General features: G+C 41.6%; 5 protein-coding genes across 5 annotated transcripts in view; 3 read left to right on the top strand and 2 right to left on the bottom strand.

Moving 5' to 3' along the window:
• The first annotated feature begins 9,415 nt into the window (after window positions 1-9,415).
• sla1a (Src like adaptor 1a) lies at window positions 9,416-14,029 on the top strand. The gene is made up of 8 exons (XM_070846333.1): window positions 9,416-9,565; window positions 10,055-10,151; window positions 10,555-10,654; window positions 10,880-10,963; window positions 11,233-11,336; window positions 11,839-11,970; window positions 12,436-12,565; window positions 13,108-14,029. The coding sequence occupies exons 2-8, from the start codon at window positions 10,079-10,081 to the stop codon at window positions 13,304-13,306; spliced, it is 822 nt and encodes a 273-aa protein (XP_070702434.1). The 5' UTR covers window positions 9,416-9,565; window positions 10,055-10,078; the 3' UTR covers window positions 13,307-14,029.
• A 9,479-nt stretch (window positions 14,030-23,508) lies between these two features.
• abitram (actin binding transcription modulator) lies at window positions 23,509-25,724 on the top strand. Its single transcript, XM_070846276.1, has 6 exons — window positions 23,509-23,662; window positions 23,857-23,908; window positions 24,408-24,537; window positions 24,665-24,741; window positions 24,823-24,892; window positions 25,222-25,724. The coding sequence occupies exons 1-6, from the start codon at window positions 23,581-23,583 to the stop codon at window positions 25,357-25,359; spliced, it is 549 nt and encodes a 182-aa protein (XP_070702377.1). The 5' UTR covers window positions 23,509-23,580; the 3' UTR covers window positions 25,360-25,724.
• Window positions 25,722-72,306, bottom strand: ctnnal1 (catenin (cadherin-associated protein), alpha-like 1). Its single transcript, XM_070846271.1, has 19 exons — window positions 71,917-72,306; window positions 45,747-45,936; window positions 41,276-41,463; window positions 40,250-40,369; window positions 38,685-38,774; window positions 38,246-38,416; window positions 37,056-37,256; window positions 35,931-36,017; window positions 35,425-35,583; window positions 34,693-34,785; window positions 32,762-32,912; window positions 31,682-31,719; window positions 31,547-31,597; window positions 31,064-31,218; window positions 30,660-30,708; window positions 30,055-30,111; window positions 28,560-28,679; window positions 27,788-27,871; window positions 25,722-27,407 (listed from the first exon to the last, which is right to left on the bottom strand). The coding sequence occupies exons 1-19, from the start codon at window positions 72,010-72,012 to the stop codon at window positions 27,237-27,239; spliced, it is 2,271 nt and encodes a 756-aa protein (XP_070702372.1). The 5' UTR covers window positions 72,013-72,306; the 3' UTR covers window positions 25,722-27,236.
• Window positions 72,307-79,293: 6,987 nt separating this feature from the next.
• On the top strand, window positions 79,294-112,706 carry elp2 (elongator acetyltransferase complex subunit 2). Its single transcript, XM_070846183.1, has 22 exons — window positions 79,294-79,425; window positions 81,163-81,241; window positions 81,801-81,871; window positions 81,967-82,111; window positions 83,372-83,449; window positions 83,795-83,859; window positions 83,976-84,042; window positions 87,042-87,188; window positions 87,499-87,594; window positions 88,649-88,749; window positions 94,098-94,229; window positions 98,063-98,212; window positions 99,285-99,476; window positions 99,750-99,819; window positions 100,015-100,110; window positions 101,663-101,720; window positions 102,782-102,854; window positions 103,345-103,537; window positions 108,777-108,898; window positions 109,066-109,208; window positions 111,409-111,522; window positions 112,085-112,706. The coding sequence occupies exons 1-22, from the start codon at window positions 79,294-79,296 to the stop codon at window positions 112,278-112,280; spliced, it is 2,520 nt and encodes an 839-aa protein (XP_070702284.1). The 3' UTR covers window positions 112,281-112,706.
• Window positions 112,707-121,944: 9,238 nt separating this feature from the next.
• Window positions 121,945-144,179, bottom strand: part of gabbr2 (gamma-aminobutyric acid (GABA) B receptor, 2) — a 172,353-nt gene continuing 150,118 nt past the window's right edge. The window contains exons 14-19 of the mRNA XM_070846971.1: window positions 133,592-133,702; window positions 131,478-131,702; window positions 131,084-131,266; window positions 130,157-130,286; window positions 124,184-124,301; window positions 121,945-122,110 (exon numbers count right to left, since the gene is read on the bottom strand). Coding sequence (XP_070703072.1) covers window positions 121,945-122,110; window positions 124,184-124,301; window positions 130,157-130,286; window positions 131,084-131,266; window positions 131,478-131,702; window positions 133,592-133,702 — 933 coding nt within the window. The remainder of the gene's footprint in view (window positions 122,111-124,183; window positions 124,302-130,156; window positions 130,287-131,083; window positions 131,267-131,477; window positions 131,703-133,591; window positions 133,703-144,179) is intronic.

Genomic DNA, 144,179 nt, shown 5'->3' with positions numbered 1-144,179 from the left:
ACAAGCATACAGTATGTGTGAGTGATGATGTATGAGCATAAGTGTGTTTCGAACACACACTTCAACTTCAACTGCAATGGGGCTTCTCTTCACCTTCTAACACATCTGCATCAAGCTTTTGTGCTGCTTTGTTCGTTTGTTTGACTTTTGGCAGACTTGTGGTGACATGTAGATAATGTGAAGGATTTGGGATGCTGCAGGATCCCGACTGCTCTCGAGATCACGGCTTTTAACAAATGCTGTCTTTAAGAGCATCTGTGTCGGTCAACAATGAGCAGCGCGTTGAAGCCAATGTGTTTCAGCTCAGTGTGGCTTTGGCTGTCATTCAAACCAAACACAGGCTTGGTTAGCTTTTAGCTTCATGTACACATTGCCTTATATGTTTCAAATACACAAACATGGGGCTGTTTTTGGACATGTCTTGGTTAGAAATGTCTGATTTGTTGAGGTTCTGGCATCTCTTGATTGCATGAACCCAGCCCGCAGTAGGAATGCTTTGTCTTAGTGTGTTTATCCTGGCTGACCTGCTATCTCTAAAGGCCTAGCCTCAGGATATGTGACTTTGAAAAGCTTCCATTTGCAGCCAAGAATCGGCACAAGGCGCTATCTGACTTACAGATGGGTACACAGCACAGGGATCAGGCCTCTGCTCCGGCTTTTCAGTGGCTATTTATCTCAATCCGTGTGGATCCTGCGCATATCCGACTGACTGTCAGGGCTAAATGACTGTGAGGTATTCTTGGGCTTTATCTCTTACCAGATCTCTTACATCAACATTCATGGAATCAGGTACTTTTGCAGGTATTTACCTTTACTCTGATAAGATCAACCTGATGGTTAGAAGATGAAATTTCCAATATAACCCATGTTCGATAACTAAAGCTACTGTGCTTTTCATAAATGTATGTCTAATTTTTGATTAGCTTGCATTAGGTGGAAGAATCAGACACACTATTAGTAGCACAAGGAGTAGAAGGGAAAAAAAAATATAATCAGTGTGATGGCTCAGGCTGCCTTATCGGCTCCATCTGTTGAGACATTCAAAAGGTTAGGGGGAGTCTTGGGGCCATCGTGGCTGAATGGATTTTCTCAAAGTGAAGTGAAGCCGTAAACGAGATTTAGAGCTGAGCACATCCCTGGAGAACCCGCCACAGCGAAAAACCGCACTTTAAACGTCTGTCTGGTTTACACAATCACAACTCCAAACCTGCAGGGACCAGCTGAAAGTGAGACGGTACCGTATGACAGGGCTTCCTTTTATGCCTTCCTCCGTCTTCACACACTTGCGTGTATTTAAAAAGACTGCAAAGCTGTCAGCAATCATGCCGGATTGCTCCAGTGTTTTTCCTTTGACCTTTCCTCCTCGATGAAGTTGGTAATGGGAGTGAATGAGGGCCAATTACACACAGTGGACGTCTCTTCAGTAGTCTCTGCAATCGACCATGAAATATGCTCCTACACAGCACCTAATAGCTAGACACTAAGCCAGTATATTGTCGTGATTCTCCTCAATGTATGTGGCTGCTGACAGGTGAAATATGGCCTCAAGTGTTTCCTGTTTTATCAGTACAAATTGTTCCAGTGAAACTCTTTGCTTCCAAAAGCACCTCATAGTTTGTATCAGTGTGACCTTAAAAACTTTAGTTCTAATAAATAAATGAAAAAAAGTAGTATTCAATGCATCACCTTGGAGACTGGATAAACTGCTAGAGTGAAAAAGATAAGGTTAGAGTTGAAGAACATCACAACAAAGAAATGTGACCACTTTTTGATGGCAGAAATAGCTATGTAATCACTTTATCCTGGACATGAGTGAGCGCTGGTCAATTCTGGCTTGATACCTTGGACACAGATGACAAGGTGAATTCCAAAGTTACAAACATCAGGCAGGAATGTCAGGAACGAGGGAAATGACAGGAATCACGTTACACGTATTCACTGATGGTTACATTAGTGGAGTGAACACCAGCAAGCATTTGCTCCCACACAGAAATACAGTAGGGGAATGCTGTTTTGCTTTATTATCACAAGTTGAATCTATAGTAGAAACTGCCAGGCTTCTGTGTTTTTGTTAATAGATAGTACACAAGTATCTAGTTATTGATTACTGATCATCATTCAAACATGATGATCTTTTTAAAGGTGTCAGAAGACATGGCTAAACTTCGGACTTGATGGCTGTTCTTTCCTGCACATTGAAGCTGTGTTAAGAGCCTCCTTAAAAAATAAATCACATTTTGGTCTTTTTTTTTTTTTATTTATTACTGTTAATGAATAAAGAAAAAGTTAGGGAGGACATTTGAATCAAGAGATATTCATACAAAAACTAATACTATTTGAGGTCAACGCAGAGGCTAATAGATTAAGCTATCCTAAGTAACTTCTGTCCAGCAGAACAGCAGCCACTGTGGCCTAAAGAGACAATTAGAGGATAACTGGAAGTGCTAAAACATAGCAGACCAGCATAGACCATGAACTAACTCAGTAATGCCAGTTACATAGCCATCTGTGTAACTATCAAAAGTTTGCTAACATTAGCTGACCAAATGACTGGTCATACCAGACCACGTAACACTAGCAGAGAGTTTTTTGAGCAGAGGTGGGTTTTAGTGCTTATGAATTAAACTTTTCTTTTTTAAGAGGAAGATTGTTGTTATTCATCATTTCAAAAGTTACATCGTTTCACTTTAAATAGAAAATGAAGTATCCTTTACAGTTAAGTTATGCCTATAAAGGGCCCTTCAGTCTTGCCAGGTGTATGCACAGGATCACATTTCGATCTATTCTGTCTCACATCAAACACACCAGTGTGCATGCATACATTTAAGAGTCGTTGGCAATTCATTTTCACAGTTCCTCTGTGGATTATTTATCAAAAAATAAAAACCAGCAAGGGCTGCATGAACTAGAAAACCGGTCAGTGGCAAAATAAGAGAGAGAAAATAATAGAGTGGTTCCTGTATTATGCAACAGATGCTTGGCTTTACTTTTCCTGAAAATGAGTCATTATTTAGTCAGGGCCCAGCTAATATCAGTGAAACAGTACAGTGTGTTTGCATCGCATCTTTACCTTTACTGAGCTGAATCAGTGAAATATCATTGGATATCAGTTTTTTTCAGTCAAGTTAACAAACTGCACATGTGGCAAATATCAACAAGCATCCACTCTGAAAATATAGCCCTCTGTCAAGTGAAGTCAGCTAACATGACATCAACATGACATTATCTACTCAGGACTGTGAATTATTACACTCCACATGGGTATGCATTACTCATTACATGTTACCACTGAGCAAACGCATGCTTACACCAAGTCTTTATCAGGTCTGGCTCTGGGGCTTTTTGGGATTTACATGTATTAAAAACAGCAGTGTGTCTGTGTGTTTGTAGGGGGGTGGATGTACTTTCACAGGTGCACAGTGAAAACAAGCATCATGAAAATAGCTCGCTGGCCTGTAATGACTGGGTAATAGATGATGACGCAGCGATAACTGTTAAACTCCCATCTGGAGCTCTGAGGAGAGCGAGCGCGTCCACTGATGCAGACTCTCATTATGGGCTTGGCAGGGTTGGCTGGCAAGGTAACCGATAGTTACCCTGCAATGGATGTGAAGGCTGGCATTATCCTTGATGTGTACGCATCTAAGCGTGCATGTGGAGGTGGAGGCGGTGGGCGGGGCTGCCAGAATACACAGGTGGGCCTGTGATAACAGAACTTGAATGACGCCCTGACATTAGGAACACTTTCCCTCTTTGCAGAGCTCACCTTTGGGGATTATACTGCAGGGAGACTTGTTAATTTAATGGTTCAATTAGTGCAAGACTGCGCCTTGTCCACTAATGGATATATGATGTCATATCTGTCCTAGAATAACCACGAAGCAACCTTACTGACTTTTGTGAATTAAAGGAGCTGTCCACAGACTTTGCACATCACAGTAAGTTTACTGATACTGAATACTGAATACTACCCAGCCTGTGGATACAGTATAATGTCCCCTGTGGTGCAGGCTTTCTTTTACCAGACAGAACAGCGCAAAAAATGATGCTATTAAGTTGCAAAATCAGCTGTGTTTTTGGAACTGGGGTCCATATTTGAAACTAAAAGTAAAAATATCTCAGGCTCTGCTGTATCGATTTTGACCTTTCCATTTTGACTTATGGAGGGACACTGCTGAATAACTGGAGAACCTGTGTAAGCCATCTTTCAGGAAATGCACGTTGTAAATCCTGGTTGATTGGCAGACCTGGTTGATTTCGCGACACCCACGGTTACTGTAGCAAAGGCTCCCTGAGCAATCGCTTTGTCAGAAATACTTAGGGGAGCAACTGGTCACTGGAACGTACCCAAATTCACCATGGCCACAAATTCATTGTATTTCCTGTGATAAACCTACACACTCTTTTCCCGGTTGAAAGCTTTTAATGCAAAGCAACAGCGGTAGGAAGTGTTGAATTTGTATTGCCAGTAAATGAACACCACTCTGATATGGCTGTGGGAGGGTGAACAGTACACAGTGAGGCCACTACCAGTGAGAATTAAAGATAGGAACGCTGGAATACTGTACATGCTGCACACATACAGTGAGTTAATTACAGACTGTGAATAAATTAAACGGCTATTGCTGAGAAAGGGGACTATAAATGGTATCAAAAATCAGTGTGATTGTTTCACTTCAGTGATTTCAGACCATTATAAGAATGAGAAGGAAGGTTGGCATCACAGGGCCTGTTCTTTTATTCATTACTGCAGCTTTTCCTCACGTTACTTATTTTGCCAACAGGGTCCAGCCACAAGTCCCTAAAGTACCGCCTCTTAACTGCATGCCATCACATGGCCCAATACAGGCTTTTTTAAATGGTGGTCGCGGTTCACAGTAATGTTAGTGATGTAATTCTTATGAGTAATATTTTCCTACACAGCTGAAAAAAAAGTCATTAAGTCGGGTCTCATTATTGCAGCAGACTGGAATGAATGTTTCAGGTCTGGGAAGGTTTTCAGGTCTAAAAGCTGTTGTTGTTGATTCACTGAGGAACTTTGATTTTGCTTCCCTGCTTCTCTGTCTCCTCACTGACTCTGCTATAATGATGCAGTGGTTTGCAAACACAGGCTCAGATTTCTTATTGCAATTACATCCAATTACGTTACGATTAGAATCACTAAAGAGATCCTGCTGCCGGGGTACAATACTAAGTTAGTTATTTTAAATCACTAAATAGAAATAACATCGGAATTTATCTGAGGATTATTTCTGCGGAATATTTGTGAAAGCTTGGAGGAATGCATTAATGGATGAGAGAAGCAAGGAGGGCTGATCACTATTGCAGATGGTTTGGTGGAAAAGATGCTCCAGATGCCTGAATGACCCACATACTGTGACCATGTTACATTAATGATTACAGGCTAACTGGTGGAGGATTTGGGGCCGTTCATGTGTGTATTTTTGGCTCCAAGTCTGTGGATAAAACTGGCTGCAGATACATACACATGCACCTATAGCCAACACACGCCCCGTTCCTGTCAATCCTGTGGTTTCAAGTCCAGTGAGGTCAGCCTTGCTTCTGTATTTAGATACTGCTCATTACAGTGAGAGAACACAAGAACCACATAAGCACTAACTACCAATGTCAGAGCATGTGGAATGTGTATTGTTTTTAGGAAAAGAGGAACTGTGGAAAGATTCATTACAACAACAATTGCATCGTGCTTCCACTCCCTGCCAAAGAACCTTGAAGCCACATGAGCACGTTTTGATTTAGACTTCAAGAAAAAATAAATTATTACGGGAATTCCTAACAGTCAGTAATTTTGTAATTTTAGACGGAGGGCGTGGAAGTCGCTTCTCCTTGAAATGTTCAAACACATCCAGTCTGCAGCGCAGCAGCTGCTGGCAAGTGTGGCCAACGTCAGCCACAGGCAGAGAGAATGTGTCTTTAGAGAGACAGAGAAGGAGTGTGTTGGCCAGAAAAAAGTGCTCACAAATCACTGATCATCTTCAAAGTTGGAACTTAACTTCCCCAATATGTGCTATAAACGCGCACTGCAACATCAATCATGCAGACCTCTTAATTATTATCCACGTGAGGAAAGTCTCTGACAGCTAAATATCAGCTTTACAACCAGTGAAACACCTGCTGCAATGCTTTTATGATCATTTTGTGCATAAGATATTTAATACAGACATGACATGAACATGGGTCTATAAAAAAAGATGATGCTATAATGTTACTGTTATAATAAGTTCATGGTTTAATGAAGTGATAATGGTGTGTGGCAGCTCCAAGCCCACTCATGCTTTTATTTCTTCCTTTTTTAAAATTGCACTAGCCTATAAGATGTTATTCATGTCACTTGCCAAATAAACACCAGCTTAATCCAATTTCAGACAAGGTTATTAATACGGGCAATTTAGGTGGGAAGTAGTCTTGATTAATTACCTTAACCACTTGGGGAATAAGTTTCTCATCCCGATGCAACAAAGAGTCCATTGAGCTGGAGGTTGATGTGGACGGCCCCACTGGTTCAGTTTCACCTGTGTTATGTCTGCTGGTGACTCATTCAAAGACACACGTGGCCCTGGTACTGGCAGTGACAGAGGCCAGGACCTGCATAGAAAAACAGAAAATAAAAAAGCTGTGGAGTCGAGGAGCAAAATGTTCCAGGGTGAAGTAATAGCTGAAATGCGTAAATACTGAATATTTCAAAACCTGCTGTGTCTAATACTATTAAACCCGTTACCCTTTTTCTCTAATCTCTAATACTGAATTCAAAATATGTTATTATTATGACTTCTGTACTTCTGTACTTTTACTTAAGTAGAGTTAAATCTAAGACTTGTACTAATGTATTTTACTGTGTGGTAATGCTACTTTTACTGAAGTTAAGGATCTGAATATACAGTACATTCACTTCTTCTCCAACTGTAAATATATTCATTATTAACGTCGTTGCACCTCCCAGTGAGACTTATTCTTTTAATTTGTAGTGCACAGAATGTACAATATATACAGTATAAAGAACCAAACCAAAACACTCTGCATGGCGAGATACCACTAGTGGGAAGTGAGAAAATAGGTTTTGTGTTTTGTTTGTTTCTCTGTTTTGGAATGTGGCTAAAGCCTTTAACAAACAGTTCACGAAGCATCCCAAAAAGCTCATCTGCTGTAGCACAAATTTGTTGAGAGAAGCAGTAGAAGTAAATTGAGGCATTTGCCTGTAATATATCCACTGTTAAATACAAATAAAATCTACTGTGAAACCGCCAAAAAATGACCAAAACTGGTCACAGGAAAAGTCACAAATTCAGTTCTAAACTGTGAGCTACATGTTGACCTTGCATTTATTTTCATCTAAAGCCAATGAAGACTTCCTTCCGTCTTTGCAGCCACAACAGTCCTGCATCTGACAGCAACCACCACCCACCAAGCCACAGCAGCTGCTTTTTCTACACCCAGCAGACAAACTGCTGGGTTCAGCCTAAAATGCAGTTTAGTTACAGTTCAGTCTAAACATGATGTGAGATACTGTGTGATTCCTGTATACTTCCTCTAAGGAATATTTATCTCTCAGAGCTGACTCTCGCCCTCGCACAGCAGGAAGCCAACAAAAGGAAGTGCCAGCTCACTGTTTTCTGATTCCAATCTGCTTTGACGTTAAAAACTCTTATTCTATCCTTACATAAGGGTTGAACTTGATAAATGGCAAACATGATGTTACATTTGACATTTAGACTGACATCTGCTAAGGGTGTTTTGTCAAAGTAAAAGTAACATTTTATTGGCTTCAGTAAAAAAAAATAGTGCAGAATACATATTTGTTGAGCTGAGACAAGAAATAAAGTGTGTTTGAAGAATAGAGTTGAATGAGAGATAATGAATCACAGGGCAAGCTGGAGTGAGACAGGGAGAAAAAGGGTTTGTCATTCCTCACATAGGGAAGAAAAATCTGGTTAAAACACCAAACTTTATTGTGTTAGTCAGAAATCTACTGGTATAATTCGTCATGCACATACCACACATTTTCTTCCTGACTCACAGAGCATGAACATCTAAGGATAAAAATGTCCTCCAGACTGTGGTGTGCTGTCTCAGAAGGTCATACATCTGACATTGTTTTTTGTTCCCTAATTTGAAACTTCAGCAGTGTCATTCAGGTATACTTTCAGACCAGATGAACACCAGATAAACAAAACCAATGCCCCCCTAGTTCCAATTCAGTTTTGTTACACTGTATAACACTTATATGGTGTGAAGGAAAGGTCTCACATTGCAGATCTGAGTACTTTTTGCACATCCCAATTTATGTGCTGCAGAAACAATGGTAACAATGTCCTTATCTTTTATTTTAATCTATTATGGGGCTGCAACTAATGATTATTTTCATTTCACATTAATATGCTATAATTTTTTGATTGATCAGTTATAGTAACTGTTAGCTTAGTTTAGCACCAAGCCTGGAAATAAGGGGACACAGGACTTTCATGTAGGAAGTCCCAGTAGGAAGGTTCCATCTTCCAGGAACAAGTAACTTCCTGGAGTCTCTGCCAGCTGCCTGATAACTGGTCCCTGTCAAGAAATGGTCACATAACACCATCGCCTTAAAATAATATCAACAAATATAGTTTTTACATTTTGTATTTTGTTCCGATTAAACAGATGAGATAGAGTGTGTTAATAAGTACATTTTAGAGATGCTGGTGGGCGGTAGGTTTGTTACTGTTGGACAAAAGCCAGGCTAATTGTTTCCCCTTATTTCCAGTCCTTGTGCTAAGCTAATCATGTGTGGGCAGTAGCTTAACATTTAGCATATAGACATGAGAGTGGGATCAATCTTATCATCTAATTCTTAGCAAGATTCCTTTAATTGTTTCATCCAATAATCAGATTGTCAGTAAACAGTGAAAAATGCCCAAGGTGACATTTTCAGATATCAAGTTCTCTCCAACTAATAGTACAAAACCCTAAGATATTCAATTTCCTATCACAAAGAAAAGCATCATTTCTTTTAGAAGAAGCCTGAACAAAGTACCAGGTATTGTTGCTAGAAAAACTCTAAACCCTAAATAATTAAGTGATTACCAAAATAGTTGCTTTCCTGTTAAACTACAACAAAAAATTCAACCAACCAACAAAAAATGGCAGCAAATAACAGGTTATTAGTCATCAGATAATTATGAACATCACCAAGACAAAACTTTGACACACAAAACACAGTCTATATATAGTAATAATAAATAATAAATAAATTCTAAATACAAAAACCCACTGGCCCATAATGGTTCAGGCTACATCTGGAGGACTGCTGTCTAGCCCCCTCTTTCATGATCTGTTGTTTGTGTCTCAACAAGACTTTTTCGGGCTCTCTTCCTCATTTCATTACAGGAAGTGAGTTTGCTGTCAGATGCAGCGCGGTTGCCACACTCTGTGACAGGTCATTTCTTCAAACTCTTATGAACATGGAAATTCTCTAGTTGCTACTCTGCTGAGGCCACCATGCCACATTTGGACCATCATCTCTCTCGGCACACTTGATGCCATCACAGCCGGCGAGCAACGGGTCCCACAGGTAGATGTCTACATTTTATCACATCAACTGCTTCTGCTACGTGCCGCTCATAGTTTCTGTGTGAGTGGAACTGTTATTTCTTAATAATGGCCAACTGGCCAGCATGTCATGTAACTTAAGAATATATGACTCATTTACAGGATGTGTTGAAACGCTTGTATTTTTGAATAATCATAGAGTGTATTATGCAATGTGACTTTTGGGAGCAGTATTGAGTAGTATATAAATTCAATATCATTATCAAATGTTAGCTGTCCGTGCACAGAGCTAGGTGCTACAATGGAAAATTGAGTCTGATAACATCTAACCTCAGCTTCCCCATTCTGAAAAGAATCAGTCAGTTGATATTGTTCAATGATCAGCTTATGGGAAGTTACAAACTTTGTGGTGCAGCAGCATAGAGAACTTTTGACCATAAAAAAATACAGGTCATTTTACACTCATTTGCTTCACTTTCAAAGTGTATCTCTCTCTATGCTCTGACTTCAGACTGGAGCCGTGTTCATCTGGAGGATGGGGAATATGATGCGTGGAGTGAGGCCCAGAGACAAAGTCAACACAGACAACCATGACAACTCTTTTAAAGGTAAGATTGCCCCATAATTCAAAAAAAAAAAAAAAAAATATATATATATATATATATATATATATATAATTAGTGAAAGCATTTTTGGAGAGCGCATATCAAAAGTTTTCTCTGCTGCTGTCAGTAGCAGCAGTCATGCACTTTGCACATCAAAAAGTGTTAAATTTCCACAATATTAATATTAATTAATTAATATAATTAATATTAATACTAATTTGTAATTTACAATATGCACAGCTATGAAAAACAGTCTGATGTTATCAGAGATGCCATTATATAATAAGCTAAACCCAAAAATAACATTGAAATGGCAGTACATTTCCGAGGTTTGGTCTTAGACATACAGTATTTGGTATCAGCATTTGGTCGCGTTTGTAAATGCTGTAAATATTGTTCCTGACAGGGTTGGAAGACGACATGGTGGTGGTACTTCAGGACTACCCGTCTCCTGATATCAGCGTGCCCATCTACAGGATGGGGGAGAAGCTCAGAGTCATCGCTCAGTAAGATCATGTTTTCGCATTCCTGATTAAAAACAACCCTGTTTTCCCATCAAGATTCAAATTCAGTAGACAGCAGATCTCAAATGACTATGAGGAAGTAAAGTCTAAAAAAACAAAACAAACAGAGGACCATTTGTGTCTTGATGCTGCAAGTTTGCAGTATAGAGAAGTGCTTACACAAAAAGGTCAGTGGTTGATTCCTCTTTGCCTCTTTATGGTATTCAGGGAGGCTTACTGGTGGAGAGTTTGCTCTGTCTCAGGAAAGGAGAACTACGTACCAATCAGCCATGTGGCAAAAGTGTACCACGGGTAAGTAAGATTACATTGACACCATCCTCTAGTGCTGGCATAGTTGGTCTGTGTGGACTTGATTTAAATTGAAAATTAAATATCAAATGCATCTTTTTCCAGTGGTAGTTTCCACTACCATTAGATGTTAGATGTTGGTTTTTTGTTTGGATGTTACAGCTGTATGTGCTCATTTCAAGGTTATGTCTTTAATACGAATTTGGAAAGGTCTGAAATGCGAGTTTAAATAGCAAATATTTCATGTGATCTGATGTATTTTGTTGTGTCAGTTGGCTGTTCGAGGGGGTGGAGAGGCAGAAGGCTGAAGAGCTGCTCCTGCTACCTGCGAACAGAGTGGGCTCCTTCCTGGTGCGGGAGAGCTCCAGGGAGAAAGGTGAGAACATTTGCTCATAGCAGAGTCTGCAGTCAGCTCTGGTAGCTGGCTTTGACTTTAGTTCTCTTTTAATATTAGAGTGTAGAGTTTGTGCATCATAAGTTAAATTCTTGCCAACAAATGAGCCTGTGCTGAAATTAGATCAGGAGGTCAGATCCAATGCACGAGCACATCGGACTGGCCTTAAAACAACAACAAACAAGCTAAAAGAATAGTTTGACATGTAGGGAAATAAACGTATTTACTTTCTTGGTACGATATAGATGAGAAGATTGATATATGCATTCCTAAAAGTATTTCTTTATGGACATTACCGGGGAATTACCTGTGAGCGGATACTCCCATGACAGATTCTGTGATCACTTTTTGATCCAAAACGTTTCTTTACTCGTGATTAAGCAGAGGATAGGGACATTACAGTGCAGAAGCAGCATCATGTTACTTCTGCTTTTACGTTGTCTCAGCTTTTTCAGCATGTGTATGTTATGTGTGGTATCCTCAGGTCTATATTCGCTCTCAGTGAAGCACAGGATTATAAAGCACTATCGTATCTTCAGACTGGACAACAGTTGGTACTACATCTCCCCTCGCCTCACTTTCCAGTGCCTTGAAGATATGATCAACCACTACTCTGGTGGGTAGCTGCACAATTCACTTAGATACATAACTAAAGAGAAACATGTAGGTCTAAAAATAACAAATACACAAACATTATGAAAGCCAAACACAAGCACACGAACAGGCATATGCAATCGTGCATGATTATTTAGGCACTGAAAATAAATGATCACGTCCTAATATAGAACTGTTTCTTATCAGTGGTCAGCTCTGTATATTTCCTGCTCTGACAGAACACTTTTGGAACAAAACAGGAAATGAGATACAAAGGGTGCTTGATAATGAGCACTGGTGTTAGAAAAGTAGTAGTTATATTTGCTGTACTAGTGCAGTTATTCACTATGAATCCCCAACACACAGCTTTTCACAAGTTTGTGTGTTTGCCTGAGCAATAGAGTGTGAGAGTGGTTAATGCAACTTTTGCAATGTAATATTTATTCTGTGTTTAAAAGCTGTATGTTACTTCCCCGATCCTTTTCAGACTTTGCAGATGGCTTATGTTGTGCGTTAACTTCCCCCTGTCTGTCGAGCACAACCCCGCCATCAGATGTAACTCCTGAAGCTCCACCTGTAGTCATGCGGCGCAACTTTGACTGGAAGAAAGTAGACAGGTACAGTAGAGTCAGCATAGCAGTGCATAATGATTCAAGCAGATGGTGTCTTCTGAAGATCGGATGTAAAAGTATAGATCAGGGATGCACCTAATATTTTTTTTTCACTGATTAATCTGATACCTTCTCAAATAATCAATTAATTGTTTTGTGTATGAAATGTTGGAAAATAGTGAAGGTATTCCATTACAATTTCACAGAGACTAAATCCAAAGGTATTGAATTTAATGATATACAGTATGAGAGAGAAAAGCAAATACTCACACTGGAACCACATGTTTTTCTCCTGAAATATGCATTAAACAGATAAGCATTTATCATAATAGTTGCTGATTAATTTCCTTTTGATTGGCTAATTAATTAATTAACTACATGTTATTGGGTATAGATTTTTTCAAGCAGATCTGCCGTGGACAGATTTGAAGAAAGTAAAAGAGGAGGCAAAATTCATAATTTTCATGTATTTTTCCACAAGTGAGGAGTAAAATTGTAATACAAACAGGCTCTGTTCTCATTTATTTTTCCATCTCCTCCCTTAACAGGAGAAAGCTGGTCAGCACAGAGAACAGTGACAACATGGTGAGCTACGGAGTCAGGAATAGTATCGCTGCCTACCTGTCCCTTTCTGGGAATCAACACCCTGCACAGATGGGAGCAGAGAGCCGGAAGAAAAAGAGTAAATCTGTTTATGCCATGCCAGAAAACTGCCTTGCAAACATTGACTATGAGGATGAGTTCTAGAGACTGCTGTCTCAAAAGACTGGAAGACCGCCAGGTGGCGGAGAGTAGAGGGAATCCTTCTCAGAAACCCACCACACGTCTAATGTCGGCAGCGGACTGCAATGAACCGACATTGATTAAAGCACCCCAAACATCAATGTGTGTTACAGTCTCTAATGCAAGCACTTTGAGGTACTTTAACATTAACACAATCTGCATGACAACTTACACGTTGACTCAGCTGATGAGAAAGAACTATTGAATTGGACAATGGTGTAGTTGAACTCTGTATTTGTATTCTGCACATGAGCCAAAAACATAAACAGCCTGGCATTATGATAGTAAAAAGGACTCTTGAATGCTATGGGTATTGCAGGCAACTTTCAAAGATGGAAAGAGTACTTGGATATTGTACTCAAGTAAAAGTACTTGTGTAAAAATGCACTTTTTAATTGATTTCTTTTTTTACTTTTATCTGAGTAAACCTTACTGCGTTCTATGTTGAAATGCAGGTTTGGCTGATATGTGATGCTACTTATAATTTAAACGATACCTTTAGGCTATTAAATAAATTGCATTAAACTTCAACATGTACACTTGTGGGACAACATTGACAGCACGAGCCCTGATGTCCAAATCCACAGTAATACAGTAATGACAGCAAATGTAATTTGTTACTTCCACCCCCAAGTATGGCTGTCAAACTGTTTTCATATTTATAAATAAACTCACTGCTAAATGTTATGTGGTAAAACTCTTATATTTTGACACTAACATTCACTCATTGTTTGTTTGTTTTTTGGCCACTTGAGCAATATTTTCCCCTTATTAAGTTGATAGAAAAAATGTGTTAGCAAACAGTTGCCTATTTACACATCCAGTACATACAGAGCAACATCAAAATTATTTGGAGGAATATTCAGTCACTTTTTAGCTCTCAACCAACTCCTGAGGGCAATGTCTGGCTTTTTAACTACTAAATGCTCCACTATGTTCACCAGCTAGCTGCTAACTGGTATGTTGACCATTTGGAGGTGGTAAAGTAATGTTTGGTGGGTTTATGAGAGCTTTTTCCATCAGAACAGCTGACTGTTGCGACTGGACATTACGCAGGTCAGTGGGAGTGAATCAAAATTAGTTAAAAAATGAGAAACTGCTGCACAGAGCTAAAGGGAGCTGCAGAGTCCTGTGATAGGTCTCCAAGGTGAGCGGCTCCTTCTGTCATTCAGTCCATATAGAAATATTTATTAGATCAGCTTTGAGTCTTAAATATTTGATATTGAGGTTAATTCTCTTACACATATCTTTGACAAAAGTACTGATGCCAACATTAGCATTTGTATTTGTATGGTTGCATTGTACATTCAAGTAATTGAACATATATGGTGCTGCAAGATCTCCAAATCTGAATTAATGTTCAGAATCAAGTATTGTTCACTCTGGCTTTGCAATTTGCCGTCTTGCAACATGTCAGTAACTTTAAGCTTTTTTTTTGTCTTTAAACACAGTCCAGGGTTATAAACTCTGTGACTATAATCGGCAAAAGTTCTGAGAGCTAATAAATTCAAATTTCCTCACAAACATCCGGCAAAACTGTTGAAGTGTTGAACTCTCTGCTAAGCTGTGGCTATTCTTGCCAATGTGACTCACTAATTTTACATGCTTACCATAAAACAGGCTGACTGCTATTTAATAAGGTTATAAATAACAGCATATCTTTAGTAAAAACATGCCAATGATAAACATTTCCTGTCACAGCAGAATTATTTGTGCTAGAACCCCCGCTCGAACATTTTCTTACCTATCTATTTTTATTTGTGCTTGAACAACTTCCTTTTTTATATTTAAGCACCTGACCTAAACATTTTAAACTACCAACTCTAACTAACTATATGTGAAAACAGAAACTTAGGTCTAAATAAAGAGAGCAGTGTTTGTCGTTATCTATAGCTTTCTGCTTCTTGCTGGTACATCTGAGTCAGAAAGTAAAGCATGATAATATGTCTAAGAATGTGAGCAGAAGAGCAGTGGAGTCAGTTAGTCAGATGTTTTAGAAGTGAACTAAAGAAAAAAAAGGTTGAAAGGTTTAAATAACTTTAAATAACTTAAAAGCTGTGAGTTTTCATCATTACCAGTTACCATCAGTGGATGTGAAACTTTGTGGCTGCTGTGTTCACTCACGTGGGAAAATGTGCAGAAAACGTATGGTGTCTAAGACCAGTTTCAGGAAGTATACATCCCTAAAGTTGGCAACTCTGCCAGTCAAATTTATTAGTTTTCATTAAATTCATGAGCCAACTGTGCGTGACTAGTTAAGACGAGGTCAGCGCTTTCTTCTCACTTAAAAAGCAGGATCAAATACTCGTGTTTCCTGGTTTTAAAGTCTCGTAAAATACCTGTTAGTAACCGAGTGAGAGAGAAGTCAACCACACACATACTTTGTGTGTATATTTGTGTGTGCGTGTGTGTGTGGAGTGGAACAATCACTGATGCAGACACACTCACATCTGGTAGCCTAGTGCTGCACCCTGCAGAGACCGCTGTCCAGTCAGCATTAGTCACTGCTCACATCGGGCTGCCTCTCGAGACCATGTGGAACCTGTCTAGAAAAGACTAGAGGGGAAACCAATGCTGGTCGCGCTCTGAGTGAACTTGCAGCGGATTAAGAACTATAAGATTAATTAATTGCTTTAGTCAGATGTGTGTTGCAAGTGGGGTGAGGCGAAGGGTGAAGTTTGAGAGTTCATTTATGACACTGAATGAAAACGTGTTTCTTCAAAGGCCACTTATATATGCAAAATAAACGTAACTCTCCCTCTGACCGACCTGTTCATCCATATTCACACCAGTGAACGTTCAACAAAAAACAACTCTTCCCCAAAGTCATGAGAGCATTTGCTGTAACACCAATGCAGATAAGAAAGACAATACTCCGTCATGCTGCCAATCATCACACATCGGTGTGTGTACATGGTGAAAACAAAGGCTCTCAGTGGGATGAAGAGCGGAAGAATTACAGTTCAAACTGAACAAAACCAGACACCCGCACAGCGTATGTTGTCTTATGAGAGAACCCAGGGTTCAAGATGATTTTATAATCAGACAAAAGGGATCCTAAGTTGAGTCCCTTGTTCTCCATCTGAATTCTGTTTGATGTTGCAGTGGATGTAAGCACCAAGGAAAACACTTGAACAAAGCGCTATGGCCTTAGATTTTTTTTTTTCCCCTAAAGGAAAACAAGAAGAGGAAGGAGAGTTGAGGCCCATGCACGTCTCTGTCTCTAGGAATGGGATCAAGGCATGGAGAGAAAAGGGGGATAACTGAAGGAAATTAAGAGATGGAGGGAGATTCCTCTTCCTCCAGCCTGTTTTCTGTTAATCAGGTTCTTCTAATCTCGCCACATCCTCCCCTGTACCCCCGAGGCCCAGCTGTCCAAACCTCTGACTTCACCGTTTGTGCACTGAATGCTCGCTGGTGAGCCGCAAAAAATAAGCAGATAAATGTTTGTTTTGCTCAATCAAAAGCGTGTTCTGTGCTTTCTCCCTTGTTAATTAAAACTGCTGTCATCACATGAACCTGTGGCTGATTCCTGAGGTGAAGATGTCTTGGAGATCATCTTGAGGAGTGACTTTTTCATATGGTTTATAAAATATTACATTAGTTTTTCTCTTTGTACAATCATATATATAGTTTGGGTGTTCATTTCCCGTCAGAAAACCTCACACTGTGAGGTGTTATTACTTTTAGCTTCATTTGGCACAAAAGGTGACGTTCCACTGTAATTTTAACTCTGACCACTTCCTCCAAGTTTAGAATAGATTTATAGATTTGTATCACAGCCTAGCCCCAACATGAACATAAATATGGCAGCTGCAGATAGAAAGATAACAACAATTGTGTTCTGAGAAACAGAGAAATCTTCCACTTGTGCCAAAATAGCAGTGATGGTAAAATGTCCCTGGGAAAAATTTAAAAATCCACTCACACTAAGTGAGATTGTTTTTGACAATTTTCACTAAAACTTCTGAAATGACCTTCTCCAAAGAGCGATGACAACATCATTGAGTGTTCACTTCAGAAACAGCACATGAGAACATGTCCTTTAGTGCTGAACCAAGGGCCTCAGCCAATACACACAACCATATCCAAGGATGTTCAGAGAGCCAGAGGAAAACAAACAAAAGCCGAACCCTACAAAAAAAAAGCTCCAAATGTCCACATCTTTGCCAGGGAATGAAGTGTTCCTCTGTGACCTGCCAGGAATCTGTGCTCCCATTCCTGGAGCCTTTTCTCATATACAATGCTGCTGACTGGCAGCCATGTTCATTGTGCTTATAGTCACTTTTTCATATTCTGTAATATAAAATAAATAAAAATAGGCAAAGAAAACAGAAGCATGAGCATACAATGCTTTATGTGCCTCCACAGACATGTTGCTCTGTCATGGAGAGATTTGTGCAGTGACCATTGTAATTTCTGCATAAGGAAACTTTTACTTTGCTTGTAACAGCTGCTTTATTAGCCAGAGTGATCTTGTGAATAGTTCGGTGTGCTTGGCGTTTTCCAGTGAGAGCGAACCAAGACGGCATAATAAAGTTGAACAATACAGGAACATTTTAACACCTTAATGAAATTCCGAGAAGGCTGTTTGAATGGGCCTGAGAGAACTAGAGAGAAAACAACCATTTGGATCTGGAAAGTCTCAGCCAGGCAGAGGCATAAAAGAGTTTTTCTGGGAAGCAGTTGAAGGATAGAAATTTGGAGAAAAAAGGAACAACCTGGCTCCGCTGTCAATCAACCGCCAGCTGAGTTAGAGCTCAGGGCATCCCGCCTGCTGCTGTGCTACAAGCAAACACATGAGGTGGAGAGTCCATTTTGGAGAAAAAAGACACTTTCCATGAGCAGATTTTCAAGCAGTTTGCCACGTGGCTTCTTACAAATAATCAACACAAGCAGTGTGCAGGCACATTCTAATTAGAAATTCAATTGTTGGTAAAACCTAAATAAGCCCAGTTGGTGACTTAATATATATGCATATATCCCTTTAAGTGTCTCATAAAAAGAGTCTTGTTAAATTTTACTGCTTTGGCAAGAGAGAGCCTGTGGGAAGAATCCAAAGCTGAAACCTCTTAATACCTGTAAATTATTTCTCGTGTATGCATGTGGATTCGGCGTCTTCCATGGTGGCGTGCACGTTACATTCTTTCCATGGCCCTTAGCTCCCGTTGAACCCCATTCGTCTCTGGAGAATGACGAGCAGGATGACAGCGTCAGGAATGAGTGTGAAGCACTTCGTAGTCGCTGAAATGAAAGAGGGCAGCAAAGATGTATGGGCATCAGGTCAGACTGTGGGCAAAAGATGGATGTGTCACTAAATTACTGAAACACCGATTTTTCATCAAACGCGGACTGGATTGGATTCAGAACCTCTCATTTTGAAATACAGATTACCTTTACCAAGTGGAAAAAGTGCAGTTCCCTATGCTAAACCAGTCAGCAATTGAAACAAACTAGTACAGACCACTTCCTGTTTTCACACTTCAGAAGCCAAAGTGAAATCACTTTGCCATTGGGTAAAAACCCCACGCATTTTTGTGTTATAATTTTTTCGGACAAGACAACAGTGATATATGAGCGTTTGGGCTGCAGATGTCCTGCTCTGCTGCCAGAGACACTTAATCCCTTTCTCTCACACAGGTACACACTTTGAACTTTAAAATGTGAATATCTGTTTTATTCTTTTTCAAAGTCAGATGTGTACATTGCTGGCTGTGGACATGCTCTCTGTTAATCACTGCATCGCTCATGCTCACTACTGTCTCTTTAAGGAGAAGTTTGATATTTTGGGCGTAATCTTATATTTAACCCACAGATATGAGAGTGGTATCAATGTTCTCATCTAACTCTCGGTCAGAAAGAGAAAGAGCGGATTTTCCAAAGAACTATTCCTTTATGTTTCTAACTGCTTCTGCAGATGGCCCAGATCATGAATTCATTAGTACAACACACACATCAGCAGAACAAAGGTTCAAGGAAATATCTTAACAAAGCTTAGCTATTAAAGATCTTGTTGCCATAGTAACTGGTGATAACAGCAAGGCGCAGTTGAATGGTAAATGTGATCACTTGCTCAACACTTAGTCTGATCTTTTCAGTTGTAATTTAATCAGTGCCATCCTGTTCAATTTATCGCCCCCACTGTGAGGGGAGGGTGCACCGCTTTACGTGAACATTTCTGTGATAAAATATGTTTCAACTAAAGCGACGGATCATAAACGTGACTTATACACACACACATTTCACAGAGCCTCAGGCCTTTGGAGAGATGCCAGAAATAACAGACAAGCTCTGCCATAATTGATTACACCTTTGGCTGCTGATTACCACAGAGAGGGCTGATAATAGCCTGACTTGGGACCGTCTTATCAGAGGGATACCACTCCTCTGTAAGCATGACTTTTATACACCAGATTCAAACCAACGGTCAGGAGCACCGGGGTTTCTGTGATGGTGCATGTTAGCACATTCACTGACAGCAGACAAGCAACCTTTTAAGGGAGATGACAGATCAACTATGTAAATTATGGATGTGACAGTGTAATTGTCCTCCAGGGTATTAAAGCAGCAGTTGGTAACGTTTATCAAAATGTCTTTTCTTCTTTCATCTTTGCTGTAACTGTCACAGTGCTACATGAGACAGGCATTCTGTGTAAAAATCAGCTTCCTTTGGCTCCTTGTTCTCCTAAAGTCATTTGCAAGAATCCACCTCCCTGAATGAAAACAACCAATCAGAGCGGGGGCAGTCTCTAACATGTCAGTCACTACTCATGCACATAACTGACAAATACGTGGAATAAGTTGTACTTTAAAAACAAAATCACAAACAGCAGTGATACCAGCCCATTTCTAACAAATATAGTGGATGACCTTTTGAAATTTCATCACGTGGGGAGAAAAATCAGGGTAATTGAAACTCCAGGAGAACAGCAGGGAAAGAGCCAGCCAGCAGCGGGTAGTCCGGTGGTCCTGCATGCTGGCCAGGGTTTCCGCAGCAGGCTGGCTCGCTATCTCCCCTGAGCCTCGAGGCTCCTGCTGGCTGCTGGATGGCGATACCCCTGCTGTTCTCATGCAGAGATCTGCAGTGTATTGTTGTGGATGCCTGGTATACCTATACAGGAGCTCCAAGCTGCTCTGCTGCTCCTGCACGCTACCAGGGGCTCTGTGGCCATTGCATGGCGACTGCCATTGTATACCTGGTCTCTTCAGTTGCCTTGGTTAGCCTGCACGTGCATGACGGCCTTCTCTGCTGGGACAGGCAGAACTAAAGCACTATGAGGACGGAGAGGGAGGGACCTGAAGTTGTACTCTTTCAAAGTCCACTCTCTTCTCAATCCTACCTCCTGCTGCCTTAACTACACTCTCACTAAAATCAAATTCTTGCACTGGGACACAAAAGCACATTTGACAGCCCTTCAAAAAATACAAGCACTACCCTGAAATAACACAGTGCTTTTACTGAACCCTAGTGTACATACCAGTGAATCAAGAAGGTTTTAAATGTACATTTTGGCAGCATATGACTCAATCTGTTAAATGGCAAACGCAGGTGTGTGTGCCTCGCTTTCCAGGAAAAAGACGGGCAGTATTTCTAACTGCAGCATACCTCTCTCCACTTTTCCTAGACAAGCCTGAATTGCATGCAAATCCCCTTCTAAACAATGGACTGATAAAAGTGTTACTGATAACTGTCAGCACGAACCATTTAGAAAAATGAAATCCCCTTTCTGGCAACAATTCTCTCCCTCTGCAAAATAACACAGCGATTTCTCATCTGTGTCTCTTGCTAAAAACACATCTGTGTGCCACGAACACGAAAATGCTCAATTCGCTGACCTGCAACTTTACTTAGAAGACAGCAGTGTAAATAATAAGAAGCCACCAGTAATCTAAAAGCCATGCGGGCATCAACCCTGTGGGTTAGAGCCTCTCTCTTCCCTTATCAGGCTCTCCTCTGGCATGGAGAACCAGCTACAGAAAGAAGCTGTACAACTTCCATATGGAGGCAGAGGCTGCTGGAGCCAAACAGACAAACGGCAGGCCAGAGAAGACAGGCTGCTTGCTGTAGCAGTAGCTGACGTGGAGCTACGCGTGCAGCCACACACACACACACACACACACACACACACACAGAAGCCTGTGCAGCTGGAGACACTCGAGATGCCTGTCTGACAGCCAACTAGTCGACCTCGAAGCTGACTCTTAAGAGTGGGAGATGGAGCAACGTTTCATTCCAGCAATAAGCAGTAAAGGGTTGAGAATGTACACAGACTGACAATTACATATAGGCAATGAACAGACTGATAAACACAGATGCGCGCACACTCTTGCAAAAACCAACATCCAAAGGGGTCACTTGCTAGTTAACAGGACATTCAGGCCCTTTTCTCTATGACACAACAATTTGGAAACAGACATTGCCTAATGTCCTCATGAACCTTCACAGAATACCATCTATTCTGACTGAAGATCTACTGCATGTGCCCTGAGCCACGCAACATGACAAATCCTGACTTATGGTATCCAGCAAAACGATCACAGGTAAAGCTACTGATATATCCTCATATTGAGGGTGGCCTTGTTTACTGGAAATAACTGATGCAGGATTGCATATCTCTTTTTGTCCACTGTTTCCACAATGGTTTAGTATTTCATCTCTGAAATTAATTGCAGAACACAGTCTACCACAAATGGAGGAGTAATGGAAAAACTCCACTTTCCAAAGTCTTGGTAGTGGTGAGTGGATACACGGAAAACTCATTGTGCCCCCAAACGTCAGCGGAGTCGCTCTCGTTCAAGCACTCTCTTTCTCTCAAGTATGTGACCAAGATGAAGTCACCATTACTTAATCTGCCTCATGCCGATCTCTCGAAAAATGTTCTCTCAGCATTGTCCACATTGTGTAAATACTACATTGAGCCAGAAATGTTCGGTATGTGATCAGTCTGGGTCAGAGAGGGTCTGTTTGCCAGATCCAGAGATGGGAACAACCCATTCCAGCATCCATTTGCTCCCAGGCCTCTTCATTACATAATCCACTGGGATGCCGACTCAACATACTTATATGTCTGTCTGTCATCTGTGAGAATCATTAGAGCCAAAGGGAAAAAAATTACACATAGTTCAAAGTATGGAATCACAGACTGTGAGATATCATATGACAACTACATTGTATAACTGAACTGCACATTAACAAATGCATCTTAAATAAATGTGAAAATATTTAGCTCCTTTAGTTTAAAGACATGGGGATGTCATGCATTTGAATGAATGTCATCTGAAGAGTTTGCGCGTGTGGAGTTGAATCACGTTGACTACATGTACACTTAACTGCAGTTGTTAGCAGTAGTCTGACATCTAGTGGTCAAAGTGAAAACATGCTCTCACAATGCGTTCCAGGTAGCAATATGGCTGCCTGGCTCTGCTACAGGGTCTAAAAATGCCCAAATGCAAATTTGCTAAAATACAAATGTGTTTTCCTATACCAGATTTTAAGCAGAAGTCCCCCTACAGGGCATGCAATAAAGGCACATTATTTGAGTGTATTGAATTTTTTTTTTAATTTATCAAAGGACCACAAATCAAGTGACACACAACATAACAAATGGGGCCTTGGTGCCTCAAAGGTAAAGTAGTTGGTCCCAGCAGGCCTGAGTATGAAAAGCCTGGGAAGTAATTTTCATGGGAAAAAGTGAGGAGTACAGAAAAGACTAACTACAGCTGTTTACAAAAGTTATAAAAGGCAGAACAAGAGATGCTTTAGAAATGTTTGCAACGCTGACATCCTCAGTTAGTCAAACTCAACCTGATTTGCAGAATAATTGTGGTTACCTGTCCAGAGAAAAGACCGCACAGAAGCTATGTGTGGAGATTCCCATCCAGCTCAGATGAACTACATTGTCCAAACTGTGACACTGTCATTAATCAAGGTCCTCATGAGAGCAGCTGTAGCTGGATCAGTCGAATTTTAAGAAACATCATTTATAGTTCATTTTTGTACTAGATGAAATTTTATCTTAATGCAGTGTACTTTAGTAAAGCTTCAAACTCACTTCGTTAATCCCCAAACGAGCGAAAACAATTGCGGGAACCTTTCGCCCCTCAAAACGTACGGAATAGTTTAAAGGACGGACCGCCCAGTGCGACACCATTAACTGTCCGACAAGGAAAGCAGTGAACAAGCGTATGCATCTCTGTAAATTAGTCTTTTCTCACAGCCTGTTGCGTGGATACTTTTGATGGACGACGTGGAGCAGAAAGACTCAGAAGCAAAAGCTCCGTCAGTTGTCGACCGATATTTCACACGATGGTACAGAGCGGGTAAATAAAAGCTTTGTGGCATTCTTTTAAAATCATGTTAGCTGTCCGGCGGCTAGCTAAGTCAGCTAACGTTTGTCAAACTCAAGACCTCAGGAAGAGATAACACTAAAAATGTGACAATTGTGCGGCACATTTACGTCACTTTAATTAGAGTGTCACGAATATATTGAAATTATTGTCGTTGTTTCATTTAGATATGAAGGGGAAACCATGTGAGGACCACTGCATCCTGCAGCATTCAAACAGGTGACAGTGGTGTAATGGGTGAACAGTGTCGTCAACACCTGGTGATGATAATTACTAAACAGTCATTATTAGAAATGGTAATGTGGGACAATTAATCTAGAGCCTGCAATGGACAGGTAAATGGTCCTGTTGTGTTGACTCTACCCTGTCAGCAGTTTGATGTTTGGAAATTGTCTATGTGTCACCTAAATTATCACAAACACCTTTCATAAATGTTTTATGCCAACTCGCATAAATAGCAGAGGTGACATCATTACACACTGTTGGTCGTGTATTACAGTGTGCAGGAGTTTCTATTTTCGCAGCTACAGAGTGTTTAATTTATTTCCTGCACATGTATAGTTTGGCACTTAAAATGAACACTTTAAATGTACCTCAAAGTTATGTCACACTGTTTTTAGCTTCATCAAACCAACTCTTAATAAGTGACTTACACACACTGATATTAACTTTTATTTTTTTTAAAGGCACACTTTTAAAACTGTTTTGTTGTCTGCAGACTATGTGTCGTCACGTTGGCAGACACTCACCCGATCCTTCAGAATGGGCGGACAATCAAAAGCATCAATTACCAGATCAGTAATGGCTGCAGCCGGCTGAACAATAAAGTGTCTGGGAAGTCCAAGCGGGTAAATTCATAACGATTCATAAAGCTACAGATGATTCGTGCACAGATTTGGTCTTGTGTACTTTGTACATTCTCAAGTGGTCCGTTTGGCCATAAATGCTTATTAATAATTTTTTATCCCATTATAGGGGGGTCAGTTCCTCACTGATTTCGCACCTCTGTGCAGGATAACATGCACAGATGAAACTGAATATACAATCTATAGGTGAGGTCATAGTTTTTTGAGGCGTATATTTCCACATGCTTCGATGTTATCATCAGTCACACAAATCTGTCATCTTTCTAGCTGCATCCGGGGCCGTCTACTTGAGGTCAATGAGCGCATTTTGGAAACACCTACTCTCTTGCTGGAAAAGGTAAATATATATATATATATATATGTATTTACACTGTAATTTTATCATTAGCTTACACCATATTGTGCATATGTTTGTCCATCTGTGAATTTAATCTTGTAGTTCTAATTTACATTTGTGCATCAATTAATGTAAATGTTGTTGTACACCATATGTTCTCTTGCATTAGACCACACATTTGCATAAATGTATAAAATTTCAATATTTTTTTGTCAATTGTTTGTGTCTGCAATATAAGCATCATTGTACTTGTCAATTTCTCTACTACAGTCATTAACATTTCATCTAAAAGCAATGTGTGAAATGTTTTGTCTGTCAAATTTGAACAGCCATCCACTGAGGGATATATCGCTGTCATCCTGCCAAAGTTTGAGGAGAGCAAGAGCATAACAGAGAATCTTCTGGGCAGAGAGGAGTTCGAGAGCCTCGTCTCCAAACGTACCGCTACCCAATCCCAACCCTCTTGACAGAGCCCCACGTTCTTGCCTTTTTGAAGTCAAAACTATTCTTGGAGTATTTGTCTTCCTTTCCCGGTCGGGTGAAGACAGAGGACATTATCCTGGACAGTGACACTTACATGTGGTCACTTCAAAGGGACTGTTGCATATAAATACAAGCACTGTACTGCTCCTCTAGACTACTTTGTTTTATCACCGTTTCAAATATTAAGGAAGATCTCCAGAAGCATCCAAGCTCTATTTATTGTTTGGATTTTTTCATTTGAAAATAGAGGAAAGCATGAAAAATTACTTGAAGTTTGTTTAATACCCTCAACTAATATTCAGTTTGAATTATTTTTCTAGAATGTCAATAAACACAAACAGTGATATAAGAAAAATATTGTTTATTTTTTATGTATCACTTTTATTATCCTTTCAATTGTCAAAAGAATAGATGGTCCAAAACTAGATCTGATTTCTTAACATCTCTAGTGCCACTACAATACCCAGCATCCTTAGCTGCTCTCACACTGTACAAAGCATCTCTAAAGCTTAATGCATGTTATTCATTTCAGTCATTATCACACCCTCACCAAGTACCAAAGTCATCACCATAGGATACATATGTATAGATATTTCTATGCTTCAAGTACCATATTATACATACCATGTACCATTTAATACATACTGGCCTACCGGGCAACTTCACAATGATAGTCTTCATAACAAGTACACTTCAAGGCTCCATTTCACAAAGGTGCCAGTTCAGAATTATCTCTCATTTCTTTTGTGAGAAAAAATAGTAGAACAGTATACACAGAATATGACTTAATAATACTCAGGACAGTGTAAAGTGAGGTCCTGACATCGCAAAAGCATCTTTATCAACTGACTTTTTGGAGAAATCAGGCCCAAATAAAAATAAGTCTTCAGTGATGTGCACTGGAGGACTAAAAGCTTTATATTTCACACTAATAGCAAGCTGAAGATCAGAGCATCTTCAAGAGGACAATCATATTTGGCATTAAATTGTGATTTTTGCATTATGTTACTTACATGGCACATTGGGAACATTCCATATTAAACTGTATGGAAATTAGACTTTAATCATATGATGCGGTTGCTTTTTAAAATACTTATTTATATGCGTGAGGTGCTGACTACACTGCCAGTGATCAAAGACAAAATGTACCACTGTGGCTAATATTACAGAACAAGTGTTAACTTTACAAACCTATGACACATTGACCACAAGAGACTCAAACACAAGGTCTGATGATGATGCATGCATGGTGGGTTTTCAGCCATTTCACTTGTTTTTTTTTTTTCTCCATTTGGCTAACGTGCAACACGTTAACAGGACACCACAAAGCAAATAGGCTTGTTACACAGAGGCACATAGTGAGGACAGATGTATGGCTGAGCTGAGTGTCAAGAGGAGTTATTTCCTGATTTTGGATCAGCGGATCAACTCAATATCCAGAGAAGTAATGGAAGTGACTCAAAAATCGGGTTTGTGTCAGGCCCCCTTCACTCTTTGAAGAGGCTCACTGCTAATGACAAAGTCCTATTGTTGGCTGATTGTCTCCATCTTGTGGAATGGGGTGGAAGTGGTGCGTAAGGTAACAAGCTATCCTGGGGTAAAACTGCCCCTGGGCACAGATCTTAGCTCTGCGTCTTCCTTTGTAAACCTTAAAATTCATCATCTAGACAGCAAATACAAACTCTGACAGACCCAGGCAACCATCTTCACCCCGCGGCTCTTGCCCACTGTTTGGTGAGTGGATGAGGATGAGGGAAGTGAAGTATTTCCTGGATTACATGTCCTCCAGAAAGGTGAGGTTGGCTATGTGCTTCTCCAAGGGAGAATAGTGAACAAAGAAAGAAGGTGACCATTTCCTGGATTATTTGCCCTCCAGGAGGTTGAGACCAGCCATGTGCTGCTCCAAGGATTTGACACCAAAGCCATTGCTGTTCTTGTTGTTGAGGGCTCCGTCCTCTTTGACAGGCGTGGAAGCATCCTGCCTCTCTCTCCAGTCCTGCGGGGAACCCAGGCTACTTCTCTCTGACTTGTACTGCAAATACACACAGCATAGAGAGCAAATGAATGGAAAGACAATATGAAAATCAAGAGCTTGCAGTCTGTTAAAAATTGTTTTACAATTGTCACATTAGTTTTATTTCTGTAATCTAGTTTTTAGTTTTATTATATATATATATATATATATATATATATATATACATATATAGAGATAGATAGATAGATACATACATACATGTATGTGTGTGTGTGTGTGTGTGTGATGTAACAATGCACTTTTAACTAATAAAATAAATTCACGTAAAGCTGGTGAATATGTTTAATGGGCAACAATGGGTCACGTGACTACTTGTATAGTAAAGGGGTAGCTTGTAGTGGTGAATCCACAGAGATATAATCACCAGTGTCTGTCACCTTTCTGTTGAGCTTGTTACAGAGTGGAAGGAAGGAGAGGACCACAGTCAAGATACCCCTGGTCGTCTGAATGCACGAGTCCACCTAGAGGCAAAGGAATAGAAATATAAAAAAGTAGTTTAATTGGGGTAGCATGGATACACGTTGGATACAAATGCACAAGAACATCCAAACACATCAAACCAGCAGCCAACCAACCACACACACACACTCCAAACTATGTTAAGCATATAACATTTCCTCTGCTGTACCAACCCTTGACAGACACACTCGGCCCTATTAGTGATAAAGTGAACATCGGGATGAAGAGACAGAAAGATGGGAGCCACTCCATATCAAAGAGATGCACATTAATCAGCGGCAGACACGTAATAATTCATCCCATCCTTTTGATTCCAACCTTCCCCTTTATTACAAGGTGACCTAAGGCAGCTCGTCCCTGCCCAAGATGCTCATTAATTCCTCACAGACATTCATTAATCTAGCGCCCTGTGTTCAGTAATGATGTAACTTGCAGATCACTCAAAGATAATCCAGTGCACTGATCCTGTTCTGTTGTTGGGTATGTTTTGATGCTGTTAAAAAACCTTCCTGTAAAAACAACAGAAATCTGTTTCGCACACTCCGTGTGATGTTACTCATTTAATACCTACAAAACAAAACAGACTCAAGGCAAAAACAAGCCAAGTTGTTCAATTTTTTAAATAAAAGGTGTGCACACAAACAATCAAACAAAAAACTATACATAGACACACAAGCGTAGTATGGGCACCTTCTGGAAGGTGGCAGTCTTGCCCTGTACAGGAGTCTTGGCCCCCATCTGCAGCTGTTGGCATAACGCCACCAGTTTCTCCATCTCTGTCATCACCGCAGACTTTTCCTCATCAACCAGCTGGAACAGAGAGAAAGACAGAGAGAGGGAGAGATGTCTTTCAGGACAGCAGAGATGGTTTATGATGGTATTATCCAGGGACATTGGGTTAATATGTACAGACATTGATAGATTTACTGGACTGGATTAACAGAGCTGTCAGTCAAACACAAATCACAAAAAGTAAAAAAGAGGATGAAATAAATTTAGTGTTGCTTGATGTAATCCATCAGCAACAGCCAGGTCATGATCTACAGCTTAAATCTGTTATCCAGCTGAGTTAATCCCTAGATCTCAGTCACGGGGGCCATCAGTCTACTTCACTTACATGCCACCAACAACCTAAAAAACACCAGCTCTTTTATTCAGGGGCTGCTAATCATGACTGACAAAAGGACATAAAACCTCTTAAACCTCAATTAAAAATTCAAAAGCTAATTTACATAAATATCATTGTAATTTCAATGAGGGCAACACAGGTGTGCTGCAAGTGTGTTTGGTGCAAAAGAACTATGGGAGTGAAGGGTGAAACACAGGGACTCCATTAGCACCAGTTTGTTTGATGTAATTTATCAGAAAGCGTGAGGCAAGTTGACGAGCTGGGCCTCCGGATTATGTATTAGTTCTGGGCGGCGACAGTCTACTCCCCCACTCTCTCCCCCTCCACTCATGCACATGCACGCAAACATACACACCTACAGACAGTGGTGACAAATGGCAGTCGTTAATGGCTGTCAGAAAGAGCCATGTAATTAAACTTGGAGGACCTGGGGAAGAAGTTGGTCGAGGGCAAGAGGAAGGAAGGCACTGAGGCTACGTTTGTTTGTTGGATCTCAACTCAGAGAGGGAAAAGAGGACGGTGAAAGTGTGTGACAGCTTTAATTTCCTGCTCTCGCTGTGTGATTTATAAGGCGGGCCTGCCACCATGGCATGCCAAAATGGGTGATATGGGTGTGTATTTGTGTGAGGGATGTAACGTGGGTGGGGGCAAAGGTGCCTCTGTGTGTGTGTGTGTATGTGTGTGTGTGTGTGTGTGCACGTGCGCGCGCATATAGTTAGGTTAGGAAACGGTTTGAATTTTTTCCTTGGCTCTATTTTTTTCTTATATACTTATAACCTGATAAATATCACTATACTGCAGATTCCACCAGATAAGAAAGAACATACTGTGTGCAAAACTATATGTTTCTTGATTTTTAAATATATCATACTGTACTCCATGTATTGCTACTTATGGAAAAGTCGTTCTCTTATATAATGTGTATCATATTTCTTTTTCTATAGTGTTTGATGTGCAAAAATATATGAATATGCTATTGTGAGCACAATGTGATTTCATTTCATTTGTGAGAAAGTGTGTGCGTGTACATGAGAGTTTTACTGCGTTGGTACATACCTGAGTGGAAAAGGTGCGGAGAGATGAGCACAGCTGGAGTCCCTCTTCAGAAAGAACCTTGAAGAGTGAGTCAGAAAAAAAAGACAAAAATCAGCCAGGATGCTGTTCCACGGCGAAAAAAGGCACAGTCAATAAATATTATGAGATTTGATTTTTTTCTCAGCTTGTCTTATCAGTGGGCCTTCCCGTCACTTTCCCCTATCGTTTCCCCTGCTGACTTATCTCCCTCGCTCACCACACATAGAATAAATCCTGCCTGACATTTTGGGTCCCTGATTGTACAAATTGGTAATGATCCCAATTCAATAGGATACACTCCTCAATGCATCCTTGTTTGTTATCACCTCCTGTGTCCGACATGGCCAAAAGCATACAGCACTACATTTCCATCACATTGATAAGTCCAAGCCATGCCCTATCAGATCCACGAGAAGGAAAGTGAATGAGGGGATTCTGGTATTTACTGACCTATTGATCTGCCAGCCTTGGTATGTCTTTGGTTTAATGAAACAACAGATGTATTTATTTGCAACTTCGATACAACGGCAGGAAAATAGAACAGAAGGTGGAGAGAGGGAGAGATTAGCGGATATGGATGCACATACCTCAGCTTGATGAAAAAGATCTAGTGTTGTTTTCAGCAGCCCCTCCCCTCTGGAGAATCAATACGGGAAGCACAGAAAATGAGGGAGGGAAACAGGAATGAGAGACAGATGAGGACAAAATACATCCACAGCAATCAGCAAACACTGTAACTTAGATGAATCTCAACGATTTTATTGTCAGAATGAGTCATAGTCATGTCAACTTAGTCATTGCCTCAAACTATGCCTGGCAAATATCAATAGCTGGGGGCTCTCATTAACACTAAGCCTCTAAAGAGATTCATGTGGATGCTTAAGAGGCTTTACAATGCTGAGCTCTGAAATGAATGCAACAGTTCAGCAAGCAGCAGATATAAAATCGGAGCACGTGCGTGTCTGTGTAGTGTGTGGTACTGTTCACTCACCTGGTGAACAGGTGCATGTTGTAGGCCATGCTGGCCAGGCTCTGGCTCTGTCGGACAATGTCGTGCTCCTGCTCCTCCCATTTCTCCACCTCTGTGTCTACATCTGATGACAGCAGACGAAGCTCCAGACCCAGCTTGGCCATGCTTGTCTGCTCCTGCACACACACACACAGACACACACGCAAATTAATCCTATATCGCGAAATATAACGGATGTCATTTTAGAGATGCATATTAACAAACAGGTTTTGTAAACACAGTGAGAAGTTCCATAATCAGCATAATCCTGCTTCCCGTGGTGGTACGGCATGTGAAAAACTGCTGGCCAGCAAAATTGCAGCCTATTAGCATACAAACACCATCAATTCCTCAAGCGAGTGACACAAAGTTTCCTGGAGATGAATATACTGCTGTCAGAACAGGGTACAAGACGTGACATGATGTATTGTGCCGAAAGCCAGAGGAGTTTATGGTATATGCTACCTCTGCATCCAGCTTGACAGCCTTGGCAGTCTTCAAGTTCGCTGAGTGTTTCTGTGGGAAAATAGCGGCATTAAACAGGATTACAAACCGTTGGATTACATGAATATTCATGAGGATGGATGATGTGATACTCACCCCGGGTCTGGGAAGTGACAAATAAGTTCTTTTGTCTCCTAAGAGTAGAGAGTTATTGTCATTATCTGAACATAAGGTCACAAGTGAAAATCATAATAAAATAATCTGTTACTGCTCTTTGAATGTGCAGCTATCCATACATTTTCCAGGCAATTACAGTGGCAATTACGGTTATTCAGTAATTATGGTAATGAAATTGTTTTGCTTTTATCACTGTCCACTCTTGACACATTCTTATCTTTCATCATAAAAACAAGAACAGCGTGGTTTGTTTCAATCGAGAACAGGGAAGAGAAACTACTGTCGTGTTCATGGGGGAAGATTAGGAGAGAATAATAGAAGCAAATCTTTCGACGGTGTCCATATTTTTCCATTTTAACAGCACTTTGGCTGAATGGAAATACAAATGTGTGATGGATGTGATCCTTTCACCCAATGAGCTGCACTTCATAATATTTACTGCATTTCAAGTGAAAGTCGCATTCTTGAGGGCAGCCACATCCTGGAAATATGCCAAAACATCTTCCTCCTGTCTTTGAGATTAGTCAGTGTGCGAAAGCACAGTGTTGCTAACGTTCATCTGTGTGTACACGGACAAATGTACAGCAGAAGCAAATATAGATGGAGTCACACGGGCCTACATATGTACTTTCTGTCTGAGTGTCTGTCAGTGAGGATGCAAACAGCTGATCTGTCCATGATTTGGACACTTATGATAACTGGTCCAATTATGAATTGATAAATGGATCCACAGGTGTTTAATGGCATCGATGTTGTTCCTTTTACAAAATGCTTTGCAGAGGCCATGATGATTAATTTTCAAAAGTCATGTTCATGCTGCTTGCTTTGCCTCAACTTTAACTATCACGAAGGCTATTGAAGTGTTCAGGGACAAAATGACAACAAGGTTTTATCAGAGAATTTCATGTTTTCAGGCTAAAATGCCACTGACAGCACATTTAGCCTCTACTAGCTTCTGCTTCTCATTCTTTCTGAAAGACGTCCTGTTCCTCATGTGTGTGCTGCAGCCACAACCCACCCAAATGCACAGAAGTATCCATTTACTGAACTAAAACACACCTCGTCTGCCTTCAAAGACGTCACTGATCTCCCTCAGCAGCAGGGCCATATCGCAGAGCTGCGACTCCCAGGCCTCGCAGAACACCTCCAGGTTCTCTTTAGCGATCTTACTGGATGGGTGGAGGGCCAGCGTCTGGGCAGCCGAGATGATCTGAGCAGGAGTGGAAAGAATTGTGACATGAAAAAAGTCATTTTTAAATGAAGTTGGACTGCAACTAAGCTGGGAAACTATGCAAGTACAGTGAAAGGCAGATGAACAAAATGTGGTGTAACTATGCTTCAGAACTGGACAACTCACAGTAGTGATTGTCAATTTCAAATAGTCAGATGCCACTTTTCCTCACCACTTCATCACATTTTGTTGCTAAAATGTCTGGATAAACAATACACACTGCTTTTCCAGAGTCCCACCAAATGCAGATATAATTGAACAATTAAATCTTTTTCCAAATACTAAATAGATTAAGTACAGAACAAGACCAATGTTCATCACAAAGAGAGAAGGAGAGAAGGAAAATTAAAACAAACAAAAACACAAATGTGCCTTTCTCATTAGTAATCCCAACTCTGGAGGTGCAAGATCAGTCTGGGCTAGAGAGTGGCATCACTCAGCACAGAACTGAGAACAAGAAACCCAGTAGCTTATCACGTCTCTGGCAAAGCAAACCACAGAGTAGTTCCACCACTAGTGACTAGACAACCTAACAACCCTAAATTAACTCATAATATTATTCATGTTATTCATAATATTCATGTTTTAGCAATGTTAAAAGCTTTGTAAGCCTGTGATTTTGATGGGCAGGATTTTCCCATCTCTGGGCTGTGGATAATAACTGGGCTACGGTTCTCTTACGATAATCTCCTTCAATCAGCATTAACATGGTAAGACTGTAAAACAGAGTTCACTCTCTCACAGTTCACGTCAGAGCCTCGTTTCTATTGTTACACTCATAACTGTTCCCCGTCAAACAAAGGCAGGTAGGAAATACAATTGTCCAGAGGCAGGGGAGATGAACAAGCAACCTAAATGTTACACATAAACAATAATATTGATAGTGCTATTAATTGTAATGAAATAATACCTATCAGAGTAATAATACATTAAAATGTGACTCTGCAACTCTGTGTTAAAAAATAATAAGTTTTTTCAAAAAGTAAAGGGATAAAGGTTGGACCACATATGTAACTGAGATCCAGCTTGCAATATGTTGGAAACCCATGTAGCAATTTATAATATCTGCAATCAAGTCTGGTGTCTAGCCTCAATGGAAATAAGATTTTAGACAACTACATTTTACAAATACAGCTTAAACACACATTCCCACACACACACACACACACACACACACACACACACATCCCCTACTGTGTAGTATTTAATAGCCAATTACCCTCTAGGCCACCCCTATATTACTTTGGGCAGACACTGAGACATATCACCACCGCCACCCAATACTCCAATGTTATTGATTGGTTGACCTTTGAACTTAGGAGCAGAGTCATTACTGCAGAGTCATGCGGGGCCTGACATTAACGCTGCAGGACGGGAACATTCTACGTTGCTGGATAATTACTGGCATGGATGATTTCCAAGAGCAAACATAATTAGATCTGGGATAGGGGGACTAGGTGGACAGCATGTTCTCTGCCATCTTGAATGGCTGGCAGGTGTAGGAGGTAGACAGAATATCGCTCAGGTTTGATTTCACCCCCAAACCACTGTGAGACCAGTTTGACTTCAGCGACAGACTATAAAAGTGTTGAACGGAATGAAATGGGTCTCAGTTATATTTAAAGTGAACCTGTGTGTCTTTCTAGACTGATCCTTTCTCCCCTGTTTGCTGCCATTTACACAAGAAGTCAAACAGGTATAATATCAAACAAACAAAAACAAAAATGCATACAGACACTGTTGGGAGGTTTAATGTTACCTGTGGACCAATGACATGGAAGGTCTCCTCAGCGTGTATACAGGTAATCTCCAGTGGCTCTGTCCCCGACACGTGGCACAGCAGCCGACATGTCTGAAGTCAAAGACACAGAAGGAAAAAAATGACTGACGGGAGATGCTGCTAAGGTTTTAATAGAGAAATGTTTACAATTACTGGATATAATACCTTAGTACCAATTTTACTACTAATCATACCTGACTTTTTTTTGGTGTTTGGGCACAATGAGTGAATGTTTAGGCTGGTTCTTTTGGATAAGGTCACACACTGAAACATTTTTTGTGTTTTTTCAATCTAAACAAAATCAACTTTTACCCTAACACAATGGCTCTTTTCAAACTACACAGTATGTTTATTTGTTAGGGCCACTAGCAAAGACATGAAAAAGCTTGCATGGTATTTCTCTGCTCAGTGTTTGCATAACAAAACCACATGTTGACATTTATTGGGTTAAAGTGTATTCCACATTTCAAGCTCTAGATGTTTGCTTGCACAAGTGCTTGTGGCATGCTGCTGGTAGCACAGCAATTTCAATGTATTTTCAGCAAACAAGCGTAGAGTGATAACAGCGGAAAAATATATGAAAGAACCTTAATTACAATACAGACTTCGCATTGGGTGTTTTTTTGACTGGTATTCTTTTCAACAGTTGAACACCTCTACTGCGTGGCACTACCACCACACCTCTCCCAGCTTCCCTGCCCCCTTGCCTACCTCCACCAGCTGCTCCTTCTGCTCGGTGAGCGTGCGTGAATACTCCGCCACTGCCTCCAGGTTCCCCTCGGCGCCTGCAGCTTTGAGAGCCCGTAGAGGCAGCTGCTCCCCGTGAACTTTGAGCAAGTCTGAGGTACGACTGACTGCCACCTTATGGAGCTGGAAAAGGAATCAAAGATTACGGCACAGAATAAGAAGAGGAGGACATAATGGAGGCTGGAGAAAACCCACGAGAAAGAAAGATGAGTACAGATGAGATGCATAAATGGGGATTTTTGAGGAGGCAGAGAAAAAAGAATAGCTGAGGTGACACAATGACATAGTTGAGTTGAATTGAGAGACAGCAGGTCAGATGTGGAGTGATGTGAAAAAGAAAAGTGGGGAACCAGCTATAGTGGCTGAACATCCAGTGACAGAGTCCAGACAAACTCATAGTCATGTCTGTGTCTCTCTATAACTGAGTCCATCTATTCAGACGGGCTGAGCAGAGACAGAATGCTGCTCACCTCACGTCTGAGGTCACTGACACTCTGGCATGTCTTCAGGATGGCCACCTCCATGTCCTCTGTAGCCTCTTTGGCATGGACAGACTGCTGCTCCAGTGAGACAGAGAGAGGAAGAGGAGAATAAAACATGAGACCCAACAAGGTTTTACAGACCCACACACCAGAGCAGGACAATGCACTAGGAAAACTCTCCAACTTTCCAAATATATTTGTTATAAATATATGGTAAATCATAGTTTGTATGATCAAAATAAACATAAACAAATTGATTTAGTTAAATATTGTACAATACATTTCGTACTTTCTGATCCAACTGGATTAAAAATAAATACAAATTCTGCTAAACTCTGAACAATAAGAATCAAGACCACAAAATGGACTGGGCAAAACACCTACAAATATTTCGACAGTCTTCTCTGCAATTTCAAAACACTGCACTGCTCTGGTCCTTTCAATTCTCCAGATGCACTACTGTACAATTATGTGGCTACAGTCTCTCTGTGTACTCTGAACACACTGAAGGTTTTACAATAAGAAACTGCAACATAATGACTTGTGTTTCAAGTCCATCAATTTTGAAGGCCAAGGAGACTCTGCTGAATGGCGGCAAGACACAGAACACTACGTGATGTTACTGTCTCGGCTGAACGAACCTTGATAAAACGGCTATTCAGGTGGGTTATTATGCTCTGTTGTTCCAGGAGGTATGTGTGAAAAGAAAGTGAGTAGGCAAAGTGATTGACTGGGTGAGCCGGGAGGAGGTTGTAATGTGTGTGAGTCTGACTGTATGGATTTCTGTCTGTGTAGCATGCTGTGTGTGTTGAACAGACACTGGATGCTATGCAAAGGAGTGTTCCCACTTGTAATTAGAAATATATTACATCCTGTTTATAACTTTGCCAACTTGCCTTCATCCCTTACAGTAACAACAGTGACCCAACCCACATCTACTCCTCTATGCTTGGAGTATTTTTTTTTTGCATCTTATCATCATACTTTACCGTTACAAGTGTGTTACAGATGAGGTACTTATTGTTATTCTTCAAATGGTAGCATATGTTTTTTATGAATATTCGTGTAGGTGTGTGTGCATCTGTGCAAATGTGCCTGCTTGTGCCAACATACTGCCTCAACCCAGACGTGCACCAGCTGCTGAGTGTCCTGGCGCGCCAGCTGGCACAGACCAAGGATGGCCTGCCGCTGCTCGTGGCTAGTGTAGGCCGAATCAGTGAAATCCTCAGTCCGCTCCACCAGTGCCTCCAGCTGGCTGCCCACGCTCTGGGGTGACAGGGAGTACAGGTTCTCCCGCAGGCACTCCACGATGGACTGCGGGAGGAGGGGGTAGGTGAGTCCAAGGAGCATTTGAAGGATTGGTGAGGGGAAAAAGGAAAGGATTGAAGTGGCAATACACATAAGAGTTTTACAAACCAATGTCCTGAGGAAAAAGAAAACATAATTTACTATCTCATTATCATTATACACTTGACCTCATCATTAAATACGTGGCTGGATTGTGAGATATGGGTTACCCTGGGCCACCATAGGTGCACAATAAATTCTGCAAACAGCATCTCAAGCACACAAACATAAAAGCTAATGCATTCTTCCTGTTTTATGCTTCCCTTTACTTTTTTCCGGCAAAGATGTTTTTAAGAGAAGCTCTTAAAAATCTCTCTGCTTATGTGTCCTAACATGACAGGTTTACATAAGCTTTTAGATAAATTCTGCCATTAGGAGCTATGAGGCCATTCATTAAAAGCAATAAGCATCTTCAGGTCCTTTCATTAAAATACTTTCTTCTTCTTTTATCTCAGTGGAAAAGACCTTTGAAAACATTTTTTTCCCCATTTCTTTCATTTGCCAGAGCACAGGGAGGACAGAGATTAGTCATAGTGATGTAGGCTTAGGGGTGACTCACAAAAGTGTACGAACCAAATTATAAAATAGATATGTCTGGTGCTCAGAGTAGACTTAGTTGGTTGAGTTATATATGATGCTGTTGCAACAAAGTGAACACAAAAATATTAGTGTCGCATCCACAGATCAACACTCAAATAGTCAACTAAATTTGAGGACTTTTGCTTAAAACCACATTCTTTCTTCTATATATATATATATATATAAATCGATTATTTTACTGCTGTGACAGATATTTTTAAACATAAAAAAAAAAACTTGTTCGACATGATGCTTCATCCAAAAGAGGATCATTACTTAACTTCATGGGCCAATGCGTGTCTGACAAGCATCACTAATCTTAAGCCTTTACTGTGATATATATCAACTGCTTCACTAAGTCAAATTTCTGATCCTACCTTGAAGTCCTTGATGCCGTTGTAGATGCTGGCAGGAAGGATCTTGTTCTCCCCACAGCTCCGTGCCTCAGTGACTATCTCAATGACCTGCTCCAGGGCACAGCGCATTCGGTGGAACACGGCGTCTTTGTTGATCCGCGCCGACTCGCAATCTGGGTGCCTCAGGCAAGTCTTTGGAAGGAATTCGATGTGAAATGTCAACGCTCGCGCCCTCCTCTACTCTTTTCAACTTCTATCCTTTCATTTTTTTTCAACCAGTTATTCACTCTCTTTGTTTTTTTTTTTGGATTATGTAACTTTGAGTTTTGAGTATTATCATTGATCACAGCATTTGAGAAACCCTGAAATTAAATAAACTTGAGAATGCCTTAAATCTTTAAGCTGGACACTGTCCATAACCCTTGCCCACAGGTCCATTGTTGGTGTGCCAGCTGTTTACCTTGGAGGCTGTGAGGAGCATCATGGTGCATTTCTCCAGCACTGCTCTGGCTGCTGCCATCCGTGCTTTCTTCTTCTCATCCTTCAAGTCCTACAGCAACAAATCCACACACACACACACACACACACACACACACACACGCACACACGCACACACACACACACACACACCAGATGGTAATGGGTGGCTTTACTCCAGTTGCAACTTCTAAGACCTCTCTGGGTGTCCAAGGGACATCAAGCATCAAAAGTATGCAACCATTTTCTTTCAAGCTGGTATGAAGGGACACACAAATGTGGCACGGATTACTCTCCAAGTTTCCACACACACGTAACTTTCTCGGGTAATTGTCTTCTAATAAAAAGAGATGCTACCCGAATAGGAAAAATATACAGTGTGTATGATCAGCTGCATTGTCCATGGATTCTATAGAGGAATAGACAGCTCCAATTAGGTAGATATAGGATTTGCGAAAAGGCAGCTGAATCAACTCCTTTCCCATCACGTCTCCTTGGATTACAAAGGCGACGTGATTATCTGTCATTATTTTTGCCTCTGTGCTTGCCTGGCTTCAATAGATGAAGATGGAGATTTTCTAAAAGGCTGTGTGCTTGTTCATATGTGTGCATGGGAGCACATGGGTGGGAGTAAATGCAACAAAAAAGATAAAGAAAACAGGGTGGCAAATGAGGAGAGAGAGCATTATCTGCAATAATGAGTGTTGGAGGGAGACATGACGCGCATCAAAACATAAGCGCCGAAGAAACAGGGATGGTCGATCCTCTCTCCCTGTCAAGATATCGCAGCCTTTGCACTTTACATCAGCTTCTACAGGCAAAGCGCTTTAGTTGCAGAGGCTGAATATATGCATCAAAGCAGGATTAGCAGTCTTTGAAAGAACAAAGTTAGGAACCCTAAGATGGACTGTTTTTCTGAAGCTTTGAGCCAAAGTTTTGTTTTACAAATTTGCTTGGCTGAAATATTGCAGAGACAATGCATTGCTGAAAGCATAGGTCAGTTTGTATCAGCACTGAAGTGTTTGAGGAGTGTGAGTCATAGCTGGACTGTATATTTCTTTTATGGATTGAAACATGGATTATAAGATTGAATAGATACAGACAGAAAAAAAAAGGAACTTTGGAGCAACAAGAGCAGGCTGAAGAAGTCTTGTTACTTCATTGTTTGATTTTTGGGGAACTGTAAATCTTTGACGCTTGAATTATTGATTTGTTCTTAGTTTGCCTGCACATTCACAGTGACAGTACTGCAGGTTTTACAGGCTAATCCCACCACCTGCTTGCACATTCAGAATACCATGTTTAGAAAAAAAAAGTCACTGCTTGTTAGAAGATTACATCTACATGAATAAACAAAATGTGCTCAGTGGTGCAGAAATGAAGAGACAAATTACCACATGCTCATAAACATCAATATATCCATGTGCAGCTTTTTGCCAAATTGGACCACATTTACATGTCATTTATTGAAAGACATTTATAGTGTGCTGATTTTGACACTCTTAAAAGCAGAAAAGCAGAGAGCTGGTTTCTTCACATGCCACTCACGTTCTGCCTGTCTCCAGTGAGGTGGGCAAACTCCACCATCTCATTGCCAAACTGGCTGAAAATCTGTACAAATTCCTGGAAGGTGCTGACTCTTTCCAGATGGTCGAGGGTAACCAGGACCTGAGAGGAGTGAAAAGATCAGAGTGGCACGATGAATGTCCACATATGGTGTGGATACTTCTAGTCCTGCTGCATTGTAATTACCAATTCATGATCTTGCAGGATATCAGTAGGAAGTGCAAAAAAAGCAGAGAATATCATATACCATGTTTGCATCCCAAGGGGGAATCCTTACCTTATGACAGAACACACAAAAGTTATTGGACAGGTGATGTGTAATATATTTCACTGTTTGAGATTTCTTACATTCCATTTCTGTCTGACTCCAACTCTCTCCCTTGTAGTATTAATGGCTCAATGTGAAGTAATTATATCAGCCATCTCCTAAAATAAAACCAGCAGATTAAGTACTTCCTAACCTGCACTTTAGTTAATATTAGTCTTTGTAGCTGCTAATTTAGCTGCTGAACTTAGGCTAGCTGGCAGTACTAACACAGAAGCTTTTATGCACGCCAGACAAAGAGAGGGAAGAGATGTAATTGTGTTTGCCAGTAATGGAGAACAGGGGGCTGTCGACCGTCTGTCCAAACTAGGCTAACCAGCCATGATTAGGCCCCCTGTTTCCATTCTTGGCCCAGTCTACAGCTGCATCCATATCACACTGTCTGGCTAAAAGTATAGCCAGGTACAATGGAGAGAGACAGTCTCTTGTTCTGTGTTTTTATGTGGTTGCTTAATGTGCTGCTTCCCTTCAATTACCCCTTGAGTAGTCCTTTAGAGAGCCAGTGCTTATCTATTAGGGAATAAAGGATTCAGGATGGAGTTTGGTAAGGTGTGTGTGTGGACCACTGTGTGTGTGTGTGTGTGTGTGTGTGTGTGTGTGTGTGCGTGTGTGCAAGAGAGGCTAAGCAAAAGAGTTTATGCATATCCTTAAACGTTGTGCTATCTAATATCTGCATTTCTCACCTTGTTGCGTGATGTGATTATTTGTTTGATGACGATGCGGTCAGCTAAGACCAGGACTTTAGTGACTGATGAGAGGAGCAAGCGGGCAGCCTTCACCATCCCTGTCCTATCACTGAACACCGTGACACGTCCGTCAGACAGGGACGGCAAGGCTGATCCCACATCTGTCAGCTGGGCTATGGCATCACCTGCAAGAGAGGAGAGAGGAGAGGACGCAGCGCTGAATGCAGGATGCTGATCTCATTCCAGTGCTCTCTTTTTCCTACATTTAAAATCTGTATAAAGCTTCCAAACTGCATGGAACTCATCAGGATTAAACAGAACTTCAAAGATGACAGCTACAACATGATTTCTTAACTGTTACCAGAGACATTCCTGTAACATTCCTTCTCGGCTCGTGCATACTAACAATACTGATCTAGACAGAGATATTTACCATTTGTTAGGCTGCTAGTATGTCAGGTCAAGTCTGTGAGCTAGAAACACAATAGATGATGACCTTTTAAATGATATAATAATTAACAAGAAATGGCAGTACAGAAATAATAAGGAGTGTTAAACACATTGCATAGTTTCTCCACTAGAAAGCACATCAAAGTTTATTTTTCAACTGCAAACTCTCATGCTCTGTATAAATTGTGGTCACAAGCCTATAAAAATGTATTCCTTATCAAAAATGAAAACTAAATTTGGAAAGCCAATAAGTAAGGACTTTTGGTTGAACTCGAAGTTACTGGCTGACTGTCAGACAATTCTGGAAGAGCCTCCTCTGAGTACGGGTGACCCAGAACATGCCGGAGGGCTTATATATCCCATCTGGCCTAGGAGCACGCTGGGATTCCCTAGGAAGAGCTGGAGGATGTGGCTGGCCAGAAAGAACATTAGGCTACTTTGCTCTGCCTGCTGTCACTGAGATCTAGGCACAGATAAGAGGCAGAAAATGGAAGGATGGATGGTCAATTGATCATTTCCTAAATGCCCTCTAATGTTAGTTCAGCCAACACTGTGGCACAATGTTCCTTCAATCTGCCACTCTTCACCTCTGGGAGAACATATCGTCCTAGACAGGATGAAACACAACAGTACTATATTCAGCACAGTGGTACGACAGCTATGCCAGCATGACCCAAACACCACTGGCATGCTTTCTGCGTGATGTGAGCCATTTCTGGGGTAGACAACTAAGGCCCTCAAACACAGTTGGCAAACATGCCACAGCAAATTCATACACGCACGGGATATGCTAATGCAAAATATTCGTACAGAGTCCAACTCTCTCTTCTTCCCTGTCTCTAACCGACTCATACCAGACCCAAAAAGAGAAAAATAAGGAGTTTTAGGCTGAATACTGAAATACTGATCACCACAATAGTACCTATGAAGAGGAAATGCCCAGAGTTAAGAGTGAGAGGGAGTAGAAGAGAAATCTCAGAGAAAGAGAGGGCTCAGAGAGGAGGGGGAGGTAGCTAGGTCTCTATCGGGTCATGCAGCTTGGCTGCCTATTTGGTTTGGCTGGTCCTTTAAAAGAAGCAGCACTAACAAACTGATTGCATCCGACAGGCTGCTTTTCAGTGCCAGCTCCGTTAACCAGTTAAAACATCTAGGCCTGGCTCACAAAGCATGTTGCTCAACCCCCATGGCAGTATTAGGAAGGAAAGCAGAGGGAGCCAACTCTCCCCTCTAAATCCCAGAATATGGATGGTATGGACTGGGGTATGAATTCTCATGACCTTATATGTAAAACAGATATATCCTATGGGGCCCTTAGTTACCATATGCACTCCTGACCTTTGTACCATCTGTTCATGGTAAAAAGCAGTTTTGTTCCTACATGGAAAATCATGTATCAGGTGTAATGAATTCTGCTTTTTTTCTGTAGGTTAAATGTATTATTCATGAGCGCAAACTTGAAAGGCAGACCCTTGATGTGTTGGTACAGGGCTTGCAGGGAGTCAATCTTGCATGATTCAATGGATGGCAATGCCTGTCTGTTGGTAGATTGCAATGAAATTTGGTACAGATGTTCATTTTCCCCATAGGGTGAATTTCCTTTGGTGATTCCTTAACTTTTCATCGAACACCATCACCAGGTCAACAATTTAAAGTTTTCGTACATTTGGGTTATCACCAAATACCCTCAAAATTAATGACATTCCCGCCAGTATCTGCTGTACTTAGTGCTACTTACCAAATGCTAGCATGCCAACACACTATAAAACATTCTTCCTGCTACACATTAGCGCGTTAGCATCTAGCTCAAAGCACCACTGTGCAGCATCACAAAGCTGTTAGCATTGCTTTAGACTTGTGTCTGTATCATACATATGTCAGTCATGGGGGAAACCTTTAAAAGGCCAATCGTTGATGCGTTGATGCGTTACTTGGAGACAATTTATTCTTTATTTTTTACCAGCTAATTGCCCTGCATCTGTACTCCACATGTGGCCCAGGATTTAAACACACATTCTTAAGTGCTATGACTTTATTTTAACACTGTCGACCATCTTATCTTGAATCTTTCTGAGGGAGAGCGAAAAAGTGAAACAGATGCATGCAAATGTGAGAATGACACTCAGAGACTGAGTGAAAGAGACAGAGACAGAGATCCAACACAGATTGCCTTCACTGACCTGCCTCATTGGATCTCTCCACCGCTCTGATGATGGGTAGCATCTAATTAAACTAGTGCTTTCAGCCTGCCTTTATTTCATTCATTATAGCACACAAGGCTGAGGCCAGCCTGATTAAACTCTCCCTCCGGCTAGGTATTAGAGAAATGTCAATCCTTCACTAACTAGCCCTTCTCTCTCCTGGAGACTTACAGACTATAAGAAGTCTCTTTTTCATCTGTGAAGATGTCTCCATCATTTCTAAAAAATGGTCGAAGATGAGACAAAAAGCTCCTTTTTTACATCGGGGAACAGTTGTGCAGTGTCTGTCAGGAAAAGTGCAAAGGAAAACTGTGAAAACACCTTCCTTAGAGGAAAGAGAGAGCTGAAATAAATTAGTCACAGTGGGCAACACACATCCAGACATTTGCTCATGCACACACACACATTTTACTTTGCCTTACCTTTGCAAACATACACATTCACACACACATTTTCTCATCAGCCTATTCTCCTCCTCCCGCCAGGGTTCTCTTTGTCTAAGTGTTAGCCATCTTTACAAACCACCGCTGTGTGAGGATTAAACGCTTTGCTACACAAGCTGGCCCCCCCAACATAAACCTATTACCACGGTGTTGTGTCTAAATTCTTATCCAATGTGATTTTGCTTCCGCTCTGCTCTGTGGAAGGCTAAATGAGGTCCTTGTTTTGCCTGATAAGAACAAAGTTTCCCGATATAAAGAAGTGTCTCCCCGAGCAAGTGGTGACAACTATCTACACAAAGAAAAGTAAGAAAGTTTAGACAGACAGGAGGATACAGTGTTGGGAGTGTGTGTCTTTAGACGGCATTTTAACAGCAAAATGTTACAGGAAAGCGTAGAAAAACCGAGACACATGTCTGACAAGACCATCACCTCTTCTTTCTCGGGTTCAATAAAGGCTGACAGTCTTCTAAGAGTGATCCACACATTCTTGTTTCTTCACACTGGTTGTCACTGTTTCCAGTCCTCCTACAGCCCTCTGCAGCTCTTTGTCTCTCTCAGTTGTTTACCGTTTTACACTTGATACACCCATACATCCAAACAGATTCACAGGCCGATAGGGCCTCTCACAGGGGCAGACTACATCCTGGACAGGAGGCCAGTCTATCACCTAATCTATGTTTTAGAGGAGGAAGGAAAATGCAGACTTTGGGAGGAAAAAAAAACCACACAGCATATTCAAACCTCATAAAAAGAAGAGGTCCAGACCTCAGTTTGGGAAATATTTCACTATGTAACACAGAGGCAATCTAAGAGGCACTGAATATTGGAAAAACTACTCACCAACAGCCTGATGTGTTAAGTGTCCAGGACCCTTCCATCACAATCTATTATGCAGTGCTTTCCAAGCCAGCACAGGAACATTAATTTCCTCCTTCTACACAACACCTTTGGGTGAAGAACCACTTTTTTCAGCCTTTACTTCCAACCTAATAACAACAATATCTTTAGAGTACTCTGGAGGTCCTCTGGTATAATACTTTTTGACAGCCAGGCTGTCCAGACAAATCGAAATTTTCAAAAATTTGTGTGAAGCCTGAAGGTGATGCCTAAAGCTTTATGATACTTGTCTTAACTAATAAACACTGCTGAGGAAACAATAGCTTAGGTCTTGTTGGCTGATCAGTCAACACACTCAATGGCAATTAGTTAACAGGAAGGTAGATAGAGTGTTCTTTATACAACATGAATTTTGTGACCGCAAAATAAATGCTTTCCCTTTGTCCTCCAAAAGAGACACACAAAACAACATGTTTAGTTTTAGTGCATCAATTCAGTGAAATGTCAAGTATATAAGAAGATCGAGTCAAAGAAGCCTACCAGCTCTGCGTGCCTCGAAGCAGGCTTGACCCATCTCATCCTTTAGCTCTTGGTTCTCTGCAGCGATGGCCTCCCCGACAGCAACAAAACGTCCAACAGCCACACTCACCGCCTGACCCACCCTGTGTATGGCTGCCAGGGTGCGCTCTGACTTCTTTGGCTTGTCTTTATGGTTGATCAGAGTGGTGATCTGCAGGAATGTGTGGAGAAAGAAAAGGAGAGAGAGCTGAACATTAATTATATGTAGGAAGCACATACACTTTTGTGAAAACAAAATGTAAGTGCTTTAAATTACATGCTTTACTCGAATGACCATTTGAGGACTGGCTTTCTTGCAGGGTTCACTGCAAATTTGCTGTTAAGTTCCAAGGCAATAGTTATAAATACTCCTATAAAAAATAAAATGAAAAGTAATGTCCATGACCATATTATTATGCAACTAATACCGTTTTTAATATAAGTTAAATGAGTTGATTATTTTCCTTGTTTATTATCATTTGTATTGATAAAAGCAGATCTTCACATTTGAGAAGATGGAAACAGAATTCTTAGCAATATCTATCTATCTATCTATCACTATTGTTTGATAAATGACTGAACAATTAATTATTAAAATAGTTAAACAAATCATGGGCTAATCATTGCAGTATCAATGTAATGATTATCCCATGAAATGATTGAAAACATGACAATAAATCAAGCATCGTATGCTTTGTTGTAGCCAGTTATTTAAGCCTTAGTCATTACTTTTCCGTTGACTCATCTAAAAGCTTGGAGGAAGATAAATGAATACACAAGTTGCACAGCTGCACTTGTTCAATAGTGAAAGTATGCTGTGATTATATCCAAACAACATCTTTGATAAGGGAGCATGTTGAGTCTGGAGCTCTCACTCCATTTGCTTATCAGCAGAGAGGAGCTTCCTGCCTGTGCAGCTACAAGTGGAGATAACATTTTGGAGGACGGCATGAGGATAGCCTACTCCGAGTGTCAGAGAGAGAGAGAGAGTGTGTCTACAGCACAAACACGCAATCAATCTCCAACGATCCCCACGAGAATATTTCAAACAATTTGGAAAAAAAGAGAAGCAACAAACACAGCAGATGGGACATGCACACACGTCTTCTGTGACTTATACAAGACCACTGGGCACACGGAAACGCACACACGAAACTCAGGTGGGGCCTCTTAGTGGTAATTGTGGCTATCAATTATGAATGGGTAGAACCAATTATCATTAATTATTTATTGATTGCTTCCACTCTCTCCAGCTGTTATCATAGTGAGTGTGTCCGTGTGCGTGTTTGTGCATGTGTGTGTGTGAAACCATTTGGGTCAGGGAGTGGTGGGTGGTGATTTTAATTGGTCCACAGCTGCAGGTGGTCCAAGTGGGGAATCTTTTACAGTTAAGTCTTTGTGGGCTGCAGAACACACGCTGGGCTGAGCTCAGACGGCTGTTTGAGTGAGCAGCATCCGACACAGGGGTTTAACACACCAGGCTGAATCTGAATGAAAACCTTTGAAATGTGTGGAGGTATATTTGACAGCCTGCAACACAATTAACCTCAGATGTCATGAAAAGTTGACAGGATTGGTATAGATCAGCACCCCCAAGGTAGCAAAACACGCGCGCGCACAAAAATTGGCCACATTGTGCTCAAACACGGCACTGAGGTTTTTGTTATCTGGGTCTGTGGCTTTCCATATGCATAAATAAAGGTGCTGCCTGGCTTGACATAATTATGCAAAGCATAGTAAACTGAAGATCATATCATTATAATGTATTGGAAGTTTCAAAGGTAGTTCAGCTCAATCACAAAAAAAATTCACTTTCATAATGGCGCTTATCAAGGATTTCTAGTAAAATATACCCACCAGTATGTACTTGTCACAGTATGTTACTTGTCAAGTATCTAGCTGTTACATAAATGAAGAAAAAGTGGGGATGAGGAAATGAGGGAAAAAAGAACATAAAAATAACAGATGAGATGTAAACAAGCAAAAGAACATGTAGAAAAACAAAATAAAGAGCATACCAAATAAAGAAGTGTGCTTGTTTCTATCACCCAGAACTTAAAGTTCCAAATAACAAACCCAAAAACCGACTGCCAAGAAGGCGCTCAGAGGCATAATGAAAGATTAAAGTATATTCTGCATGTGCACATGCCACATATATCACTTTGTGAGGTGCACTGGCTGCTTTGATGAGTCGTTGCTTAAATGGCAAAAACACATTTGTCACCACATTTTTCTAATATGTTAAAAGAAGAAACTTGTCGATCAGCTTTTGTTTTTCTTGCTCTCCATTCACTGAAGGACCATTGTTCTTAAATAAGATCCTTAACCTGAAAGTGCTCATGACGCACTTCTTTTGGTCCCTCGTCACTTAATGCATCACTCTCCTCCTTATCTCAGTATTAGAGCTTCCCTTCCCGGGAGCCCTATGTTTTTCAATGATTCATCCACACAGAGTAGGCTACTCGTTAGAAAACACCAACGCCAGCTGGCTGGACGTTATGCAGCCTAACAGAGGGAACTGGGGCACCGTGACACATGATTCAGATCTAAAATCATAAAATAGACTGTCTGGTGGCGTCCATGTTATACAACAGACCTGATTAACATTTCTGTGACATAAATATATGGTTTGGGTGACTGAAACATTTGTTCCTGGACATCTTTGCATCTTGTGTGCAACTGAAAGTGTGTATGCATGGTACTTTTTTGCAAAATGGTGACACTCATGAACACTCAGGCACTGAAAGAGAAACCAGTGTTTAAGTGGGGTGAGAGCATGAGAGAGGAACCTGTAAGTGAGACTGTAAGTGTGTGCAAGTTTGCAAATGCCGCTCTGAGGCTCGCAGAGTGAGGGGAGAAAGAGAAAGTGAGAGAGAAAGAGATTGAGAGAGAGATGGTGGGGGGGGTCAAAGTGACACCAAGAGACAACCTGATTACAGATCTTCCTGTGTGAAAAAAGCTTTTTGCACACAGCAGCAGATGAGCAAAGGGTGAAGTTAGTTTAACAAGTTTAACACAGTGAGTCTGTGAAAGACAAACAGAGTGAGAAAGTCTGTGTGAATTACAAAGACAGGGAGATAGAGAGAGCAGAGAATAACTACTGCCTGGGATTTCTTCCATTAGGGATTACTAGGAGGGTACATTTACTGGGCTGTGCAAACAGGAACAGAGCAGGGTGGAGAGAACATAATATTGATACTGTGCCATCGCAGAAGAGAGGCCACTGTGTTGGTGCACGTATCAACGGAACTTGCATCAGTCTCACTGTGCAGAGACAGAGAAAAATGTGCTCTTTTCACTCTACTTTTGTTAGTGGAACACTTCAGAATCAGTGAGGATCAAATTTAAAGTTTAGAAAAACAGTATTTCCAATCGATCGATAACCTACTTTTCTCCTTACAGCTCAATCATTAAAGCTGCCTCAGGCCAAAGGTCAGGAGTGTACAGTATATTTCACCGCAGTCTACTCATTTAAAATCTTCTTGGTTCATTCTTCATCTCTCTGTCACACACACACACACACACACACACACACACACACACACACACACACACACACACACACACAACGCTGCTGTGCTCTGCTGCACTCCAGCAGTGTTTGAATGCCAATGAGCACCACTAACAAAGCAGCATCCTGAGGCCCGAAGCCTCCAAAAACCACTGAGGATTTACACTATATGAAATCCGTGAAATAAGCACAAATGTTGCTTTAGATGCAAAGTCAGACCTTCAACAGATTTGTGTATTGGTGGAGCTAACTTGACACTTCCATGACCTAAAAACTCCCTCCTGCTTTGGTTGTGTCCTTGGTGCTGCATTAGCTCAGATACAGAGGGGTTTGCTGTGATTTAATGTTATATCTAATATAGCAAATGTGGGGGTCAACTTGGAATGTACATTCTGGTGTAGTCATAACAAGTGGACCATTTGTCCCGGTTACTCTCTTATGTCACTGTGAAGAATTTATTAAACTCTGTGATCTCTCAAAATCTGGGACAAAATCTCTAAAAATCTCAGGCCTTGCATGAACAATGGGGACCCTTTTCCTACAACGCACAGTACTGCATGTAATCTCTTAGAAAATCTCTGTTTTCAATCTCAAATTAACATGGCAGAGTCTATCCATCCCCTTCTTGTTACTTTCTCCCCTGATACACAACCAGTCAATTCCCTGCCATCCACCTCTCATCTCTTTGTTGTCCATAATTAGGAGGACAATTACAAGGCCATAAAAACAACATCAACGGCTTACTCTGAGCAACACAATACGCAAATAGAGCCCACCCATTGGTTAGCAGGAAATCTAGACTAACACCTCAAGGACACAGTGACTGCCTATAAATCAGAGGGTAACAAAAGCTGGAAACATTTGTGGCTGCCTCCCTTGGCTACTGACTTGGTTTCATTGAATGGCTATGCTGGGAGAAAGTTTGGTATTATGAGAGTCATTCTTTCTCCTTGCTTGTTTTTGTTCTCCGTTCTGATTCTCGGATTGTGTGGTTGTATAAATGTGCGGATAAGTGGGAGCGTTTGTGAAAGAAAAATCAAGTTTACTCAAAACAGATCAATTCAAAGCCTCTTTCCCTGTGGCAAATCTGCATCATTCTTGTCATTTCATAACTGCAAGAAATCCTTTGCAAAAAAAGGCAGCGAGATAAAAGTAAGTGTGAACAAGCTCATCCTGGAGCTATGAAGGGACCTTCATTAAACACACATTGTAGCCATTCATCACAATAATTGCTTGCTTGGCAAGTGTTATACTAGCCTGCTTATTTGTCTAATTTATATCTCTGATTCCTTTAAGCTCTACGTGGCCTGCTGACGAAACTAACAACTCAAAAAGAACTTTTTGTTCCAGAGCAAAAAAGACTGAATTTAAAGTTTAGATTAGAAACAGAATCCAGCAGTAGTCCAGTAACTCACATCACATTCAGCCATTGATAGTCAAGCTCAAGGATTTCCATGTGTGAATGTGGGCATCATTATCAATCCATCTATAGTGACAACATAGTTCCTTTTTTTTATATGTCAGTGAGTGTGTGTGTGTAGACACAAATATTTACCTCGCTGCAGAACTGCTGTATGTATGTGTGCTTAAATAATCATGAGGTATATGGGCAGGAAATAATTGGACAGCCGTTTGTGCGGAAAGAAGGAGACAAGGAGGAGAGAAAAAAAGAGAGGTTTAATGAGTTTACTTTCTGTTTGCACTGTTTTGTCTAAATGAGTTTGTGTGTTTGTCCTTGTTAATATGAAAAATAACTTCTCCATCTGCGCTAACTTCGGTAGCCGCCCGTTTCTGTGCACCACAGATTGTCGCTCTCATTATGCAAACTCAACAGCATACGGATCACTCTGTTAAAATAAACAGGAAGAATAATAGTTACAGGTCTCATCTCGGCCTATTACAGCACAAAGGGATCATTGTTGCAGGGAGAACTGTACCCGGCAGGACACACTGAATGTTTGTCCTATCCGTGTGGATTTCTCCTGGACATTTTATTTTTTTTGTTTCGGCGTGGTTTTTACTGATGCAAGGAGATACATGGCTGGCATTTCGCTGGGGACTGCGAGAAAAAGATGAAAAGAAAAAAAAACATTAGAGGAAAGGGATGAAAGACGCACTGAACATGCACTTTAATGGGTGAGCAAATTTCTTCCAAATTGGCCATGAGCAGACGGGAGTTCAATACTGCACTGGTCGACAGCTAGACTGGGGAAGCAATACGGGGAGATGAAAAGAGAGACAAGGGAGTTGGGAGGAGAGCGGATGCAGATAGATGAGGGGAGGTGAAGGGAGTGAGTAGGAGTAGGAGATGTCAATTCTACATCACACTTTACCCTGTCTTGTTTCCTCTACATATATAGCACCATTATTTTCTGTTTTTAAATTCCCTCCCTTGTGACTCCAGCAGTCTCCGTCTTTCTCTACCTTCCTTCAGCCATTTCTCCTTAAGCAGTGCTTCAAATCTGCTCCCCGGCTGCTGCGACACAGTACAGTGTGATACAGTACAGCAGCAGCTTGTGATGTTTAAGCTGCATCCTTGGGGTATACCGTAAAGCCATGTGCACAGAACAGCAGAAATTAGAAAGAGTGGAGCTACTGCACCATCCAACTGTTACACTGCAAAATGTATTACTTAGAAAACAGATGCCCTTTCATTCCTCAATGAAATTAGCTCATTTCTAAAGCCCGAATATCAAGTGTAAAATGCACACATTGACAACAATTTGACAAATTGGTCCAAATTGCCAGTTTTCTGGACACAACAGTGTACACCAGTTGGGCATTACTGAATAAAAACATAAAACATACCAGGCCAGTAGGCAATTTACACACATATTTTGCAAGAATGAGTCATGCCCTCATGTAGCAAATGTAAACTGCGCTCGTTTAATACTCTTTCAGCTGCCCACAGACACAAGCGAAAGAGTTACAGTCAGCTAATGGGAGCAGAATGCAAGTTTTCTGGTGTACATTGTTAAATTAGAAACACAAGGCAGCAGTTCAATTTAGCATGAAAGCTGAGCTGAACCACATCCATATGTACTCTTGACTAGTCATGCATTCTTTAGGAACTAGACTTTTCATTTGGTACTCCCATACGTACCTGCAGACATTCACACACACAGACATATGTACCATGTGACTATCTTAGTGGACTTCCCATTCACACACACAGACAGAAGAACAGAAAGTGAAAAAGAAAGTATGTCTTATCAGCACAGACAGACTCTGCTTGTTGTAATGAACCTGTGAAGGTGACACAGAAAGTGCCAGCATCATGCTCCTCTAAATCTTTTCCTGAGACAAACTGACCTCAGATCAGTTTGATTTGGGGGCCTAATTTAGGCTCACCAAACCAGTAATAGCAGCCTATGGGCCTGATATTATAAGGCTGCATCCAACTAGTGAAGCCCACTTTCACGCTCCATCTTCTCCTCACACACACACACACACACACACACACCGCTCTGTCTACCTATCTAGCTGATGCGCCAAACTTCCCCAAGACACAGACAGAGAGTGCAGTGATTTAGCAGTAGTAGCTGTGCCCCTTTAGGGTGATTGATTGAACACAGACGATTTAACCCGGCAAGATAGACAGTTCCAGAGAAAAGATCGCTGTGTGCCTATATAACCACAAAATGACAGGGATAATACCAGCTGATTGCCAAAGAAAGAAGCACAGGGGGGGAGAGGGGTACGAAGGAGGTGATGGATGTGGGAAGACTACAGAGGCCAACAGCCATGTAGCGTTGTGCAGGCATGCATTCATATGTGCTTATGCCTCTTCAAAACTGTAAAATTAATTAAGTTATTAGTGAACTTCAACTGCAGTTCATATGAGCTAAATTTGATGGGTATGCTTGCTTTTCACTGCCATGTTTTGATGGCGATCATGTAATGCGCTGAGCCAATTTCCACTTTGTTTTACTAAAGTCTGACTCTAGCAGTGGATAAAAACAGTACACAGGATGGGTGAGACAGCAGCTTACATGTTATAAAGGTTATAGTTTAGAGTACGAGCACCTGGCATGAACCTTAGCCCACTCATTCATGTATGTCAGCAGACGTGCAGCCAATGAGACAGACAAGCAGGCAGACACTGATGAAGATAGACACGGACAAGTGGGGGTGTACTGAGGCTTGATGATGCAGAGGCGAGGGCTGACGGACAGTAAAGACAACCTGGACGGCATGCGAGCTTGCAGTTGAATGAGTTTGGATTTTTATCAGACTGTACCCCATTGGAGTTGTATGCGAAAAGGGCACTATTTGGCCTTCAAGCTTTGGCTCAGCAATCACAGCTGACATTTGAATATGTGGACAGGCAGATTGAATCCACAGCAAACATCAGCGAGAAGGCTATAGCTGATGAATAATAACTAGCTACGTCCCAGTGCGTATAACCCACTACTCAACAGGGACACTGATGAAGTATCAAGTCTCTTTAGTGACTCTGAATGACACACAGTGGGTCTATTATAGATGAAAGAAACTACAGCTGGAAACAGTCAATAGAACACAACAATTACTTGTCTACCAGTCTCGTCTGTGCAGTGTTTGATTTTTTTTTTTTAAATTGTGTTTTCTTCTTCCATATGGCAAACAATTCTTACTTTACCTAACCCTAACTCATGTTAGGGGCTATCTTCATTCTCACCACTAACAATTACATGTTTACACCTCCACTTGCGTGCTGTACAGAAAGAGGTCATCAATAGTTGCTGTCTAACTGGTATGTTAGTGGAAGCAGTAATGTGGCCCTGGATCTGTTCCAAAAACACCATGCCAAAGCCAGTACTATGAGGCAATGTATTACTTACATTGCAATTTTCCTTGGCTAACTTTCACATCTACATTATTCAGTAAAAAGAAGTTTGTGTACATGTAGAAAAGTTGTAACAGAGCTCTATCTACAGACAGACAGAAAATGATGCCAATGATATCAAGATTGGACCCTGAAATATGGAAAAGATGGTAAATATGACACTGGTTAAAACATGTTCCTTGCTCCTCTGACCACTCTGGCATGCCAAGGCCTTGTCTGCATAGTTGCATATCGGCAGAGTAGAGAAAGGACTGAAACACAGAGACACACACACACACACAGCTTGCAGTCAAACAGAGCACAATACCCCTTTTCATTCCTACTTGCTCACGTAATTCTCCGGATAGTAGGTGGGAGGGAGGGAGAGAGAGACGGAGACAGACAAAGAGAAAGTCAGGGAGGGGGTCAACCAAGGAGAGGAGAGATGTGCCCTGAACACAACGTGACTGCCGGGTCAAACTCCCTCTAGCTGTCTCAACTATTCACCTGCCCCTTCTCCAGTGTATCTGGGGATGCATCTAGGAATATACTGTGGGGGTCAGCATCTGATACAGAGCACCCCGAGGCAGTGGCTCACCTGGGCCTTCAGACCTACACGTATTAAGCTGTTCATGATCTGACAGTGTCTTCTCGGTCCCCTAACCATTTACTTTACTGAAGAAATATGCACAATTTTCTGCAAACTTTTCATTTAGGGACAATTGTGGATGACAAATTAAGTTATGAGCCTAATGTGAAGGCAATCTCAAACAAGGTCATCAGCACTTATTCTTTTTAAGGGAGCTCAGCAGTTTTAAAATCACTCTTGAAATTTCGTTTACTCTTCATGTATGCAGCCAGTCCTTACCTTTGCTCTTAGCTTTGCTTTTATCTGCTTGTTCAGGGACCTAAATCTGACAAATAAGACTAGATTGAGGGAAATTGTGAGGACGAGCTCTAAAATCACCAGTTGCGCTCTGAATGACCTCTGCCTTGTTTATCAGAAGAGGGTCATTGCGAAAGCTCAGGTTATTTTTCTTCTTTACCCTCTACCTCGTCCCCTCTGGGTATAGGCATAGGATGCCCTGATTCAGCAGGAATTGATGTGCTCGCTCTTTTGTCCCAGCGATTATCCGAAGCTTGAATTTGTAACCGCACTGTTTAACTGTAGTATTGTTTTTGTTATGCCAACAGGTACTTTGTATGCTATGACATACTATACTGAAATCAGGAGTCCATTTAGCTATACATGTTTTTAGACCTATTCTTAGAGTTTTTTGCATTCCTTTAGTTGTATGTGCTTTCTGACCCTATTCTAATGTTCTGTTTGCATAACTACTTTGCGTCTTTGACTGTCTGCTGCGGAATTAATAATAAGGGATTTATATTTATTGTATTCCATTGAACAAAATCTGCCATTTCTCAGTGCATCAGTGTTTTATCTTAATCTCTGATGTTTTGAAGGAATAGTTTGACATGTTGAGGATTATGCTTATTTGCTTACTCGCTGAGAGTTAGATCAAAGTGTAAAATGGTTCCTGATTCCTGGATTTTGATAGAAAATATCTATAAGTTCAGAGAACTGAAGCTGGTTTTTGACACCGAGTTTCGACTACTCGACACATTTCTACTCAATAACTGAACAGTTTTGAGGTTCTAAATCTAAGTCAAGATCTAGCAAAGACACTCATCATCACTGTTCTAGTACAGAACTGAGTTTTTCAGCTGCTTTCACTGTGCATTTTCATGGTCAAACCAACCACAGGATTTGCTAACTAAACTGTCGTATCTGTCCTCTTTGCATTTAAATCTCTGCAGGTGACCGTGACTATCCCATTAAAGCTGAGGTGGCATCTAACCCTTGAGTAGTCAACTGAAATGTTTGCTCCGGGCTCTTCGTATGACTCACAGCGTGGCAACGTGTCAAACACTATACTGTTTCTCTCCTATTCCAGCTTTTGTCGCACCATGGCACAACAGCGTGCTGCTGCAGTGTGCATCATCATTTTTTTTTTTGTGTAAGGACTTCAAGCTTGGTCAGATTAGCTGACTCACCAAGGAGTTCCTTCAATGTGATGAAAAATGCAGATATGTTTTACTGAACAAAGCACTTACACCAATTCTACAATGAGCATATCAATCAAAATACTTTTAATGCTGATAGTGCAGACTTGCACTTTAACTTTTTTTTGGCTGAGCGTTTGAAACAATGTTAGAAGTAGATGTATTTGAATGGAATATCAATCAATGCTACAGCAAGTCAAATGCTTCTGTTACTTAAACATATGTTTAAATCTATTCTGCCTTCAGTTCCTTCCTTCGTGACTGTAATGAACACGAAGGGCAGCTGGCTCTACTTTACAGGGATCTGACCGTCAATCGGCTCGGCCTGCCCACTTGTATGCAGAGAAGCCAAGACAAAAGAACAGCATAGATTGCATAGTTGGCACACAGCAGACAAAACCAATAAACTCAGCTCATATTTTCCAAGGGACCATTCACTGTCAAATAAACGACAAATATAATCCCACTTATTGCCTGGTATTACAACTTGGCATCGATCGTTGGTGCTCTGCTACGGTTCAAGTGTTCATAGCCTCTCTAAGATGGATTTCCAAATAGAGGGATGGAAACATGGTCCAGGGTTTCTAGATTACATATTTGTGATTGTTTCACATGAAGAGAAGTATTCATCTCCAGGGCTTGGCAGCAGACTGACTTATCATTCATGTGCCATAGCAGGGTACAGTTTCCACTGAGGAAGTAAAAGCTAAAAGGAAAGCAGGCTGTGTGCTACCTGGTACTCCATCATGGCTGTCTAAAAATAATGGGAAATCTATCAAGTCTTAAGTGGGCCCACTGAGGGTACTGAGCAGAGTCACTCTGACCGTAGCTTATTGTGGTTTACTGTATGACAAATTTTGACAAGCAAAATCAAATCAGCCTCTATTAAAACAGTCATCTTTTATCAGAAATACACCTTCTGATTTCCATTGGCATTAAAGATGCAACTTGATATCTGAGTGGATGTCTCGCTCATCGAAGTAAAAAAGAAACATATTATGGGACCCCGCTGACCTGGTCTGTTAGTGCACAGACAGTAACACATAATCTACAGTGCAATCAGTCAGGCTGATATGAGGTGCAGGAAGCCGAGAGGAACCAGCCACAGCCGATGAGAGAGAATGATAAACCTGGGAGAAAAACAGACGGACAGCTGTGATGGAGAGATAGGCGGGAAAATAGCAAAGGGCATACAGTAAATAAGGAAAGAGGGTGGACAGCTAAGACGGAGAAAAACAGAAGGTGCAGCTAAGAGGAGCTACACAGGAAACAAAGCAAAATGGCTCATACCAGCTCATTCCACAGCATCCAAAAACTTTTTAAGACGTTGCTCTCTTTCAGTTAATAGTAACACTGGGGATAGACGAGATTAGAGTGTGAGCAAGAGTGACCTCTGATTCAATGGTCCTTGCTGGGGGGTAGACAAACACAACATGGCCGTGGATCAATTTTTGCTCTGTTAACCACGATCCAAGGTTAACTAAGATGGGAAGGGGAGCAGAGGGAATCGATCTCTGTTTGCAAAGCACCAGACCATGACACAAACTACTGCTGTGGTTCACCGACCTTGTTTCTCTTTAAAACCCTTTAGAGTTGCTGGTTGGGAGAATAGTGAATAAAAACAATAACATTAGATTACAACTCATTTAGTGGCATCATTCTATTAAACAGCACCAAGAGGAACTCAAAGGTGAAGCCCTTTATAAGCATGACTGAAAAGCTACGTCTTATCAAAACATTCCTACTATCACTTGCAGCTTATCCACTCCTTTGAGCACACAGCCGTTAGATGTTACAGTTAATTTCCCTGACAGAAAAAAAACATTGCATCAGCTAAACTTAATGGGCTATTTGAAGGAATAATTAGCCATTTTGGGAAATGCACTAGCCTGGAGTTAGATTGATACTACACGCATCTGACTGCCTATTAAATATAAAGCTACACCCAGCAGCCAGTTAGCACAGACACGTTGACTTTAAGAATTTGTACAGATTAAACAAACAACATATAAGCTGTTAAGTACGGGGATCATCAGAGGTAAAAGAGGTGACAAAGATGTGAACTCCCTTGGGGTCCAGGGGCCCCACAGGTAGATATTTGCTTTAAAATGTGGATTTCCAGTCAATCTTAGCAAGAGGATACGGGGGAAAATTCAACCTAGACTTAATATAATCGTAATGATGTTTTGCTTGTGGTGACCTTTTTGTTTAGTTTTAACAGGAGCAACTGGGTGTTGTCCAAAGTGCTCCTGTCACTGTGGATTCTTTATGTTTTCTGTGTCTTTTTCTCTCCTCGACTCACTCCCTCTCTGTGTTCTTTGACCTCCTGATTTACAAATTAAGCACTGCACCTATACTTTTGACGTTTTTCTCCTCCAGACTTGCTGAGCTAGTCGGTAGGTAAAGAGATTTAAAGCCCAGCCAAGACGCCGCTCTGACGGCCCCGCAAATTTGGATTGTGCATCTTGGTCTACCATGGTGATGTATTCACACACTCTAAGGAGACTGATTTAAAGCCCATGAATCATTTTATTTTATTTTTATAAAATTTTATTTACAGTGTTATCAATAGGCTGATGGTTAGGGTTAGGGTAGGTGGATTTTCTCACCCTTGGACAGAGCCACACCTGTTTACAGTCTTCATGCTAAGCTAAGCAGCTCCAGGCTGTAGATTCATATTTACCCTACAGACATGAGCACGGTAACTAGCGCGGTAACTCGCAGAAAAGAAAATAAGCTTATTTAACAAAATGCCAAAATATTTCTTATGTAGACCTGATTTAATCTCACTGTGTTGATTTAAAATTGGATACCTGATTATAGATTTGGTTCATGTTGCATTCATAAACAGAATCTATGCAACATTACAGTAACACTCAAAAGCTCTCTTTCCATCAAAATAATCTGAGAATCTGCAGTTGAGATGGATCTTATTTTGTATTTGTTTTGAGCAACATACAGATCTGGGGAGGTTCTGCTGTCAAATAAACAATGAATCAAACATATTTCCCTAGGCGTTTCATTAGTGTGGCCTCTGCCTATATGCTGGAGATGGGCTCAACTTTTTTCCTGCTAGTGTGTGGGTGATAACAGCGATGAACCTGCAATGGTGGGCATCTGCCGGCAGCTGAAAATCACTGACAGCATCTCACTTAAAGGGTATAACAAATATTTCAGAGGCTGTAAAAAAACCAAAATATACACTTTGTTGCTCTTCTGAAGCAGATCTCAACCCTTGAAAATAGTCAGCACGCAAATTATAGTCTAGTTAGCAGGGAAGAAAGTCATGTCAGCTTCTAACAAAGCTAAAGCAGACGGACAGAACACAGCATACTGACAACACACATTTTTTACTTGGATATGTTATGAGTCTAACTGTTATCATACTGAAACCAAGACAGCCTGCCTGACAGCACAGACATCTTTGATCTAAGCAAGTTTTCGCAAAACATCTAAGATTTAATATCAAAGACATCTCTGGCCCAGGTAGCAGGGCAATGCAGATGAGATCCCACCCATTTGGAAATGTACACTGTATGCAGTTACAAATTTCTCAAGGCTACACTGGGCTCTTTGTTCCACAGAAGACCAGGTTATTTAATAGAGACATCTCCTTCATGCTTTTGCCCGAGAATAAATCTTTTACAAGGATATGGCAGTTGTTTACCTTGGTGAGGAAATGTGACAAAGGAAGCAAAATGCTGCAGAAAAACACTGAAACATCAAATATTACATCTATATGTGAGGTCTGCAATCTCTGGCAACATTCACAGGAATGGTTTATAACTTCCAACCAGCGAGCCTCATAAGAAAGCCCTTCCCTGGATACTGAAGTCATATTTCGTTTCACTAATTGAATGAGACTTGATGCTCTGTAATAGAATATCCACATAATTGTATTAGGGTCACATTGGTGGTTACATTCCAGGAAGAGAAGAGGCAAAGAAAACAAACAAAAACATTTCAGTGGAAGGTTTATTCGCAGACATAGCCCCTTGCCAGTGTGCATAAACAGGCCAACATTTGCAATTAATGAATAACTGAATCCAATAATTGCAAGGTGTGTAATAGTCTGTACTGGGTGTAAGATCAGACATACAAAGTCAACTATGCAAACAATTTTCTCCTACTAGTTGAATAATTTAGATCCGTCTCACCCTGTGAGATGACACAGATGATTGTATCAAAAGAAACAAGGAAAAAATTTACATAGGCTGGAACAAAATCTTTCTCTTTGAAACCTCTGGACCCTGACAAAAACACAATGTGGCCCAGGTCACGGTTCCTACTTTGCTCTTGCTATCTGACAAACTCTGATTGTGCTCCTCCGTGATTTCTTTGTGTTGTTGAAACTTGATATGAAAGCACTTGAAAAGGGCATACTCCAATTCCTGATGAGGCTCTATTGTATTGTTGATTCTGCCCCTTAATTATCTCAGTGAGGATCTCCTGGGCCGCCAGTAAAGATTGATGGGTACCTGTGTAAAACCCAAAGAGGCGGAACTGTGAATCAGAAATCTGTCTGAAAACTAACTCCAGATCCATCACCACCCCAAAATCATTCAGACGAAGCCACAAGTCCAAATCCAACGCAACCAAGACAATTAGAGCCTGCATCCTCTCGTCATAATCTTCATCAGCTAGTTTGTTTAAAGAAAAGCATTCAGTAAGATTGAGCTCAAAGGCAGCCATTGCTCAAACAACATTTGTCCTAGAGTCACTTTCTTGGAATCAAGACAGCATGTCGAGACCAGGTTGTGGAAGCAGCCGAACACAACAAGTAAGCCATTGGCAGGTCGCCCCCCTCAGGTTGCCTTCACACTGAGCTGTGTTTAATGACTGGGTAATTATATAAAGTCCTCAACAGGATAATCCTAACTGCTTGCCAACTCAGCCTCAGAAACATTCCATCAGTCATCATGATGGGTAATTACAAGTAATGGACAAATAATAGTGTGCAGTGAACAGTGTGTGAAAGTGGCTTAGCTAGGCTCTGTGACGGCCTCCCCCAGTGATAGCATGTTCTGTGGGAAAAAAAAAAAAGAACGATTGCAGTGACTGCTTTGAGGACGCTGACCTAATACACCTGACACAAAGGCACAGGCTTGTCTCTAAAATAATAAGGCCGGTTTTTCTTGAATGAAGAAGCTAAGTGACAAAGAAAAATGGGCTTTGTGTGTAAGTCAGCTATTGAGGCACAAATCAAAAAGTGTCTGATGAAAGTGCTAAAATAATACCCAGAAGTTACCTCCAGTTTTTGCCCTCCTAGTTTTTAAGCCACTGTATACGTTTTTATGGATGAAAGGAAGGAGATGGATAAGATGTCAGGTGTGGAGAAAAGTCAACTTGAGCGCAAACTATCTCCAGAATGAGACAAATCCTCACCCAGGTGTAGAAAAAGGGTATTTCTAAGACTACAGCCTTGAAGGTTTGACGTTTGGGAAGAAAGGGATTTAAAAAAGTGAGCAGCTTCATTAATAAATCAATGGAGTGTGTCAAACCAAACATCAAAACCTTCAATGCAGAGGAATAGTGGCTGGACAGGATGATTCATTGCTGAAAGTGGTGAGCAAACGAAGTGAGGTGAAGTTCAAGCCCTCGGGGGGAGAAAGTCACTCACTCGTTCATACCAGCGAGTAGAGAGTGCGAGTAGGTCTCTCCCTTTGAGACTTTGACCTTTGACACTAGCTGTGATGCCCCTATAAAGAATTCATAGACACAATTTCAGAAAGCACTCACATATACACAGACACACATTGTAGGAGTTCGAAATATGAGCCCTGTGAAGGAATGCAGCCCCCCTGACTTCAGACTGCATAATGGCCTGTGTTGTGATGCTCACACACATTCATGGGGGGCTTAGGGAACGTGCTTTCACTACATCACTGTTACTACTCAGTGAAGTTCCAGTAGAAACCCATTTAAACCTCAAAACCCATTTGTTTGAGCCACTACCAGAACAAGCAGCAATCCAACCAAAACATGAAAATAATGTCCCATCCACAATAAATACTCAATATAATCCCAATCAGTAACTCTTGCATTCAAACACGATAAAAAGTTTTCATATCATCTGCAATTCAAAAAGCTCCTCTCAGCCCTTCAGGCAACAGACATGCTTGAACGTCCAGAACAACCGGAACATTATTTATAGAAGGTGAGTGACTTTAACTTATTTATAGGGGTTGACACTTTGAGCGTGTGTGTGTGTGTGTGTGTGTGTGTGTGTGTGTGTGTGAGGATGAGGATGAGTACACCCATGCTGGGCTGTGTTTTACCGGCTGGCTGGCCCCCAGCTGTCACCCACCGGCTCCACTCACCCGAAATCAGCGACGGCAAGAAAACACCCCCATACTGATAGGGACGGGTATCAGGTAAAGCTATCCATCAGGAACAGCACTAGGGTTGGATAACAGGCGACAAGCTGAGTCTGTGGCTGATAGGAATTTTTTAAACCAATTAAAATGTCCAAAATAAATGTCTCTACGTTACTGCCTCATCAGCATTCAAAGCATCGCGTGACGCAAATAATCTCTACATGCAAAATAAGGTGAACTGGTTTATATAATGCAACAACCTAAAGAGGATTCACAACGCTGCAGCTTTTCTTCACTGTTGCTAACCTGTTAGATATATACTCAAGCTGCTTTTGCCTGCGAAAATCTGGCTACTTCAAATTACCATTTGTTCAGAAATAGCATGCCACCTCTGTATAATCTCATCAGTATCAAGTTAAAATGATTTTGTCTTATTCTTGGTATGACGTCTTTTCACAGTGATCCTATCTGCTTACAATTGTGCTTTCAACAGTGCGTTGCCTTCCAAAAACATTTCCCCTGAAGATATGAAACGGTCAGACAAAAGATGGTAAGAATACCATCATCTTGATCACTCTCAGGTATTCTATGTGAAAGAAAGGGACAGCCAAATGTGGTTGGGCTGGTTACACTCTGTTCCTGTTACTGTTCCTCAGAATAGGTGCAGGGCTGAGGTGTCTCAGTTTACAGCACAGAATAAAAAGGTAAAAGATCCTAAGAGAAACGGTAAGGCTGAACTTTTAAGCTCTGCGCGCTACCTGTAGCCTCTGGCTAGGTTTTCAGTAGGCTGCAATATTAATGAGGTGATACAGGTACACTGGACTCTCTGGAGAGATTGAGATTAAAAGTGAGAAAACAGGGGGCTAAGTGGAGAGAGATGGGGAGAAACTCAGCACAAGCTTGACAACAGAGAACGAAAGAGCAAGAGTGTAGATGTGTGACAAGAAAGCGAAATCAGGAAATTGGGCAGGGCAACGCAGGAAGGGTGGAAGGCATACAAACAAGGTGCTACAGCATCTTACATACTAATGATTCCCCACAACAACGCCCTGAATTCATATCATCAAGTACAGGATTCCAGTGTGTATTCAGTATTCAACTATAGAACTTCAAGTTTTACACCGCTGGGTCTCACAATGGAAGTGCAATATATCAGATGACTGCTAATCAAACAAAACATTTAATAAAATTAGAATAATATATATATACAGTATATATATATATGTGTGTGTGTGTGTGTGTGTGTGTGTGTTATATAAGGTATCCCATGAGGAGAAGGTTGGAGTAACATAGCAAACTTTTAATGTTTGAAATTTCTGACTATTCTGAATTAGAAAAGATAAGAAAGCGTTTGGTATTCTGTGTTCTGAACGTCCTTCACACTCTCTTTGTTCTGTCATGTCAAACTTCATCTCTTTAAAAGAACTCATTATCGCGAGGGGGGAAGTTCAAAGACGCTCGAAGAAAGCAATTAACACATACAAGCTTGACTGCAGGACTCCTCTGTGGTACAGTCAGCAGTGTTGCTGCTGGAGAGGGAGTGAAGAACAAACATGATGACTTGGGGAGCTTTGGGATGTACATAAGATAGGGACTGTGGGAAAACTGTGCTATACTCATATATAATACTCATATCTACACCACACAACAGTATTTATCAACTGCAAAGCTTCTTGTCCAGATATCCTCATCCAGTGTTTTCCTACCTTATTAGCTGGCTATCCACATAGGATCATCAAACTGATTTATGAAGTTTTGGATTGGTCTTTCTCATAGAGCACATGTTTTCAAACTGTGAGACTTGTCTCCCCAGAGGGGCAAGAAGGGAAAGACGTGAGGCAAAGGTACTGCATGAAGTGAAAGCCAAGTGCGGTGCTTTAAGGTACTAAAACCCTTAGAGCCCAATTGCCACAATTTGCATCAAAATTCATATTCATACTCGGAGTCGCTACTAGGGCAAATAACTCTACACAGACATGACATACATATTTTTAGGTTCAGTATGACTTACACTTTTTGAGCGTAACATTATGTCTGATGTCCATCATGAATAAACATCCATAAATCCACTTAGAAATCACAGGAAAAAAGTGCTCCTCACGAATCCAGAACTTGACTGAGGATCGTCACGTTTTCAAGTTTTGTCCAGTTTCAAAATAATCCTTTGATAGTTGTCTGTGCATCCATGGGTATATTGCAAACAAAGACTAATAATACCTACTTTGGCGTACTTTTAATGGCACCAATTTGCCAAAACGTTAACAAATGTAGCCTAAAAGAAAAAGAGTTCTAATTGTAGTCCACAGCTAACTAATTGATAACACTATGCATATTTCCTGTTAACAACCCTCAAAGCATTATGGGATCTCTGGCTCCAAAATTTCAACATGATTTCCCCTGAAACTGAAGTAAAAAGAATAATTTCATGATGCACTGTCAATATTTTTTGATATTAGAGTGGAGGGCGGTTGTCTTAATTTTGTTTGTAAAGAGAATAAATCATAGTGATGTAACATATTCAGGGAAGACAAGATGTTGAAATATCTTTGTAGATTGATGACACATTACTGCAATTTTGGGCAACATTTTGTGAATCTGTTTTAAACAGCCACACAACTGGCAAGGTTCCCTGCCTTCCCCAGTATCTGAAGAGCTTCCCCAACCAAAGCCCAGACTCCACATCATGAACAACTGTCCTGGTCAATGTCATGTGCTCAAGACTGGAATTATCACTCCACTGAGCCAAGAAACCGCCAACAGAAAGGCAATGGGATACAAACAGCTGCCTGCCAAGTACTGATCTGTTTACCTGTGGTTGTCTGGGCGGCAGACAACATAGATACATTGTGCGATATCTCTCTAAGATTACAGTAAGTGTGCAGTCCTTTCACGCTCTTTAGTCTCCTCTGCAAGTACAGTAACATCTTGTGTGTCTGCCCATCTGTATAGCTCTGTATCAATTTTCAGTACTGTAAGGAAGAAGGCAGATTACTGTATTTTTGCATCCTTTACAATATTGTGTTATTAATGAAATATTACCTATGTATAGCTACAGAAGGGCCGACTGAGAAACTGTTGTACTGTTTCCCTTAAGTTCACAGATGGCCTCTGTGTAACTACAGTAGTTAATGTCAATGAGTGCATCCTTGTCTGTTCTTCTGGGCGTGTATTTATGCATCTGTTTTAATCCATGGGGTGCATCCAGTGAGGCTGGCAAACACAAAACTCCATGCTACATTAGGTAGCACATCCCTGCTGACAGAGATCTCTTCCTGTGTGTTCACACTTATGAGACGTCTCATCACTATCTAATCATCATAAACTGAGAATATACTGTAAACACAGGCTGGTAATGGGCCACATAGCCACTTGATACTAAACAACTTGCTAAGCCTCTAATAGCTTTTTGCAGGCCTCTGAGGAGCCATAACGTACATATACATATACCCAAACGTATGAAGAATTGTTCAAAGAGAGAGCTGAGATTAATTGTGTTTCATTTATAGTGGTAACAGAATTCAAATTTACACGTGAAAAAAGCAGATATTTCAACGTCAGATATCTCTAACCTGAGCAAATCACACTAAACTATCTGTGTGACTGAACGCCACTAGAGGACCCTACTTTCTAAAGAAAAGGTCCCTGAAATTGCTTTCCATTTTCTGTTGGGACAGAATGCAAGACTTTGGGCTGTGTGAGCACAGGTAATGTCACTTTCAGGCTCTCTGATAATGGGACAGATGTTTAATCGATACTTTATCAACCTCCCGGCTATTGCAATACATCTTGGCCTAAGGCAGAAGCTTTCCTTGAGACAATTAAAAGTGGTAATCGCTATTAGCTACCGCCTTCAGATAACTTAAATGGCAGAGGGTGAGATAGCTTTTTTCACCATTATGTTAACCCGGCTGTTCTCTCCAAGTGACTGATCCCTTCAGGCTGGGTTATTTGGAGGTTTCAGGCACAAATGTGCATTCTCATACACACACGCACAAATACACACAACTTTCTAATCCGGCAGTATATTAGCCATGGAGAGGTCAGTGGATCGACATGTGAGACAGACCCTTTTATCGGCACTTAAAGAGAACAGCGAACTGTAATGACTCCCCTGACAGCAATAGTGAGAAGAGTGCAAGGGGAAACAAGGGGGAATCACAGGTCATGCAAGCTTTGCATGAGTGTGTGTGCGCGCGTCTCAGAGAGATACAAAAAAAAATGTGAGACAGAGAGTGAGTGCGAGCTTTCGTGGAGTGAGAGTAATCTTCAAAAAAGAGAATCTGAATCAGTTTAGTAAGTTAGCTGACTAATGCAACCACTGTAGGAAATGGGGGGAGTTGAGTGGAATTACATCTCAATTCAATCTGATGACACAGGGTTGTTGACTGCCTATGTATGCTACCTACCACTGAGCAAGAACTTGCCTCAGATACTCATTTACACAACAATAATGTGAGTCAGACTCACTGTTATTCGTATATTTGATGTGTGAACCAGGGGGGAAACAAAACTGAAACAAAACACAAAACCACATGCTCCGCCAGTCTCAAATTTAAGGAGAAGAGAGGTGACTACTGTAAGGACAAATCAATGAGTGCAAGTGTTACATTGGCCACTCTTCAAAATCTTCCACTGATAATGGCACAACAGGAAAAATGGTGGACTTGTGATGCTGGTCTGACCTGTGCTGAAAATGGGTTATCAGACACATTGTTGTTTAGGACCAAGCCTCAATATGGCTGAGGGCTGATAAGGTGACAAGTCATGGCAGAAACACACTGCACACAAAGAATGCAGGCGAGGGCACATGAAACCTCAAACACCGTCAACACCGATTAATTTAGTTTCTGTCGTCCATGAGCAAACAATCACACATACCAAAGTATGCAGATACAAAGACACACAATCAACACTGGAATCCCCCACCCTTCTTCCACATACACACTGATGCACACAATAAAGACTCATTTTGTCTCATTCCCGGGAGGTTGGTATATTTTGGTCTGCGAGTGTGTAAGCACACGCATGCATGCTTGTGGCGCACTGTAATCCTCCTGTGGTTTCACCTTCATGCCAGGGACCCATTTGTCTTCATTATCATCATACGGCTGGAGGAAGCAGATCTGTTAGGGCTCGTGGCAACGGTAATGCCTCTCTGTCTGGGTATAAAAAACAGCTTCACTACCTGGACGTTTGTCATGTCACCCCACCACAGGACCAGGGACATTAAGAGGGAAATAGTGCCTTGTACCTCAATAAAACTCCATTTCCAATCTTTCCGGAGAGAGGGATGAAAATTTGAGCGATGGTCGTGCTTACAGAGCTGTTAAGAGAGGTGTGTGTTTATGGAGCGCCTTTTTGTCAGCATTTTGCTTAATGTGAAATTTATGTGACAAAATGCTAATGCTCTGAGCAAATCACATTCACAAGAACTACCAATAAGCTTTTGTTTGGACTATAAACATGCAATTTTTTTTCCAGTTTGTGAGCAAAATGAACATGGAAAAGCTTTTTTTTTTTTTTCACCCAGTTCTTTTTAGCACATCAGAAGACAAAACTGCAAGCACCACAGAACCCCTGGAAGCATGACAAAGTCGACACTAACAAACTTGGACAGAGAACGGATTTTCCAGGCCCAATTATAGTCGAAAATCTTTTAAGAAACTCCTGGCTTAGCCCTGCAGAAAAATGATGGTGCCGGCATAGCTATGTAATCACAAGGCCAGTGTGTCACAAGTGTTTAAATGCTCACCAATCTGATCAAAGTCTCAGATATTACTCCCTGGTCCTTTTTCATTCCCACACATCTTTACCTCAAAACAACACCCTTACACCTCGTCAGCCTCTGGACCACCATGTCCGCACCCAGACAGGCCTGGTGTGTTTTTACTAGGAACACACCTCAATTATAAAATCCCAGGAACAGAACTGTTATTTCACTAATCGCTGTTTCAAAACAGGAATAAGATCTCAAGGAAAAAGCAGCCAGATTATCGCTAATTGCCCTCCAGCTGGTTATGTAGCACATCACAGGTAGGACACACACAACAACAGACATGTTCACTTTCTTTCCCCTTCTCCCTGTGTGATGCCCATTACATTTTTGACCACCACCAGAGCAATTCATTACCCTCACTATGCCCCTTACAATGCAAGTCCATTGGTATGGAGATGGCTGTAGCAGCAAGGGTGAAGTAAAGCACATTAGCGAATTCCTAGCTGAGGAGAGTGCTTCTGTTAAATTAAGTAAGAGCCCCTCCTGTTTTGAGAAGGGCAAAGTGAATTCTCAAAATGACAGGGAATGGAACTAGAAAACATCCAGGTGGCCACATTGCAAAAACAGTATTCAGACAGATTCGGACGTAATTTAAATTGCAAAAACTCTAAGTAGAGCATACGCAAGGACTCATTAAGACAGGTGAACATGCAAGCATGAAACGAGAAGAGGTGGGTGGGACTGAGTGCATGTGTATGTATCTGGTGTGTGCACGTATGTATGTTGTGCAAGGCTGGGAGACTCCCAGGCCTATAATTACACCCTGGTGGGAGTGAAGCTGATAAAAGAGGCCTGAGGATATCAACGTCATAGCAAAGAGAGGAGATGAGAGGAGAGGAGATACATAATAAAAGAAGGGGATAGTGCACAGCATGATACCTTATCAAACAGCGGCTTTCCTCACTGACACCGCTTTTTCATTTCCTCCTTGATAGTTATCAAATGGCCCCTACTGCACACAAGCATGCATTTACTGACACATACATACAAAGCTCCTTTGGAAGAGAAGTGGTGAAAGACAGCCCACACAGTCAGTGCATCTATACTGACTATAATAATTCAATTATAACCCAAAAATGTAAGGCAATACTGATTTTCACTGTCACATAAACACCCTTGACTGAGTTATCTTACTCACATTAAGGTGGTAATCAGAGTACCACAGCTGGGTTAAATATTAATCTTCTAATGACTACTTGCATATACACACATTAGGCAGATTTCTTTTGCCGTTCTGATTCTGTGCACATGCATCAAACACCCTAACGTGGCAAGTGATCAGTGATGCAGTTGCTCATTAAATGCAAAAAACAATAAATAGGAAAGTCTCTTTATTTTCTTGTTATATTCCTATTTCCAGTTAGATAGTAGGCTACCCCACCTGTGTCTGGACAATCATACAACTCATGTGCATTATCATCATAAAGTCCATGTAAGTTACTGGGGTTACTATAAAACATGTAAGACTTTTCCTTATCAAGTGATCTACCTATTATTTTCTCCATTAAGCAGTTCATGGTTTGCTCTATAGGCTGTCAGAAAATTGCAAAAAATGTCCATCATATGTTCCCAGAGCTCATGGTGACGTCTTAAAATGTTTTGTTTTGTCTGACCAACAGTCTTAAAGATATCCATAAAATTTTTGGTTTAGGAATTAAGACTTCAATGAGAAATCAATTATCAGAATTGTTGTTGTATTTGTATCTAGCTCTAGAAACAAGTTTTCTGCATGTTTGCAGCAACTGCGTGATTCATGTGCATGCAACCACCGCAGATGAAAAGTCCTCACAGCAGGTGAAGCTAATGTACCGGTCAGCAGCGACTGAGTGACCGTCCTTCTGATGACATCTCAACAACAACAGCAGCAAAACATTACATATGGAGATAACTGTCCTTGGAAATATTGTTTCTATCAGCATTGCAGAGCTCTGTTGCTATGGGGACATCCCTCACACCGAGAAAAAAAAGAAAGTTAGGAAAGATTGTCCTTGAGGCCCACTATTAAACCGTGGACTGTAATATGCTGAATGCTGTTACAATATATAGCACATTCTTCTATGCTATAGACTGGAGCTCAGCCAGTCCTTCACAGTGAGCAGGAGTGCTCCATAACTTTGCTGCAGCGTAAATATTATTAAGATAACGCAGCATACAGCAGATTTACTGTATGCTTACAGCAGTGCTTACTATAAGTATTCTCACAGTAACTGCTGTTTGCATCAGAGGTGAAACTTTACCTGGATTTAATCCTGATTGCCCATACTGTGTAAACAAACATCTTAACTGTTTTTGGTGTACTTATGAATGACTGAGAATCAAAATGACCACAAAATAAACAGCCCACACTGAAAGCTCATCCACTAGCAGCTGCCTCTTTCTGATGACTAACCCATATCCATTCAGCACAGGATGACATGATATCTTTCAAAGGAGCCGGTTGCAGCGAGAGGGAGGAAGCAGACTTTCAGCTTCCTCAGTTTGCAGAGGGAAGGACAGTGTCAGGAACGGGGACCTTCTATCGTGGTATTGTCCAGACTCTGTTAACCCACCGGTGAGGTGCCTCTCACTTCCTCTGTCCCTTAGTGGAAACAGAACATTTACAGGTCTGATGGTTACTGCTCTGCTCACGAGATACAACCCAAAGTCCCATCATAAGGGGTGTGCTGGAAACAACAGTGGAAAATTAGTCATGCTCACGTTAAAAGGCGAAGCTTTGTAAAATTAATCATCTGCTATTTTTTATTTATTTATTTATTTATTTTAATGGAAATTGCCCTAAAATTACATTGTTGTTTTAAGAAATCATTATTTGGAGTTTGTACCCTACTTCACCATACCAAAAAAAAAAACAATCACGAATTGACTGACTGACCTAAACTCCGTGCTTTTAAAGCAGGTACTACTGTTTTGAGTGTGCCAGAGAAGGGTTGTTGAAAGAGTGCAGTGGCTTTAAATGGGTCTTTCATCTTCTTCTGTTTATTGAAAAACAAAACACGTGCCTCAAAGTGGCCCAATTAGAGAAGTGGGAGTCACAGCACAGTCCAGGACTGCCAGAGAGGAGCACACAGCTTCTGGGAAAACTTCTGTGTCCCCCTGAGCTTCAGTGTTCTCTCAAGGTGGGCTGTGAGGGCTTCCAGCAACAACAACAAAAAAGGGACTCAAAGTTTAATACTTTTTGGATGGCTGAACATTGGTTTAGTTGCTCCCATTATTACTTCCCCTTGTACAGTACAGTCTATCCTGTTATGTAATTCTGTAACCTACCAACTTCTGCCTAACAACAACAAAACCTGCTCCTTAAGTCTCAGATTTATTATAAAATTCAATACCTGTGTTCTTTAATACCTGTGTTCTTTAATACCTGTGTTCTTTAATACCTGTGTTCTTTAATACCTGCGATCTTGGTGCTTTGCTGTGCGCAACTCCACTAAGCAGTGTCCTGTAATGAATTCCCACTACAGATAACAATGGGAGTAGTTACAATGTAGGAACTTAAACTAAATTCTCCACACGTGGGACAGACTTTAAACACAGCACACAAACAGGTACACACCAGACTCAAAGTTAGCCTCATGCGTCCCAACACCGCTGCTGTTGGGAAGCCGAAGAGCGTTTAAAGTGCAAAATGAGCAGAAATAACAACATAACGCCGTGTTTTGCGCTTTGAACGTACTCACCTGCGATACTAAGGGAATAAGCGTCTGCTCCACCGAGCGAGTTTTGATTTCCAGCCCGGAATCAAAGTTGCTGTTGCCGCACGGAGATGAAGCCATTCCCGCCGAGCTCTCCCAGCCTGACACACACACACTCACACACACACACACACACACACACAATGCACGGCACTGCTGAGTTCTCCGGGAGCCTTTCCTCCGCTCTTCCGCTGCTGCAAACTAGTGTGACGGACTTGCTGTTAGACACTCGGGTTTCTCAGCCGGTTACACGGTCGTTTATCGAGTGGCTCTCCGAGCACGCACGCTGTTTTAATCCACTCTGACTCGGTGGTTGCGCCGCTGCGCCCGCTAATGTCCATGTAGTTTACTCAACAGCGGCAGGGAGCGGACTGCAGCACACCACCGTGGGCAACCACACACACACACACACACACACACACTCTCAGGTTCCCACTGCTGGCTGCTCACTGAGCAGCTCTGGGCTTTTTCCAATGTGCCGCTCATCATTTTGCACCCTCACAATCAGGATGATCGGTTTGATTTTAATCCACCTGAGCACCTTCATACAAGCAGTTATATAATTCAAGGCAAAATAGTACCTGCCAAATCAAATTTGGAGGAAAGTATTTGAAATGGAAACACCAGCAGTGCATCTACCTGTTTGGCAATAGCATGCCAAAGAAGGAAATTTTGGTGTTATATATAAGGGGTTTTGATTTTAGAAAAAAATCTGAAACCATTCATGCAAATTTCAGAGGATGTTCTATGGGAGTTTTTGATTTAAATATTCATAGTCTATCCATCCTTGCAGATTTCAGAGGACTTTGCATGCAGTGGCCTACAGGGAGAGAGTGATGCTTTCCTCACAGCACAGCTCTGGTTTGATCCCCGAGACAAAGAATCCCACATTATCCCCTGGAGTCTGAGAATCCCCTATCATCCTCTCCAAATACACACCAGATATGCCACTCAAACCCAGCTGCACCGAGCCACATGGGACAGCTGCACTGACTGGAGCGCACTGCCTAGCTCATCAAGTTGCCAACTTTACCTTTTGTCTTTCTGGAGGAGGCATTAATTCTCATGATCTTACCATCTGAGGCACTGGAGGTTACCCACCTTCTAAAACTGACAAGGGCCCATAAGGTACAATGTCGAGTTCCTATGGGTTTATTTGTGTCTTCATGCAGCGCTTGTTGAAATCAGAAAAACTGAAAACATTGTCAAAAATATATTAGAGCAGCTGTTGTTTTGATATCAAAAACAAACTGGAGCGCACAGATCTGGTTGGGTCTTTTCTGCTCATGCTAAAAGAGAATTATCCTCTGCAGACAGATTTTGAATAGAAGTGCCAAAAAAATCTGTTTACCAAAGCTTAGCATGATCCCATCAATAAAACCCGCTATTTCAATCAGAGGTGTGTGCAGGGGTTGTGGATTGATGATTAGGATTTTTTTTCCCTTCAAGTATTGTATTACTTTTTTACACTGTATAAAGGCAGAGGCATGTGATGCATACGACGCACATAAACTCCCCACTTCTCATAGACCTATGAATCTATGTCGATCTAAGTCTTTTGATGCATGAGAAAGACTTTACAAACAGGTTTATTTTGCTTAAGATTGTCTGTTCCTGAGACGAATAGCAGGATGACATTTTACTTCAAACAAACTGACCATTTTGGAGGGTGCAATGATTCATATGGGAGTTACTGCTTAAGGAAATTTATTCTTGTGCCGGAATGAGATGCTGTAGCATCCCCTGCCCATAAATTGTTCCTAAAACAGTTTTTAACTATTGTCTGTATCTGGCATCTGTAATATGTGTAATTTGTCTGCACGAGACGTTCATTAAATCTTGCTGTCGCACTCCAGAATGAGGTACAAAAGTTTTATCCCAGTAAATACACTGTTCTTCTTTTTATTTTGTGACCCAGTGACTTGTACCCATAATAGTACTCCGAATACTTTATTACTGCCTGGATCCAAGCCTGGCCCTACTATTGCCAAATTCTCTGTATCCTCAAGTGGCTCCAGTAGCTATTTCTAACTTTACAAGTGCAGCCAGTGGATGACAAGTGGGGAGTAACACTTCATATTACAAATACAACAGATGGCTGAGAGCAGATATGGCTTATAAGCACTGTGGCACTGTTAGTGAGGGCTTTTGCTGCCTGCTTTATCATCAACGATGGTGGCTGGCTGGCACTCTGTGTCAGCAGTGGAGACAATGGCTCTGTGTGTGTGTGTGTGTGTGTGTGTGTGTGTGTGTGTGTGTGTGTGGCTGTCTGCTGTGCTCAAGCCCAGCCAGTATTTATTTAAAACCCCAGAGCTATGCTTTACTTTAACCCTCCCTGTTTACATAGGTTTCATTCCACACACACACACACACACACACACACACACACACACACACACACACACACACACACACACTGCATCATTATGAAGGCATGCAAGCAGTTTTGCTGCTATGAGCGAACAGGGCTGTGCTCCACTTTGATGAATGACTCTACTACTAACTAGATAATATCTGTGTGTTTTTTGTTAATCTGCTCCGAGGCTCTCTTCCAAGCGATTAGATGATAACAAGCTCCACTCGGGCTACTTGCGTTGTGCTGTATCAACTTGTGTTGCCTTAAATGATTCTGGTCACAGCAAGATAAGTTCAAGAGGCAGAATAAGATAAGAAATATGATACATCCTGTAATATTTCAGAGGAAATAGTTTTGTTATCATCTAGACAAATGGCATCCAATCCACGGGCTCAAACGAACACAATAGTGTGCATATTCTCATTGAGTTTGTCAGTGCCATACTCGTAGCTGTGAAACAGGCTTGTTTTTCTAAACAGTATCTCATTTGTTCTGGAATATTCAATATTTGCTCCTCTGACTCTAATCTCTTTTGGGCACATTGCATTTTGACAATTTGCCTGAAAACCCATACAAGCAGGAAGTCCCTTTTGTGTAAACTCATCTGCACAGTCCGTGGATATTACTCATTAAATAAAAGACGCTTATGCATAGTGTGGTTGTGTTGCTAACAGCTGCTACAGTCTTTTTCTGTGCTTTAGAAGTGCTGACTTCTTCTCTCTCTCTCTCTCTCTCTCTCTCTCTCTCTCTCTCTCTCTCTCTCTCTCCCCCCTCTCTCTTTAGATCATTCTTTCTGGCTGTACAGCTCCTGGGACAGGAACTGCTGAGCCTAAAGAGATAGTGATTTCGCACACTGCAAAATGTAAAATGAGTGCACTCAGTCATATTCCCCTGTTGGATAAGCAGATTGAAAATTTGGGATTGAAAGGAGGGATTGTGGCGGAATGCTGAGGGCTTTTCCCCCCTGCATTTTAAAACTTCTATCTTGAGAAAACAATTAAATTTTAGTTTATATATTATGCATATACAGGGTTCTCAATCATGGCTTTCCTTATGTAAGATTAAATTTTGTGTCATTTTCACACAACAATTCACACATTTTCCTCCAGGGAGGCAATAACTCTGATCCTGTTGGTCATATGATATGTTTTAAAAGAAATATTGCCCAGAATACTTCACTACAGGTGAGCGTGTCCTTAACAGAGACCTGCAGCTGAGCTCATCCACTTACATAGATGCAGTGACCAGAGAGGCCTCTGTGAAGGAGAAGAGGTCGAACTGAGGTGAGGTATCCTGGCTGCACACTGTTTGTACTGATTGGCCCTGAATGGTTTTACAGTTGAAAGCTTCAGGAGTTGTTTACAATGTTAGATGAGTTTAATCCTGGCTGGCTTACCGGTGTTTATGCTCATATGAACCCTGGTCTTGAACTATTAGATTGACTTATACTTCCCATGTGTATAATACATACAGCAGAATTAGAAGCTGGATAGAAATAAAACATCTAAATATGTTCAAATGAAAAAACCAGTGCAAATAAGGCGCGGGTCATCTGTCATTTACTGCTCTCCTCCTGCCAAGTGGGCACCCTCAGGGACAACAGGCTAATTTAATTGGACGCAAACAAAACCAGGCAGCAGCAAAGTGCCATGCAGACAACCGTCCCGGTAATCTTGGCTTTTCTGCATCTCCATTTCTGTGTTACATAATCACAAACACCTAGTGTATACTCATTATCATTCCATTTCCATCCGGACCTTTTTTGTCTGAAGGCAGGCTCATTTGTTAGAGATGCTCTCTGCAGTTTGAAATAACAGCATAAGTAAACACACAGGAATGCGTGGAGATGTCATACATAATGGACACATTATGCACGAGCTGTGTGTTTCTACAGACTGTCCACAAGCATGCAAACTTAATGCACGGTCACACCCAATCATTGAAATGTGTCCATGTGCTCAAGAGAAATGAATGAAATATCTTAAAAATGTCTATTATTATTGCTTATTTTAGCTACTTCATTTTTGAAAACAGATGTGGTGTACATTTTTGATCATATTTTCTCATAAATATCTCTATTTTACATTTTTATATTTCATATTTATGTTTCTTGATTATGCATCAATATACTAAGGCAAAGTCCTTGTGATGTGAAAACTTACTTGTCAGCAAACCTAATTCTGATTCTAATTTTGATAAAACATATTTTAGCTCTTATTTCATTATGTAGTTTAATTGTTCTTTATTATCTTTACTTAAACTTGCGTTCTTGCATGCAATTTCAAATAAAGATGATAAAGTAATACCAAGCATTCACCAAGATAATTTCAGTTATTTCTTCACCTCACGTTTTACTGAAAGCTAAAAGAGCGTACACAGGTTGAACTGCTGCCTCAGATCTCAAACGTCTAATGGTGTAATTATAGAGTCATTACATGCACTCTTTTACCCAGTGTCAACCATAGTGTTAAATTATGGTTGTTTTTAGGTGAGCATGGAAAAGTCGTTGAATAAGAAAGAAAAACACAAGGTATCGCTATCATCCCTCAACCTCTTAAGTAAGTGCATTATAGTTACTCCCTTAATTACAATCTGCTCTTCCAAGAACGCATCAGAGCTCCTTACACACAGTGAGTTATTGAACACTTGGTGGCAATATACAGCATAATGATATGAATGAATAAAACATTTAAGGATATTATCTACACTCTAAAGTGTTTAATTCTCTGCTTTCATAAATTCTTGATGAATATGGTAGTGAGATGGAGATCCTCTTGTAGGAATTAATAGGTCAGAGTTTCTCAGTTGTGGGGTCAGGAGCCTACATGGGGTTACTATAATGAATAAAAGATAGATATAAATCCATTAGAATCACAGCAGGCTTTCTGAACTAAGAAATTGAGCCTTCCTCCATGCTCCTTTAGAAATAAAGACATGCCATAGATTAACATGACTTGTATGACAAACTGTGGGCCAGATACTGTTAAGAAACCCAGAATTACACCAGCTATATTTACTCACACACACTCACAGATGCTATAGCCAAATTACAATTCATAAATCCATACACTACAATGTCTCCACTGTAGATGTGTTTAGTATTTAGTTTAGTATTTGATTTCCCTGCAACATAATAATTGGTCAGAACCTGGTTTGCAATCTATTCTGCATTGTATGAGGGTATCATATCTCATGCAGAGTGTGTCCACAGGTTTAATCAAAGTGTTTTCCTTGTTTGACCTCATCATAACTGGCTATGAGTAATGGTTCACTGCACAATCATCCCGTTGCAAAGACATGCTCACAAAACTCGTATCCTTACACTCTTTGTGTTGGAAAGTAGGACAGGATCTTTCCTAAATAAACCTCCCTCCTCTCTCTCCTGCAATGACCTGTTACATTTGATCAAACTAATCCTGCCTTGTGTAAGCAGGTAGAGAGATTTCACCACAAGAGGATGATAAATGCATAGTCAGAGCAGCACAAAGATAATAGAGATGTTTTTTTCTCAGACGCAGCTGTTTGGCCACATCCCAGCTATCGTCTAGCTGCCACTCCTGAGATGAGAGCCGTAGATGCATAGGCATCCTCCACACAGAGGTCGTCTCACCCTGCCAAGTCTGTCTAAATCCTGTCTCCCTGAGACTGAGTGAGGAGGGACAACAATAGCAAGACGAATACAATCTATTCTGTACTCAAGTGTTGGTGACAGCGCATCTGTTTTGTCTTTGTCACGCACATATTCCACAAGTCAGACAAAGCCAAAAAAGACCCAGCCACCCTTCCTTCCTCTCCTCCATCGCTTCTCACTTCCTCATATTATTTGGCTGTAACCCTGTATGTCTTTGCTACATTGTCATTTATCATATCGTCTCAAGGGTTCACAGATGCCATCACATTTCCCCCCCCGATCATGTCAAGTGGGTGCTCGGAAACTCCTTGTGACAAAAGTGTCGCCTCAACCTTTGAAATCCAAAAGGCCCCCAGGCTTTTTTTAAACAAGCAATGTTGTCTGGCTGGCAGCTAGCTCAGCTGCGACCAGTCACCTCCAGTCAATGCTTGGCAAGGGGATAATACAGTCCGACACAGCACTGGTGTACACTGTGGCATCCTGATTGTTGATGGAGCAATTTCAAAATAATGCAAAATGTCATCAGCCATTTGGTTTATTTGCGGTATATTTCTAGCTTAGACCTGGACAAGAAATAGAAACAAAGAAGCATTTTACTTTGTAAAGATGTACTTTCATTTGTTGCCAGACCCTTTATTTTAATAAAGACATGTAACATTGTAGATACACCATGCACTCCTGTTATCATAGTTGTCAACAGCCTTTTCCTAATTGTATACTGACAGCAGACAGATGCAGCAGGTTGGCTTAATGAATATGGAAACCAACCTTGACCCAGCAGACCAATGTTCGAATCTCCTGCTGAAATCTCCCCAAACAAGGCTCTAAATCCCCACCAGCTTTGTTCTGGTCTGACCATTGTAAAGAAAAATATATTCAGACCCATAGATAATCACCTCATTATTACCCCTTTTCACTTAATTTCAAACACATGCAATCATATAGTTTTTAATACTATAATCTAATTTGGTTCCACTGGGCATTTTACAGTATTCATGCTGCAGTGCTGTTAAGTTATGTCTAAATAACTTTGGGATTAATATAACGTTCATAACCAAGAAATAGGCAATCAACGAGGCCCTAATGAAAACATCCTGTTCTGTGATTACCTTCTGCCATCTAGTGTTCATTACTCAGCAGCGCACTTTGATGAGTCAACCCCCATTAATGTTTGCTTATCGTCGACATTCAAATTACTTTAAAACCTGCTAGAAATAATAAAGATGATTGTATAAGATTTAACATGTTAAACATATTCAAATATCACCGCTAAAGTCTTATGGTCCACATATAGACTGGATGCGGAACCTTTGTTAGGACGGGGCTGTTTAACTCCAACCACATTCGCAGCAACGCCAGAACTGCAGCTTTCAAGATGGCGGCGCCCGTAATGGAAACATGCCATGTAGCTTGTTGTGCAAACAGGACACCAAATGCTGTTTCTTGGAGTCGTGGCGGGACCATTGCCTTTGGGACATGTAACTCCGTGGCTCTGTACGAGCCGCAGGTAGTAAAATCTGTCTCATGTCGACCGTAACGCTCGCTGTTGTTGTTTGTCACAGCTAACTGGTAAACGAGCATCATGAATGTGTGGATAAACGTACAGTGGGGCAAAAAAGTATTTAGTCAGCCACCAATTGTGCAAGTTCTCCCACTTAAAAAGATGAGAGAGGCCTGTAATTTCCATCATAGGTATACCTCAACTATGAGAGACAAAAAAAAATCCAGAAAAACACTTTCTGATTTTTAAAGGCTCTATTCGCAAATTATGGTGGTCAATATTTGGTCAATAACAAAAGTTCATCTCAATACTTTGTTATATACCCTTTGTTGGCAATGACAGAGGTCAAACGTTTTCTGTAAGTCTTCACAAGGTTTTCACACACTGTTGCTGGTATTTTGGCCCATTCCTCCATGCAGATCTCCTCTAGAGCAGTGATGTTTTGGGGCTGTCGCTGGGCAACACGGACTTTCAACTCCCTCCAAAGATTTTCTATGGGGTTGAGATCTGGAGACTGGCTAGGCCACTCCAGGACCTTGAAATGCTTCTTACGAAGCCACTCCTTCGTTGCCCGGGTGGTGTGTTTGGGATCATTGTCATGCTGAAAGACCCAGCCATGTTTCATCTTCAATGCCCTTGCTGATGGAAGGAGGTTTTCACTCAAAATCTCACGATACATGGCCCCATTCATTCTTTCCTTTACACGGATCAGTTGTCCTGGTCCCTTTGCAGAAAAACAGCCCCAAAGCATGATGTTTCCACCCCCATGCTTCACAGTAGGTATGTTGTTCTTTGGATGCAACTCAGCATTCTTTCTCCTCCAAACACGACAAGTTGAGTTTTTACCAAAAAGTTCTATTTTGGTTTCATCTGACCATATGACATTCTCCCAATCCTCTTCTGGATCATCCAAATGCTCTCTAGCAAACTTCAGACGGGCATGGACATGCACTGGCTTAAGCAGGGGGACACGTCTGGCACTGCATGATTTGAGTCCCTGGTGGCGTAGTGTGTTACTGATGGTAGCCTTTGTTACTTTGGTCCCAGCTCTCAGCAGGTCATTCACTAGGTCCCCCGTGAGGTTCTGGGATTTTTGCTCACCGTTCTTGTGATCATTTTGACCCCACGGGGTGAGATCTTGCGTGGAGCCCCAGATCGAGGGAGATTATCGGTGGTCTTGTATGTCTTCCATTTTCTAATAATTGCTCCCACAGTTGATTTCTTCACACCAAGCTGCTTACCTATTGCAGATTCAGTCTTCCCAGCCTGGTGCAGGTCTACAATTTTGTTTCTGGTGTCCTTTGACAGCTCTTTGGTCTTGGCCATAGTGGAGTTTGGAGTGTGACTGTTTGAGGTTGTGGACAGGTGTCTTTTATACTGATAACGAGTTCAAACAGGTGCCATTAATACAGGTAACGAGTGGAGGACAGAGCAGCCTCTTAAAGAAGAAGTTACAGGTCTGTGAGAGCCAGAAATCTTGCTTGTTTGTAGGTGACCAAATACTTATTTTACCGAGGAATTTACCAATTAATTCATTAAAAATTCTACAATGTGATTTCCTGGATTCTTTCCCCCCAATTCTGTCTCTCATAGTTGAAGTGTACCTATGATGAAAATTACAGGCCTCTCTCATCTTTTTAAGTGGGAGAACTTGTACAATTGGTGGCTGACTAAATACTTTTTTTCCCCACTGTATGTGTTTGTTTGTGTGCTTAGTAAACACTCCGTTTGGTTTTACTTCAGGAGAGAAGAGTTGTCGCTGTGCTGAATGGACACACGGGCAGAGTAAATGCTGTCCAGTGGGTTCACAGGGAAGACTGTGGTGAGTGTGCAGAGGGAGGAAACTGATGCACCTGTCAAACAGCTGGATGTGATCTATTTAGTTTAGTATCTCGACCATTTGAAAAAAAAATCCCTTCCGTTGTGGCTTTAAAAGACCTTTTGCTGCCACCAATAACCTCTTGGCATATACACCATATGGTCAAAAGTACACTGACACTGGACACAGGCTGATAGCAGGGATTTGTTGCCATTGGTGATGCAGGCTACTGATGCTGAGCAATAATCTTGGCTCATATTTGGTGTTTCAGTTCATCCCAAAAGTTGCTGGATTGGCTTGAGGTCAGGGCACGGTGCAGTTCTTCCACACCAAACCTGTGAAACCATTCTCCTTGGAGCTCAGAAAGTCTTGCACAAACTGTTGCCATAGTTGGAAGACCACATTTGTCAGAAAATATAACTGTACACTGTGCACTTAGATTTAGCTTCATTGCAATTAGCTTGCACAGCCCAAACTATGAAAACAGCCCCAGACAGTGTACTGAAGTACTTTTAACCATACAGGGTATCTTAATTTAACTGTGTTGTTATTGTTGTTGCAGCTCCAGAGACTTGCCTCGTCTCAGGAGCCTCAGACAATCGTCTCATCGTCTGGGAGGCTCAAAATGGGAAAGTAAGCCATCCGTTTCATTGGACTGTGTTTCTGACTCAAAGCCTTTTGCCTCTTGTTAGAAATGTCTGCTAATGTCTGTGCTCTGCTGCCTCCAGTTCACCCAGGCAGTGGAGTGTAAGGGCCATACTGGTCCAGTTTGTGCCGTGGATGCCATTTATGTGAAGGACTCAGAGATCCTGGTGGCCTCCTCAGCATCTGACTCCACTGTCAGACTGTGGCAATGCAGTAAGGCTAGAGAAGGTAAGAGGCGCTGGCAAATGCATTTAAGTGTCAGTCTGTAGAGTTGCTGTGTAGCACTACTTTTTTGCCATAATAATGTTGGATGTCTTCTTGAGACCCTTCCTCACAGAATGGGGACAGTTCAATCAAAGAGTGATTTTATCTTCTCAGAGTTTTATTTTAGTAATTTTAGAGACATGAAGCAGTAAAACTGTACAGTGTGCTGCAAGAAAAAAAATCGAAAAAAGAAAAGAAATAATGAAATATCTAAAAGATGGACATGCATACAAGGAATAATTTTATGAGCCATTAGACTCATGTTGTGTCCCCAGCTCCATGTTAGAAGCCAGTGAGGTTCCCTCTTTGATATTGTCATTAAGTTTATTTTATATTTATTTAAAAAATACTCCCTAAAAGTCAGCTTTAAAATAATGGACAAAACTGATTCATTTTCTACCAGCATTTGCACTTTTCTGCAGATGGAATCAATCTATTTTTATCCAGAGAGTAATAGACTTGCACTATAATTGATCAGTAAAAAAATCAGTTTTATTCATTCTTTTACAGTTAGACTAACTGCCCCCTAGTGGCTGCCAGAGCACATTGCAATGTTTACAAACAACATGTTAATTTGTCTGACATCTGCAGTGCTGCAGACCTGTTAAGGGTGCATCACATCTATGACATTGTGTTTATGTTTTTACACACACGTACAGTAGACTATCTCAGTTTAAAAGCACAACAGATATGACTCTGCATACTGTGTCATCGGTCCTTGCAATGTTTTTGACAGAATCACAACAACCATGTTAATTATAATATTGCTACAATTTCTTCACTTGATTTAACATCAGAGGTGTTCCAAACAGTCATCCATACCTACTGTCCCTTTTGTTCAAAGCTGTCGCCCGTAACAGCTTCCCTTTGGTGAGAGTTTCATCCACCTGTCAGTGCAGATGAATACTGATGCTGCTTGACAGTCATGGGAATTAAGCGTGTGTAACTGCGGACCGGGCATAACCTTTGGGTGTATTCCCAGACAAAAATACTATCTGTTATTTCGCTGACTGTATGCAGTTTGCTTGAAATACCGTCTCCAGCCCTCTACACAAATGCGGAGGCAGAGAAAAAAAAAAGATCTTTTGGAAAATATTTCACACAAACAATCATAAGAAGTATTTTCATGTGCAACTCTGTTCGTGCTAAAACCAAAAGCCATATCATATTATTTTTCAATTGTGCAGCAGAAAGTACAATTTCACGTGCATGTATGTTCCTCAGCTGAGTGCCTCCACACCTTATCGTATGGCAGCAGTTTCATGATGGATGTCTCTCTGGCACTGTTGCCAAGCAGCAGAGGTAAGCCTAAGCTGTTCCTACATAGACATCCTTTACATTGTGCGCCACACACACACACACACACACTCACTCGCACACACAGACATTTTTCCTCTCGTGCCATCCATCTCAATTTGCGCCACTGCTTTAGTGCCTGTAACCGAATGTCATATTAAAAATGCAGCCTGCGTTTGAAGTGTCTCGTTTCGTATCACCTCTCTAGCTTACATGCCTTCAGTCTGTTTGACGCTGTTCCTCATCCTTCCCTTCCACCTCGTTTATAAAACCTAGATCCGGATGTTAATGTATGGAACCTGCCATATGTGTGTACTTACATGACTGTGTGAAAACCTTATTTTCTTACAGCTCCCATACTGGCCTGTGGAGGTGATAACTCTCAGGTGCATCTGTATGTGCAGTCCAACGGACAGGTGAGCTCAGATCGATACTCTCTCAGGGGAAGCACATTTATGCATTCTGAGCCAACTCTTTAATTTGAATTCCTTAATTTGAAGTTTGAGGGCAACATTTGACCTTTTTTTAACAGCTCCAGAAAGCCATGTCACTCCAGGGACATGAAGACTGGGTTCGTGGAGTTGAGTGGGCATCTCTTGGTGAGTTTGCAGTAATTGTTGTGTTACTGTCTCAGGAGTAGAAACTGTTTTTAATTAACTATTTATATCCCAGATTTTGTGTGTGTATGAGAGAGAGGGAGAGGATGAAATTTGGTACACTTGCTTGTTTTTGTATTCTGAGAGCTTGAACTTGTGGTTCTCCATTCTCTTTGGTTTATCTTGAAGAAACCTGCAAAGCTGGATAATGTTTGAAAAAGTCAGATAACATGTGATTGGCTGAAGGTGGGAGGAGATTTCCAGCCAAAGCAAGCACATTTTGACTTTCTTAAAGCAAAAAGACAAAGTTCTCTTTTTAGAGCATTGAAAATAAAAGCGACTGTGTCTCCAGATTTTAATCCAGTTATTTTGACTCCAGCTTCACTAACCAGTGTGCTATTCACAGCATTGTGATGACACTTGGCAATGCATGGATCCAATCCAGGCTCTACTGATTGTGTAACTCTCTTGAAGGGCACTTCATTACTGCACTGTTCTGACTGTGTAAAAGCTATTTCATCTCCTTAACCAGCCCTCTCCACTGGTGTCTCCGTCCCACTCACAGTCTATGACCTACTCCATGCTGCCAAGCTACGAGCCAGCAAAGTGACAGAGAGAAGTTTGTTTATATGAAATATCCCCACAGGCATGACAAAACCCTCTCTCCACTCTGATAGTAGTTAAATAAATCACTCTGTTCTTTCATGACTTGGCAGATGGCAAATTGCAGCACTAGAAATGCAGTTTATCATAGCTGTTAAACACAGGGATTCAGAGCATTATGCTATTTTTTGTTTGTTTTTGAGTTGCTATCTTTATCCGTTTTCTAGATCACACTTTCCGTCAATCATAGAAATAGAATAGCAGCACTAATACAACATCAGCTGGTCATGTGTTGCCAACCATGGTTTTTAAGCAGATCATTATTTCTCTTAATTAATTCAAGAATTTAAATTAATTCTCAAAACTAAATAATACAGTCAACAGGTGTCACATACTTTTCTCCTGGTTTTAACCCCTCATTCAACATAACAATCACTCTAACTAAGGGACATCACAGTTATTATTTTTTTCCTGAAGGAGGGGAGAAGGGAGGGACTCTTTTTGTACTCCCTAAGTCTATTTTATTTCTGCCACTCCTTCTAAGATCAAATACTTAACATCAAAAAGAGAGCTTTCATGTGCATCGCGGGTCATAAAGGTGCATTTTACATGCCAAGGATCAATCCTGTCTCTGTACCACAGCTTTGCTTTCTTTATCACCATCAGACAGGTAGCTAATGCCCATTTCCTCCACTCCATAAACTGATCTGAACACACACATTATCATTTGTTGTTTCACGGTCAGTCAAACATTAACCAAAACAGGGAGAGTGTTGTTTACATGCATCGCTTTGGCTGTAAAACACCAAACCCGCTGTGCATAAAACAAGAGCTTACCGGCGGCGCAGCATGAGAGCGCGTGCCATGCGCAGCTGTCTCCTTCTCTCCTGTGCGTGTGTGAGCAGCAACTTTAAACATTTACTGACAGAGATTGACTTTTGGTGGCGCTCGGTTTTGCTCAGCAGGGAAAAGTTCCCTCAGAGTCTCCAGCTGTTGCTCCAAAACACACCTGGTTAAAGTTCTTGGTTAATGCAACTCATGTAGCTCGATTGGTTTAATTATGACAGACATTCATACACCTAATCTCACGCAAAACAGTCAGATCTAATTTGTTTGAAGTTGCAATTTGGAATTCAGGGCTGAGACAAAAACATGACGGTGCTCAAGCCCCCCACATGCCACAGTTGGTGGTTGTACCCTGTGCCACGTGTGCAGCAGGCCCAGATTGCCTTGATAAATATTAAAATGTGGTTGATGAAATGGTGTGAATGTTTTGGCCAAAACATAGCACACCAGTTGCTTTTCTCTGGTTCTCCAGAATATACATTCTTTTTCTCTATTAATGACACCACTTGTTTTTGTATTTCAGTCCATGGCATTACGTGAATGACAATTTATGCACATTTCTAATATAATATGTGATTACCTTAACAAATGGATGTAGATGTGTTATACAACGTCAAGATAATACTTCACTTGTTTTTTTTATATGTATAGTCTCCTCCATAATAAATGCTGCAATGAAAAAAAGGTAAACCAATTAAAAACATGCTGCAATGAAAAAGAAAATAGTTCATGGAATTGTAGCAAATTGAAGTGGCCAGTATCTGATGATCCTGTGTGGCAAATACCTCCTGTCTATACTGTAACAGCACTGATGAGGGGCAAAAAGTCACAAATGCAAGTAGTTTAGTCAGAGTTTAAAGCAAACAGCAAAACAAATCATCAGCACTAAATTATTATACAAAGATGAACAAACAATGACGGCCTTCCACCTACCTGTTCCAGCATCCAGGAGGCCTTAGGTGGTAGCAACAGAGGATTTATTACGTCTGTTTATGTTGGCAGAGGACAAACTGGGCCAGTGGCCATTGGGCTAAACCTGACGCGCATAATGAGACGGGCGGGGGCACTCAGAGATAGTGGCATGTGCACTGTTTACCACCTGTCTGTGCATATTTGGCCTGCTGTCTTACTGGCCATGTCACAGTCAGCAGAATCCTTCTATAATGCCTTGATAACAGTTCTAACAAATAACTGAAGAAAACAGTCTGCTGGATGGGTAGATAAGCAACTGTTTGCAAGCATTTCCACCATATCAAATTTCTAAGATGATAATCTATCGACGTGTAGTTTAGAGCTTTTTGCACTGCCCCCCCACTCCAAAAATTAATTTCATGCAGGATTAAGTTTTATTAACGTGAAGTATATTAAGAACTAAACTTCACACGACTGTTCTCAAAGTAATTATATATTTGATAATAAGACACCTCTCATCAAAGCACCGCAGGAGGATAAATGACAAAAAGGCAGTTTTGATCAGTTTGGTGATAGGGTAGTTTAGGAGTAAATGTCTCTCAGTCAGGGCGGTTTTCAGGTTCTCTCTCTGACTCGTTCAGGTGGGGAGCTGTTATTAGCCAGCTGTTCACAGGACTGTCTCATCAGAGTGTGGAGGCTGTGTGCCAAGTCTGGGACAGACGCCCGCACAGAGGACGACCGCACCATCATCAAAATGAAAGAGGACGTTTTTGAAGTGAAGGAGAGAGGTGAGCGGGCCACGCAGGCTTGGTTATAAAAAGGGTGCTAATTACCCAAATGAAGAGACACGCTTTTTGATGGTTTAATGGCACATGGTGGTTACTGACCTCCACAGAGAACTAAGCGTGTGTTTACCTTTATCATTGTAACGTGTACTTCATTGGTTTTTAATGGAACACTTAGAGTAAGTTGGCTGCAAAAAAGCAAAAAAAAAAAATCTGTACCTCCTCAGTTAATCAGCTAGCTTGTCTGATGTTCACAGCACAAAACTGACATCATGATAACTGTCTTCATTTGTCCTCTATCTTCCTGCTACAGACATGTCCGCAGTATTCGCTGTGTCTCTTGAGACGGTCCTGGCAGGCCATGAGAACTGGGTCTATGGAGTCCACTGGCAGCCTCCTCTCTACAGAGGTAACCTAGATTAAAAACCAAGGCAGTGATCGGTCATTATTCACAAAATTTTAAAATAATTGGCAGTAGGTTCCTGCTGAAACCTCTAAGTAGTACTTTTCAAAAAGTAAAACATTTTCAGTCAGAATCAGCCTTAGTTCCCTCTGAACACTTCAGTCACTTATTCTGGTTCTGCAGCCTGTGGAAGTAAATGGATTGGCTTGCATGCTAAGCTGAGAGACATTGCTTCTCTCCCTTTGTCTTACCATGCTATTTCTTACAAAAGGCAGCAAGAGACAGTGACAATTTCAAAGAAAAAAGTGTGAATAGTTATTGGCTTAATTAGTTCTCAAGGGAAAGGCTGACGGATGTGCTAAATCTCTTTAAACTCTGTTTGCCTTAAAAGCCTATTACATCAAGATCACTTCACACCCATCCCAGCTTTTGTGTACATCACACATCATTATGTTTATTTATTTTAAGTAAATAAAGCTGCACAATTATGCGGCAATTATGCAGAGTGCAAAGGTTGTTGCAATTATTTTTCTCAGAATTGAGATCACATTTTTGACTTGATTAGTTTTCTGTCTTTACAAATAATATATTTATTATCATTAAGCACAAATTATATTGTGACATTATACCATGCATCCAACTGTGTTTGTGAAGACCAGTGTACTGACTGCGCCTGTGATTGCTGTGTCTTTTTACCTGTAAACACATGTAGGAAACACACAATTTGATGCATCAGAGCACGCGTCCTAAACACAAATGTGTTCAGTACCATATGTTACCAACTTTAATACATTTTGGAGGCAAAAGCATGATTATTGCTACTGTTCTGCCTTAAAATTGAATAATAGAAGGCTTTATATAGTGATTCTAGAGGTAACTTTGAAGGCTTGTGAGATGATTAACAAGGATGAGTAATGAAAAAAACAAGGACAGCGCATGTGAGGAGATATTGCTTTGGACCATAAGAAGAAAAAAAAAAACGCCACCTAATAACTGGCTGTTGTCTGGTGACCAAAACTCCAGAATGAGTTATTCAGTGTCTCTTTGTCACCCCCTGCAGATGGCGAGTTGCAACAGCCTCTCAGTCTGCTCTCTGCTTCCATGGACAAAACCATGATCCTCTGGGCTCCTGAGGAGGGATCTGGAGTTTGGGTTGAGCAGGTGAATTTTGACTTTAACACCAGGAGAGTGTAGGCTCATGTGCAGACCCTGCACACACACACACACACACACACACACACACACACACACACACATATATGCACATGGTATCAATCACACACAACCACACAGACCCACACACCAATTTCCCACTCTATTTCTGCTAGCGTCCCTTTCAGTAGCTCTTGACATGATCCGGAGCTTGAGCCCTCCCCTAGTATTCTCTCTCCTGCTGTCAGTGCCCCTGCATCGGTTTCCACTCTCCCTGACATTGAGGTGTCAGGAATAGAAGTGATAGACAGTGATGAAGAGGCACTGAGCCCGGTGCACCACTGTGAGTTTAGACAAGCTGAGGTTGTCCTCCCCCATCTTCCCTTCTATCACTCACTCAAACTGAACCCCCTCTTTTACAGCCCATTCCCCAACACATCCGACGGGATGAAGAGGCTGGTGGGAGACATGGCATAGCCTCTCCCTGCGCCGCCTTTCTCCTTATTATTTTTTGCCTCCATGATCTGTCTTTCCCTTTCACTCTCCACTCCCGCCTTCTGTCATTTTCTTTCTCCTCTCCCGTCTCGTCTCCCTCTCTCACATTATCTCTCCCCTGCTTTCCTTTAGCTCCCCTCCACCTCGTCTGTCTTAGCTCCCAACAGCTGCTGTTGTGCCAGAATGGGGCTAAATTTAACACAAGTGTGGATGACGAAGAAAAAGCAGTTCTCTGCCCATCTGCCCCACAGCTTTTTTTCTTTTTTTTTCTAAAATCCGACTGGCAAATTCTCAGGTGGTTCAGGAGTACCTCAGAATACCTCTCCACGTTCATGACAGAAGCACAGAAACACACACTCATGGGCACAGTTGGCACAAACACAGGCTCACATATACGCACACACACGCCATTGCACAGGAATGGCTCATCTCGCCATGGCAGGCACCTTGAGTGTGATCAGTTACATTTTTGCGCCTTTGATCTCGTCATTCACATCCACAGTGACGAGCAACAAAGAGCACAGAAAAGAGCAACAGTGAAAGTCTTGATTCTCCTCTCTGACAAAGGAACAATGATTAGAGCCTGAAGCCAGCGTGAGTGTCACATACTCTTCTACTTAATAGACAAAACTGGTCAGTGACAATCACTGACCAAAAAAAAAAACCTACCTGAGATAACAATCTCGTTGAATATATAAGCATATAGCATCATCTATCCTCTCAATTTCTATTTTTTTCTGACCTGTTTTTTCCCCTTCAAATAAAAGAGCCAAACTCTTTGAACTGACAGATTCCCTGCCTACAAAGGAAGCCTAACCTCTGAAGCTCTGTCACACACACACACACACACACACACACACACACACACACACAAACACACAGATGCACATTTGCAACAATGAAACGTCAGCGAATTAGACTGTATTTACATTTTTGTCCTATCTTTACACGTTAGACTGAATTAAAGGCCTTTGGTCCTTTCTGAGTGTTTTCCGTCATATGAATCGGCCACACAAAGGCTTTTCTGCAGGATGCAGGAAGTTTTTTGCCAAAGCCATACCACAGATACCACAGTACTAAATGGCCAGCCATGTGTATCTTAATTAGCCAGTTTTTACAAAGAAGTGCTCCACTTCCTCACACTGATTAGAGTAATTGGTGAGATTTAATGGAGAGCGGGGTTAGCGGTGGGGTGGCCAGAGACCACCGCTGCGTAAAGCACAACTTACTAACGAGACACACTGGTAATTAACATCTCAGACTGACCACAGCGGGCCATTACAATGCCTGGAGGGATTGTCAGTTTGTGTGTGTGCATGTTTTGAGAGATAACCTACTTTCAGACCTCGGGCTGTGTACTCTTACACTTGACCGCATGGCAAGTCGAGAAAAACCCACTAAAACCAAAGGAGTTCATATTTTGATAATCGTGTGTATGTGCATGCTGTCATTGAATACTGTCTGTTAAAGAGTAACTTAACACAAGGCGGTGTTTTTCTGCCCTCTCTTGCTGCCCCGGGGTCCACCTTTACTGCAGGAGGGTGAAGAGTTAAACCTCTGGAGGTCAGCAAAGACATGAGCAAAGACATGATAATTAAGTTACTCTCTAACATTAACCCTTTTGAGTTTATGCAGTGCTGGAATGACTAGTAGATTAATGGAAAGACAGCAAGTTAGTTACATCCAGTGGATATTTACTGGCTCTAGAGCTGTTGTTCAATTGAAGAACTGATTAGATAAATGTATTACTGTTTACTGTAAAGTAAAAAAAAAAAAAAATCAAACAGCCCTATAGTAGATAATTGTCTGCCAGATGAAGCATTTTGCATCATCTAGTGGACAACGAGCTTGATGACAAGCAGGAGACACTGAGGAACTTTAGTCATTGTTCATTTTCATATACTACCGACACTGTAATGCTACAAAGCCAGTTAAAAATCAGCAGCGAATATCTTTAATTGTTAGCTAGCTGGTGAACATAATGAAGCATTTAACAGCAAAAGAGCCAGTTCAAGCCAGCCAGAGGTTAAGTTAGCTTGATCATTTTTGTTTTCTTCTTAATTGATTGAAAGAAAATCAACAGCTCAATAGATGATGAAAATAATCCTTAGTTGCAGTCCTCACTTTATGTTGTACATCTCAACATTAAGTGAAATTGAGGGGAAGAATACTCTCAGTGTGTCGTTCAGTACTTCAGCCTGAAAAGTTGATTTGAAAGCCTGTACTCCACACTGTATGGGTTTTTCCCAGCTTGGTTAAGCTCATTCAGCACTCAGAACCCTTTTTCTCTCCTTGCAAGAATGATATATGCCTTCCCTTCTTTGCTCTCCTTGTTCTATTCCTCCCTCATACCCCTACTGGCCAGCGATAAGGCACGCTCTGCATCCATATTGTTCCCCCTCTCGTAAACAAGACAGATGACGGCTTTTTGCCTCTGCGTTTTTGCATGATTTACGGCGGGCGTTTGTGTCCAGAGTTTTAGAATCAATCTGCTTAATGTTGCATCTCATTCTCTCTCAATCTCACCATCTATGTTTCAGCCCGACTGTCTCTCTTTCCTCTCTGTCTGTCTCTCTCTGGTATGGATCGTGCCATTCAAAGTGAAGGCATGCCTTTATCGCTGTCATTAGTTCCGCTGTGTTTCAGCCTGCAGACAGGCATTATTTTGAAGGTCATTGATGACCAAGGCAAGCTCCCTAAGAAGACGGGATGATTGAGGACACTACCTTACTGCCGCATACAGTGGACAGACATAGAGACGATATGCATGTGCCTCTGCTGACGTGTCGTGTGCAGCCTTCCAACTCAAATGTTTGTTTAGCATGCAAATGATGCATGAACATTCTTGTGCATACATTCTCCTCCAGTATGCCCGAGGTCACCGCTGCAACTTAACGTGCACTCACTCTGCCAACACGTTTTAGGAAAAAGATAACAGGCTAAGCTGTACATCTTTCCAGATTTTAATCATTAAAGTATGAATTTAGCACTTCTCATATTTCCTCACAGCCAATGTCCATACAATATCACTTAAAGCACCAGCTAATTAAAGATGGAGCAGATATTTTATAGCTGTATCTGGATACAGAGCAAAGTGCTGCTGAGGGAGCAGTGTAGAGCTCTCTAGGGCTGGTTCTGCTGCTATCGATTTAAATAGATCTCCCCTCCGGGCCCAGTTTACCTCCAAGGCCTTGAGGCCTGATAAAGCTTTTAATTGTTTGAATTCCTCATGGCAGTGAGACGTTGACCTGGTCAACAGAATACTCTGAGAGCTCTTGACTAAATAGTTTGTCTTTGACTTGTTAAGTATTATTAAGAAGTTTAAACTCACAAGAGCAAGAAGATAATGAGGAAGAGTTCTGACAAGACGTAACTGATAGCTGTGAATATAAAGGTCTCTTCATGCAGGAGTACAGACGTCGGGCTCATGGTTAGAATTATTCTGTATTATTCTGATTTTAAATATTTTGATTTTCCTCATTGTTTCAAGTTATTTCTGTCTAGTGCCATAATCCTACTGATTGAATCCTGCTGGTTATGCAAGCAACAGGATGAGATATTAATATTGTCATGTTTTTTTTTCTATTTTAGTATGTAATTTCCGTTCTCTATGGATATTAATGTCAGTCAAAGGATGAATGAATACAGATTGTAATTCAGGTTTCACATTTTTAGAACTAATTAGAAGCTTTTTATATTTCACATCAGGGCTGAATATTGATCATTTTTTGTTGTAATCCCCTGTTTTTCCTCCTACACTTTACATGCAAGTGTATGTTTCTTTCTCCTTTTCTGCTTTGCCAAAAAAAAGAACTTTAAAGACGCTCAATATGAGATGGGATGACCTTAAATAAGTACATTTTCATTTATCAGTATAATTGGTAACTGCAGTTAAATGAAAATTGGCTTTCTGCCCCCCGTAGTGATTTGAATCCACAAAATTTCATACAGAATTGTACACACAAAAGGAAGGTGTCTGAGATTGGACAGGTGGTCAGAATCCTAAAAGAAGTGATTTTTATTTCCGAGCATTTTCCTGGGCTGAGAGGCAGTGATAATTGGCATTTTAAAACCGGATTGGTTCTCAGTGGAAGCTCAGACCCCGTGGACCCTTCACTGTCTGTATGATCTGCCCTATGACCATGGTACAGAGGTCACAGGCTCTCACCCAAATCCAATTTATTTAAATCCTTCTGTGTTTTCAAGCTTTGCCATTTTTCATGATTATTTATTTAGCCTGATATGCTGCGCTGCATTGGCTTTCATTTTGTAATAGACAAATGTATTTTGTCAGAAAAAAACACAACACAGTTTATTCAACTCTAATAAGTCCCATTTTGCATAATTTCTCATCTGACTTGTCAGCTTAATTTGCTGTTTTTTCTGCTTCTCTCCACCATTACTTGAGCTGTTAGTTAATAAGTCTTGAAGGGAGATTGAGAAAAGATTTGAGAGCCCTAACTTTTTTTCCCCCACTTCTCTTCTGCTCTATAAATCTGAGCCTCGAGCTTGTACTTTTACGCAAAACCCAGGTGTTTGACCGAACAACCGTGGTACATAGTGCATGTCTGGATGTTACATAGGATAAAAGAGGTGCTAATTTCATAACTCTCAGAAATAGCTTCATTTTTATTTTTAAATAACCTACTTGCTTTTTCTCCATATGCCACGGTTGATGCACATTCATGTTGTTACAGCTTTCTTTTATCTTTGTTTGCAGCAAGTCAGTGACTCTGACCCAGAAACTAACCGTTCACCCAGCTGATGTCCGATATGAGTGTGTGTTGAAAAGGCAGATGACATGATGCTTCTGATCAGTAATAATTGCCCCCCACAAAATGTTTTTTTGTCTCTCACACCAGGTGCGTGTAGGGGAGGTTGGTGGCAACACTTTGGGTTTCTATGGCTGCCAGCTGAGTCCCGATGGCTCCATGATCGTGGCTCACGCTTTTCATGGAGCACTGCATCTCTGGTGCAAAGACCAAGACAAAGAGGTGAGAGTCATGGCATCAGTTTCTTAAACTTTCAAATCAATATGTCTATTTTCAATATGTGTATTTTTGTAGATTGTTCAGTTCTGATTCACTAATTGTTTCTTTTATTTGTGCTAGAAATGTTCCGTGTCCACAGTAAGTGTGTTTGAAAAAGATTAAATGTTTTTGTATTGCTACACAGCTACTCTGTGTGAGTGACAGTGATTAGTGTAATTAGTCACACCAAGTCTCCTGTCTGCCACTCAATTTGACTGGCTTTGCACGAGCCTTTGTTGGGTGTCCCTCAGAAAGAGTTGGGGGGCTAAAGCCACAGTGCAAGTTCAGAGATAGCTGTATTTCAATTATGTCTGCTTGCAAGGTGAATTTACAGTTCAGCACAATCCAAAAGGTGCTGATAATTAATTCAGATGTTTCAAAGGAGATCGACTTCTCAGACAGCAAGACCTAAATTAAAATGATTTACTCGAGAGACAACGAAGGACCGTGACGTCGTCCGGTATGGCGCAGCCGGGGCCCCCCCCTGGAGCCAGGCCCGGGGCTGGGGCTCGCATGCGAGCGCCTGGTGGCCGGGCCTTTGCCCACGGGGCCCGGCCGGGCCCAGCCCGAATAGATGACGTGGGTCCGACCTCCTGTGGGCCCACCACCCGCAGAGGGAGCCGTAGGGGTCGGGTGCTATGTGGCACGGGTGGCGGTCGAGGCGGAGTGCCCCGACGACCTGGGCCTCGGAGACAGCCTCTAGCTGTAGGGACATGGAATGTCACCTCGCTGGGGGGGAAGGAGCCGGAGCTTGTGCGGGAGGTTGAGAGGTACCGGCTAGATATAGTCGGGCTCACCTCCACTCACAGCTTGGGCTCTGGAACCCAGCTCCTCGAGAGGGGCTGGACTCTCCATTTCTCTGGTGTTGCCCGCGGTGTGCGGCGGCGGGCTGGTGTGGGCTTGCTTATAGCCCCACAGCTCAGCCGCCATGTGTTGGAGTTTACCCCGGTGAACGAGAGGGTCGCGTCCCTGCGCCTTCGGGTCGGGGACAGGTCTCTCACTGTAGTCTCGGCCTATGGGCCGAACAGCAGTGCAGAGTACCCGGCCTTCTTGGAGTCCCTGGGAGGGGTGCTGGATGGTGCGCCGACTGGGGACTCCATTGTTCTGCTGGGGGACTTCAACGCCCACGTGGGCAGCGACAGTGAGACCTGGAGAGGCGTGATTGGGAGGAACGGCCTCCCCGATCTGAACCCGAGTGGTGTTCTGTTGTTGGACTTCTGTGCTAGTCACAGACTGTCCATAACGAACACCATGTTCGAGCACAAGGGCGTCCATCGGTGCACGTGGCACCAGGACGTCCTAGGCCGGAGGTCGATGATCGACTTCGTTGTCGTGTCATCTGACCTCCGTCCGTGTGTTCTGGACACTCGGGTGAAGAGAGGGGCTGAGCTGTCAACTGATCACCACCTGGTGGTGAGTTGGATCCGCTGGCAGGGGAGGAAGCCGGAGAGACTCGGCAGGCCCAAGCGTATCGTGAGGGTCTGTTGGGAACGTCTGGCGGAACCCGCTGTCGCTGCGGTTTTCAACTCCCACCTCCGGGAGAGCTTCTCACAGATCCCGGGGGAGGTTGGAGATATTGAGTCCGAGTGGACCATGTTCTCCACCTCCATTGTCGGCGCGGCCGCTCGGAGCTGTGGCCGTAAGGTCTCTGGTGCCTGTCGTGGCGGCAATCCCCGAACCCGGTGGTGGACACTGGAAGTAAGGGATGCCGTCAAGCTGAAGAAGGAGTCCTACCGGGCCTTATTGGCTCGTGGGACTCCTGAGGCAGCTGACAGGTACCGGCAGGCCAAGCGTGCTGCAGCCCGGGCGGTTGTGGAGGCAAAAACTCGGGCCTGGGAGGAGTTCGGGGAGGCCATGGAGGAGGACTACCGGTCGGCCTCGAGGAAATTCTGGCAAACCGTCCGGCGCCTCAGGAGGGGGAAGCAGTACCCCACCAACACTGTTTACAGTGAGGGTGGGGAGCTGTTGACCTCGACTGGGGATGTCGTCGGGCGGTGGAAGGAATACTTCGAGGATCTCCTCAATCCCACCGCCAGGTCTTCCATTGAGGAGGCAGAGGCTGGGGATTCAGAAGTGGACTCGTTCATCACCCAAGCCGAAGTCGCCGAGGTGGTCAGAAAGCTCCTCGGTGGCAAGGCACCAGGGGTGGACGAGATCCGCCCTGAATACCTCAAGTCTCTGGATGTACAGGGACTGTCTTGGTTGACACGTCTCTGTAACATCGCCTGGCGGTCGGGGACAGTGCCTCTGGAGTGGCAGACCGGGGTGGTGGTCCCTCTTTTTAAGAAGGGGGACCGGAGGATGTGTTCCAACTATAGGGGGATCACACTCCTCAGCCTCCCCGGGAAAGTTTATTCCAGGGTACTGGAGAGGAGGATACGGCCGATAGTCGAACCTCGGATTCAGGAGGAACAATGCGGGTTCCGTCCTGGTCGCGGAACACTGGACCAGCTCCACACTCTCCATCGGGTGCTCGAGGGTTCATGGGAGTTTGCCCAACCTGTCCACATGTGCTTTGTGGACTTGGAGAAGGCATTCGACCGTGTCCCTCGTGGCATCTTGTGGGGGGTGCTTCGGGAGTATGGGGTCCGGGGCCCTTTGCTAAGGGCTGTCCGGTCCCTGTACGACCGGAGTAGGAGTCTGGTTCGCATTGCCGGCAGTAAGTCAGACCTGTTCCCGGTGCATGTTGGACTCCGGCAGGGCTGCCCTTTGTCACCGGTTCTGTTCATTATTTTTATGGACAGAATTTCTAGGCGCAGCCAGGGGCCGGAGGGGGTCCGGTTTGGGGACCGCATGATAGCATCTCTGCTTTTTGCGGATGATGTTGTCATGTTGGCTTCGTCAGGCCGGGACCTCCAGTGTGCACTGGGGCGGTTTGCAGCCGAGTGCGAAACGGCTGGGATGAGAATCAGCACCTCCAAGTCCGAGGCCATGGTTCTCGACCGGAAAAAGGTGGTTTGCCATCTCCGGGTCGGTGGAGAGTCCTTGCCTCAAGTGGAGGAGTTCAAGTATCTCGGGGTCTTGTTCACGAGTGGGGGAAGGATGGAGCGTGAGATCGACAGGCGGATCGGTGCAGCGTCTGCAGTAATGCGGTCGCTGTATCGGTCCGTCGTGGTGAAGAGGGAGCTGAGCCAAAAGGCAAAGCTCTCGATTTACCGGTCGATCTACGTTCCTACCCTCACCTATGGTCATGAACTTTGGGTCATGACCGAAAGAACAAGATCTCGGATACAAGCGGCCGAAATGAGTTTCCTCCGCAGGGTGGCCGGACTCACCCTTAGAGATAGGGTGAGGAGTTCGACCATCCGGGAGGGGCTCGGAGTAGAGCCACTGCTCCTCCACATCGAGAGGAGCCAGCTGAGGTGGCTCGGGCATCTGTTTCGGATGCCTCCTGGACGCCTCCCTGGGGAGGTTTTCCGGGCATGTCCCACCGGAAGGAGGCCCCGGGGAAGACCCAGGACACGCTGGAGGGACTATGTCTCTCGGCTGGCCTGGGAACGCCTCGGGGTCCCACCGGATGAGCTGGAGGAGGTGTCTGGGGCCCGGGAAGTTTGGGCATCTCTGCTAAAACTGCTGCCCCCGCGACCCGACCCCGGATAAGCGGTTGAAAATGGATGGATGGATGGATGGATGGATTTACTCTCATGTAGTTGCCAATCACAGACACTAGTTTACCATGAGGGTTTACCATAATGTGGCAGGGCTGGTAGTCATGGAAGCATTGTGTATGTAGAGGGGATTTTAGACAGGAAATCAGAGCAAGTTGTGAACTGACCATTGCAATGCCTTCTGAGCAGGGAGAGTGGAGGCCCGGCGTTGTGATATCAGGTCACTTCAGTGCAGTCCAGGACCTGAACTGGGATCCTGAGGGTGAGTTCATCCTCAGCGTGGGCTTAGATCAGACCACCAGACTCTTCACTCCATGGAGGAAACAAGATGCCAAACAGGTAAAACAGGCTAAGAAATATATATGACACAAAAAGTCTCTAAATCTAATGATGCCATATAACACATCTGTTCAAAGTTGCATATGACCTAATGCAGCTAAGGATATTAATGATGCATGGATATTTCTGATTATTACCTTTGTAAAAACAGTATAGCAAAATCCCACAGCACATATTGCCAATTCATTAACTACAGTCAGGAATGTAATGGGAATACACTGTTTATATAATACATAGACGTCAGAGATTTCAATACAAACACTGCAGTTCATGGTTTTCCTCTCACAGAAATGAGCTTCTACTGTAGATAAAGAGCTACCATGTTTCTTTATTCATGAGACAATAGACAAAACAGGTCATGTTTCATTCACGTGGCATCAATACAGGTATGTGCTAGGAGTAGGGTTTCTCTATTACTTCTAGTCTCCCATGGCAATGGGTACTTGGTATGCTTTTCTCCTCTTGGCATCGGCCATTTGAATGAACCTTTGTGGCATATAGTCTGTGCCTAATCTATCTTTTATTTGCTGCTGTTTAGGTTCTTTGTTTAGATTCTGTTGATTTAATTTATTAGGCTGTGACTTAATAATAAGGGATTTCTTAGACCTGTTTTTTTTTTGTTTTTTTTGAGGGAAGGAATCAAGACTATGATTAATTGATCAGGCCCAGCAGTACTGCAGTGAACTTTTTGCCCTCTTCTTACTTCACCTCAGGTTTAGCCAAAACATAATCAAGGTTCCATTACTTTATTCAAGATGTCAGTTTGGAGTATTACCAGCTCATGCTGATGCCAAAGGAAATCCAGTCATTGTAGTGGGGCCTTCCATCTTGTCTCGTGAGGACACTTTGCATCTTATGCTGGAAAGGTTTAGTTTGAACAGGAGGTTCAGTGTTGTATTTGGCTCGGCTACAAACGTCTGGATACAGGGCCAAGAAACCCAGTTCCACAACATCAAAGATCTATTGAATCACTGGCACATCCCTTGGCAACCACGTGCAGCTGGTTAGGAACCTCATGATCAGATCTGCATCTGTGCAGTGTATTTCTATGTCTTTTTTTTTCACCCTGCAGGAAACCTGGCATGAAATCTCACGGCCTCAGATCCATGGCTACGACATGCAGTGTCTGGCGATGGTTGGAAGGTTTCAGTTTGTGTCAGGAGCTGATGAGAAGGTCCTGCGAGTGTTTCAAGCACCTCGTAATTTTGTGGAGAACTTTGCTAACATCTCTGGAACCTCAAGAGAAAAGCTGTTGACATCTAAAGTGAGTGCCCAAGTGAAATTACTATGATTATATTTTAATATGCATTATATTTTATATGCGTAGAAATAGTGATTAAATGCGTGAACGTTAGAGCCACACTTTTGTCCTCTGTCCAAAGATCAGATCTCACGAGAACTTTCTTTGCAGTTAGTCTTTCACTTTGATTTTTAACTGTAAAAAGTGCTGTGCGGACTGTTCACTGCCCTTAATAATTCCTACATAATCATTCGTGTATCTGTGCCTCTGCTCATTCATTTATCTGTCCATTTCCAGGACTGTGCCAACCTTCCAGAAGGCGCCAGTACACCTGCGTTGGGTCTTTCCAACAAGGCCGTATTTCAGGGTAAAATACTTGCTCAGCTCTGCACTCAGGGTTTGGTCCAAGTTTTGTCTGATAATCAATTTTCATGAGCTCCATACAGTAGTTGGAGAAAGCAGTGCCTTATTAAATTGATTGCATGTATAGTATTTACATGATTTTCAAATATGATATTCAAACAGTCGAATATATTTACTGAAATGTCATTTTGATTGATAGGTGACCTTGTCCCAAAAACCAATAAAGAAGAGGAACAATTCAACAGTATATCTGATCAATACCAGGAGTCTTATTTCCACCCACTCATCATGACTGGTACTGTATCCTGCAAAAACAACACTTTCAAGTCTTTTCCCAACATAACATGGGCATTTCTAAAATTCAATATAAACCTCCCTGATGAATAATTTTGGCGCCAAAATGCTTCCCTGCCTCCTCCACTGTCTGATAGCCTGATTCATATTCCTCATTGCGTGCCACTCAGCAGCCTCAGTACACATTTAAGAGTTCCTGTCTGCCTGTCGCAGGATGTTCTTATAAGAGACAATGATGTGCGGCCAGACGGACAGTTAGTTATTACAGCTCTCCCGGTGCTCTACTGCCACAGTGCCCGAGGTCTGCTGGAGGCCCATGGTATTACAGCAGGAGAGGAGATGAGAGGAAAGGGGTGATGGGTGATAGAAGAAGTGTCAGGAAGCGGTGATGTTAGGTTAAGAAAAATATTACAGAAAAATTGAAGACTGTCATTGCAAAATGAGTAGAAAATTCCAAAACAAGTGCAAATCAGAAGCAAATCTTAAATGTAAGATAAGATGGATGGGTTTGAAAATAGGAATGGTAACTGAGGACACAGAGGTGCACAGAGTAACAAGAGCACAAGAAACAAAGGCAAAATAGAAACGCTAATTGTAAAAAGTGGGTAGATGGGAAATGGTTGAGAGTCAAATGAAGAGAACGTAGCATGGCACTTTAAAACCCCTGGGCTAGAGGGTGTCAAGGGCTGTCATCAGCATGATTGAAGCCACTCCTTAATCTGCAATGCTAATTAGAAAGCAGGCTTTGTGATTGCAAAGTTTAAGTATCGATGACCCCGGGCTATGCAGGGAGCAACCAAGTGCGAGAGACTGCTGTTAACAATACATTTTTGCTCGTTTGATTGGCTTCTGCAGGCATGGAGACGAAAGAATAATTAGGCAAAACGGGAAGCAGATGACCAATAAGAAACACACAAGGAGTCTAGCTTTCAATTACATGCAACACAAAGGCAGCGCAGGCTTGTGCAGACCCTGCGGTGTGAGGGAGAGGGTTGGCACCCGACTAGATTTGATCCCCCTCAAAGCCAGCAGCCGTTAAGAATCGGAGATAAAGCTGCAGTTGTGTCAAAATAGCTTTTTTTTTCTTTTTTTTGGGAAAAGCGGCAAGTTGTAGGGCTGAGGATTTCATGCACGTTAAATGCTAAAAGAGGGTGTATGTGAATGTGAGAGAACATTGTCTCCAGGCGATCAATCGTGTTCTCAGTCTACCATGTAGCTTGTAGCTTCAGTCTCTCTTTATGATACTTACTGTCTTTTTTTTTTTTTTACTGTCTTTTTCCTTTTTAGCTTGTACGCCTGTCACATACACACATGTACACATTCAGTATCCTATCTGTCACTCCTTGGGTTAACAGTACAGGGATTTAAAAGAGGGAAGTTATAATAGCCACTTGGGTGTAATCCTCATTTAGTAAATTGGAAACTGGTTGTATTTGAATTTTAAAACGGCTCAGTTTTCAGGGCCTCGGAAAATGACAGTTATGTAAGGATTTTTTGGAATCTGCGGTTAACTGTGTGTGTCTGTGTGTCTGTGTGTGTGTGTGTGTGTGTAGAGCCCCCACCAGAGGATCATCTTCTCCAGAACACACTTTGGCCTGAGGTCCAGAAATTGTGAGTATCCAAATGTCTCTTTGCTAACACTGTATCCGAACCCCCGCAGCTAGTCTTTAGTTTCAGTTACCTGCTGGTACAAAACAATATCCAGAGTCATAAGACAACATACAATCACTTCTCCACTGCTTATTTCCATTTTTTATGCTTCCTTTCCCTGTAACGACATCAGAGTTTCCATATCGCTCTTAATGAAGTAACATTTCCAGATGGTTTGTTGGGTTTTGCCCAAAGGGTTTATTATATCAGAAAATGATGGACTTCCTGAAGCTCTGGGTTGTCTCTCTCCCCGTATTCATCAGCCAATCAGGTTCCAGCTTCCTGCCATCCCATGAGCCTCTTCTGCAGGCTGAATATATTGCCTCCATTTGTAGCCAGTGTTAAATCCATTTACCTGTCAATCGCCATAAACATGACGTATGGTGTGGCCGTTTATTCGGCGTGTGGACATTGTGTGTGTTGAAAAGCATTTTTCTGCCATTTGGCTTCACCTGCTCGAATCATTTAGTGTATAATAGAAACATTAAAATGAAGTGGCCAAATTATTTTTGTGGCATAAATGATTTTATCACCGTCGTGGCCAAATTGCCGCAGGGTTTGAAAGCATCCTGGTTGTGGAGGACTCTCTCTCCGTGGAGTTGCAGGCTGTGATTTCACTTTGCTTACTTGGTGACATTTTAAAACAACTAGGTGATAGTCAGCAAGCTAAAAGTAATTAGGCTGTGAGTGATTACCTCGGAGCATCATCATTGTTCATCTCTGTCAGTGGGAGAAGGACCAGTCATCGCAGATCAGTATTTTAATTTCACACTCTGTCTGCTTATTTACCTGTCAGCAAGCGATGATGGCTCGAGCCTGGAAGCGCGTCGGGGCGACGCTTTGGAATAACAGAATACTTAATTTACTGTCAGACCGGGAGCGCTGTCTTTGTTGTTGCTCTCCTCCCTTCACCTGTCTGTCTTTCAGATCCCGTCTGTCCCTCCGCATATTCAGCACGGCTGTTATCTTGAATCCTGTTTGTGATTAATCTCTGCATCACCGTCGTCCTCTGTCTCCTCCAGGTACGGCCACGGCTTTGAGATGTTCTGTCTCGCTTCAGACAGCACCGGGACGGTGGTGGCCTCTGCATGCAAGGTCAGTGTGATATGATCGAGGCCAGAGACCGTGTCAAAGCCTGGAACATACACCCCCCACGAGCCTTCAGCAACACAGGAGAGGGCACCATGACATATTTACTCTGCATGCACATATTCTCACCAGAAGATGCACACACACACTCACACACCAGGCAGAGTTAGACAGTGCTGTCAGTCAGGTATTGATAGTACCTTGTCCTGACCTTGATTATGCTGACAAACACGCAGAGATTCACTCATAGCTGTTAGCCATCACAGATGTGTGTGTCTTCTGTTTTCTTGTGGCAGACCATCACTCTGCTTCACTTTGATGTTTTCTTTCTACCTTCTTCCACCTTCTCACCCCACGTTCCTTCCCCCCTGCTGCAGCCTTCTTCATCCCTCATCCCACCCCTACATCTTTTATTTTCAAGCTACTTTTCAAAGATGTTGTTTTGTCTCTTCCTATTTTTTTCCAGTTGGTAAATCAATCTAAATTGTCTTCCCAGGCTTCTAAAGCCGAGCATGCAGCAGTTCTGCTGTGGAGCACAGCTACATGGCGTCAGCTGCAGACGCTGCCGTGCCACACCCTCACCATCACTCAGATGGCCTTCTCCCCCGACGCACGACTCCTACTGGCTGTTTCCCGTGACCGCACCTGGTCTTTATGGAGACGGAACTTGCCCACATCTGAAAATCCAGGTGAGAGAAGGGAAGGAGATTTCACTAATGAGGGGTCCACCTTAAATGATTGCATTATTTATTTGTCAGGACGCTGCTTTCTAATGTTGTACAGCTCAGGATGGGATAATAGTTCCTCATGGTAAATCTAGCTTAATTAAAAATGCGTTTGAGTGAATTTCTAGACAAAGAGACAATATTGGAGCCTCATTGGCAGACAACACCAGCTCCCCTAATTCAAATTAATTAAAATAAGGTAAACCCACGGAGCAGATTTGTTCCAAATCAAATTCCAAGTCAAGCTGGCCTGATTTGAAGGACTTCCCTAATTAATACTGTGAAGAGCCAAACAAGTGATGCATTGACTGAAACTAGTCCAAAAAGGAGCTAATAAAAGAAAGATTATTTATTTGATTTTAAATTTAACCTCATTTTCTCTGTATATTTATGTAAATAGACCACAATTTAAATTTTACAAACTGTCCTCCTTAGACAAGGATGTTATTGGAGGTAATACTACACTGGTAGTGGCTGCAAAGCTTCAAAATGACTCTCACCACTGAGCCACCAAACCGATGCCTTCCTTTATACTTATTCAATCGAATTTATTGCTTGATTAATTTATTTAGGGCTCGTCAGAATAGCAAAGTTACAACTCATTGCAGTAGCTCGTCAAGTCTGTGCTTGTCAGAGGCGTTGTTAGAATCGTGAATCATTGGGGGCTAAGCCCTGACCAGACATCTTTAGATTTTCATCTGATGATTGCACCATATTTCAAGTTATTTCAGAGTAAAACAATGTAGAAGATGTGTGACACTGTGCTCTTCCAAAAGGTTATAGCAGCACGCGTAATACCGTGAGGAAAAATTGAAGTAGTCATGTGCTAATTGCATGTTGCCAATGCTTTGTTCAGTTTTGAAAACTGTCCCTGGTCTCATAGCTTCTGCTTCTATTGTGGGACAAGGGCTCCTTTTGAAATGTCACAAATTGTTAACTCTGTCTCGTCCGTCTATTTGATACTCTCTTCTTCTTCCTTTCGTCTTCCTTACTCTCCTTTTGGTTTCCTCCGCTCTCTCCTGTCCTGGTCATGAAAAAGATGTATTTAGCATATGCCAACCAAAATCTAAAATCTCTCATTATTTGATGTGATGACTGGATCATAAACATGTCGCTGATTGATTTTATACATAGACGTAACCAATTATTTGACCACGCCAGCCAATATGAAATAAAACTAAAGCAAAAAATGAATGCACTAATCCATCCCATAGGGGTTAAATAGTCACCAGTGCTCATTATTCCACACTGGCTGCCAGTGAGTGCAGAGTAGCTAGACCAGTGGTTCTCTGTGTGCCTTCGCACAGTGGTGTGCCCTGGAAATACTGTCATTCTAAATGATTTGCACAGATATAATCATATGTAAAGGTGTGCCTTCAAAATACTTGTAGATGTTCACAGATGAGGCAGTAACTCTTCCTCCTCCTCCTCCTCTTGCCTCGCCTTCATCCTTTCTTCTTTTTACAAAAGCTTCATGAATCCTTAGTCTTCAAGTCTTGCCTTAGTGAATTAGGTAGCTAACTACTACCAGATGCCAACAATGCCAAGGCCTGTAACCAGTGCTCTCTTTATCTCTCTCTCTCTATCTTTATTTTTTGCTATTCAGGGCCTATTCATAAAATATTTGGGGCTTCAGCCGTGCCCCAGGTCTAAACAAGGCCACTGCAGGCTGTTAACACATTTCTAGAGCTGTGCAGCCCTTGTTTGAAGAAATAGAGACCTAGTTGTAGTGTGGTGGCCTGTTCTCGGCCTTTAATTTGATTTCAGGCTCTTGGGACCAGATACAGACAAACCCACAGCAATACAATCTTTTGATATTTGACATATAGCAAATGACAAAAAAAAATAAAATCCTCTGCAGCTTTCTGTCACTCATTTTTACCTTTGACCTCTTTCAGACTTAACTCTGTGGTGGTGACATTAATGGTTTGAGGAACAGATTTGTTTCTGGAAGGTCACCACTGTCAGTATCCACATGGCCTGAGGAATTAAGTGAAAGAGAAATCATCTTGTGGAATACAGGCCAGCTTCTCATGTCATAGCCTACTATTTTCATTTGGTTTGAGTATTTAATAGGATGTTACAGCCCCTTCTTTCCTTTTATCAGTGGTGGAAACAAGAATAACGTTGGCACTTATCTTGTTTGCCATCATTTTCCATATATCTTCATTGTCTGCACTTGTCACTGTGGTTCAAAATTATCGTCATATAATTTCTCTGATGTACACCCTCGACCAGCAGCAGAACTTCTGCCCTGTTTCAGTTTGTTAGTTTTCTTATTGTTTCTTACAAATTAATCCATATTTGTTCATCTCTGTTTATAGAGAATTTTATCGATATATTAGATGTTGTTTAGTTAGATGTTGATGAAATCAGCCTTTTTAGAAATTAAAATCACATTTTTGCAGAAAAACCTATTGCAGTGTAAAAACAAAGGGTCTTTTTAAAAGCATGTCCAATATGGTTCATGTTCTGAACATACATGTGATCACTTGACAGCTGCTCTTAAAGGTCACTCTTATACTTGGCTGTAGGTAGGAGTAAGCACCTCCATAAATGTGTGTGTTCTGGGAAGAACTTTTTACAAGTAAATTCAAGAGCATTCACAAGTGTAATTCTTCAAAGTTGAATCAGTATAGATTCAGATCAGAGGGTGAACTACCAAGCACGTTCAACATAGCCAGGCTTTCTTTGCATGAGGTGACTCGACAAACTCTAAACTCACAATCAAAGATAAAAGTTATCACAGAGGTGGCTGTCAACTCCCTTTTTTTTAACCCGGGCTTTCTGCTTCAGGCTCTGTGCGTGTTCCCATAAAAGGGACATTTGATGCGTCATTTGACTCCTCATGTTACTCAGAAATTAAATAGAATGTTTTCTCAATAAAGACTGAAAAAATCAAAGGAGCTATCAGTTGCATGTTGCCTACTTCAGTCAAGACGAACAGGTTGTAATAATGGAGAAATATGATGGATATAAAAACTGCAATAAGTAAATATTTATTTTACCATTCAATGTACTTTCAGTACCTCTGGTTTATTTCAAAAGTAGCATTTATACATTTTAGAGCTTTTATTTAATACAGCAGATTTAAACATACTCAAGTGCATTTCGGTCCGACGCTGTCCCACAATGAAGGAGACATGGAGCTTTAGTTTTTGGCCAAAACCAAGTGAAATGCATTTTTATTGATTTACAATAACGAATACATTTTCTGATTGGCGCAGCTGCAGTGCCAGCAGTGTAAAACAGCCATAGCAGCTTACCAGGACCAAACACGATCCACAGTGGCCTGTAGCTGCTGAGCCCTCATCGTTCTTTTAGTGTATGGAGAATCTGCTGTGGATCATTTGTTAGTGAGTGTGTGTTATTATTACAGATTTTCTGCATCATCAACTGAATGCTGTAGGCTCCCATGACAACGCAGTGCATTGTCACGGGAGCTACTGTAACTGCACGCCTTCGTTCGACGGCATCACTGACGAACGGCTCAACAGATGAATCTGCAATGTGTTCCCTCCACTGAGAATCTACTTCGCTCATAGAGAATACAACGGATTTAAGCTGAAACTCTGAACATAACCTGGTTCAGACCACTTTAAGTTTACAGCAAAGGTTACCACGGTGATCTAGCCAAGTTAAAAGAACCACCTTTGTGACAACCCCGCCAATCTCACTTCACTGTACGCCCCTCAGGTTCTGGTCAAATGTAAGCTGTCCACATAAAACACTTGTCTTAGTCACTGTCATTATATACAACAGTTGTAAACCTCCTAGAACAAGATAGATAAAATAAGCACTGATAGTGGATCAGCACTTCTGTCTGCCTGAGTCATTCTGTGCATCCCCACTCTCCATTCACCTCCTGCAGGGCCTCTGTTGTAAACAACAGCGTGCTCCTGGAGAGTTTCTTTATATGAGAGAATCTCAGCACCTTGACTCAGACAAATAACCCGATCCTGCATCCAAGGTGAGCCGAACATGACATTTAAGCCCAGAGGATTATCTCCCACCCGCACCTGGTAACGCATCTGATGGCTCTTTTGGCAGCTAGGGAAGGTCTTAATGGGCACTGACAGAGGCTAACCAGTCCTGCACTCTGCTGGTTTGCCTGCATAGTGGACTGCACGCAGGCAGGGGTGGTGTTTGTGAGAGAGGAGTGAAGGAGAGGCAGCGGAGGGTTTGGAGGGGAGGGGAGGGGAGGGGAGGGGAGGGGGTCCCGTCTGTTCCGGTTGGCTGCTGAATCACTCAAGGTGATTGTGAAGAACACACACACACACACACACACAGTCTCACAAGCCAGCCCAGGGAAGGTTAAACGAAGTTAGAGCTGATCAAACAAACTGACTCCCTCTATTCTCACCTCTTCTGTGTCTCTCCCTTTTCCTCTCACCGGTTTTGTCTAACCACGTCCTCCTCTCTTCCTCTTCCACCTCTGTCTTCCTCTTCCTCGTGGGTCAAACACTCAGACATCTTCATTAAGGAGACACTGCTGCCTTCCTCTCCTCCCTTTTCGTCTTTATTGTGCTGCTGTCTAATCTGTGGAGCTTTTTTTTAACTTGCTGTTCTTCTACTGTCTCTGGGCTCCGTCTCTGTGTGGTTGGACTTGACGGCCCACGGTGCCCCTCACGGGCCTCAGATGAGAGTGTTAGCAGTAAGAGATGTGACACCTGTGTGTCCCAAATATTCTCAAAGATATGTGTGTGCATTTTGAGAGAGTGTTGTGAGCACATAGACACGACATGGCGGTTAACTCAGACTTTTGTGGCCACACTGTGGTTGGTGTGTGTGCCTGCGTGCTTGTGGACAGCAGCACTGCCGCAGACACACAGACAGGCGGCTGCCAGCAGCATACAAACAAGCTCTCTTGGGGAAACCAATCTGGGGTCTGAAATGACTTAGGCTGGGGAAATAAACAGCAGCAGGTCATAAACCAAAACTGACTGAAATGGAGGGCTGGAATGAGGTTCTTTGTCTTGTTTGGTTGTTTATTTGTCGCTCGGGGGAGCTTTTGTTGCTGGGATACAGACATGCCGATGTCATGCTACAATAATCATGACACAGTGTTCTGATTACCAGCTCATCTGTCGTCGAAAAGTGTTCTATAAATGTAATGTGACAAAATGTCTGTAGCATTGGGATTTATCAGAGTTTGAACTCATTCTTAATGTGATCTCTGTACTTGTTTGTTGTCTCCGTGCAGAGCCACAGTTCTTCCTGTACGCACACACAGGCAAGGACACAGCCATACACAGCCGAATCATCTGGTCATGTGACTGGAGCCCAGACGGCAAATACTTTGTGACATCCAGTCGGGACAAAAAGGTCATTTTCAATTATTCCTTTGATTTTAAACAAAAACAAACACGTCCCTCTCCTTTTAAGGTGATAACTTGATGGTAAGAAAACTGATCGTTGCACATTGAGGTAGTGATGTAATTAATGCATTTTTTGTTTGCTCAAGTTATGTGTGTGTGTTTGTGTGTGTCCAGGTGATAGTGTGGGGCCCGTGCAGATTAGAGGACTCTGGAGACTCTGTGCTTCCACCTGAGCTTAAACCATGTTCTTCCATCTTGGATGTTGGAGATTCTGCTACCGCTGTGGCTTTCTGCTCCGTCCTCTGCTCCGATAACCGGTACACACACACACACACACACACACACACACACACACACACACACACACACACACACACACCCTTATTTTTTTATTGCTGCGTTATGGCCAACTTCATGAACAAGTATCATCAGCAGGAAATCTGCACTCTGCACACTGAAAACATACTGCAAAGAATTTGAATGTGAAACAGAAGCTTTTTAAACTAATCGTCAGTCATACTAACACTCATCAAGTGAAGGGTAGATGTTATTTTACTTTGAACCTGAACCTGAAATAAGTAATACGCTGCCTGTGCCTTTTATCTTTTCTTTTGAAAAGACATTACAATGAACCAGAAATAGTTAACAGCAGATGTCCCACCCAGGAAAGATAGGTCGAGGAAATGAGTTACATAATGACTAAAATGGCTCACAGCAATCAAACACACGAATTATCTCTGCAAGCGCTAATAACCACTGCGCTCATCTTATTTTTTTCATTATTATAATTCTGATTCTAATTTAACATCAGCAATCTAGAAAGTAAGAAGACGGCCCATTGTTATAATGTAAAGCTGTTTATTGTTATTGTAAAGCACAAGTCAGCCACCAATTGTGTAAGTTCTCCCACTTAAAAAGATGAGAGAGGCCTGTAATTTTCATCATAGGTACACTTCAACTATGAGAGACAGAATGGGGGGAAAGAATCCAGGAAATCACATTGTAGGATTTTTAAAGAATTTATTTGCAAATTATGGTGGAAAATAAGTATTTGGTCAATAACAAAAGTTCATCTCAATACTTTGTTATATACCCTTTGTTGGCAATGACAGAGGTCAAACGTTTTCTGTAAGTCTTCACAAGGTTTTCACACACTGTTGCTGGTATTTTGGCCCATTCCTCCATGCAGATCTCCTCTAAAGCAGTGATGTTTTGGGGCTGTTGCTCCCTCCAAAGACTTTCTATGGGGTTGAGATCTGGAGACCTTGAAATGCTTCTTACGAAGCCACTCCTTCGTTGCCCGGGCGGTGTGTTTGGGATCATTGTCATACTGAAAGACCCAGCCTCGTTTCATCTTCGATGCCCTTGCTGATGGAAGGAGGTGTTCACTCAAAATCTCACGATACATGGCCCCATTCATTCTTTCCTTTACATGGATCAGTCGTCCTGGTCCCTTTGCAGAAAAACAGCCCCAAAGCATGATGTTTCCACCCCCATGCTTCACAGTAGGTATGGTGTTCTTTGGATGCAACTCAGCATTCTTTCTCCTCCAAACACGACAAGTTGAGTTTTTACCAAAAAGTTCTATTTTGGTTTCATCTGACCATATGACATTCTCCCAATCCTCTTCTGGATCATCCAAATGCTCTCTAGCAAACTTCAGACGGGCCTGGACATGTACTGGCTTAAGCAGGGGGACACGTCTGGCACTGCAGGATTTGAGTCCCTGGCGGCGTAGTGTGTTACTGATGGTAGCCTTTGTTACTTTGGTCCCAGCTCTCTGCAGGTCATTCACTAGGTCCCCCCGTGTGGTTCTGGGATTTTTGCTCACTGTTCTTGTGATCATTTTGACCCCACGGGGTGAGATCTAAATAAAAATCCTACAATGTGATTTCCTGGATTCTTTCCCCCCATTCTGTCTCTCATAGTTGAAGTGTACCTATGATGAAAATTACAGGCATCTTTTTAAGTGGGAGAACTTGCACAATTGGTGGCTGACTAAATACTTTTTTGCCCCACTGTATGTACAGAAGAAATGACCCGCTATGGCTCACAGTAATCTAAGCTCAAGTGTTGGCAGGGAACTATGCAAATGAAGATGCTGCAAATCAATACAGAATATGTCGATGTGGAGACACAATGCAGAAGTCTGACTTTAACATCATGTTTGATATTAGAACACTCAGTACAACTCCAGTACACCAGCATCGCTTCAGGTCAGGGCGCAGTGGGCTGCTTGATAGTATTGATGTAAATACAGATTAATCTGAGCCTGTCTGGATTCTCCCTTTGAAGCCCCAGTTGAAACCGTTAAATCCTGTGAAAATCCTGCAGAATTTAATTCGATGAAAGTAGAACTAAAATTTGTAATGGAACCAAAGTATGCAAAGTTTGCATAATTTCAGTTTTGTCTTTATGCCATTGCCTTAAGGTTCGAACACTGGAAATGAATGTTGTCAGGAAAGGTTTGATCTGTTGTAATGCAAACGGGTGTGTGTGTTTTGTTGCCTTCCACAGCTACCTGCTTGCAGTTGGCCTGGAGTGTGGCAGGATATTGCTGTACAGGTGGAGCCCTGACCAGGAGCGTGCTGGAGGACATGACTGGAGCCGCTGTGGGGAAACGGACATCTCGTATCCTTACAACACACAGCCGTTTGCGAGATGCGCCTCTGAAAGGCCTCCAATAGCCACTGGCAGCATGTAAATGACAGTATGTCACAGAAACAGTGGTGTACCTTCTGGCTGGTGAGAGGCAGAAGCTTTGTGTTATGGAGAAAAAGGCAGCAGGGTGCTGGATTCGAATGGCTGCGTTCCTCAGGGCAGCAGTTAGAGGGGAAGGCATCGACAGGAACTGGTGTATGTTTCTGTGTGCTGTATCCCACGTGGGCGTGTGAGTCAGCGTCTGTAAAGCTCAGGAAGTGAATTTAAGACGGGCAACTTTATTGTGTCACTGCTGCTCACAACCACAAGCAGTCAGTTTAACAACACCTGAAACTTCCCTGTTGTGTGTGTGTGTGTGTGTCCAATGATCCCAGGCTTTGGGATGTGTCTTCTTCCTTGTTTTGTATTTGAGAAGGAGAGATAAGAGTAGTAAAGTATGTGCAGTATGTATTTGTATGGATTATGTCTGGTGCTTGTTCTGTAATGTAGAGCAGTATCCTGTTATTTCCCTTCATCACACATCCTTTCGCAGACAAAGCCACACTTTGGCAGTCAAGAGGCTCCGCTGGAGGCCCCGGACTGGCCGCCCAGGTCGAGAGGACAACAAGAGGGATGGACAGACTGATGGAGAGAGTGAAATCGAGAAGGAGAGCTCCTGGGTCCAGCTTGCCAGTGCCGGCGCCGACCACTCTGTCAAAATCTTCAACATCAACAAACAGGCTCTTTAGCGCTACCAACACTGACACTATTATGTCTCTCGCATGCAGAGAGACACTTGGACTGAGGGCCACAGGCCTGACTGTGGCACCAAGGCCACAGCTGCTCGCTGGCAAGCCGTTCACTCCCTGTGACAGCCAGTTAAGTCATGGGTCAGTCGCAGGACAAACCCAGAGCACAAATGCCCCGCAGTCTGTCTGCACACAGCTGAACAGATTAGATGGGTGGAAGCAAGATGATGAGAACACCAGGGTGGTATTTTGCTTAGACAAAAGAAAGTGTTTTAGACTGAGAGAAAACAAAGCTGCTGGATGTCTGTGCAGAATGCATATTTAGACTGCTTATTCAAGGAAACATTCATACAGTAAATGGAGGCCTTTAAGTAACAACTCAAAGACATTATCTGTTCATTCTGATCATACTGTTTCTCCCTGTTTGTATGGATTTGTTTTATGATAAATTAATTAAATGTTTTGTATACCCAAATTTCTACTGTCTTTGGTCTCCTTGCTTTGTTTTCAGATGGTTTAATGTATTTTCCTATCGGCTATGCAGCCAGTAGTTTGCATTTATTTCTATATGAATCACTCAGCAGACTCTGAGTTGTTCAATCAATCACCCTTAACATCAAGTCTGCATTTAGTTTTACGTTATGATTATTTTACCTCACAAGTTACATTATTTCTATGACGGTAATGCAGTGCAGACTTTTCAAACCAATCTGCACTTAAACCAGTGGAACTTAAACACGTGACTTGGAGTGATTGATTAGCAAACTTTACAGACTGATTTCATAATGCATGGAAATCAATATGATACGGAAAGGTAGATACAATCTCAAACTGTGGACCAGTAGTTCCCCTGAAAACAAAGCAATGTCTGTGTCTAATACTCCCAGTTTTAACCAATTCAACCAAACAGCAACTTTTATAATTGTTTGGTTTTAATTTAGTTTTATTGTGTCCTGGAGAGTTATAATTATGTAGTAACTCATTAGGAAACAAGCAAACATGAAAGAATCTTACGACCCCATTTTGGGAATTGTGCATTTTACAATTGTTATCAGTAAGTATGCATTGTAGTTAAGAAAATAAAAAACATTGGTATAGTCCATTACAGGAAGGACTTTGAACATTACAGCAGATTAGAATGAATCCGTGCAGGACTGTCCAGTTATAGAGCGCTGCAGCTGTATATTAGGGCACATCCGCTTTTGGAGACTGAGTGGGGACCTTAACAGGATTCTCAAGGACAGAGGAAGTCCACATCCTGGATTTACTACGGGTTCAGCTGAGTGTGCCGTCATTATATGTCAGCCATAAATTTATCTGTAGAAGATTGTAACTAGTGGCCATAACTCACTCTCTAATCACGTATCCTGGTATGTACGGAGGCATCAGTCAAACCTTGCCACACACACTCCTCCAGGAAATGGCTGTTTTTCAAACAGTGAAATGAGGTTTTGGGACAATACGGCCATATATCAAGGGATTTTCCACATCATATATAACATAATGTAATTATTGAATCATTATCAGTGATGTTTCAATTTAAACATGAATTATCATCTTGCTGGGCATTTTCATCAACACATTTGTCTGAGGAGCCATCTCAGCTCTTTGCTCTGACTAGCATACTAATATATAAGGCATATGCTTCTTCCTCAAACGCCCTCTCCAATGTGCCCTTGACCACTCATCTTGATGAGGTTAGATTGCCATAATGTGGAACTGAGGAAGGATTAGAAGTCCCGTCTGGAAATCCTTGAATGCTGCAGATTAATGGGGAAAATAGTGACCAGTGGCACAGGTAATAAACCACTAACAAAGGTTACAGAGACCTCAGAAACGCTGCTTTAGAAAGGATTTTAAACGAGGGAATGCTGGAGATGAATATATCATTATGCTTTTGTGTCAGTCTTGGTTTTCCCTGGCGAATTGTCACAGATTTTAATGGAAATTGTGAGCTCCTTTGTTCTAGTGTTAAAATTGTGACATTTGAGTCTTTGAAAGGTAGACAAAGAAGAAGAACAGAAGGTTTGTTCTGTATGTATTGTTGGTGCGCTGTGAGTACGTGTGTGTAGTACGCATGCCTTACTGTAGTTTGTGAATGAGCCATATGTCGGTGTGACTTACTACTATGTGAGGGGGTGTAGTATAGTAAGACTGCAGTATAGTAAAACTTAATATTCCAAACTTAAAATCAGCTGTGCAAAGACAGGTGTAGCTACCAGATCAGGATCAAAGATAATCTCATAAACATCGTCTTTTACTCCAGGCAACAACAAAGCATCATTAATCACCAAATCCCATTAACGCTAGTCCAAAAGATAGAAATCAAAGGGCAAATTCTTTTTAGCCTATAGAACTTTAATGGAGCTATCGTGGTGTGGGTTTAATGAGTTCAAAAATATTTCACATTTTGAATTCTGTGATAGTGTTAGCTTTGACTTAATCGATCAAAGCACTCAACTGAATATAAAGCAGATGAATCCAGATTTAAAATGTGAGTAAACATGAATGATAGCCTTCAGGGCTAAATTCTAGCACCAGCATGCTAATGCACTCGCAATGAGAATGCTACTATGCAGGTGTAATGTTGACCAGTTTCACCATCTTAGCTTAGCACATTAGCATGCTAAATTGGCTAATTAGCACTCAACATAAATTACAGCAGGGGCTGATGGGACTGTCATGAATCAAAGTGGACAAATTAGAAATTTGAACTGATGTCGTTAGATCAAAAGTTAAGCAGTCACAGTTTACAGATCCACCAATAGTTGGTGAAACATTTCTCTCAGGGATCATCAAATCCATTAGGATCCTCTGGGAACCATGAATGAATTTCATCCATCCAGTACTGTAGAAGTATGTCAGTCAGAACCAAAGAGGCCTCTAGCATTGATAAAAATATGAATTTACACAAGAGGAAAGTTGTGAGTGTTTAGTTTTGGTTGCAGCCAGAAACCCTTCTGTAAATACAGTGTGACCTTGTTGTAAAGTATTTTGTTACATCAAAACTGTCACAGGAGCTCCCATGAAATTTACGTGTGCCCTTAATATGTGCATTTGTCCATGAGTTGGATAAATGGGATATAGTGGGCTACTCACTTGTGTACTTGCTGTTCTTTCTTTCGACCAAGCCTTCATTTCTCCGGTGGGGCCATCTCATGTGAAGGAGGATACATAGACGCTTCCCTTCCTCTGACACCCAGGTCAACTTAATCAACCGGCCTTCCATTTGCACAGCATGATCCCGCCGAGACGACAGAGAAGGTCATGCAGCATTTACACACACTGAAAGCAACTCGGCAAAATCGGTGGTTATCTTTGAATCAGTAAGCAGCAGCAGAGGCATACTGGATGTATAAGCTTAAGTTCACTCGATTCCCTGCTGAGTTTTATGAACAACGGCACTCATCACAAGGTTACATCAATTGTCCTGCAAAGTCATATAGAATATCTGCAACTGAAAAGAATAGTTAGACATGTAAGGAAATATGCTTATTCCCCTTCTTGGCAATGAGAAGATCAATATCCCACTAATGATGTAGCTGACGATGGAGCAAGAGCCTGGATGTGGATTGGGGGAAACAGCTGGACTGGCTCTGTCAAATATGCCTTAATTCTCACTTAATTATTCCCATGTATTTCTAGCTCCATTGTTACTGTACCGACATGAGAGTGGTAGCAATTTTCCTTTTGATCTCAGAGCAAAAATATCAAATGTACTTTCCCAAATGTCAAACTATGCTTTTAAACCAGCAAAAACAGATTTGGGAGAAGCAGAATCACATTGTAAACACAGCATTGACCATTATCATCTTTTACAGTAAGTTGATATGGTAAACTCGTCAGCAAACAGTTGCTTATTAACAAATCCATCTGTTATGGAGCAAAATTATCACTCATTTGGAAATGTGTTTTTGGCAACCTGGTAAATAATCACACACTTTTTGGTCTCCACCAACTCTGAAAATATCTCTGTAGGTTCAACACTACGACTGAGTCTTTCCACATTGTCCCATTGTCATTTGATACATTGTAATTTATAAAAAAATATCAATTATAGCCACCATAAAGACTCAATTCACCCAAAATATATTAAAAATTCTCAGCCAGATGCTCCACTGCTTCTCCATGAGAACTGAACACAGTTTGCAACCATGTCTAGCATCCACATGTTAAATATTTGAAAGTAAGGATAAAGAAAAGCTCTGACAACAGGACACGTGCAAATGCAAACCCACAGTGACACTGTTAGGAGCACGCTCAGGCACACACTCATACACTCCACCCTGTTTGCCACTGGGTTCCTCCCAACAGTTCAATTATTTATCAACCTCAACATACAAGGCTTTTCATTACAAATTTATTTTTCCTTTGCAGTGCTCCTGTGTGTGAGGGCAGCATGCAGCCTGCTTGCTGTGTGCGTGCCTTTTGGTCTGCCAATTAAGAGCCTTAATGTTTACTGGCTAGAAAATCACATGGGTGTACTTCCCTCGACTTTTAGATTCTGTTTTCTGAGTAACAAGACTTGTGACACAGTCTAAAAGCCAAAGCTCTGCATTGTCACTAAAGAGTGCATGTGCATATTGTATAGTTTGGTCTTACCTCAAGGACCTGGCAAATCACAGTACACATCAAAGTAACTCTTGCTGTATCCTTGCTGTGGACATCTTCATAGCAGCAAGACTGATGTCCAGACTAACAAACTAGCACTAGCAACTCTTTCTGTTGGGAAACATGAAGTTTGACGTCGGAGTATAACATTACCTGGATCTTTGGCATCTATGGAGCCCCAAAGAGCATTTAATCCATCCTCCCAGCTGCTTGGTCTCACATGAACAACAATTTATTATGGCCATGAAAATAATTGGGTTCGGCCATTAGTGATTTTCATTACTTTTAGAGCATAATAATTTAAAAGCGGGCTATTTAAAGGTGCAGTGTGTAGGATTTAGTGACACGTAACTGTGGGGTTGCAGATTGCAACCAATTGCAGCCCACCCCTCCCTTTCCAGGCATGTAGGAGAAGCTACAATGGGCAATGAAGATTCACATTCCCTTGCTTCTTCTTGCTAAATAATACGTTTGATCCTCCATTTGTTAAAAGTTTGGTTCTCAAACTTGTCACGAGACAAAATGGTTCTCCTCTAGTATCCCTCAGCATTGTTGTTAAACACTGCAAAAGTCCACTTATCAGTGTCTAAATAGCTAACTATCCACTGACATTTTACATGTAGCCAAAAGCACTTTTTTAAATTTTACCAATTTGCAAGAAATTTGCCAGTAATAAAGAAATGAAAAGTTAAAGTTAGAGTTAATTTGAGATAATTTTAGCTTTTTACTATCGATACTAGCACTTGTGACTTCACCTCACCTGAAAGATTTTACACACAAAATTGTCTAACAATATCTGTATCTCTTTTAAGTACTGTAGCGGTTAGCTAACAGGTGGTAAACTTTAAAGAGAAACTGTGTTGGATATTATATGTTTGATTTTGGTATTGTTTCATAACTGTGTTCACACCAAAAACGAAACATTTGATTTGGATCTATTTGCATTACTCAAGCATGTAAACAAGCTGCTGTGCTAACTTACTTACGTACTCAACCTTTTGTCCAATCTTTGTTGGCATTGTGCTGGAAAGTATCCCAAGTGCACCCAAAGCTCTATGCCACTCAAATGTTTCAAAGAAAGGAAAAAATTCCAACTCACATGACGACGGCTCGACGCCTCATTTGCCTCACTTTGCATGAATTCTGTAATCACACAGTGCAAAAACTTCACTTTTGGTATAAACACACACTGAAGCTGCCAGTAGATGCAACTAAAGAGCAGCATAAATACAACGTAAATAGTAACTTTAAAGGAGTATAAAGGACTGATTTCTTCATTGATCGACTGCCATCGACAGTGTAATTGCAAACATGCTTTGGAAAACCACATGAATAATTCTACCACGTCAGACTTGTGCACAGATGAAACAAACATTGCATTATTTTCAGTCTCACTTTATTTAACGATGATGTGAAAAGTAAAGGCTGTCCATAACATTCAGACAATAAAAGAAGAATGTTATTCAAATCCCCCCATAACAACTAATGGCTCCAAAAATGTTCAGGTGTTCTGAGTGTGACATTTTATACAACTTTGTCATATCTATACCTCATCTGTACATAACATAGTTACAGATACTGTAAATTAAAAAAATGACTTCCAAGTATCCTTGTGGCGCATTTGTGAAATATTTCCTATGTAAAAATGAGAATGTACGTAAAGATCTTTTACATATACATATATATAGTTCTCTATTCTTTCTGTAATAAGAAAACAAGTTATTGCCCCTCTTGATCATGTTGCATTTCACATAGGTTTTGTTTACCGTTTTAAACTCTTAATTGAACTTAACTCCATGTGATACCACATATTAAACTGACAAAACAGTAACAATATGGACCTGTGTGTTTTTCCACTAAATATATACGTCATATTGTTATATTTTTGGACATGTATGTTTCGTGTTCTCCAGAAACCCTGATGATGACACATACAAAGATATAATTATGTACGTATATGTCACTTTGATCTTCAAACTTAAAAGGTAAAGAGACCTGTGGCAAATACAAACCATCAGCATGACGTTATTTATTACAGGAAATTATGAGCCCTTGACCTACCACAATTGCATTTGAACAATTTTTCATCTGTGTTGAAAAAAGGTTGAAATGAATCATAATAAAGAAAAAAAAATCAGGGCACATTTTAAAAAAACAGTACCATACCTGATGATCTGCATTTGGCATTTTAGATGGACTAAAAAAAGTCATTTTGTAATTTGGTAAATGCCAGGAGTGGGTTATTGGGATTGATCATTTGCTACCACTTTCACTTTATTGCCCTCAGTGAATAACTGCTAAACCAGTAGCATAGTCGATATGATGATGCTGTGTTTGTCCACTGAGAATCTTGGCATTGACATGTGTGAGCTGATCAACAGGGTAAAAGAACTCAAACATACGCTTTGTAAGGAAACGTAAAACCAAATTGTAGGTGAGAGGATGAAACGTGGATTTGTCACGACAGTTGCAAAAACAGAGGTAACTCTGTGAATTATACATTTCATTTCATGCCGTCTTGAGAAAGCCAAATACCAAATATTCCATACATGGACACCATCATCAGGGTATCAGCAAATTGTACACAATCACATATAATGTAATATATAAAATGTGCAGTTGGTTTTTCTTCTCCTGAAGGAAGAACCAACCCTCTGACAATGTCTCTCACTCACTGTCCAGTGACTGTGATTCTCTGGTTGGCAAAGGTGCGGGAGAGGCCGTGACTCCTTGGAGGTCTGTGCTCGGGGTTTCCCTGCTCCTGTGCTTGGCAGGGGCTGGAAGGGGAGGAGCTCTCACAGGAAGTCACCCTGATATGTCCGATAGCAGGTGGATCTCTGCTAGCTTGTCTCCCACTCCAACTCTGTATCCTTGACTCGCCTTTGAACTAAAGACTGACAGTATTTATGATCAGACACCAGCTTGCGGAAGAACCACTCCAGCTGAAGTGGAGCTTTCACCAAGTTCTCCCACACTGTTCCATGCATTGAGGCATTGAATTTAAATAAATCTATGACACGTACAATTTACAGATGTGTGGCCAATGTTGTAGTTTGCTGGGTCAGCGCCATTTTCACCCTATTTATGTACTGTGGATCCTGCAGGCTACAATATAAGACAACAGGCACAGCGCTCAACAAACGCCTTGAAAACTAAAAACCAAGACACCAATGGTGAAACATATGCTGAGAACAAACTCACTTCTTCCACTCCATAAAAAAGTCCTTTTTGTAATGAGTCCCTGTCTGCTTTTCTTCTGCATGAGGACAGTTTTACAAAAAAAAAAAGACGACACTGTGTCGATGACCGTTTTGCTCACTGCAGCCTTCTTGCGCCGACTTCAACGGCGCTGAATTACATTTCCATAGCAACTGAGGTATGTTCACTGTTGCTAAGTGCGAAGTTGTGAAGTGATTTTTCATGACACTCACTATTAAAGAAAGCCCTGTGTCTGTGCTTTATGCTCTATCACTGTGACCAGCAGTGGTGGCACCACTGTCTTGGAACTGAAAGCTACAGCCAGTTGGGGCTTATTACACAAGGCTCCCATGTGTTCATCGTTTTTACTACCGCTCATGGAAATTCAGGTCAACCAAGCTAGTGGTGGAACTGGTAGACCTACATCCTTTCCAGCATCACTTCTTGAGTTTCTTTAGAAGGCGTCATTTTATTTTGGAGTCTTGTGCCCTTTTGCCATTGACATGAACCCCATCACCCGTGTCTGTGCTGGTTAGCTGTGAGGGCTTGTTCAGATGGACATCTTAACAGTCTATAGAGACCACTCTGTGGGGATCAATATGACCAGGCCCATCACTACTGCCTTGTCTGAAAAGCACCTGAATTCATAAGGTGCTCTCTTGCGTACATCTGAATGTGTGCATTTCTTGGCATAGAACACACATACCATAAATAACAACTGTGGAGTCTTGTGGTGTCTTTTAGCTCTATTTCTAACATATGCAGCCTTGGAGACATTTTAAAAAGGCATAGCATCAATATTCTGTATAACATGCTTTCTGAGGACATATTTAGCAAGTTGTAAAATATGAAGCCTATGCAAAAGTCTGATGTGAAATTTCTGATGAAACCATTGGTGCAAATTTAGCAAAGTGGAAGGAAAGAGCCATTATGTGCATCTTACTCCAAGTTAGAGGAATGGGCCTGTGGTGCCTTTTCATGTTCTGTGACTCACAGGTTTTGATGGATCTTACTTTGCTGCCCATAAGCTAATATATCAACAGTTACACAAACTAATTCGGATCTCTTTCATACATATGTTGAATTCTTTGTAGGGTGCCATGTATTATAGACTTTCGTTTGAAAGCCTCTGTTACAAGCTCCACACTAAGAACCTCTTTAATTGTCCATTCACAGCATATACAAAGCTTACAGTACACCAAAGTCAGAAGTGATGATATTTACATGTCTCCACTAGGACGGGAAGGGGACAGGGAGTAAATTGGATGATTTCCTTTGTTGAGTTTTGTAAATTCTATGTCTCCACACCGGTATCCAGTCACTTAAGCAGTGAAATACTCAAGTTAGGTGACAAGCTCACATGTAGCAGCGAGCACACACATACAACAGATACGGAACAGAAACAGACAACCCCCTCTGAAGCAGATAAGGCTACACGTCAGGTCGGGGCTGGTCCACCGCTGTTCTGCTATTGGGGCGTCAGTGTGTTTGTGCATGTGTATGTAATTGTGTATGTTTGTGTTTGTTTGACTGTGCATATGTGTATATGCCTAGGCAAAGGGAGCAGATGAACAAGGGGACATTGCTGTGAATCGTGGGAGTTTGTAAAGGTCATCCAGTGCCCACTCTGTCTCCTCCCACCCCTTCCTGACTGAGGGTTTCAGTTCTCAAGAGAGGCCGGGGTGAAGAGGTACGAAGAGTGAAACTCGACCCCCTCTCCCTCTCTTCTCCCCCTGTCCTCCTTGTTCTGAGACAAAATACGCACATACGCTGATGATATCAGTCTATTTGTTGTAGAAAAAAAGAACCATATATGTCTCCTCTGCAAAGAGCCAGGTGGGGGAGTGAATGAAGCTCACAGGCCAGAGACCATTACCCGGTAGGAGGGGGGCATGTGTCTATGCCGTGGGCTGGAACCAGGGCTGCCGTTGGGGCTGGTGCAGCTGGCATCAACCCCTCCTATGGAAGGTAAGTAGGCATGGTGCAGGATGGGCAGCTGCAAGGACAGTCGGCGCTGTATGCTGCAGATAGAAATGGAAAGTTACAATGTAAGGGGCAGTGTTAGAGAGTAAGTGAGTGCATTTACTCAAGTACTGTACTCAAACATGATTTTGAAGGACTTCACATTTCAATCTCTTTTACTCCACATTGTTCTGAAATCTATAGTTACTTTGCAGATTGGAATAGGCACTCAAAACAAACGAACAAAAAAAGCTCAACGCAATGGCCTCATTTTACAATTTTATTTGCTATGATAACAAATAAAAGGGTAAATTGACACCATTGTATTAAAATGTTTGTGTTTTTGGTGTACCGCCACCCCGAGAAAAATAAACTATGGTTTAGGTGGGGAAACATGAAATTGTTGGTCTGTGACAGGATGAAAACTCTGGTCCTTGACATAAAAATGCTTACTTTTTGCTTAGCCACATAAAGGGCACAAAACTTCCTGCACTGACACTGAATACCTTTAATGAAAAAGTGCTGCAAATTGTTCATTGATCTGCCCTGTTTGCTATTAGATTGTCATACTTTTGTTTAGTGCTGTTTAGTGTATTAATGTAATCACATCCAGTTACAATTCTAAAGCTGGACAGAGACGTAGAAATGGTGGATCAGAACAGATAGACAAAGTATAGATGATACAAGCCCTCAGCATTTGTTCTAATTATTTTTCCTGTATTCTTTAGCACCACCTTCTTCACTTTTCCTTACTAAACCCCTAATCCACCGTGCCTCCCAGCTTCTGGGATCATCTGACAAAAAGAACATTTCATGCTTATGCCTGCTGTGACAGTTCGCACCCTACCTCGCCAGTGCTAGTGCCACTGCCAGCCGTTTGCAAGAAAATTACATAACCAAATGCCAGTTATGTAAAAAATTAAGAGGGGGGAATGAAATTCAAGCTCATTCAGCAATAGACCTAGAAAAATGTCTTAATTAGGTGAACTTTGAAATATTAATGGTCCTCAGGCCTCGTCAGTCATCCTGACCTGTTCTATTTGTGATGGAAACACAAACTTTCTTGCACATGAAGGAAATGTTTTAATTTTTCATGTATTTTTGATGCATCATATATGACATAGACACTACACTTAACAATTAGAGGCACCTGCTGTGCGACCTAGCATTTCTCATGTAACAAAGCGTTCGTCCTCCTCTGCCATTACCTCTTTTCTCACTTCTTTATATGTGTCTCTTCTTTATCTCCTCTGTCTTTCTCACTGCCTCTTCATCTCTCTTCCCTCCATGTGATCAAACATTCATGTGGCATGGGAATAGCTCCGAGTGTTCCTTTACTTCTGTTCTCCTCCCTGTCTATTTTCAGAGCTGCTTCCAATGCAAGCTGTAAATCACTGGTTACATAAGCCTCTGTGAGTCTCTACCTCTTTCTTTCTCTCCTCCTCCTCCTTATCTCTGTCTCTCTTTCCTATCTAAACATCCTTCTCAACCCTTCTTCCTAATCCATCTTCTCTCCGTAACTGCCCTCGCTTCAATATTTTACCTCCCCTTGTCTGACTGCTGTCTCTCCATTCCTCCATCCATCTATCCCTCTACGTTGTGCATTCTTCTCCTGGTTCTAGTTAAATGAAAATGAGAGGGAGAGCTCTCAATGATGCATGAGGTGTCCCCCCCCATTGATGAGGCCGACATCCCTGAGCTTTGCTGCGTTATGAATAGTAAGTGAATGTAGATTTGCCTTTGTCAAATGAGTGTTTTGAGTGTCCAGGACCATCTTCCTTTACAAGTAAGGACAATAAATCAATCAGCTGAATGTCTGCGTGTGCATACTGTACATGCACATGTGTGTTTGTATTTATATGTGCGTGTTTGACTGAGTATGTTTGCTGCAATAAGTCAAGCATGTTGGGAGAACACATAAACTATGTGCTAATATGTATGTTGATGTGCGTAGGAGAGAAAAGTACAGGGCCAGTCTATGCTTTCGCAGGGCTCTGTTGCCAGAGCAACCGTCAGAGATCTGCTGGTGGTTGCGATACATGTGACGTGTAGTCTGATGAGAAAGCTGACAAGGCAGAGGGGAGGGGAGAGGGACGCGGGAGTAGAGGTGCTGAAGAAATGGGAAATCTCACTGTTCGGGTGAGTTGATATCCTCCAGGGGACCTCTGTTTATTCTGGAAGGATCCATGGAGCCCCACTGCGCCTGAGGCTTCTGCTCTAGGTGGTTCTTTAGTATTGACTTCTCTCCATCTGCATTGAAAACACATGTAGGCATCACAATAAACATGATAAGCTGTGTCAAATGAGTTGTCATTTTTACAAGAGACATGACTGAATTTTCAGACCAGCCTTTGGTCTGCATACCAGAGTCTGGATCTACATTTTTCTTCAGCTCTTGGTGGGTAGTCATGAGCATGAAAGATGTGTCTTGTTTTTTTTTTATCCTGTTACTTTGATCTTGACACCATGTAAAAAGCAATAAAATATACAGATACCAACAGAATGTTGTTGTTTTTTGAGAAGGTTTATATCAATGCAGAAAAATTCATTGCATACAATACATTCACACCACAAGGTAAAATAGCTGATCCATAATAGCTTTCATAATTATGTGTTTTTATGCTGATACATATAACATTTGGCACATTTGACGGTTAATGCTGATGAGGGATCCTGAACCAGCAATGTTAATCTTTACATGTTAATGAGAAGTACAGGGAAACTTTTCTAAAAGCAACCCCCATCCCCAGTGATCTGACAAAATGTCAATGCCGTCTGTCAACTGACTGTGAACTAGTCAGTTTTCTTTTTCCAGAAACCAGTTTTATTATATTTAAAGCACAGGTGTAAAAATAAAACAGACAGTTGGGTGTGACAAATTAAAAGTGAAGACAGAGGAGGCAAAAAGAAAGAGGCATGAAAGTAAGAAATAAACAAAGGCAGAGAGAACTAAAAAAAAAAGATTTTCTAACACGATCTCTGCATTCTCCAGATGTTGCGGTGGGGAGGCAGACAAAGAGGTTAAAATACAATAAGAGATGCGGTGAACAGCCTTATCAGTTTTCCAAAATTGTACCTGGAGTGTAATGGAATGGTCCCTTTTCCCCCAACAGAGTTTTCTCCCCAGTTGTCCCAGATTTCCCAGCACTTGCTGACCTGATTCACTGATCACAGCACTCCATGCCCTGATTGGACATCTGAGCTTGCTGAACTATTTTAGAGCAGACTAGTCCTCTGTGCATTTTGAAAAAAGCCTAACCTTGTAGCTCTCAGAGCTGTGTTAAAAGCACAGACACAGATATTTATATACTTCATTATGGATTCAGAATATGTGTGCATGCCACACAGAAAAGAGGTTGTTAAGTTTTTTTTCCAATATCACTAGACCACAGGGCCAGCCCAATTCTTTTTTATTTTACTTAAATGTACATTGTGCAAATGTGTGGAAAAAGAAATTAAATTAACCAGGTAAATTTCAACATCTGTTCTTTATACTTTCACATTTAAACAGTACTTGTGATGTGATACTTCATGTGATACCTCATCTAAATTTAGTTGAGAGTCGTAGGCAGCTGCTTCTTTACCTGTATCTTGGATAGACAATTATAAGCTGATCTGCTGACAGTACAGCGGCACAAATGGTAAAAAATGTAAGGAAATGACTGCTGTGTGATATAAGGAAACTCAAAAGTAGCTCAGCCATACTTTTATGATATATAATGCTCCTAGTACTGTTAATCAATAAACTAACTTTTCAAACTAATATCAGGTCAGAAAACCACACCTCACCTGCTAACTGTGCTGGTACATATTCATGTGGACATCCAGAGAGAGAGAGAGAGTAAAAAAAGAGGAGAGCGAGAGGGGTGGAGTGTTGCTTCTCACCCTTTGTGAGTGAGCGTAATCGCTGTTGACACGGCGTTCTACTCTTTTAACAGCCACTCATTCACGGCCCCCAATACATTTAGACCAGTTCTTTTATGAATACTGATGACTACAGTTAGGAGCCGGCGATGATGATGATGATGACTGTCAAGCATAAGCAGATTGAGGCTAGGAAAAGTTTATATGCCGGTGATTTTTAAAGGAGGCTTAATGACCTGTGATTTTATTTCCATAATGTGTGTCAGACTGACGTTTGTGAGCAGCACCTAATGTGATGTCTTTCTCAGGACACTCTCTCTCCTCGTCTTCTCAGATGAATATTATTGTGAACACAACCTAGAGACTAATAATTGTCTTTCTGAATAAAAAAAGCATGGGCAAGGTCAGTCTATTGTTAGATATGAAACCAACCCGATGTCGACTAAGCTGAATAAATATGCAGCAAATACACGTAATCAGCGCATTTTAAACTTTCCACACTGTTTATACCATCATGTTGCACAAGTAGTCTGTCTCCTCCAGGATGGCACATCCATACTTGTCATTGCAAGAAGGTTTCTGCACAGTCTCCTGGAATACCAGGGTTAGGGTTAGGGCCATTATACGAGGAGAGCTGGACAGGGCCGTAGAAGGGCCTGCAGCAAGGGCCAGCAGCAAGACCTTTGTGAGAGGAGGAACAGGAGGAGCACTGCCAGAGCCCTACAAAATGACCTCCAGTGGGCTACTGGTGCGCATGTTTCTGGCCTGTCAGAAACAGACTCCATGAGGGTGGCATGAGGGCCTGAAGTCCTCTAATGGGACCTGTGCTCATAACCCAGCACCATGCAGCTCGATTGGCATCCACCAGAGAACACCAGAATTGGCAGGTCCACCATTAGCGCCCTGTTCTCTTCACAGATGAGAGCAGGTTCACACTGAGCACATGTGACGGGCGTGACAGAGTCTGGAGATGCCGTGGTGAACGTTATGCTGCCTGCAAAATCATCCAGCCTGACTGGCCAGGTCCAGCCACAGACTGTCCAGGAGCTCACTGATGCCCTGATCCAGGTCTGGGAGGAGGGTTAGGGTTCCCCCAGGACACCATCCGCCGTCTCATCAGGAGCATGCCCAGATGTTGTCAGGAGCATACTGGCACGTGGGGGTCATACACACTACTGAGTCACATTATGAACTATTTTGAATCCAGCCCTCAGTCGGCTGGTGATTTTTGGTTTCCATTAACCGTTGTTATGTCATTTTGTTCTCAACGAGTTACACAACAGCAAAGATTTTGAATTTGAATATTTAGTTAATCGAGATCCGATGTGTGATTTAAGTGCTTTTTGAGTTTTTTGAGCAGTGTATAAACTTGAGAGCAATGCAACAGCAACCCAATATTCATTCAGTTTCAGCTCTGTGTTTATGCATTCTCCGGTCTACTAACTACATTAATTCTACTCTACTTAGTAGTCAACAAAAAAATAGTTTCATGTAATGTAATTTTAAAAATATGATAAAATGACAGTCCAAGAATGTAATATCATATGCTTCCTCCAAAGGGCTAGATTCTTGCTTTGAGGCTCCTCTAAGTTTTATTACTTTCAGTTTAAAACATTACATGACAGGAACATGCCTACAATATAAATGAACTGACTGCCCATTTCTGTCGCTTTGTTGTATCTGATCCTTACGCCCCATGTTGATACTGGATTATTTAACAATTCACTCATTAAAAGAAGGATTTCTCTACTCATGATTTTTCCGGCAGCGCATACAAAGATTCAGACTAAAATTGATTTATTTATATGAGCTCACACAATTAGAATTTTAGCTCACTAAAAAGAGTCTAATATGAGCTGCCAGCTGCTGCTGGTACTTGAGAGAGATTACGCTCAACAAATAGAAAATGTTAGAATGTGTTTGCTTAAATAACTGCTAGTTAATTGTTTTCAGGTAATATGCCACATTTTTTCCTTTCATGAATGGAAATATAATCTAAAATTTGATGCAGTATTTTGTTTGTTATTCCTTCTGAATAAATATAAGAAGGTCAAAAATCCCACAGATGGTAGCACATTTACTATGTATCTACTCCTACTTGCTCTCTCTGTTCCATTAATGTTTTCTCAGACATGTTTTTTATATCAAATCTATCCTTGTCAGGGTACCATCAACCTCCCACCTCATATCATTTCAAAGCCAGACAGTATTTGGGCTAAAACAGGAGGATGTGTGTCTGTTGCACGAGTAAGTGTGTGCACATGCAAAAGATGAGAAGCGGAGAAACAGAAGGAAGCAGAGAGCAAACTAAAACTCAGAGAAGGAGCATGAGACACATTGCTTTTTGAATGTACTTACTAAATGCAATCAGTTGATTGTCTAACAATCAACTTTTACAGATGAGGAACTTCTCAAACAAATCTAACACTTTCTGCTCCCAATCCGCAGAACGAGCGCAGCTGTTTTACTCTTTTACCTTCCCAAACTCAGACAGATACATTAGACACCCCTGAGAGCAGCTTTGTGCTGGCGTGAGCATCAGACATGCTGAATGTGGCTGCTGTTCATCACCATCACCCTGCGTCTGTTAAAATGATGCCTAATGCAAAGTGATGCCGCTGGGGTGTAACGATGCACTGATTCAATTTGAGGAACCCGGCTTCATTATGTCGAAGATATAGCTGCATCAATTGAAACAGTCTGTCTCGGGCAGGACTTGGGACGGTAAAGCGACATAGACTCGCTCTACTGGAAAAGACGGATATGACAAGTATCTTTAGCACCTGAAAGTTTACTCCATGTGTTTCTGTGCTCCTTATGCTTGTCTTATCCCGTGATGGTTCACCTTAACTGCCCCCCCTCCCCACACTCCTTCTTTAATCTTCTTTCTACTGTTTTCTCATGTACATCATTGAACACACAGGAAACAACCCCCCAAACATCATGGAATTGGGTTCAAAACCAAGTGTGGACCCACTTGATTTGATAAAAGTTAATAAAAGTGTGACTAAAGTATGTGTAAAACTTGCTAGCTTGCAGCAGTGGAATATGCAGGTACCGTAGCTAATCTCATGACTCACTCTCAGAAGACGTCACAGGCTTGCTGTCAAACAGAGCACTCCTGTGTCCTTTCTTCACCTGCAGCTGTCAGAAGCTCCAGCAATGGAAAAATGTCAAGATATTCCTTCCAGCTGCTGCTTTGAAAGCAGCATTAAAATCCTTTATTAAAGCCTCTGAATATGCAGGACGTAGCTGACAACAAATTCTGGATGTTATGATGGTCATGAAACCATTTAATGAACATTAGTCTCTCTCTAAAGTGGAATAGAAAATATGTGCAAAAGTGAATCTCATTCATATTATTTATTCACACTGCTTTTAAAGTGAGACAGGACTAAATTATATCAGACTGAAGTACTCATCCTTGATCTACACAGAAATCTGCAATGACATTTTCGGCCACCAGGAGCAGCACTGAGCATAACCCAGCTGAGCAGCATTCCTGTCAGTGAGTAGGGAAGAAGTGATGCACCATCTTGGACTTTACATGGGCACCAGCATTCATTAAAGTAAGTTATGTGTTTGTTAGTTCAAAAGATTAACCGAACCTACCACGTCGTATAAACCATTTGTGAGGGGGGGCAGCCACTTTCAAAAGGTACTTGAGTGGTGATTGGAGGAACCATCTCTCTAACAAAGGCCAAATTCCACCAATCAGATCAATGAACCTCATAACTTGCAAAAGCCAGTTGAGGGTACCATTCTTTGCTCTTCTTTTAGTGAAGAAATGCTCTCTGCCTCAGAAGTAACTGATAATTTCAAAGTTGTTTTTCACTGTCGTCACACCTAAACCCTGCTTGTAGCTTACGATGATTGGTTCGAACCGCTGTGGGTCAACCACAAACACATAACTTGCAGCCTGGCAAGATGGATTCTAAAACTAGTGTCAGGCAAAATCAACAGTCCCATCTCATAGACAAATTGCTCACACACTGACAATCATCTGCACATTATCGATTGCGCATGAACTTTACTGACATATCTTTTCACATTTTGTGAACATTTTGTCACATTTTGCACATAAAAAAAAAAGAGCATTTTTTTCCATTCAGTGGATGGGTCATTTTTGTATGAGGTAGAACAATTTCTAGGTAACAAACTTTATGAGTACCAAAAACCTAAAATGGGTAGGCTCACACAGACAGCCTAACAAGATAACAAACATACACCCAATTTCTTACCTTTTCCATCTGTGAAGTTGCGTATGCTGAGGATGTTGTTGGCATCCGGATAATGGTTCTGTTTGATGTAGGGGGTTTTCTCTGGGGTGTCCTGCAGCTGCATGGTCACTTCCTCCAGCTCTTTGTCCAACTTTAAACAGACAAACAAATGAATTATTAGTTTGTATTGTTTTGTCTTTAATAAGTGGGCAAACTAGATGTCAATCTACAGTAATGAACCAAAACCTTTTACATCAAGTTTGCATAAACCATTTAAAGACAACCAAACTCAAATAAGCTACAAGCTTATCAGCCAATTACCCAGTGTGGTGTCTGATCCATGGACAACAAACTGCTGCAACTACTTCCTTAAAAGGCTGCCAAAGACAACATAACTTTACTTGTCCTCCAAGAGTGTCTGAGTAGCTCCTCATTTGCCACAATCATGAACAAAACCAAGGACAACAGCAGTAACTCATCTCTGAGAGATCTGATAGAAAAACTGTGGTGATTACCAAGGGATTTTTCAAATGTCACTCAATGTCAGTGTAAGTGAACATTTTTAAGAAATAACTCAGAAAGAATGTACAGTGTGGCACACAGACCATCATAGTAACAACATAAGCTCTTGAAGTGATCAGAGTTGCTTTTAACAACAAATTAATTTTTACTAATAATTAATTAAATGTCTGAATTAATTAACTGGCTATAGGAGTGCTAGCTTTTTTTTTATTTTTCATGCTCAGTGGAGTTAAATGATTTGCTCTTTCTTCCTTCTCTTGTTGAACTCCATGTGCTCAATTACTGTACCTTCAGTTACATGTAAGGGCCTGTACTTATCCCACTACTGCATTGAAAACCCTGAAACCCGCTGCACAGTCCCACTGTCTTGTAAAATGCTGATCAATGGTTAAAAAAAGAAGTACAACATGAATGTGCATGGCAGACCTCTGTTATCCTCATGCGGAGGCGGTGGTTATCGGTTTGGAGCCCATCCAGTCGTGAAGTGTTTGCCTGGTTGACGCTGGTGACCGACGTGGAGGTCTTGGAGTCTTCCTTCTTCTGGTTCTGGGTGAACTTTAATCTCCGGTTCTGAGTGGCTGCGTCTGGGTTCGTTCTCATGGTGATGAACTGCAAGAGGACTTATGGGTGTTACTCACAGCTACTGGTTACATGGCCTAAAAAGGCTACATATAACTGTTTATGCTGCATTTTTAGCTGCCAGGACTAAGTGAAGTGTGGCGTGTGAATGTGGTGATAATTAAGCACTCTGGTTTCTGGCAAAGCAGAATTATCCTCTTTTCGCTTCACACAGACACACACTCCTCCTTCAGAAACTGACCTTGGGAACGAAGACCAGACAGAGCGTGATGGTGCTGCAAAAGATGATCACCAGAGCCACGATGCAGAACTGGACATTGGGCTGGTCTCTTGTCAGAAAAGACACTGCAGCACCGATAATGCACATGATGCCCACGTTGTAAACACTCATCCCGATGTATTTGCTGTCATTGAGAGCAGGTATGCTCACGTTCCTGGTCTCCCATGCCAAGAAACAGCCAAACAACTGTTAGGGAAAACAGATAAAATGGGTTTTATAAGAAGCTTAAGAGAAGGTTACACAGATTTCAAAAAGATTGGAGGCGGTTTTTGATTTTGGTCATTTCTCCTGGCCAAAGCACACACAGTTGGTCAATAGTAGCTGTTGTCTTCACTATTTGATTTGAACGAAAACTAATTGATATAAAAATTTTTTAGAATAAAGCAGAGCCTATTAAATCTTAATGTTTTTTAATATTCAGTGCTCTTCATTGTTCTTCATAAATACTAATGAGAGCAGGTTGTGAAAAAAATTTCATGACTTCATTATACGATAGGAGAAAAATAATTTAAAGGCCCTTCTAAAGCAGCCTTAGGTGTCATGCTTGTAAAATGTTTATTTAGAGTGAACTGTTTGCTTGGTGGAACATTTGAGTTGCAGCAGCAGCCTGCATAACCTACTGAATAATTCACTGTGCACTGCGAAAAGTGGCCTGCCTGCTTATTCTAAAGTCTAAATGAGAGTTAGTGGAATGACAAGCAGCAGAATTAAAAGAGCAGTCATCAAGGATTAGTGCACTTCAGGTGTGTGTGTACGTGTATGTGAGGTGATGGTAATGTGTGCGTATATATATTCATATGGGAGCCTGTGTGTGTGTGTGTGTGTGTGTGTGTGTGTGTGAAGGCAGGGATAACTCGGGCCTTAATGCTTCTTTTTGCTGTGCTGTCCCTCTCTGTGCCTCATACAGATGTGGGCTCCTGTCAATCACTTGATAAACAAACTTTTCTCTGCTGCTCCTCTTCTTTGTTGCCATGTCATTATTTTAAACCAAAGCCCTTCTACTTGTTATCCAACAATTTTCTCACTTGTTCCATCATCTCTGTCTTTGGCATTTTTGGGTAATATTTTATACTCAGAATCTTCTGCATTCTCTCAATGCTGCTTAAGATTAATTACTGCTCTGTCTCACTCCTTGACATTATCATAAATATAGTTTGCAGCTGCTCTTTTTTCACAGAGGTTTTATGAAAAAACCCTGTGTAGTGTGGAAATAGATTTTTTTAATGTATGTTATAAATTGTGTCTCACATATCATGACAAGTATATGTCCAGGTATAGCCCATAGGCTTGAGCCCCTGCCATTGTGCCAGTCCTTAAGTGCCCTTGTGAATGAACAGTGGTAATATACACATAAAATATTCAGTGTCTTCCTGCAGTATCGACTGTACTCTGCTGATAAACTCAGAATAGAGCGATATTCAAATGCAATCTGTGACCACAACCACTAATCCAACAGTAAATCAGTTCTACTGATTCATCAAGACAAAGCTTTCAATTAGTAGAAGTAATAGCAAATGACAGTTAAGCCACAAGACTAACCTGATAGCACCACAGCTTAAACAAATAGTTTGACATTTTGAAAACTACGCTTACTCACTTTCTTGCCAAGAGTTAGATGATGGCCACCTTCAATGTCTCTGTACACCCCTGTTATGGTGAAGACTGTAACTGTGTAATGTTTTGCATGCAAGGATGGTAACTGGTAGCTGCTAGCACCATAAACCACATCTGGTTGGATAAATTAATGCAACTGCCCCTGAGTTCAAGACAAGTGATCAAAAATAGTTTTTACTTTTGTAGGAAGAGGAAAGAGAGGGTTGTAATATCAAAATACTAAGAAAAGAATTTACACATAACATAAAGACACAGGACAACATGTAAAATATACTTTACTGTGTTGAAAGTAGATACTTAATGTTTAATATTGGCATACATTTCAGAAATAATGTCAGTTAAGAACATTTATAAGGCTGTTAAGAGTCACGTCAGCAGATACATTGGTGAAGTACATTCATATTTGAAAGGGCAAATTTGTGTGTGTGTCCACACAGTACATTGAAATAGTCACTTCTCACCATTAGCAGGCCCTTGTAGGCATAGACGATGCCCAGCCAGATGGTCATGTGGGTGTTCTCACAGTGCTCCAAAAAGGGACGGATGGCTATGTCCCGGCCTTGGGGGTCTGCCTGTTGACCACACAAACACATAGACAAGAAAAGCATCGAGTCAAATCTCCTTTAATTGTTTTGGAAAAAACATATTAGAAAGATTCACAAATAATCCAAAACAGGTGCTAAATTTACAGTAACGGTGAAACAGACTGTTTTGCGTGAGGAACTATAAAACCAACAGAGAAAACCAGCTAATAAGCAAATGAACTATTTCCACATTAATTTTCTCTTTGCAGGTGTTCTAATTTCACATTCAGGGACAAAACGTACACAGACTGTCCGCTGGTAGTCAGAATGAAGGGAGTCAGTGATCAAACATCCAGGTGTGTAATCAAACTGTGTCCCATCATGGCCACTGGGCTTCTCCAAAGTCAGCTGAAGTTAAATTAATCCGTGCTTAGGACGCTAATGGGCACGACTAATGAAGCTTATTCATTAATGTGATTTACACCTCTTCCTTTCTTTCTTGTCACTCACTCAGTCTCTGTTGTGCTATCTCTCCACTCTGGCCCGGTCTCTCCATTTCTTTAGCTTTCTTTTCATTTCCACTTGTCTTTCACTGCAGCTGGTAAGACAGGTGACTTACAGGGCAAATTAGCACCTGAGGTGGGTATTAATACGCTAAAACACATCCCCTCTCCTCTCTCTTGCTCATTCTCTCTGTTAGGCAGAGCTTTAAAAAGCCTTTAATAAGAGCATTAGTTTGTCCTGCATGAATTCATCTGAGGCCACACCAATATATCAACTCTGACACACCTGGGGCAAGGCTGGGCATAATGCCATGCTTTTTTTTAGGTGTGTGTGTGTGTGTGTGTGTCTTCAGGCTTATTTACAGTAAGACATGGTTAATGGCTCAGCAGATGGCGTGTGTGTAGGTGTGCACAGGCATCTATAGTATAGTATTTAATTTGCTGAAATTCATAAGCTAATTCCTTTAAGGCACAAAGCAAGATGAGGAGAGATGAAGAGAGGCAATACATTGAAATGTTAGCTTTGTTTCCATCCATACATACCACACTGAGTATGTACCTTGTCTCATCATTCATAAATACACACCTACAAAATATCTCCTCCACTAGACATTTTGACCCCCATATTCTCCATCCAGCTCCCATTAATGGAAATTACTGCTATTCATGCTTCCCTCTATGACCTTGATGGATTTGCATTAGTGGTTCTCTATAGGATGATCACTTAAAATGGGAAATTGGTGCTCAAAGAGCTGCACTGATTCACCCAACAGAGTTCAACAGAAATAGGCCGATACCGTATCATTTCTGGATATCCTTGAATTGTTGTATTACAGTACAGTTTTCTAGCTTTAATTCCCACGCCTCTGCCTTGGAAATACAGCTTTCACATAGTGTTCCTTATCTAGCTTGCATTTGCTGTCTTTCACTTAAAACTCACTCAAAATTCAATCCCGCAAAGGATTACGTATTCAGTTACACATCACACGCCGTTTGTAAAAAGACACTGCAACAACATAGCACACAGAACTCCCTACAACTCAAATGTAGAATCAAATTTTCCTCTATCTTCCAAAGATCTTCATAACCTCTGATGTCTCTAAACAAAAAACACATTAAAAGGTGAGGACTGCTTTGGTGGCAGTGAGTTCACATACTTCGTTAAGCACTCTTGTAACCGCTTCTGAGAGTTCCTGTGGCAACCATGTGGCTCCTGTCACTCATATCTGTGAGTATTCTGGGACCCGAGTGTTGGATTCTTGCTAACTTTTGGTGTGGGACTGGTAGAACTGGGTTTCTGTCTTAAAAGCCATCAAGGAAGTGGAAACATGGGAAAGTGGGGCAGGAGATGACGCACAGACAGGCTATTTTCTACAAAGAACCACAATTAGTTGACTCACTAAAGAAAAGGGATCCTGAGACTCAAGAATGACATTTTTCATCATACAGCCACAGGTAACATCTTTCAAACTATTTTCAGCCTAAGTAATGTGTTGGGACTGTGCAAGAGAAATTCATGAGTTATGCATGAGATGCCCTGGTTTGGCCAAGTCTCTGGGCAGGAATCATCTCTGTTTTATATTTAATGTAAACAATACAGGCAATCATTCTGTGAGCACGTCTTTAAAGGTACGTCTTTCGTCTACCTAGAAATATCTCTGGTAGACCTTTAAGAAGTCTGAATTGAATGCCGCCAGAGAAATAAATAGCAGCTATACCTTGTCACTACAAACGTTATGTATAGTTATAGTATATAGCAACATTACTTGTCTGTTACTGTACTTAAACCAGTCACAACCAACATGCATGATGAATTATTATAGGGTGTAAATGTGCCACATTACAGTGTGACATGATAATCATATGTTCATTTATGTCTGCATTGGGGTCAGAATACCTCAGCTCTTTTCTACTGAAAAGCTTCATCTGCATCTCTGTCATTTATGTATATTTATGTTTTTGGCTGAGCAACCTCTTATTCAAATAACAATCCTCAAAGAAGTCACACTTGTTGCAAATCATTTTGTTCATTCAATATGGGAGACACATTCTGCATCAGTGCGCTTTGCATAGTCGCAGCTCCGAGCAAACTTGTGTCACTAACAACAAAATGATAAGACAAAATGAGATATAATGCTTATTAGGCTCGGGTCTCTATCGCAGCAGAGCAGACAGGAGCCCTCGCCTTTTGGAGGGAAGCTGTCTGGGGAGTTGCCAGGCAACAAGGCTGTAGGCGGCAGGCGGCCCCAAAGCAGTGGTGATGGCAGTAAAAGTGCCGGTTCACTGTCACTTTTCACAGCATTAGCCCTCTAACGGGATCACTCTGGGAGGGCTCGAGCCGGCACAGTACTGGCAGATTGTCTATGGAGACATGGAGCTAGATGAGGCGATGAAAGAAGTGATGGAGGGGAGAGGGAGAAAGAAATGGAGGGTGGGATGGAGAGAAGACAGAAGCAAGAAGTAAGGATGGAAAGATTAAAGTTGAAGTGAATGGGATAATATAAGGATAGCAGGATAGATGGAAAGGGGGTACAAATGATGGCATGGAGAGGTAAGAGCAATAGATGCTGTCAATCATGTTTCCTCTAAGAGATAAGTAAAAAAATAACTGAAAGTGAAGGGAAGAAGAAATTCTAAAAGGGTGAGATAACTGGAGAGCAGAGGGGAGCATTAGTGAATACTTCCGCCAGAGCTAGGGAAAGGTGGAGAGATGGATGAAAAGATTAGGGACAAAGTGACTGCAAATTCCAACTGTCCAAATATCAGATGTGTTTTTCTATCAATATGGGTCTTCAGAGAAACACACTCCATGGTGCACAAAGATAAGAGCAGACAAAAGTTTTTTTCCCTTTTTTCTTTCCTCACAGAGCTTAGTTTTCCCACCTTGTTCCACAGTGAAACACTCTGACATCACACAATTACAAAGAGACTCAACAATTGGCTCCAGGAAAATTAAATCTTAAATTATCATTATTCTATTGACACACATTAGACTACTTTGTCTTTCAGGTTTGATCCGTAACAAAGCTTATGAATGGGATGGTGTACAGCCAGTAACTCTCAAGCCTCTAGTTGCCATGCAACCATGCTGTACTGTTGTGCAAAAATAAGACCAGACGTGTGATCAAGTAAATTTCAAGTCTGTGCAAGTTGATTTTTATACTATGCTAAATTAATTAGAAATCCTGGACTGCCCAGAGGGAAGGACAACACATTCAAAAACCAAACCTAGAATGTATTTTGGAAAATTTGATTTGTGGAAAACTCACTAAACCCTTATCAAATACTGTCATGCTCCTTCCACGTGCCATTTAAAAGCAAAACAACCATGAAAAAAAACCCAAAACATTGCCATACACTGCAATGTATCCTGTTTTTCCTTGACTCCACAATCATAGCTACCGGGGCTTGTTTCCGGACATGGATCTCACTCTGACTATATGACTATCTGACTATATGATAGCCTCTGGCCTGGTGGAGATCATGCAGGGAGAGATAGACCAACAAGTGAGGGAGGAAATTGAGAGCTCACTCATTGTCACCTGCAGCTACTTCACACAGAGGTGTGTGAGTGTGTGTGTGTGTGTGTGGGCATGTATCCCTTTGGGTAATGACAAATACATAATATGGCTGTGTGTGTGTGTGTGTGTGTGTGTGTGTGTGTGTGTGTGTGTGTGCGCGCGCGCATGCGATTGTTTGTATGGAAAAGTGTGTGTGTATAGCTGAGCTATCAGGCAAACACTGACAGAAACACTCCATCATTCATCGTGGCAATTACAACAGAGGAGATTCCACCATGGTGAAGGAATGAGAGAGTGATGAGGACAAAAGATAGGTGCTCTGGATGGAGCTTTGGACTTCATGGCTGCAGTTTACGTCATTGTAATATTTAGAAAAAGCAGAGAAAATGACAGATGAAAAATGACAGACGGAAAGCCACTGAGAACAATGCAGAGGGAAAGAAAATGGGAATCACTGAAACAAGTCTAAAATAGATTTTTTTGTGCTCAAGGAAGGTTGTAAAATTTTTATCATAAAAACCCTGCATAAAATTACTGTGTTGTGATTACACCAGGGATTATGCTGAGGCTATTTGAAATCTCTCTCAGAACAGTAAACAATGTCATATGTTCTATTAAATAATAATAACATATTATGATTCTGATTGGTGATTTGTGGCGTTTTGAATGTCAGCGGGTGGCGTTTTGCCGATGTCCACGGTACCAACCTCACCAACTGTTTTCCTGGGCAAATCGACAGGGAGAGAAACATGCTGATACGGTGCTGTCTGATAAAAATGACACAAATACAAACACATTATCCTGTGTTGCACCAACTGTTTTCATATGTGCAAAAAGAGGCATTTGCAGCATTTGTTGTATGCAGTGATGGAAATGGCCACACTTTAATGGGTGTGTGGGGTCCATGAAATGGAGATCCCATGTCTATGTCACTAAAGAGATTAGAAAATTATAAATTATAAATTAGTCAACAAAAAATTAGTCAACAAAAAAATCAACAACTATAGCACACTCTCAAGAATCTGACAAAGTGTTGGATTACTGTGTTCAACAACAACAAAGAAAATTTAATAAAAATAAAATATATAATGTGAAAGTTGCTCAAAAGAAGTCCTGACTACTTAGTGATTCTTAAAGCCAAGGAATGCTGAGCACATATAAACAACAGCAAAATAAACAAAATAATAGCAAAGTTTAAGTTTTGGTGGTCTGAGACACCTTCTCGTGGAATAAATTGCAGCTCATCTGTGTCACTGAAATCAGCAAAATGTATCCAGCCTATGCAAAATTCAGGAACTCTTCTGCATGAACAACTGCATAATTTATTTTTGTCACAAAATGTAGCTGACAATGTACATGTATGGATATATTCATGGTTTATACAGCTCATCCAGCTCTGTGCCGATAAGCAGCTCTGATGGCAGCCACACTGCCTCTCACTCACTCCGCTAGCTCACTGTTAGCCCATTAGCCTGCACACTGCAGCTAAAACACCAGTGGTGTGGCGCTTCAAACTGTCAAGACTCCTCTTCAACACAGCTGCTATCAAACTTTCTGTTTTTCACCTGCAATCAATCAAGAACAAGCTTTGAATACACCTGTTGCCGCTATCAGTGATAACGCTGACACAGAACTTTGGGGACTACACCAGCAATCCTGGAATTTCACTCCTTCCTATCGGCTGTATGGGCTGTAGCTAGACTTGTGGCGTGTTCTAACACAATAAATTCTACTTGTTTCATGAACACACTTTAGAAACAGTGTGAAATAGCTATAAACGATCTCCCTCACAAAAAAAAACACATTGAATGGATTTTCAAAATTTGAGCAGAAACACTGTCACCACCAATTTCCACCACTGGTCGTAGATCACTTTCTGTCTGTCTCCACGGTCTGAAACTATGTGATTACTGTTATTAAGACTGTAAAAGATTAGACTCATGATAAATGTCATATTATGCAAAATATTATGTGTTGAAAGTGGTTTTAGAAGAGACCCAAGAAATACCATCTAAGGCCTAACCTGTTCCACAGTTATTCAGATGTAATTTTTGGTTTAGTCTTGAGGACTGGGGAAAGCAGCAGAAGCAAGTGAAAGTATTTAGTATACTGAGAAATGTTACAAGGATGGGGGTATTTAAAGAATGAATGAGGGGATGTAGAAAAGCCAGGATGAGAGATTGGAGTGGTAGGGAGAGAAAAACACATCAAGAGCACAGAGGGCAAAGAGATGGGAAGATGAAAGGCATTCTGGTACTACAGTAATTTGTAGGAAATCATTTGAAAAGCAGCGAGCACCGTTTTCACAAGCCCTCTATGAAATTCTGAACAGCAGTAATGGGCCTTAGACAAGCAGATAGGACAAGTGCATAGTGGGTGATTAGCTCAGCTGGTTGGACAGGGAAGTTAACAGCAGTCATGCCAAAAAGAAAGAGAAAAGAAGGAGACATTTTCTTGTATGCTCACCATGACATTACTGCACATGTCCAGCTATAACTCAGATGGCAACCTCAGCCTAAATTCAAAGTTAGAGACTGCAGTTGCCTCGCTAACCAAAGCGACCATTGATCCGAGTCTTTCAAAATCTTTTAGTTTTTGCCCTAATTTATGCATATGGTTGCCTGGAACTATAATTGCTGTACTTATCGTATTTTAATATGCACCCAATTTTCTCCTCAGGTTCATGTTGTTCCAATTTTACCTGCAGCCAATAAGTATTCTTTGTCACTGTACAGTCTGTTTGGACACTGCTGTTGCACTGGCAGCTAGTGACAAGGCTGTTGCCAGAATGTTGCTTTTTACTTTTAAAACACAGACAGTGAACACCAAAATAGCCTGTTCAACAGGAAATGGACAAAGATAGTTCAAAGTGTGTGTGTTGTGTGCCAATCTGTGATGACAGATTACATCTCTGACTTCAGGACTCTGGTCTAACTTGGGGAAAAAACTTTTCATTTATTCATCTACTTGGCAAGTAGTACATACACATTTGATAAATAGCTTATAGCACACCATAAAGTAGTTATAAGCAGATATAAGTGTTTACCAATGTATTTATCTAGTTGGTACCCCTAAGTGGATGCTGCTGTGTAAACAGATGATGAATGACATTACAGTAAAACATGTCTGTTATAATTGTTAACAAATACTGTACATTAATGGATTAATGGACACGTACAAATGTATTATATACCACTTATAAATCATATATAAAATTTTTATATACTGCCAATCAATAATAAATATGGGGTTAAGGGCTTAAAGGCCTGTGCCCTTAAAATGGCTGAGTAGAAACCGTGGAGTCTAGTTATGGCAATTATAAACTACATTCATTCATACCTGTCTAGTTTGTTGTGTGGACATTACTGCCAGTGACGTGTCAGTTGAACATAATGCTTTTCTTAAGCAAAAAACCCAGCAGGTAGCAGCTTGAAATGTGAACAACTGTGAAGAACTGCTGACGTGCTGATGGTCAAAGAAACAGAGAGCACGGACTTTTGACTGTTGTGTGATGTGATTAAGCAAACTGCGTCATTCTGGTGCACTGCGTAACATCACCAGCTCTCACCAGCTGCAATAAATAGAGTTTAACGATACTGATGTTTAAAACCTCAGCCTCCCCACTGAGGTGAGGAGAGTATTATTATAAAGCACCTTTTCTCTGTTCCTGATGCTGGTGTGTGTGCAATAACTGCAGAGCACCTGATTCCATTGCTCGATGAGGCTCACAACTTCAACATCAGATGATGCACAACAGTCACCTGTTAAGGTCTGAAAAAATTCGATTTACATCAGCAAAGGGAACTTTCCAAGGAGGCTTACGTTCATATTAACTCAACATCTGAGTTGTGCCCCTTTCCTCTCAATATCTTTTTATATGTTTTCTTGGTAGGAGAGCTAATTAATGAAATGGTTGGTTTGGTGCTTTTTCTAACTGTGGTCAACATTCTTTTCTGTGTCTTGATGGATTGGAAAAAAACTATTTCTTTATCTGTGAAGTTTTATTGAGTTAATATAAATGTCTGGTCTAATTTTCATGTAAATAAATGTATTGGAAATATGTTTAATGAAATAAATGTTGACATGTTGAATACTTATTTTGCAGGAGAATTAAATGTTCCATTATGGGGTGTGAAAACTCTCCTGCTTTTTAAGGTATCGTTAAACTCTGCTTTTTAATAATCCATTGAAATATCTGTAAAATACATTGACACAATATTGAGAATAGGGCGGCATAGGTTCATTATTTGGTGATATGTGGTTTTCGCAAAACAGTAAGTCTTGTGAAATCAAAAGAATCAGGCCTACATCTAGGGAATAGGCAATATGATGTTAATGTAAGAATGAAGCTAATAGGTTGCCTTACGATTTTCCCTTTTGTATTTTATCAACAATAAAAGCACTCTGACCGGGCATTGGGTTATTTGCTAACCAGATTGGTAGCACTGCAGTTGAATAGCCTTGTAGTAGAAAGAGACATCAGAGGAAGGAAAGGAGGAAGAGGCCCAGTGAGGAAGGGTTGGAAGAAGTGAGGGAGGGCGAGTATGAGAGAAGGAGCTGAGGGAGGGAGGGGGGAGGGAGGGAGGGGAGGGTAAGGGTGGTGTGCCCCCAGCCGAAGCTGACCTACATGCAGAGGGGCCATGGTGGCAGGGCAGCAAGACGCCGCTGGCACTCCAAGCCATGTGGGTCTCAGCCATCCCACTTCACAGTGTGTGTGAACACCATCTAACTGTTTGTGTGTATGTGTGTGTGTGTGTGCGTTTGTGCCTGTGTGAGAGAGCTTGTGTGTGTTTTACTGTAGCGTCCTAGTCACACCGGATGGATGACCAGGATATTCCACTCCAGCGCATCTTCACAGATATTATTCTGGCTCACTTAAGAGAGAGAGAGAGAGGATGAGGCAGAGGAAAATATATAACAGAGATAAGATAAAACCCCTAAAAGTAAAAAAGAAACATAATTGTTCTCTATGCCAATTCTACATATTCACACGCATTCTTACAAATCTTTCAATCTTTAATCTTCATTAAACTACAAAATTCACATATCGCCATACAGATTCCATCCCTCTTAAGAGTCTCCGCCCCCTCCTTTCCTCTTCCCCACTAATGATGATAAAATGATCTCTTTACTTGAATGTGTCTGTCTGCATTTAAATATTTCTGCTCTCTTGCCTGCTTGAGCATCCACCCCCTTTCTTCCTTTTTTCATACAAGCCTGTAATCCCATTTGAGGACTAATCCTTCTGATAGAACCATGGCCCAACGACCTTCTAACCACCACTTGGCCAAATTGGCAGTGGCGTGATGAAATTGTGAAAGAATTTTTTTCTGTTATTCCTCTTTCTGCAAGAGGCTGGTACAATAATGTTTTGACAAAGGACCGAATTCATGTTGTTCAGATAACTGGCTCACCCATCAGTACCCAGTGACTGGAAATAAAGCTTCATGCAGGGGAATTAACAGCAGTCTAAGGGTCAGTTTTCATTCACTGATCATTGTTGGTGACTACAATATGCACAGTATGTCCATCCTTGTTGTGTCTGTGTTTCCTTCGGAGATTGCTCAGCATGTTTTATTCTGAACCATTAATTTGGTTTTGGCGTGTCAGCATACGTGTCAACTCCTGAGTCACATTTTAATGCCTTTGCTGGCATCCCATGGCTGTGGAGTGACAATCTCATGGATCGTCTCACCATCAAAGACAACTGAAGAGTGTTATAATCCCAGTTCAGTAATAAAATGTCAGTGTGTTGCAGAGTGCCTCAGTTACTGCTCTCCTGACAGGGCTGTCAGCAGAGGTGGCCACCATCATGGCCAGCAGGGAATGGTAGCGAAATAATTTTCATCTAATATGTCTAATATGTTCTGAAGTTGCTTCAAATGGGATATCTTATCTTATCTTATCTGCATCAGTACATAACAACATTCGCAGCCATCTTTCTTGTTATTTTAATCACCGTTAGATGTAAGTTGAGAGACATGCTCAATGCAATCAATCAGTCAAAGATATGATGAAATAAGAAGCGAGTAAAATAGTACAAAACAGGCCAAATTTTCAACTTGAGGTAAAAGGTGGAGAAATGCAAAATAATTTCTGTCGAACTGCTCGTACCACAACTTCAAAAGAGGACACTTCAAAGTAACAGAACAGAAACTAGCATTTCATATGTGCAATAGCAAACAAAAGACACACAAACACACGCAAGCATTTAAATGAAGACTGCAGACATAAACACACACATGCTGGCACAAGTACGAAGACAAAAACAGGAAGATAATTGCTCAAAAGCAGACTTATTCACTCAGTTATGCACTCTCGCAAAATTACCGCATAATGGCAAACACATGAATACACAAAGCCGCATTATAATGAAATATGCACACAGTGAGATCAACACATACACACACACACACACACACACACACACACACACGGGTGCAGCTCCCTGGGCTCCAGCAGAGAGCTGCCTTAACTGATTTATTAAGAGCTAAACGCGTC

The sequence above is a fragment of the Pempheris klunzingeri genome, chromosome 16 (genome assembly GCF_042242105.1).
Source record: "Pempheris klunzingeri isolate RE-2024b chromosome 16, fPemKlu1.hap1, whole genome shotgun sequence".
NCBI lineage: Eukaryota > Metazoa > Chordata > Actinopteri > Acropomatiformes > Pempheridae > Pempheris > Pempheris klunzingeri.
The sequence above is the reverse complement of the archived record's forward strand: the minus strand, read 5'-3'. Positions and strand labels throughout refer to the sequence as shown.

Excerpts from the sequence above, each read along its gene's own strand:
- sla1a (XM_070846333.1), top strand. The coding sequence starts at position 10,079 with ATGGGGAATATGATGCGTGGAGTGAGGCCCAGAGACAAAGTCAACACA. Across the intron at positions 10,964-11,232 it reads GTGGCAAAAGTGTACCACGG|TTGGCTGTTCGAGGGGGTGG; the intron begins GTAAGTAAGATT and ends TTGTTGTGTCAG. Across the intron at positions 11,337-11,838 it reads GGAGAGCTCCAGGGAGAAAG|GTCTATATTCGCTCTCAGTG; the intron begins GTGAGAACATTT and ends TGGTATCCTCAG.
- abitram (XM_070846276.1), top strand. The coding sequence starts at position 23,581 with ATGGACGACGTGGAGCAGAAAGACTCAGAAGCAAAAGCTCCGTCAGTT. Across the intron at positions 23,663-23,856 it reads CACACGATGGTACAGAGCGG|ATATGAAGGGGAAACCATGT; the intron begins GTAAATAAAAGC and ends TGTTTCATTTAG. Across the intron at positions 24,538-24,664 it reads TGTCTGGGAAGTCCAAGCGG|GGGGGTCAGTTCCTCACTGA; the intron begins GTAAATTCATAA and ends ATCCCATTATAG.
- ctnnal1 (XM_070846271.1), bottom strand. The coding sequence starts at position 72,012 with ATGGCTTCATCTCCGTGCGGCAACAGCAACTTTGATTCCGGGCTGGAA. Across the intron at positions 35,584-35,930 it reads TCAGTGACCTCAGACGTGAG|CTCCATAAGGTGGCAGTCAG; the intron begins GTGAGCAGCATT and ends TTCCTTTTCCAG. Across the intron at positions 30,709-31,063 it reads AACATGCACCTGTTCACCAG|AGGGGAGGGGCTGCTGAAAA; the intron begins GTGAGTGAACAG and ends TTGATTCTCCAG.
- elp2 (XM_070846183.1), top strand. The coding sequence starts at position 79,294 with ATGGCGGCGCCCGTAATGGAAACATGCCATGTAGCTTGTTGTGCAAAC. Across the intron at positions 109,209-111,408 it reads GTCCTCTGCTCCGATAACCG|CTACCTGCTTGCAGTTGGCC; the intron begins GTACACACACAC and ends TGCCTTCCACAG. Across the intron at positions 111,523-112,084 it reads TGTGGGGAAACGGACATCTC|ACAAAGCCACACTTTGGCAG; the intron begins GTATCCTTACAA and ends ATCCTTTCGCAG.